This window comes from Phyllobates terribilis, unplaced genomic scaffold (genome assembly GCF_046119375.1).
Source record: "Phyllobates terribilis strain yellow unplaced genomic scaffold, ASM4611937v1 Scaffold_11__3_contigs__length_659146591, whole genome shotgun sequence".
Lineage (NCBI taxonomy): Eukaryota > Metazoa > Chordata > Amphibia > Anura > Dendrobatidae > Phyllobates > Phyllobates terribilis.
The window spans coordinates 397157084-397278979 of record NW_027362771.1 but is presented as its reverse complement, the minus strand read 5'-3'; the positions used below and the strand labels follow the sequence as shown (position 1 = coordinate 397278979).

The 121896-nt window shown below is 44.1% G+C and overlaps 1 protein-coding gene across 2 annotated transcripts; it reads left to right on the top strand.

The window, feature by feature from the left end:
- The first annotated feature begins 8101 nt into the window (after positions 1 to 8101).
- Positions 8102 to 103911, top strand: LOC141166394 (tropomodulin-2-like). Of its 2 annotated transcripts, none has more exons than XM_073653040.1 (10): positions 8102 to 8253; positions 41090 to 41240; positions 46646 to 46802; positions 68825 to 68947; positions 73415 to 73489; positions 73884 to 74014; positions 82999 to 83106; positions 87666 to 87809; positions 87890 to 88034; positions 97636 to 103911. In XM_073653040.1, exons 2-10 carry the CDS (start codon positions 41115 to 41117, stop codon positions 97668 to 97670), a joined length of 1044 nt encoding a protein of 347 aa, XP_073509141.1. In that variant the 5' UTR covers positions 8102 to 8253; positions 41090 to 41114; the 3' UTR covers positions 97671 to 103911. The 2 variants fall into 2 exon arrangements, with proteins under 2 accessions (XP_073509141.1, XP_073509142.1); XM_073653041.1 differs by lacking the exon at positions 8102 to 8253 and adding an exon at positions 9832 to 9940.
- The last annotated feature ends 17985 nt before the right edge of the window (positions 103912 to 121896 follow it).

The window sequence follows — 121896 nt, the reverse complement described above, 5'->3', positions numbered from 1 at the left end:
TGGCCAGAGTTGATGGGAAGATGGATGAAGCTAAATACAGGGCAATCCTGGAGGAAAACGTGTTAGAGGCTGCAAAAGACTTAAGACTGGAGTGTAGGTTCAACTTCCAATAGGACAAAGACCCTAAACATACTGCCAGAGCTACAATGGAATGGTTTAGATCTAAGCATATTCATGTGTTTCAATGGCCCTGTCACAGTCCAGTCCTAAATCCCATTGAGAATCTGTGGCAAGACGTGAAAATTGCTGTTCACATACACTCTCCATCCAATCTCAATGAGCTTCAGCTAGTTTGAAAAGAAGAATGGGCAAACATTTTAGCCTCTAGATGTGCAAAACTGGTAGACACATACCCCAAAAGACTTAAAAGACTTGCAGCAGTAATTGCAGCGAAAGGTGGTCCTACAAAGTATTGACTAAGGGGGACTGAATAATATGTATAATTTCCTTTACATTTCACAAATACTTGCTACTTTGTGTTGGTATAGCACATAAAATCCAAATAAAAAAACTTTTGCATTGTGGGTGTAATGTGAAAAAATGTGGAAAAGTTTTCAAGGCACTGTAACTAACACATTGCAGTAGAACTGAATTTTTTATATACAACAAACACATTTTGCTACTTCTCTCTGAGCTCTGCTGTATTGCCACATTGTAGCAACACTGTCTGCCTGTGATGAAAGCTGAAGCTGAGAGGAACCTGCAGATGTGTCAAGTCACACACAACTCTGCAGTGAGATCAGGAGAGCAGACAGCGACCATTACATATCACAGTGGTAACAACCCTTTTCTTTTATAATAAGCTCTGGAGGCAGATTCTCAGTTCATTGTCCGGCCCATAGACCTCAACAGATCATTTACACATAAGAAAAATGTGTTTTTCTCTGGAATAAGACATCGGAGCACTGATATAAAGGTATAATTTTATTCAGCTTCCTATGACCTACATGACCATATAGACGGCTTAGGAGGGTTGATCCTACTGACAGATTCCTTTTAAGGTCCTCATATGTAATAGCATATTTTAATAATAGGCGTCTTTTCCCTTTTTTAACTCTTGCATTAAAGGGGTATTCCCATTTCAAAGATCTTGTCCCAATATGTAATGGGTTTAATAATAATAATAATAATAATAATATTAGCAAATATCCTCAATTAGAGAGTTAGTATAGTTTTTCTGATTCACTATGTCTCTTTCCTCATGTGCAGGCATTGCAGGACCTTAGGTATCCATGGTTACGACCACTAGAAACTAGCTCTCACTATATCAGTGGTCGTAACCATGGATACCTAAGGTCCTGCAATGCCTGCACATGAGGAAAGAGACATAGCGGATCAGAAAAAATATACTAAATCTCTAATTGGAGGTATTTTCTAATATTATTATTATTACACATACTACATATTGTGAGAGGATCTGGGAGATGGGAATACCCCTTTAAGTCTTTGTGAATCTCATATTTTAGAACTATTAGACTTTTCCCTAGATATGTACTGGTAGAGATTTATACCTACTCACCAGTTAAACACAGTTATTGTTTCGCCTTTGGTCCTGTTACACAAGAAAATAGTATCTGGAATTCCTGTGGGGGTGTCCTTGCCAGAGTAACCGCAGTGCAGCTGTAAATGATGAGTGCAATAGAATTTACATGTATATTGGATGCAGCTTGGAAACCTTTTTCCTAGAGGCAAAGCCTTCAATAACCCTGTAATCTGGAGAAGAAATGCAGACATTTTGAATATATTACATTTTACCAATTCCTGGCCAAAATGTCAAATGTGACCATTTTTAAATACATGTTTGATATCAGAAATATTTACTTACAGGGAAACTTCAACCGAAACTAAAGTTCTTAAGTAAATATCAAAAGAGAGCAAGCATGCACTACCAAATGTTTTCTAAGTGCTACTTTAAAACGTACAGAAACTAAAGCAGTGTAAGTGTTGTAAATTAGCTCAACAATCAAGTAAATATAAAAAAAAACAAAACTATTTTATTTATTTGTAACAATATAACAGACAAACCCATAAAATCAATTAAAACATACAAATAAGGATACAAAGTTTCATGAGGTGCCCGTGCAAATAAACGAACACCCATCATTATTGTCCATTACGTAAAAGGACATTGTGATCATGATTATGAAATTACACTCTTCAACATTGAAATTGAAGCACCATGACGGAAAAGTCGTGGAATTCTGGAAATCACAGGATTGACAGATATGTTAATAATATACAACTTATAAAAAAAATGGAAAGATTTTCAAAACAACTTGATTTATTCAGTATTGAGTATGAAGTCAGTGCAGAAATACACACACTTACACGCTTTGGCATGTTATCAATGAGATTACCGTATCTACTAGAGTATAAGCAGACCCGAATATAAGCCGAGGTACCTAATTTTACCCCCAAAAAACTGGGAAAACTTATTGACTCGAGTATAATCCTAGGGTGGGAAATGCAGCAGCTACTGGTAAATTTCTTCATCCTGGTGCGCATTGCTCCCTCATCCCCAATCCTGGTATGCATGGCTCTCTCATCCCCCAATCCTGGTAAGCATGGACCCTAATCCTGGTGTGCATGGACCCCTGTCCTGGTATGCATGAACCACTGTCCTGGTATGCATGGACCCCTGTCCTGGTATGCATGGACCCCTGTCCTGGTATGCATGGACCCCTGTCCTGGTATCCATGGCCCCCCATCCCCATCCCCATCCTGGTAAGCATGGCCCCCATCACTGCACACATGAAAAAAATAAACACTTCAACTCACCTTCCTTCTCTCTGCTTCAGCGCAGCGTTCTGTTCTGCCAGCAGCTGATCTCAGCATCTAAGCAGTGCATGACGTCACTGCCATGCGCCCTCAGACGCTGAGGTGAGCTGCATTTTCTTTAATAGCGCACACTGTAGACACAGCCATGGCTCGTGCTGCGGCACTGCGATCCTGTGTGCCCGCTACTAAAGAGAATGAATATTCACTCTTTTCCACGCCCATGGGAGTGGAGAGGAGTGAATATTCAGTTTTTTTAGCAGCGGGCACACGTGGTAGCTGCAGCAGCCGGCTACTGCCTGTGCCCCGCTCCTCCGCCGCCGCTCCCCCACACACCACCCTCCACAGCCGGAATGTAAGTATATACTCGAGTATAAGCCCAGGGGGGCTTTTTCAGCATAAAAAATGTGCTGAAAAAGTCGGCTTATACTCTAGTATATACGGTAATTGTTGTCTGAGGGAATGTTCAGTCACACTAACACTTAGCACGCAAATCATCAAGATCCGATGCTGGCAGTTAGTTCCCTTTGCAAATGCTGATCAATGACATCCTGAATGTGCTCGATGGGAGACCAGAGACTCAAGAAGGCCATGATAGCATATTTAGGCCATACAGGCTGCCACCAGCAGTATGAGCAACATGTGCCCTGTCATGTTGAAAAACTGATCCCGATACACTTTGGAGAAATGGTCGTAACACAGGTTTCACCACAAAATCAATGTAGCATTGAGCGGCAAGTGTACTTGGAATGAAGAATAAAAGTGTTCGGCAAACAAACATTATGCCACCCCACACCTTAATCTCAGGAGTAGGTCTGATGTAAAGTTCCCTCATGAAGACATCTTCATGGATTTGCCTATGTGGTCTCTAGATGGAGAACAGAGGTTGGAATAAAGCAATGGAAGTCAATAATAGCCAGAGATTGGTCTGGTGAACATGTGGGTAACGTCATGAAGAGGCCTTCACGAAGGAGCGTCACACTGATCCTACTCAAGGGATTATGATGTGGGATTGCATAATGTAGGTAACCGGACCCATTTAGTTTTAATTCTAAGTGCAGTAAGAGCTCGGCATTAAGCCATGTTTACACAACCGTATTTTCGGTCCGAATGCTGTCTGTAAAAAATTGACATCACACGGACAGCACTAAGATCAATGTTATTCAATTAGGCTGTTCAGATGAGCATTATTTTCATGAACCGAATTAGCACTTAACATTTTTTTGCAGCATGCACTAGTTTCTATCGTGTGTTGGATGAGACCTGCCTATTCAAGTCTATAGGTGCGCAAAAAAAAATCTAATCCTACATGGAGCAATCATAAAGCATCTGATTTTTACAGATACATTGCAATTCATTAACACAGGAAACTGTATTTTGTTTTGAATATTTTAATACGTGTTACTGTATAAAAACGGATGCCATAAGGATTGCACAAGAATGACAATTGAGACGAAAATCGCTCGTTTTTTCTCAATTAAACACAGATGACTTTTTATATGCTCATGTGAACTTAATCTTACACTGACTTGGTGATGTAAGGCCATTTCTCCAATGTATCCCAAGAGCCGTTTTTTAACATGACAACACCAGACCACATGTTGCTCGAGCTACTGTGAGCAGCCTGCATGGCCTAAAAGTGTCACCATGGCCTGCAGAGTCTCCGGACTTGTCTCCTATCGAGCACATCTAAGACATCATTGATCGGCAAGTACACAGGGAGCTGCCAGCAGCGGATCTTGATGATTAGTGAGCCCAAGCGCATTCATTGTGGCAGAACATTCCTCAGACAACCATTACTAACCTCCATATTAAGAAAACAGCAACAGGTCAAAAAGACACTCAAGGGCCACAAAATTTATATAATCATAAAAAAAATTCTTTATTAGAAATAATTATCAGGAAATATGGGGGTAAAAAGTGCAAACGTGCAGGCAGCTGTGTACGCATGGGACGCACAGCAGTGGAGCTACAATGTAACAGTAGCATAGCATAGTATACAATATATTTACATCTCTCATATATCATAGAGCAAAAATTATATACATAGATATATTACCCCTATAAAGCGTTCAATAATGTGCCACCAAAGGCATGCCCCCTGACGAAGGCAGGACCGAAACGCGGGTCGGGGTGGAGGCGCTGACAGTGGAGCCCCTTGCGCTCTATCGCTCTCCACTGCATCTCAGGTATTGAATTTATTGCCAATGTGACTTTACTTGGGTAGGCTCTCTGCCTAGTGATATACAGTATATACTGTATGTGCCCTACAATTTTGAATGATTTCTTTGGTGACCTGTCACATGACTAAATGACATCATGGAAGGTCCTTTCACACCACCGCGAGCCGTACAAGAGACCAGACGCAGCGGAGAAAAGACCAGGGGCCATCAGAAGGTAAGTATAATGTTTATTTTTTATTTTAAATTCTTTTTTTAACAGGTACCATGGTACCCGGGTCTGGAGGAGAGTCTCCTCTTCTCCAGACCCGGGTACCATCTGCACATTGAATCGCTTAATATCCGCATGTGCACATGTAGTCATGCTGATATTAAGCAATTCAATGCAAGTTGCAATGGCGGCAATTACACTGCGTGTCCGTAAAATTTATGGACATGCTGCATATTTTTCCGCAATGATAATCCGCAGCGGAAATTTCCACAGCATGTGCACAGCACATCTGGATTATCATTGGGGACCATGGGGCAACGTATTACCAAGCGTTTTTTAAGCGTTTTCGCTGCGGAAATTCAGCGGCAAAAACGCTTGAAAAATGCATAGTGGGCACACAGCCTTAAAATATTATCCCTCATCAGCCAAAATAATAAATAGACTAAAATCGATAACGTTCTGATGGTACCGTGGGGTGGCATCACTAGACCTGAATGAGATAAATAAATCTCAGCACATATCCCCCCAACATGTTTCACCGCACTAGCGGCATCATCAGGGGATGGGACATTAACATGAATGACGACTGGTTGCAATTGAAGGAAACATGAATGCGGCCAAGTACAGAGCTATCTGTATGTTCATGTTAGTGTCCTATCCCCTGATGACGCCGCTAGTGCGGTGAAACATGTTGGGAGGACATGTGCTGAGATTTATTTATCCCATTCAGCTCTAGTGATGACGGCCCATGGTACAATCAGAGTGTCATCGATTTTAGTCTATTTATCATTTTGGATGATTAGGGATAATATTTTAAGGCCGCGTGCCCACTATGTGTTTTTCAAGGGTTTTTGCGGTGGAATTTCCGCAGCGAAAACACTTAAAAAATGCTTGGTAATACGTGCCCCGTGGTCCCCAATGATAATCCGCATGTGCTGTGCACATGCAGCGGACATTTCCGCTGCGCATTATCATTGCGGAAAAATACGCAGCAAGTCCATTAATTTTGCGGACACGCAGCGTAATAGCCACCATTGACTTGCATTGAATCGCTTAATATCCGCATCCCTACTTGGGTACATACGGATATTAAGCGATTCAATGTGTGGATGGTACCCAGGTCTGGAGAAGAGGAGACTCTGCTCCAGACCCGGGTACCATAGTACCTGTTAAAAAAAGAATTTTACATAAAAAATAAACATATACTCACCTTCCGATGGCCCCCGGTCTTTTCTCAGCTGCGTCCGGTCTCTTGTAAGGCTCGCGGTGGTGTGAAAGGACCTTCCATGACGTAATTTAATCATGTGACAGGTCATGCGACAGACGTCATCGATTTTAGTCTATTTATCATTTTGGCTGATTAGGGATAATATTTTAATACCCTCTACATTTTAATATAAATATTAAAAGTTACATTTTATAGCCTGTTTAGAGAGGGATAATTATATGGGTTTTCCCATTTGGTTCATTATTTGAGATAATAGAGTGAGAAAAAAAAATGCAATTATGCCATTGTTTTGGGGGTTTTGTTTTTACGGTTGCCATTGTGCTATAAAAAATTACCAGCAAATTTGATTCTCCAGATCAGTACAATTCCATCGATACCAAAGTAATAAGGTTGATTTTCTACTTGAGTGATTTAAAAAAAATCTGAATTTTGTCAAAAACTATTTTGCTTGTGTCCTTATTTTCTGTGATCTGTAACTTTTTTTAATTTTTGTACCTATCTTAGGGCGATTGTTTATTCTGCATGGAGCTAACATTTTTATTGATACCATTTTGGGGGTAAATACTAGGTTGTGATTGCTTCTCATTGTATTTTTTTTTTTGGGGGGGGGGGGGGGTCCTGTGACTGAAAACTATAAATTCTTGCATTTCAATTTTAAACTTTTAGGCAATTACCGTACGGTTTAAATAATTTTATATTTTCGTAGATCACACTTTGCCAAACATGTTTATTTTTTTTATTGTCTTTTAATTTTTGAGCGGTAAATGGAAGACAATTAAAGTTTTTTATATTTTAACATTTTTGCTTTATTATTTAGTCTCTTCAGGGGACTGGACCTGCGATCATTCGATCGCTCATACTATGTATTGCAATACTACAAGAAATAGTTTCCTCCTATGAAGCTGAGCCCAAGGCCGTGCTTCACAAGAGGACGACAATGACAGCCATGGAGGTATTCAATAAGACCCTCCTGGCTGCCATGGTAACCCATCCGTTCCCTGTGATTACTATACTGAAACGTATATATATAATTATATCGACCATAACTATATACACATATATATATATATATATATATACACAACCTGTACACAGCTGCATTAACTTTAACAACCATAACTGTATATAATTATGTAATATATATATACTACTGTTAGTACAGCTAATGGTGAAATTAAAACATATATTTTTAGAAAATGTTTTAAAAGTTATGTATGTATATAAACCTATATGTGTATATAATATAATATATATAATGTATATTTTATATATCTATATATTATATAATAAATATATATAATGTTCATGTAATTGTATATAGTTATGTTTGTAGGTAACGTTGATGTAGCTGTATATAGTTATTAAATATGTATATGTATGTTTAATAACTACATGAAATTAAATCCTCTCAGGAATCCGCCCTTACAGCTACATTGTCACATAATCCATCTTTATAAACTACATTTCCCATGATGCTCTTGGCTAGAAAAGCTGACTTGTGAGTCACTCGTTACCTGTGATGACGTCACTCTTCCCTTAGGGTAACGTTAGCCATCTTTACTGCTGGAAACACAGCGAACAGTTACCTTTCTCATGTGACTGAGACCGTTCCTTACTAAGGTTGGTCGCTATTTTACTTACTTCGGTATTAGTACTCTCAGGTGGTAAAGAATAAATGCCTGGCAGAATAAGATACTTGTTCGTTTGCCTCTTTCATACCTGAGTAAAGATGGCGGCTGCTTAATCTGTAGTCAAGCCTTTGTATGCGCTGCTGGAATGTCGCCACCTATTGGTCGGAGGATAGAAGCGGTACCCTTGCTGGACATCACTTACTGAGAGAGATAGCGGGAGACTGCAGGGTAAGAGCAGCGATGCTTCTTTGTGTACCGGGCTGGTCCTGTGCATGTCATAGAGGTGAAGGCCAGGATTTATTATACAGGTGGTTGGGAATAGTGGGTTGTGTTCTGGGCTTGTCAGCTGCACCTGTGTGATGGGGATGACAGCAGGACTGGCATGGTGCAGCACAATAACTATGAAGTCATGCATGTGCCTGGAGGAAGAGCCATCAGCCTGCAATGTGCTGCCCAGTGACCGGGCACGGGCGCTGTGTGTGAGGGCACAGGCGCTGGTGCAGAGCAGCTCTGCTGGGTGTGATGGAAACTGGGTGTGTTGTGCTCTCCATCACTGCACTGGAGGAGTCAGACACTTCTGGATGTGCTAGAGCTCTGCTTACACCAATACTGCAGCTCCCCACTCCATGCAGGGGATATATATATATATATATATATATATATATATATATATATATATATATATATACACACACACGCTGTGGTCATGGTGCTGCCAGTGAGCTGTCTGCAGCAGGATGGGTGGTTTCTACTTCATCTATTCTGTGAATACAAGCGATTCCTCTCTACCTGGTATTTATAGCCCAGTATTCGGGATTCCCTCCTGGCTCGCCTTCCCTATTATGTAACACTGATTGAAATAAGGTGGAATAAGACGATCTGAGAATAGCACTGATCCGTTGTAATAGGGAAAGAATATAAATGCTGAATAAGATTAATTCTTACAAATCCTGATGATATTGATAGAATGAAATTGTAGTAAGCGTAAAGCTGATGCGTGCAGAAATATCCAGCGTGCTAACCTGATGAGATATATCGTACGTTGGTGTACACGGTGTCGGATTAGGGTGCCAGGGTTCACCAGTAACATTGACTACTGGTGCAGCCATTAACAACATGCAAATATTACATTACCCTCCATTCACAATTTTACCTATGCTTCTTTATAATAAACTGGGTAGTTTTTAAATAAATGTATTTTACCCACATATATAGCACCGGTAATTCCACAGCACTTTACAGACTTCATCATCACTGTCCCCATTGGGGCTCACAATCTAGATACCTTATCAGTATGTCTTTGGAGTGTGGAAGGAAACCCACGCAGAACATAGAAATTCCTCACAGATGTCCTTGGTGGGATTTGAGCCTACGACCCCAGCACTGTAAGGCTACAGTGCTAACCACTGAACCACAATGATGCCCAGATGAATGGTTTTTTTTGTCTGCACACTGTGAATGTTTTGTGTCTACTATAGGATGGGGGCCAACTGCAGCACGGGGGTCCACCGGAGGATTCACCTGTTCCCCAGTGGGCCAGTCCGAGTCTGAGAGTACAAATAAAGTGTATACTTTGGTTTTCAAAAGGTGTTGCCAAGCTCTGAAAGTAAACCCATCAGCTCTCCAGCCATGTCTGTTATTGTAAATAATTGTGGTCCCCGTGGAATCATTTTGGAGCATCATTTCTTTTAAATTTGTTGTGCCGTTCCTCTGTTATTCCTCCTAGAATTTCCTCAATTAATGGACAACTAGGTGTTACCATCTGCAGGCGTGTCCTTACACAGGGTGACACTATCCAATAAGTGCTGTCCTATCAGATTGAAGGGACATGCCCACCTGAAGGAGAATGTTGGCATGGAGCAATCTGTTCATACATTTGTCTTAGAAATAACAGAGCGGCATTGTCGTCTTACAGGTAATATGGGTATTACTGAAACAGTCATGTCAGGAGAGCTTACATGCCCTCCTTAAGAATTGTTCTTAAAGATGTTTTCTTAGATCTTAAAATATTTGACCAGAAGTGCTCCCTGCCAGTCTTAGTTTTTTAGTTTTTGCTTGGAGTATGGTATTGTATATGAAATATTATATGTGTAATCAGAAATTTACAATCATGTTATAATTTTGTGATTCTGAGTCACTGTGCTTGGATATCCTATATATAATAATTTGTATTGGTTTCAGAAAATTTACATCCTGACATTGCATGTTATTGAATTTTTGATATTCTAATTTTTCTGGTCCTCAAACTTATAATTAGATTATGAATCTGTTATTCCATATTAATGGATTTAATTCTTTACTACTGAAATATATGTAGGATTTTACCAAAATCTCCAGGGCATACTTCTTTGTTTTTCTTCTTTTTTACTGGTATGTCTGCAGCTAATTGCACTGATCAGGGCTGCAGACATTATAATTTTTCTACCGTTTGCTATCTGATGAAATAAAATAATACGACTCTACTTCAAAAAATCTTTTTGCACTATTTGCACTTTCCTAACTGTTTACTGTCAATATAGGGTGATATAGGGAGAGGAGGGTGAGTCGTCGAGGAGCGGGGTGCCATGGCCCAGGATATAGGGTGCCAACCTCCGGTGCAAGTTGGGCTAGGTAGTGCCAATACAGGGTTAGGCACACCCCTCTTCATTTTCTGATTTGTGCACTGATAGTGTGGTTTGTTGTTTTAATAATGAGAACAGGATTTTAAAAGATATTTAATAAAAGTTGAATTTTAATTTATCTAATAAAGTACAGTTTCTGTGAGCTTTTGTGTTGACTGGTACTAATAGGATTTACCTCTTTGCTGTGATATACAGTCTTAGTTTACCTAGCTGCGATGATGAAATGTCTGTATGGTCACATGATGCTTTAGCCGATTACTGGCCTCAGTGATCTCATTTTAAATACCGCTGAAGAAAGTAATTGGCTGCAGCGGTCAGGTGGGGAAAAGACAACATCATCATGTAGCCAAGTAAGCAAAGACAGACAGATGATTTAAAGGAAACTGGTCACCGATACAGCTGTAATCTGCAGGTAAGTAGTGTTTAAGTTATGTTAGGCTGTTTTTTTTTTCTTGGAAGGGCAGCTACAGGGGGGAAATGTAGTTATATTCTCCCTGCAGCCATTTCCAATTTAGGGAGATGTATCCATCTCCACTCACTACACAGTGATCGTGCTGTCATTACACCCCTGCACCTTAAGTGACAGCCAAATATGCACACACACACTGCGTAGTGAACGATGACTGTCACAGCCCCCTGCACCGCCCTGATGACTGGAAGTGAGCACTTGCAGGGAGAATATAACATTATTTTCTCCCTGTACCTACTTTTTCAGTAAACCAGCCTGACATGATGTAAATGCCATTTACCTGCAGATGGCACCAGATTTGGAGGTGACAGATTTCCTTTAAAAGGAGATTATAGGTTCTTTTGTTATTTCATACTTTTTCCTTCACTTTGGCAACAATTTTAGGATCTCAGAAAACCCCTTTAATGGTCTCAGTGGTGAATGAATTGTTGAATGATAACCAAGGCATTAGCCCCCAAAATGTTAGTACACCGCTGAGACAGAAATAAAATTAATTCACACCAATGTGCTATTAAAATCTCTGACGAAATCACACTGTTTCTTAAGAATCTGCATAGGAATGGGTTTGTTAAAAAAAAAATTAAAACCAGAATACAAAACACAATTCTATTCATTCTCATGCGTGAAGTGTTTCAAATGGCTTTATACTTTTAGTTTTGGCCGGAGAGTTGTTGTTGACCCCACCCTTATCATTCTTAAGATCTCAAGTGCTCCTATATCTAAAATGTAAAAGTGAACCAGGATGACTTATTCTGTTTCCTCTAGACTTCAGCTGGTTAAATCACCCTGTATTATAAGCGATTTCTCCTGCCCTATGGTGTATATGAGACAGGAACAAGTGATGCTGTAGATATTCTGATAGGACAACTGATGCTGAAAACCCACAAAACGTACCAGGTTCATCACGGCCACTCATATAGCCCCCAATAATGCAGACGCTATATATATATATATATATATATATATATATATATATATATATATATTCAGAACATCCTGAGCAAATCAATAACTGCAGGAAGCACATATGTTTCAAGGCAGTAATGGAAGGTTGTATCAGATGCATATTGTGCACTGTCATCTGCCTCCACGATGACAGTGGTTGTGGCGTGAATCATTATAAGAAAAGCTGTGCCACAAAGGGAAGGTGCCAGCTGTCTTTTTGCCTCCAATCCGTCTCAATCAGTGGTCAGTGCCTGTGACTTTCTGCTGGCTGTCAGAGCTTCCTGAGAGATGTAGTTCTGCAGGTTGGAGAACATAGGAATGCACATAGCAGTGAATAGAGAGACGCCAGATGCTCGGCCACCACTCCTGTCACTTCCACAAAGTTTTACTGTGCATTGCTTATATAGCACCATCATATTCCGCAGCATTTTACAGACATCATCACTGTCCCCATTGGGGCTCACAATCTAGATTCCCTATCAGTATGTCTTTGGAGTGTGGGAGGAAACCGGAGGAAACCCTCACAAACACGGGGAGAACATATAAACTCCTTGCAGATCTTGTCCTTGGTGGGATTTTAACCCAGGACCCCAGCACTGCAAGGCTGGAGTGCTAATCACTGAGCCACCGTGTTGCCCAAGTTGAAAAAGGGGGTTCTGGAGATGTGTGCAGGTCTTATGGGGCCGACATTTATTGTGTATGGCATATCCTGTGATGTGGATGTGGCATAATTGTCTTTCATGAGATCACCCCTTTAGTCAAAACTAGTAACAGATTTATGTCAGGGTCTTGTAGATATCTGGCGCCTTATTCTCCACCCAGAAAGTGGGCTACACATTAATTGACACATGCCATAAATTTCTGCCATTGGACGATTCTTTTAAGACAAATTCAGTAACATATACTTGTTAGGAGCCAGTATATACAGGTGGCCTGGCGCCTGATGGTCTGCCCATTGAGGGGGCCGCACTTCAAGGGCTCATTCACACGGCCCTATTTTCGGACAGCACGGCTGTATTTACGGACAGCACTCGGACCAATGTTATACCGTGAGGCAATGCAGATGAACGATTTGTTTTCACTGAATCGGTGTGTGAAAAACATTGCAGCATGTACAAGGGTCTTCCATAAAACGGATGATTCTCACCCATTCAAGTCTATGGGTGCATAAAAAAAAATCTGATGTCATATGGAGCCACAGTATAACATCCATTTTTGGCACATTGCAGTTCTGTGACAGGAAACTGTAAATGGTCCTGTAAATGATTAACTCCTTCACCACTTTGGGTTTTTCTGTTGTTGCGTTTTCATTTTTTCCTCCCCTTCTTCCCAGAGCCATAAATTTTTTATTTTCCGTCAATATGGCCGTATGAGGGCTTGTTTTTTGCGGGACGAGTTGTACTTTTGAACGACACCATTGATTTTACCATATTGTGTACTGGAAAAAGGGAAAACAATTCCAAGTGTGGTGAAATTGCAAAAAAAAGTGCAATTCCACAATTTTTTTTTTTTTTACCATGTTCACTAAAACTGACCTGCCATTATGATTCTTCAGATCATTACGAGTTCGTAGATACCAAACATGTATAGGTTCTTTTTTATTTATGTGGTGAAAAAAAGTCCAAAGTTTGTAAAAAAGAAAAAAAAATGACGCCATTTTCTGAGACCCGCAGCATCTCCATTTTTCAGTATCTGGAGTTGGGTGAAGGCTTTTTTTTTTTTGCACGCCGAGCTGACGTTTTTATTGATACCATTTTGGTCTAGATACAATGTTTTGATCGCTCGTTATTACATTTTATTGCAATGTTGCAGCGACCAAAAAAACGTAATTCTGGTGTTTTGATTTTTGTCTTGTTACGCAGTTTACTGATCTGATTAATTTTTTTTATATATTGATAGATCGGGCGATTCTGAACCCGGTGATACCAAATATGTGTATTTTTGATTTTTTTTTATTGTTTTATTTTGAATGGGGCGAAAGGAGGGTGATTTGAACTTTTATATTTTTTTTATTTATATTTTTAAAACTTTTTTTTTTAACTTTTTACTGGCTTCAATAGTCTCCACAGGAGACTAGAAGCTGCGATCATCTGATTTGTGTAACAAAAATGCTTATTTGCTTTTAACGCCGGCCAATGGGTGGGCTCACAGCTGTTTGGCAGTGACAACCACAGGGGTCTCCTGCAGACCCCGGGTTGTCATGCCAAGGCATTGACGGCGCGTGATTATGTGACAGGCACGCCCATGCTTCCGACTCGATCATGTTAAATGCCGCTGTCAGAGATTGGCAGCGGTATTTAACATAAATTCCACCCACGGCTGTTAGGGGCACATGACAGCTGATGAAATCAGGGGGAGGTGACCTATGACGTACCTATACGTCATATGTCGTAAAGGAGGTTAATAGCTGCTGCTGTAAAAAAACGAATGACAAGTGAGGAAAAAATCGTCTTACTTTTCTGGATGAAACTCTGAACAATTACACGCCCATGTGAACCTATTTCCATCTTTCGAAGTTATCTTTCCTTCAGATAGGTGAAAATCATGCTAATCAGCCGGGGCTCGTTGATCCTGAAAACGGGGGTCTGCAAAGCCCTGTTTGAATGGTGCAGAGACATTCGCATCCCGCTCTGTAACGGGTCTGGGAGGCGGAACCTCTGAGCTACTATACAAGGGGGCGGTCCTTGTAAGGGAGCGGGTGGCGACCAGGGAAGACGGGCAGGCAGTCACAGCAGGTGACCGGGACAGTCTCTGGGTGAACGGGCTGGAGGTCACGGCAAGTGACCGGGGCAGTCTCTGGATGAACGGGCAGGAGGTCACGGCAAGTGACCGGGGCAGTCTCTGGGTAAAGAGTAGGTACGACCTGTGATGGCTGAGCCTCCAGGTAGGCTAGCAGGCAGATGGTAGATGTGTGCTCCCAGGTGAGCAAGCGAGAGTCTCTGGATAAACGGGTGGTCACAGCATGTGACGGCGGAGCCTCCAGGTAGGCCAACAGACAGGCAGCAGATGAGCGCTCCCAGGTGAGCGGGCAGGAGTCTCTGGAATGGCAGGTGGTCACAGCACGTGACGGCGGAGCCTCCAGGTAGGCCAACAGACAGGCAGCAGATGAGCGCTCCCAGGTGAGCGGGCAGGAGTCTCTGGAATGGCAGGTGGTCACAGCACGTGACGGCGGAGCCTCCAGGTAGGCTAGCAGGCAGGTAGCAGATGTGCACTCCCAGGTGAGCGGGCAGGAGTCTCTGGAATGGCAGGTGGTCACAGCACGTGACGGCGGAGCCTCCAGGTAGGCTAGCAGGCAGGTAGCAGATGTGCGCTCCCAGGTGAGCGGGCAAGCTGGTCCATAGACAGACTGACAGGAGTAGGAAGGCAGACCGTCGGACCTCAGGCTAGCAAGCAGGTAGGAGGAATGTCAGGCAGGAAACAGTCAGCAAACTGGCAGGTTTCTGGCAGGTAACTGGCAGGTAACTGGCAACGGGACCTGAGGACTGAAGCAGAGTAGTGAACTGTGCAACAACATTGCTCGGGCACCTCCATTTTGGAGGAGGTGCCTTATATATGGTGAAGTCCTCCGGCCATTGGCCGGGGACTCCTTAGGACGGCGCGCGCGGCCCCTTTAAGAGGGGGGGAGCGCGCGTGCGCGCGCCCTAAGCACGGTGGCCGGGAAGGAGCGCGCGCTGCCAGCAGAGCGGGAGGAGGACGCCGGGCTCGGAGCAGAGGGGTGAGGGGAACAGCGTCCCTGCCTAGCAGAGGGCAGGGACGCCGGCGCTACAGTACCCCCCCCTTTAGGCCCCCCCTTTTTTAGGCCAGAGAGAAATTTAGCTAGGATGAGAGGGGCATGGATGTTCTCCCGGGGCTCCCACGTTCTCTCTTCAGGACCAAACCCCTTCCAATCTACTAGAAAAAAGGTCTTCCCTCTTACCCTTTTGGTGGCCAGAATGTTCTCTACCTCAAATTCGTTTTCAGCGGAAACCGGAGCAGGAGGCGTACCTGTAGACTTGGAAAAAGAGTTAAGTACCACAGGTTTGAGGAGAGATACATGGAAGGAGTTAGGGATCCGCAAGTTGGCCGGGAGTTTCAATTTATAGGCCACCGGGTTGATCTGACTGATGACCTCCAGAGGACCGATGAACCGAAGCCCTAACTTATAGGAAGGAATCTTGAGCCGGACATACTTGGACGAGAGCCAGACCTTATCCCCTGGACGGAATTGAGGAGGATCCAGACGTTTTTTGTCAGCATGTCTTTTCATACGCTCGGATGACAGAAGGAGTGCGGATCGGGTACTCTCCCATATGGAGGAAAATTTGTTAACAAGAGATTCCGCAGCCGGATTGTCCACCGAGGTGGAGACGGGAAATGGGATCCGAGGATGCTGACCGAAGACAACAAAAAACGGGGATTTGGAGAAAGATTCGCTCTCATGATTGTTGTAAGAAAATTCGGCCCATGGCAGGAGATCCACCCATTCTGAATGGTGGGCATTAACAAAGTGCCGGAGGTAACTGGTCAGGTTCTGATTGATCCGCTCCACTTGACCATTAGACTGTGGGTGGTAAGCGGAGAAGTCCAGGGTGACGTCTAGCAGTTTACAAGTGGCTCTCCAGAAGCGTGAGGTGAACTGTACCCCACGATCCGACACGATGTGGAGGGGCAGGCCATGAAGACGGAAGATGTGGCGGATAAAGTCTTTAGCCAGCTCGGGTGCAGACGGGAGGCCTGGCAGGGGAACGAAATGAGCCATCTTGGAAAAGCGGTCAGCGACCACCCAAATGACCGTACAACCGGCAGAGACGGGGAGATCAGTTATAAAGTCCATTGCTATATGCTGCCAGGGGGCTGCAGGTACTGGGAGCGGAAGGAGGCGACCGGCTGGCAGATGTCTCGGAACCTTGTTGCGGGCGCAGGACACACAGGCAGAAACAAAGTCTATTACGTCCTTGTGCAGGGTAGGCCACCAGTAGTGCCGGGTAATAAGCTGGAGGGTCTTTTTCTGACCGGCGTGGCCAGCTAGTTTAGACGAGTGACCCCAGTGTAGGATCTTCTCCCGATCAGGTACTGATACGAACCTCTTACCGGGAGGGAGACGATTTAGACTCACGGGAGCCACCTGCTTTACTCTGGCGGGATCGATGATGTGTTTCGCTTCTTCCTCGAGATCAGACACCAGAAAGGATCGGGACAAGGCGTCCGCCTTGATGTTTTTGTCAGCCGGGCGAAAATGAAGAATAAAATCAAAGCGAGCAAAAAACAAGGACCACCGAGCTTGGCGCGGGTTAAGTCTCTGGGCATGCTGGAGGTAAGCCAAGTTCTTGTGGTCAGTGTAAATTATTACCGGGTGAAGAGCCCCTTCGAGCAGGTAACGCCACTCCTCCAATGCCAGCTTGATGGCCAATAACTCTCGATCTCCTATGGAATAGTTGTGCTCAGAAGAGGAGAAGAGTTTGGAGAAGAAGCCACAAGTTACCATTCTCCCGGAAGATGATTTTTGGGTAAGTACCGCTCCGGCTCCAGAGGAGGAGGCGTCAACCTCCAGGAAGAACTGCTTGTTGCCATCTGGGCGATGCAGCACCTGGGCGGAAGAGAAGGCCTGTTTTAAGGAAAGAAAGGCCTCCTCTGCTTCGGGCGGCCACTCTCTGGGATTAGTGCCCTTACGGGTGAGCGCGGAAATTGGGGCAGTCCGGGAAGAGAAGTGCGGTATGAAGAGGCGGTAGTAGTTGGCGAAGCCCAGGAACCGCTGAATGGCCTTCAACCCCTCCGGTCGGGGCCATTTCTCGATGGCAGACAGTTTCTCTGGATCCATTCGTAGGCCGGTCTGAGAAATAATGTAGCCCAAAAACGGAAGCGAGGTCTGCTCAAAGAGGCACTTCTCATATTTAGCGAAGAGGTGATTCTGCCTGAGCCTGAGCAGGACCTGACGAACGTCTCTCCGGTGAGTCTGGAGATCCGGAGAGAAGACCAAGATGTCGTCCAGGTACACCACTACGCAGGAGTAGAGAAGGTCCCGGAAGATGTCATTGACCAACTCTTGAAAGACGGCAGGAGCGTTACAGAGACCAAAGGGCATTACCAGATATTCATAGTGGCCGTCCCGGGTGTTGAATGCAGTCTTCCATTCATCCCCTTGACGGATACGGACCAGGTTGTAAGCCCCATGGAGGTCCAGTTTGGTGAAGATTCTAGCCCCCCTCAGACGATCAAATAATTCTGGAATGAGCGGAAGGGGGTACTTATTCTTCACCGTGATCTGGTTAAGGCCTCTATAGTCTATACAGGGACGGAGAGAGCCGTCCTTCTTTTTTACGAAAAAGAAGCCTGCTCCCGCCGGGGAGGTAGATTTCCGGATGAATCCCGTGGCCAAATTCTCCTCAATATATTCAGACATCGACCGGGTCTCAGCAGCGGACAATGGGTAAATACGCCCACGGGGAGGCGTAGTACCGGGTAACAGGTCGATAGGACAGTCGTATGGTCTATGAGGGGGTAATGTCTCTGCCTCCTTTTTATTAAAGACATCAGCAAATGACCAATAGGGAATCGGAAGTCCAGGTAGATTAGTTGGGGTAGGAGAAGGACGGGCGGGATGAACAGGAACCAAACAAGTCTTATGACAGTCCTGTCCCCAGCGAAGGACTTCTCCGGTCTGCCAGTCATGCACGGGTGCATGTGTCTGGAGCCAAGGTAGACCTAGTAAGAGGGCGTGAGAGAGTCCAGGCAGAACATGAAAAGAGATGCTCTCAGAATGCAGCATTCCCACCTGCAGAGTTATGGATTCGGTGATGAGTTGGATGGGACGTGGTAAGAGGCCCCCATCCACAGCAGCGACAGATAAAGGTATAGCCAGAGGTTTGGTGGGAATGCGGTAATTTTCTACCAGGGCCTGTGAAATAAGATTCCCGGCCGCTCCAGAGTCAAGTTGGGCTAGTTCGAAATAACGATTCTCCCCGCAGATAATTGAGACTGACAGCAGCAGAGATGGAGAGGATTTATTCTTGTCTAGGTCGACCTCTCTGAGCGAACCTAGACACAGGCGTTTCCCGACCTCTCCGGGCAGGTATGGATCCGGTGCTCCTTACTGCCACAGTAGAAGCAGCTCCCCTCGGCACGGCGTAAGTCCTGACGGGTTTTGACCATCTTGGTCTGGTTGACCTGCATAGGCTCAGGAGAGTGTACCTGGGGAGAAACGGAGGGAGTGACGGATTTCTGAAAAGTAGGAGCTAGACGTGGAAACCTCCTCTCACGGGTGACTTCTTTGGCACGCTCGTGGAACCGTAGGTCAATCCGGGTGGCAAGAGTTATTAGGTCATCGAGAGTGGTAGGAATGTCTCGACCGGCGAGTTCATCTTTAATACGGCCGGACAGATCCTCCCAGAAGACAGATACCAGAGCGTCGTTATCCCAGGCCAGCTCCGAGGCAAGGGTACGGAACCGTATGGCATATTGGCCCACGGTGAAACTTCCCTGATGGAGGCGTAGCAGAGATGATGCGGATGAGGTCTTCCGTCCAGATTCGTCGAAGACTTTCCGGAAAGCCGTGAGAAAGGCAGGCAAGTCGGACACCAGGGGGTCTCCTCTCTCCCATAGAGGATTTAGCCAGGCCAGGGCCTCCCCGGTGAGATGGGACATGATGAAGGCAATTTTGGCCTGGTCGGAGTTAAACTGGTGGGACAGGAGTTCAAAGTGCAGGGTGCACTGATTTATAAAGCCCCGAGCCTGAGCGGAGTTGCCTCCGAAGCGAGGAGGTGCAGAAAGCCGGGGTCCGGGGTAGGATACCATAGTATTGGTGGACAGCAGAGCTGCCGGATTGCGAGTCATGGCACTGGCGGTGGTTGCTGGTGGAGCAGTCAGAGTGTCCAGGCGAGAATTGACATTCCGCAGGTGACCCAGGATGGACTCCTGTTGGGACCTCTGACGGGACAGTTCATGACACAGGTCCGAGAGTGAGGGAGCTTGGGTGCCACCGGGTTCCATGGCCCGAGCAAACTGTAATGGGTCTGGGAGGCGGAACCTCTGAGCTACTATACAAGGGGGCGGTCCTTGTAAGGGAGCGGGTGGCGACCAGGGAAGACGGGCAGCCAGTCACAGCAGGTGACCGGGACAGTCTCTGGGTGAACGGGCTGGAGGTCACGGCAAGTGACCGGGGCAGTCTCTGGATGAACGGGCAGGAGGTCACGGCAAGTGACCGGGGCAGTCTCTGGGTAAAGAGTAGGTACGACCTGTGATGGCTGAGCCTCCAGGTAGGCTAGCAGGCAGATGGTAGATGTGTGCTCCCAGGTGAGCAAGCGAGAGTCTCTGGATAAACGGGTGGTCACAGCATGTGACGGCGGAGCCTCCAGGTAGGCCAACAGACAGGCAGCAGATGAGCGCTCCCAGGTGAGCGGGCAGGAGTCTCTGGAATGGCAGGTGGTCACAGCACGTGACGGCGGAGCCTCCAGGTAGGCCAACAGACAGGCAGCAGATGAGCGCTCCCAGGTGAGCGGGCAGGAGTCTCTGGAATGGCAGGTGGTCACAGCACGTGACGGCGGAGCCTCCAGGTAGGCTAGCAGGCAGGTAGCAGATGTGCGCTCCCAGGTGAGCGGGCAGGAGTCTCTGGAATGGCAGGTGGTCACAGCACGTGACGGTGGAGCCTCCAGATAGGCTAGCAGGCAGGTAGCAGATGTGCGCTCCCAGGTGAGCGGGCAAGCTGGTCCATAGACAGACTGACAGGAGTAGGAAGGCAGACCGTCAGACCTCAGGCTAGCAAGCAGGTAGGAGGAATGTCAGGCAGGAAACAGTCAGCAAACTGGCAGGTTTCTGGCAGGTAACTGGCAACGGGACCTGAGGACTGAAGCAGAGTAGTGAACTGTGCAACAACATTGCTCGGGCACCTCCATTTTGGAGGAGGTGCCTTATATATGGTGAAGTCCTCCGGCCATTGGCCGGGGACTCCTTAGGACCCTTTAAGAGGGGGGTAGCGCACGCGCGCGCGCCCTAAGCACAATGGCCGGGAAGGAGCGCGCGCTGCCAGCAGAGCTGGAGGAGGACGCCGGGCTCGGAGCAGAGGGGTGAGGGGAACAGCGTCCCTGCCTAGCAGAGGGCAGGGACGCCGGCGCTACACGCTCCATCCATTCTCAAGTAGGCTACAGCAGATAGATCAACTCTTGGCTTTTTGTGACAGTCAGATAGGAAATGAATAGAGTGGTGGTGCGCACGTCTGGCCACCACACCATTAACACAGGTCTCTGCAGAGCCTCATTCTCAGGTTCGGTAAGGGGCACAGCATTCAGACCCCACTGAATAGCAAGTTATCACTAGTCCTATGGATAAGCGATAACTTCTTAAGATCGGAATAATCCTTTAAATAGTAACCGTCATTTTAATTTTTATATCATAAATCAATAGTACATATAAAAATAAGAAATTGTAATATATCCTATTTATCACCCAGGCTTACAAATACTGAAATGTGTGACCAAATACTGAATGTGTGAATGTGGCCTTACCCTTCTTATTCTTTCAGCAGAGGTTGTGTCTAATTGACATATACAAATATAAAGGATAAACACCCCCCTATGTATTTTTGAGTACGGCATTATTTTGGCACATTTTTTCCAGCCTTTGGCACCAACAAAGTCGCAAAAACAATTCAAAGCAGGAAGACATTCTTCCACTTTTGACGTTGCACCACATTCATGAATCGAGTGCACCAATTGATAAATTTGGCGCCAAAATTTGGCAACTAATATCACAAGACAAAAAAGGAAAGTGACTCAAAACAAAACCGCAAATGATGAATCGGGGCCGTTGTGTCTTTCTGTTCTTTTAGTAGGCTTATCTGGAGAGTGATACTTACTGTATTGCCAGGAACTATTAGAGAAGATTTTCATAAAAGATCATTAAAGCTGTGTCATTTTCTACAGACTTACATGAATACAGTATTATTTAATATAATTATACCTTATTTTTTAAATGGAAAGAGCATTTGACAATGAGATCATTGTTATTATCCCAATTTCCTTATAGACTTCAAAAGATCCCAGTTCTTTTGGAGAAGAAGCGAGCACATGAGTGGCATCTCTAAGTAGGCTGGTGTTCGGGAAAATGCACTGAATGGGGTCAAGGAATCAGCCGCCCACTGCTGGGAACAGTGATGTGACTGATGTTAGATGGGAAGACGGGAGCACATACCTGACTGTGGGGCTGCGGATTTCATGTATCACAACTGTCTATGGGATATATTGGGCCAATTGCCCACAGCTACCAATTCAAAAGTGTGTTCTAATTCTTTCAGTTAAAGGGATTTTCCCACAAACAAAAGTTCATTTTAACCAATAGATCTTGGAATAATAATAATTTCCACAACTGGATGTGTTAAATAAAATGTCCCTGTACTGAGATAATCTTATAAATGTGCCCCTGCTATGTACTGTGTAATGGCTGTGTCTGACCGTGTACGGAACATGGTCTGATTATACCACATCTCCTGGGCAGGGGAGGAAGCAAAAGAGAGGATACAGGCGGTGTTGCTGTTGCACCCCTTCCTCCTCCTCCTTTATTGCTTAGTATATTTCTGCTGTTTTACACTGGATTTTTAAAGCTCCACTCCATCATTTTTTTTATTTTACAGCTGGAATGGTGCCACTAATCTAAGTTCCCTTAAATTAACCCCTTTACAACCTATGACGTACTAATACGCCTTTGTGCACTGGGCTTTAAAAGCCTGTGCCATATTAGTACGTCATCGCGATCGCGCCCGCACACAGACTGTGCGGGCGCGATCGCCGCCGGGTGTTAGCTGATTGTCACAGCTGACACCCGGTGCTATGTGCAGGGAGCGGTCCCGCACCGCTCCCGGCACATTAACCCCCGCAATACTGCGATCGAAGTCGATCGCAGCATTGCGGTGGCTAAAGGGAGGTGATCGGTATACTCACCTCCTCTTCCGGCCTCCAGCGCTGTCTGCCGCGGCTTCCAGGATGTTGCCATGACGACCCGATGTCGTCATGACAACATCCGGGTCACCAGACAGCAGGAAGATTTTTTGGACATGCACAGTGCATTTCCAAATTATCTTCTCCCTGTCCAGCGCTGACAGCCTGCACGGCACAGGGATGGTGCTTCATTCCTGTGCCATGCTGGCGATCAGAGATAAAAAAGTTAAAGTCCCAGAGTGGGACAAAGTAAACAAGTTAAAAAACTGTCAGAAAGTGAAAAAAAAAAAAAATTGTAAAAATATAAAAATAAAAAATAAAAAAATAATCCACCAAAAATACAAAATATAATGTACCCATCAATAAATATTATGAAAAAAAAAAAACAATAAAAGTACACATATTTGGTATCGCCGTGTCCAGAACGACCTGACCTATAAAACTGTCCCACTAGTTAACCCCTTCAGTGAACACGGTAAAAAAATTAAATAAAAAACGAAGCAATTTTGCTTCATCACCATACCGCCAAACAAAAAATGGAATAACACACGATCAAAAAGACGAATATAAATAAAAATACTACCGCTGAAAACGTCATCTCGTCCCGCAAAAAACAAGCCGCCATACAGCTCCATCAGCCGAAAAATAAAAAAGTTATAGCTCTCAGAATAAAGCGATGCTAAAAAATAATTTTTTCTATAAAATAGCTTTTATTGTGTAAAAGCGCCAAAACATAGAAAAACTATATAAATGTGGTACCGCTGTAAACGTACTGACCCAAAGAATAAAGCTTCCTTATCAATTTTACCACATGCGGAACAGAATAAAAAAAAAAAAACAGTTCCTGAATTGTTGGTTTTTGTTTATTCTGCCTCCCAAAAATCGGAATAAAAAGCGATCAAAAAATGTCACGTGCCTGAAAATGGCACCAATAAAAACATCAACTCATCCCGCAAAAAACAAGCCATCACATGACTGTCTGCCAAAATCTGGAAAAATTATAGCTCTCAAAATATGGCGACGCAAAAACTAGATTTTACAAAAAAATGCGTCTTTTAGTGTGTGACAGCTGTCAATCATAAAAACCCCATATGATTCTGGTATCGCTGTAATCGCACCGACCCGAAGAATAAAGTCGTCTAATCACTTATACCGCACGAGGAACGGCGTAAAAAATAAACTCTCGGGTTAGGGTTAGGGTTGGGCTGGGGTTGGGGTTAGGGTTGGGGTTGGGGTTAGGGTTGTCATGGGGTTGGGATTTTTTTCAAAAGTAAGAAAAAAAGATGGCGATATGGCGACTAGTGTTGAGCGCAAGTGCTCGCTACTTGAGTTTGCATCGGGTGCTCTGGTATGCATTGAGTATCGTGGGTATTTGAGTGACATGCTTGAGTCTCCGCCCCATATGCTTCGCGGCCAAAAAAACTTTGCGGGGATTGCCTGCCATGCACGAGCGATCCCCGCATGTTTTTTTTTGGGTGTCTAATAACCGTGAAACATGCAGGCAGGGACTCGAGCATGTCACTCGAGCACACGCAATACATGGTGCATACCCAAGTACCCGATGCAAACTCAAGTAGCGAGTACTTGCGCTCAAGACTAATGACAACTTATTCAATATGATGACCTAATGTTATCAAATTCTGTGTCGTACCTCTGGGTTTAAAATGTTCACTATACCCCTTGATAAAATCCTTGAGGGGTCTAGTTTCCAAAATGGGGTCACTTGTGGGGGAGCTCCAATGTTTAGGCACACAGGGGCTCTCCAAACGCAACATGGTGTCCGCTAACAATTTGAGCGGATTTTCCATTCAATTTGTTAGCGGATACCATGTTGCGTTTGGAGAGCCCCTGTGTGTCTAAACATTGGAGCACCCCCACAAGTGACCCCATTTTGGAAACTAGACCCCCCAAGGCACCTATATAGATGCATAGTGAGCACTTGGAACCCCCAGGTGCTTCACAAATTGATTCGTAAAAATGAAAAATTATTTTTTTTTCCACTTTTTCATTTTTACGAATCAATTTGTGAAGCACCTGGGGATTCCAAGTGCTCACTATGCATCTAGATAAGTGCCTTGGGGGGTCTAGTTTCCAAAATGGGGTCACTTGTGGGGGAGCTCCAATGTTTAGGCACACAGGGGCTCTCCAAACGCGACATGGTGTCCGCTAACAAATTGGAACCATGTCGAGTTTGGAGAGCCCCTGTGTGTCTAAACATTGGAGCTCCCCCACAAGTGACACCATTTTGGAAACTAGACCCCCCAAGGCACCTATCTAGATGCATAGTGAGCACTTGGAACCCCCAGGTGCGTCACAAATTGATTCGTAAAAATGAAAAAGTGAAAAAAAAAATACTTTTTCATTTTTACGGATTAATTTGTGAACCACCTGGGGGTTCAAAATGCTCACCACCCATCTAGATAAGTTCCCAGGGGGGTCTAGTTTCCAAAATGGGGTCACTTGTGGGGGGTTTCCACTGTTTAGGCATATCAGGGGCTCTCCAAACACAACATGGCGTCCGCTAATTATTTAAGCAAATTTTACAGTCAAAAAGTCAAATGGTGCTCCTTCCCTTCCGAGCACTGCTGTGCGCCCAAACAGTGTTTTTTCCCCACATATGGGGTATCTGCGTGCCCAGGGGAAATTGCACAACAAATTTTGGCGTCCATTTTTTCCTGTTACCCCTGCGGAAATAAAAAAAAATTGGGTCTAAAGTAACATTTTTGTGAAAAAAGTTAAATGTTCATTTTTTTCTTCCACATTCCAAAAATTCCTGTGAAGCACCTGAAGGGTTAATAAAGTTCTTAAATGTGGTTTTGAGCACCTTGAGGGGTGCAGTTTTTAGAATGGTGTCACTTTTGGGTATTTTCTATCATAAAGACCCCTCAAAGTTACTTCAAATGTGATGTGGTCCCTAAAAAAATGATTTTGTAAATTTTGTTGGAAAAATGAGAAATCGCTGATCAACTTTTAACCCTTATAGCTTCCTAGCAAAAAAAAATTTTGGTTCCAAAATTGTGCTGATGTAAAGTAAACATGTGGGAAATGTTATTAACTTTTTTGTGTGACATATCTCTCTGATTTAAGGGCATAAAAATTAAAATTTTCAAAATTGCCAAATTTTCAAAATTTTTGTCAAATTTCCGTTTTTTTTCACAAATAAACGCAAGTGATATCGAAGAAATTTTACCACTATCATGAAGTACAATATGTCACGAAAAAACAGTCTCAGAATTAGGGGGATCCGTTGAAGCGTTCCAGAGTAATTTCCTCATAAAGTGACAGTGGTCAGAATTGTAAAAATTGGCCTGGTCATTAACGTGCAAACCACCCTCGGGGGTAAAGGGGTTAAAGTGAAGCTTCATTTTGAAACCACACTTTTCCTTCCTTAAAGCACCACTCCAGCCTCTTTTTTATTTCAGTGCTGGAGTGGCGCCATTAATCTAAGTTCAAGTTCCCTTCCTCTAGTATTATACACACTAGCCGCCATCTTCATCAGTTAGGAGAGGCGCCAATATCGTTTTCTGTAGATTGTGACCTGCCGGATGGCTCCAGTGTTTGCTTGGCGATCTGGAAGTCACAACTCAATGTAAGTCTATGACAGACACAGCAAGGCCAGAACGAGGGTCTCATAGACTTACACTGAGAGCTTGTGAATGTTACCTCTGACGTCTGGTCAGTCAGGAGCTGCGGTCACAAGGTGGTGGATTGGGACCGGAGGTGAAAATAGTGGCTTGTAAGTATAATACAAGGGGCAGGAAACTTAGATGTTGCCACTCCAGAGCTGAAATAAAAAAAATGTTGGTGTGGTGCTTTAAGGAAGGAAAAGTGTAATTTCAAAATGGAGTTTCACTTTAATTTCAGGATCAGAACTATAGGGTGCGCTCATGCTATCTCTGTAAGCATGATGAACCAATGTAAACTTAACCAGTCTATAATAAGCGTTGGACTATTGTGCTTTTTATATATGTTTTTTAAAAAAGGAAACCGAAAATAACACCTGTAATGCAAATACAATTCTGGGATGTATTAACAGAAGCATACAGTCTAGATCACGTGAAGTCATTATCGGTCTTTACTCCTCTTTGGTCAGACCTCATCTGGAATACTGTGTACAGTTTTGGGCACCACATTTTAAAAAAGACATAGACAAACTGGAGCAAGTTCAGAGAAGAGCGACCAGAATGGTGACTGGTCTGCAAACCATGTCCTATGAGGAACGGTTGCAGGATTTGGGAATATTTAGCTTGCAAAAAAGAAGACTGAGAGGAGACTTAATAGCTGTCTACAAATATGTCAAGGGCTGTCACATTGTATCATCTTTATTCTCATTTGCACAAGGAAAGACTAGAAGCAATGGGATGAAACTAAATGGGAGGAGACACAGATTAGATATTAGAAAAAACTTTTTGACAGTTAGGGTGATTAATGAGTGGAACAGGCTGCCACGAGAGGTGGTGAGTTCCCCTTCAATGGACGTCTTCAAACAGAGGCTGGACAGACATCTGTCTGAGATGATCTAGTGAATCCTGCTTTGAGCAGGGGGTTGGACCAGATGACCCAGGAGGTCCCTTCCAACTCTACCATTCTATGATTCTATGACTAGCAAAAAATATTCCAAGTGCAGATTTTTATTTAATCATTTTATTTTATTTTCATTTATTTATTTAGTTTATTTCATTCTTCTTCTCAAACCTAGAGCTGTGGTAGTTGATATCACACAAGAAGTAAGATTTCTATTAGACTGAGTTAATCTTCTCGTATCTATTGCAAAATTGGTAAGTGGAAACTTATACATTAAATGAATCAACATTTGCTTTACAAACACAATTCAGTATTTAGACAGTTCTATGCCTGTAGGGGCATTTACTTTCCCATAAGCGAGCACTGAATTTCTACACACGTGGTCAAAATTGTTGATACCCCTTGTTTTTTGAAAGGAAAACCCACAATGGTCACAGAAATAACTTGAATCTGATAAAAGTAATAATAAATTAAAAATCTATGAAAATGAACAAATGAAAGTCAGACATTGCTTTTCAACCCTGCTTCCACAGAATTTAAAAAAAAAATTAAACTCATGAAATAGGCCTGGACAGAAATGATGGTACCTCTGAAAATAATGTGACAAAAGGGGCATGTTTAATCAAGTTGTGTCCACTAATTAGCATCACAGGTGTCTACAATCTTGTAATCAGTCAGTTGGCTTGTATATAGGGCTACAGATACTCACTGTGTTTGGTGACATGGTGTGTACACACTCAACATGGACCAGAGGAAGCAAAGGAAAGAGTTGTCTCAGGAGATTAGAAAGAAAATTATAGACAAGCATGTTAAAAGTAAAGTTTATAAGACCATCTCCAAGCAGCTTGATGTTCCTGTGACTACAGTTGCACATATTATTCAGAAATTTAAGATCCATGAGGCTGTAGCCAAACTCCCTGGACGTGGCCGCAGGAGGAAAATTGATGACAAATCAAAGAGACGGATAATACGAATGGTAGCAGAAGAGCCCAGGATAACTTCTAATGAGATTAAAGGTGAACTTCAAGCTCAAGGAACATCAGTGTCAGATTGCACCATCTGTCGTCGTTGTTTGATCCAAAGTGGACTTCATGGGAGACAACCAAGGAGAACACCATTATTGAAAAAAAAATCATAAAAAAGCCAGACTGGAATTTGCCAAACTACATGTTGACAAGCCACAAAGCTTCTGGGAGAATGTCCTATGGACAGATGAGACAAAAATGGAAGTTTTTGGCAAGGCACATCAGCTCTATGTTCACAGACGGAAAAATGAAGCATATCAAGAAAAGAACACTGTCCCTACTGTGAAACATGGAGGAGGCCCTGTTATGTTCTGGGGCTGCTTTGCTGCATCTGGCACAGGGTGTCTTGAATCTCTGCAGGGTACAATGAAATCTCAAGACTATCAAGGGATTCTAGAAAGAAATGTGCTGCCCAGTGTCACAAAGCTTGGTCTCAGTCGCAGGTCATGGGTCTTGCAACAGGATAATTACCCAAAACACACAGCTAAAAACACCCAAGAATGGCTAAGAGGAAAACATTGGACTATTCTGAAGTGGCCTTCTATGAGCCCTGACCTAAATCCTATTGAGCATCTTTGGAAAGAGCTGAAACATGACGTCTAGAAAAGGCAACCTTCAAACAAACACAAGACAACTGGAGCAATTTGCTCATGAGGTGTGGGCCAAAATACCTGTCGAGAGGTGCAGAAGTCTCATTGACAGTTACAGGAATCGTTTGATTGCAGTGATTGCCTCAAAAGGTTGTTCAACAAAATATTAAGTTAAGAGTACCATCATTACTGTCCTGGTCTATTTCATGAGTTCAATTTTTTTTAATTCTGTGGAAAGCAGGGGTGAAAAGCAATGTCTGACTTTCATTTGTTAATTTTCATAGATTTTTAATTTATTATTACTTTTGTCAGATTCAAGTTATTTCTGTGACCATTGTGGGTTTTTCTTTCATTAAACGAGGGGTACCAACAATTTTGACCATGTGTGTATATGAAAGTTGATCAGCGCTCAATTAAAGGTCCTTTCAGATGTACCAACACAAACTGGGAACAGAACGATTGTTGCCGATAAATCATCCTATCAGCCAATAAACAATCATTTTGCCTTTTTACCGGTTGATCAGCAGCATGCTTACGTTGTGCATGGTGGGATAATTGGGGACAAACGCTTTTGTGAACTATCATTCACTGATTATTCTCACGCATAAATGGACATTAATTGCCGTTTGCAAAGTGTTTTACATAATATGTTTACTATGTATCAGTTGAAAATACCCTTTAAGTTTGGGAGGGTTACTTTGCAGACGGAATTAAGTAGATGTTGTTCAATTATTAGTAGTTGTCATATACAGTGGTGGCCAAAAGTATTAGCACCCCTGCAATTCTGTCAGATAATACTCAGTTTCTTCCTGAAAATGATTGCAATCACAAATTCTTTGGTCTTATTATCTTCATTTAATTTGCTTGCAAGGAAAAAACACAAAAGAGAATGAAGCAAAAATCAAATCATTGATCATTTCACACAAAACTCCAAAAATGGGCCAGACAAAAGTATTGGCACACTCATCCTAATACTGTGTTGCACAACCTTTAGCCAAAATAACTGCGAACAACCGCTTCCGGTAACCATCAATGAGTTTCTTACAATGCTCTGCTGGAATTGTAGACCATTCTTCTTTGGCAAACTGCTCCAGGTCCCTGATATTTGAAGGGTGCCTTCTCCAAACTGCCATTTTGAGATCTCTCCACAGGTGTTCTATGGGACTCAGGTCTGGACTCATTGCTGGCCACCTTAGAAGTCTCCAGTGCTTTGTCTCAAACCATTTTATAGTGCTTTTGGAAGTGTGTTTTGGGTCATTGTCCTTCTGGAAGACCCATGACCTCTGAGGGAGACCCAGCTTTCTCACACTGGGCCCTACATTTTGCTGCAAAATTTGTTGGTAGTCTTCAGACTTCATAATGCCATGCACTCGGTCAAGCAGTCGAGTGCCAGAGGCAGCAAAGCAACCCCAAAACATCAGGGAACCTCCGCCATGTTTGACTGTAGGGACCGTGTTCTTTTCTTTGAATGCCTCTTTTTTTTTCCTGTACACTCTATGTTGATGCTTTTTCCCAAAAAGCTCTACTTTTGTCTCATCTGACCAGAGAACATTCTTCCAAAACGTTTTAGGCTTTCTCAGGTAAGTTTTGGCAAACTCCAGCCTGGCTTTTTTATGTCTCGGGGTAAGAAGTGGGGTCTTCCTGGGTATCCTACCATACTGTCCCTTTTCATTCAGACACCGACGGATAGTACGGGTTGACACTGTTGTACCCTCGGACTGCAGGGCAGCTTGAACTTGTTTGGATGTTAGTCGAGGTTCTTTATCCACCATCCGCACAATCTTGCGTTGAAATCTCTCGTCAATTTTTCTTTTCCGTCCACATCTAGGGAGGTTAGCCACAGTGCCATGGGCTTTAAACTTCTTGATGACACTGCGCACGGAAGACACAGGAACATTCAGGTCTTTGGAGATGGACTTGTAGCCTTGAGATTGCTCATGCTTCCTCACAATTTGGTTTCTCAAGTCCTCAGACAGTTCTTTGGTCTTCTTTCTTTTCTCCATGCTCAATGTGCTACACACAATGACACAGGACAGAGGTTGAGTCAACTTTAATCCATGTTAACTGGCTGCAAGTGTGATTTAGTTATTGCCAACACCTGTTAGGTGCCACAGGTAAGTTACAGGTGCTGTTAATTACACGAATTAGAAAAGCATCACATGATTTTTCAAACAGTGCCAATACTTTTGTCCACCCCCTTTTTTAGGTTTGGTGTGGAATTATATCCAATTTGGCTTTAGAACAATTCTTTTTGTGTTTTTTCATTGAAGACAAATTAAATGAAGATAATAATACCAAAGAATTTGTGATTGCAATCATTTTCAGGAAGAAACTGAGTATTATCTGACAGAATTGCAGGGGTGCCAATACTTTTGGCCACCACTGTAGGTGTCATATAGTCCAAATCCCGCTCCGAACTCCAAGATCCACAAGTCCTTGTTTAAGTTGCATTATTTTCTTTTTCTTCTGTGTGCATAGACAAAGTAGACTCATTTATACATATCTCCTAATGATTGATGCAGATTATTCTGAGATCACAGCACACAGTCATATGTGCATCCATATTTGTTTGCACGCAGGTGGATTAGTGGAGGGACTCAGACAGATTGTTATTAACCTGATAATCCAAGGCTGCAGATAGAAACAGTGTAACCTACATGGAGACAGTTTCATAATCATTTATTCTGTGCTAGCCTCCCTTGTATATAATACATAGAGTGACCCTGTTTGTGATGACTCTATATAATATAGGAGTTTCACTTTTTGTATTGAAGAAATGAAATAAATTAACTTTTTGATGATATTCTCATTTAGTGAGATGCACCTGTATATATAGCACATTATCAACTCACAGTTTTCTCACAGGTCATAAATACCAACATAGTAAAATAATGTATTCACAAGCATGGAACAAATGTTTTACATGATCTAACAAAGCCAATAAATATTTACATTTGCCCATGTTAAACTTGAATCCATACAATTTGCACCATTTTATTAAAGGTAGTATGTTCTCCACGCAATTAAAATTAGGACCTCTAATTTGTATAAAAGCAGTGGTATAGTGGGCGAGTTCATACAAGGATTAGCTGCCATTATAACGCTGCCTTAACTTACACTGACTTTCAATACTGTGTGCAATTTGTGAATCTCCAGTGTATGTATTTCCATGAGATGCAGCTTCATTTTATCGCCTCCTCCTTGTAATAGCTCACAGTGAAAAACCTATCACAAGCAGGAGGCAGAGGGGAGAGGGAAGGACAAGCTGAAGCTGCTTCACATAGGATACATTGAGATTTTGTAGTGTGAAGCTGCATTACATAGGATTAGAGATGGGTGAACCCGAATTTACGAGTTCGGCGTTCGTACCAGACAGTTACTTTCCGGTTCTAAACGCCGAACATGGACTTTCCCCGGAAGTCCATACCAAAGTTCAGGAGTGCCGGGGTAAGTCCAGACAAGAGAGGGACGTTTTTTTCCATTCCTAGTTCGGGTAACCTTTATTTTCAATGGGGATCGGGTTCTGGTAGAAGTTCGGGTACTGTTCTGGTACCCAAACCGAACTTTGAAATAAAGTAAGGGTCGGGTACTAGAACCCGAACTTCTACCGGTCCGCCCATCCCTACATAGGATACATTGAGAATCTACTGGGTGAGTCAAGGGATATCAGTTTTATGTCACTAATTTATCACTGCTTTCCTTAAATAGGACTCAGACCGGAGTAAGTGCATGCGATGCAATACACTTTCTTGATCCTGAGGGAAATTGCAGAAAATTGTGAAGTACAGCATTGTGATAAGACTGTTCTCATTGCAAATCCAGAGGCATCATGGGAAATTTAGTATGTAAAATGTAGTCTGTATAAATATGTGGGAAATATGTTTTGTAATTTGTATTTTATTCACTTAAATCCCTGGCCACTCAGAGTTGCTGTGGGCGGTCCAAATCGGTGATAGACAACTCTCTCTATTTGACCGACCATACAGAGATAGCTGGCAAGCACTGAAAAAGACCACCTACTGGACCTCTGAGGGTATGTGCACACAGGGCCTTATAGATGTCAGCGTACCGGCTGAGTTTTGCCAGAGTAAGATGCTTCAGGAAAGCATCGGCTTTCCTTGAAATGTCTTCTTTGGCCCTCTCCTGGACATCTTCTCGGTGGCTTTGCCACTAACTTATTTTTTCCTTACTATATATAAAATAGTGATCCACTTCCAAATGAATCCACAAGAAGAATAGTGGGGTCACTTTTTTAGCCACTTTATGATTTTCAAAACCTGAAGGGCTTAAAAGAAGCGCAAAAAACAGGTATTGCAGTGCATATGTTCTCTCTTTTTACCATTTTTATCTGCTTTTTTTTCAGCTGGTTTCCTAAGTGGATCTGCCTGAAAAACATGTTGTGTGCGCATACCTGAAGTCAGGAATAAGCAAGGATTTCAATGAATAAAACATAAGTTATACTAAATCTTTTCCCATAAAACTAAATATCACTATGTTCAGCTCTTCCTGCTCTACAACATTGTGCTGAGTGCTGACAGATCCGACTGCTTGTTCAAAATGACAGCTTGTCTTTATTGAGCAAAATAAGTTTGAGACCGGCACTGCTTCTTCAGCAGGTGTATAGAAATTTATTTACAGACAATGCTCCATGGGAAAAAAAGTATGCAAATTAGGTCAGCCAAACCATGGAAAATTCTGATTCAGGGTTCTTGCCTCTCATCAGTACAGAGCAGGGTACTGGTTGGCTATATATAACTCAAGTTGTGTCTAAGGCTTCACATTTAACCAATGAGTGCCCTGCTCTGTACTGATGAGAGGCAAGAACCCAGAAACAATGCTCTGTACAGATGGGTGTTTTGTATACTGATTTAAAGTTTCATGGGTTGCATTTACCAGCAGATAGGCAAATCAGTCAGCAATAATAAAGCCTTTAGGCCTACCCACTGCTCTGTATCTAACAAAAATGTACATGTATAAAAGAGGGAAAAGTCCCCCTCCAGGGGTATGCCCAGAATTACTCTGTTTAGGTGGGAACGTTTAAATCAGTTCAAGGCATATATTGATCAAATCTACAAGACTAAGGTGCAGGCTCAATGCTGTGCTCAGGAACATCTGTCTACTTGACCATTCTAGGATTTAATGTTACCCAAACTGCAAAACCTCAACATATGCACAGCTTCTGTAAAGGTTTTATCCGGGATTTAAAAAAAAAAAAAAAAAAGTGTTGCTTTTTTCCAGAAACCGTGGCATTGCTGTTCATGGCTTGTTGATCTATTGCAGCTTTTCTTTTCAAGTAAATGAGACTACAAGAGCGTTTCCTAAAAGAAAAATAAACGTTTCATTTTGATCTTGGTCCATCCCTTTATTGGGTGCCGTGTTACAGGTAATATTGTTTGTATGAGCCAAAGGACGTAGAGAACCGGTCTTTTCAGGAATCCCTTTTTTGCTTTATACACAAGAATAAAATTGAAATAATATAGGATAAAATATTTTCTGACATGTTCCCTTTAAGGTAGATAGTATTACCCCGATTATACTCACAATGCCCTAATTGTATTTGAATGACTTGTACGTAAATGCAAAAGTCCTTGATGTCTGATACTCATATCCTGGCATGTGATGTTTTCATCCCAATCAACAGTAACATGATTGTTGTGCCAGGGCCAGAAAGTACGAAGCTGTTGAAGAAGACACTGACATTACACAGACCCCAAACAAACAGTTCCATGTATTACATATGTGTTGTCTTTGAGATCAGGGTAACCAGCGGTTATGTGTCCTGATTACAATGCTGAGCCTTTCACATAACACAGTACAAGGAAAACGTACCTCTTTTTACATTATAGTTTTTGTTTGATTTTGTAATTAATGCTAATAGGTTCTTACAACTAAACCTGCACCACTCACAGTAGAATGACGACTTGTTATTAAAGTGAAACCCTACTATAATTTTTTTCGGATAATCTAGTCGACCAATTCAAAATCTCACACCTCCGTAACCTTTCTACTATTGTTACACTTTTTTAGTTTTTTTTTCTCTGTGCAATATAGCAAAAACAAAATCGTAAAGGGCTTGTCCTTACTAGGACAACCCCTTCTCTATCTGAATGTTTGCCCTCTTGAAAATAAAAACACTTATACTCACCTCCCGTGTCTGCACCATTCCAGCGGTGACGGCACTCGCGTTCCCGGGGCTCACAGGCGGTCATGACACGTGAGCCCTGCGCCCAATCAGAGCTGGTGTCACTGTGCCGGTCTTCAGACGTATTGCCCATCTGCCAACGACAAGGCAAAGTATATGGACCCTGTACTAAAGACTCACGTCACTATGTGCCATGGACTCAAATGGACTGGGGAAGCATAGGATCCAGCTACACTCCAGCGTTTTGTTTCATTTTACCGCTGGAGTGGTGCTTCTAATCTAAGGTCCCTGCCCTTATTTTTATACTTACCCATCACTGTTTTCACCTTTTGTCGCCACCGCTCCCCTTGGTTTCCAGCAGTTTGTGGTCTGCTGGAGCTTGGGGTAGGTCACTTTTCAATGCAAGTCTATGACAGCCTTGTTCTGGCCTTGTTCTGGCTCTCATAGATTTGCATTGAGAGCTTGTGACCGTTACTTCTGACTTGTGGTTAGTCAGAAGTTGCAGTCATGGCGTCGCGGGTCCAGAACCGTTAAAAGATGAAGGCGGCGGGTAAGTATAAGACTTATTAGCACCACTCCAACACTGAAAAAAAGTGGAGTAGTGCTTTGAAAACAGTGTTGAATAGGTGGGTAGGTAGAGTGCTGAGACCTTCCTTCCCAATGCACAATTCAAAAAAGTCTAGAAATTGGCAAGAGCTAACTATAGTAATAATGATTATGCAGGTGCAAGTACGATGTGCCTCCAATACAAAGATATATATATATACAAGAACCATGTAACAGCATCCGCTATTGTTGAATACATGAGCTGAGTCACTGCAATAGGACTGAGCTGACATGACTTGAACTGTTGTTACCAGGCACATCCGCGAAGAAAAGAGATGGAGCTGTGTCTGGTAAACAGCTCAGAGATGGACCCCACGGCTCTGTTATTGATGGCATATCCTTAGGCCCCTTTAATAGTAATTTAATTGAAAGTTCTTAGACTGTATATTTGCAATGCGGCACCTATGTGTAATTGCTTGGTCTGCCTGTAGATGTTCAGACAAGCGCCTACTGTGCTACTTCTGATCTTTCAAGGGCATGTCTGTATGAAACATCACAAAACATTGTGCCACTGGCAATGAAAGGAGAGGATCTTAGCTGCCTTGTCAAAGGGAACATTCTCCTTGGATGCACTACAAGAGGAAGGGCTTAGACAATTTGAACACTATCCTCTCAACAGGGTGCTGTTTGGAGAGCCTTATTGTGAACTTTAATTATTAGCCTTGACTCTTAATATATTATAGTTTACTAATCTTGTATGTTTTCTATCATTATTTAATCATAACAATAATAAATGTATTAAAGGGAATCTGTCAGTAGGGTCAACCCTCCTAAGCCGTCTATATGGGTGTATAGGTTATGGGAAGCTGAATAAAATGATACCTTGGTATCTGTGATCCGATGTCTTATTCCAGAGAAATCCATGATTTTCTTATATATAAATGAGTTGTTAAGGTCTATGGAACAGATGCTAAGCTGCATGAGACTCCGCCTCCAGAGATTATTTTAAATAAAACTGGGTGTTACCAGTGTGAGACATGTAATAACTGACAGTCTGCTCTCCTGATCTCACTGCAGAGCTGTGTGTGGTTATAACTGACACATCTGCAGGTTCCTCTCAGCTTCAGCTTTCATCTCACAGGCAGCCAGTGTTGCAATACTGCAGAGCTGTAAAGCTACAGCTGCTAATGTGTTTATTATGAGACGAAGTTCAGTTCTACTGTCCTGAGTTCGTTACATGTCTCACACTGGTAAGCCCCTTTTCATTTATAATAATCTCTGGAGGCAGATTCTCATGCAGATCAGTGTCCGGCCCATAGTTCTTAACAGGTCATTTACATATAAGAAAAACGTGGAATAAAACATTGGATCACAAATATAAAAGTATCATTTTATTCAGTTTCCTATGACCTACGTGACCATATAGACAGCTTAGGAGGGTTGATCCTACTGACAGATTCCCTTTAATAGGCAGAGAATCTAGAGCATCATAATGTACCATTTATTGATATGTAAACAAACTAAGACGCAATGTCTTATCCTTATGTACGGCTGTGAACAAAATCTTCATCGTTGACTCTTGGCTGATTGTGCCTTCAGTTTTCCCCCCAACTTTTATAGAAGAGCTGGAGGGAACTAAGCCTGACCACACAATATATATGAACGCTGTCACTGGTTAGATTGACTCCGTCTGTGTGAAGTGTAATGGGATTTTAAGGATCAGAAACCTGCAATGCATTAGCCATCAAACATTTTTAATTGTGTAATTTTTGTGCATTCCAAGTGTTATTTCCCTTTAGACACACTCATTGGAAGCCAATGGAAATTGACACGTGAAAGCAATGTGACGCTGCCATTGAGTTCAATGGGTACATTGAACTCAATGGAAGGAAATTCCATTGGAAGGAATGGAAGGAAATTAATTTCTGTTTTTCAGAGTTTTTATGACCACAAAAGACCACTAAAATGCATTTTCATTTTTTTCACTCTTCCTATAATCATTATTTTTATATATCAGACACCTTTTTTATGGAGGTGGGGCTCATAACAGCGATTTGGAAGTGCTCTCCTGAAGATGGGAGTTACCTTTTTAAAGTACCAACTTAGCAGGGATAGTTTCTGAGAATTGAAGAGTTCATTGACTATATCAGGCCACTTTTGCATAGTTGAACAGGATATGACCCATTTACTTACCAGGCATTGTTTTGAGCCTGCCCCACATTTGAATTTGACGACTGCCATATGGGGACACATTGTGACACCGCACATTAAAAAATGCCTCCTTATTGTGCAAATCTTTGTATGTGCATAAAACTTACATGTGAGTCCCAGTTTGTTAAAGCTGCCCCCTTTTATATTACTTCTATCATTTCAAGTCAAAAAGCAGTAAATGTTTATGAATTATTTATTTCAAGACTTCTAATAGAATTAATGGTCTTAGAGTATCCTTTAGTTAATCTCCAGTTCTTTTAAGTATATGAAGTTAAATATAGTTTGCTTTTGTCCTGGAATTTATTACTTTTTGTCTCTTGCTCTAAAAATAGCACTTACATTTTCATCCAATTCTTTTGCAATCTCTTTCCAGAACTAGAATCCATTATAGACTATTGTAATAACCCAATTATAGCAAAAGTGTGGGTTTACCAGCCATATTGCCTAATTACTTTTCACTATTACAGTATATAACAACTGCCTTATAACAGCGTACGCGCCGTCACCTGACCCGAAGTCAGGAGAACCCGGCGGCTGTGTGCTTCTCCTTGACGCAGCAGGAGCGCCAGGATGCTGCAGGGATCGTATGAGGGGTACGTATGACAACTTCATGAGCCGCACATGGTGAATTGGGAGTGGGGGGGTGAGCTGCACATGGGGAATTGGGAGTGGGAGGGGTGAGCTGCACATGGGGAATTGGGAGTTGGGGGGGTGAGCTGCACATGGGGAATTGGGAGTGGGGGGGTGAGCTGCACATGGGGAATTGGGAGTGGGGGGGAGGATGAGCTGCACATGGAGAATTGGAAGTGGGGGGGTGAGCTGCACATGGGGAATTGGGAGTGGGGGGGAGGATGAGCTGCACATGGGGAATTGGGGGGTATGAGCTGCACATGGGGAATTGGGAGTAGGGGGAGGATGAGCTGCACATGGGGAACTGGGAGTGGGGGGAGCATGAGCTGCACATGGGGAATTGGGAGTGGGGGGAGGATGAGCTGCACATGGGGAATTGGAGGTGGGGGGAGTATGAGCGCATGGTGAATTGGGGGTGGGGAGAGCAAATGGTGAATTGGGGGTGGGGAGAGTAAATGATGAAGAATAGAGAGTGGGGTGGGGAGAGCACAGACTTGACATAATGAATTTGGGCCGAGGGTGCATGTAAATATAATGAATCGGGGGAGCAGGAGATACAGAGTAGGAAGCGTTGATGCAGGAGTGTGACTGGTAATAAATTAGGGGAAAGAGTACAGATTCTAATTCATTTATATATTTACTAGGTGGGGAAAGTGGCTATTTACAGTTAGTGGGGGCACCGTGGTGGATTAAAATTTATATTTGTAATGGTGGGTTGCATAATGACTAATTATATATTAATGGTGGGTACACATCTGTATTCAGCTGTGTAATGTAGAAGTTGGGGAATGTGCTCTAGATGACTGAAGTGATGGCATTCTGTGCTGGATTTAGGAGAAAAGCGAAGATGAAGGACTTCACCTAGAGACATCACCGGTGAGTCAGTGTATTACATGTACACTGACACTATACTCTATATACTATGTACAGGGCTCCTGTGTATAATGTCACTGGTGATCACTTTATTACCTGTACACTATATACAGAGCTCCTGTGTATAATGTCACTGGTGATCACTATATTACCTGTACACTATATACAGAGCTCCTGTGTATAATGTCACTGGTGATCACTATATTACCTGTACACTTACATTATACACTGTATACCATGTGCAAAGCTCCCATGTATAATGGCACTTATGGTAATATTAGTATTGTGTTTTTTTTTTTTTTATTAATGATCAGTATTGTAGTATTCGGTGACAATGTGGAGGTAATATGTGGTCTGGTCATGGTGTGGCGGTTTTTGTCCCTTCTGTGTGGTATTATTCGGTCACTATGTGGTGATAATATGTGGTCTGGTGATGGTGTGGCGGTATTCCTTGTATGTGGTATTATTCGGTCACTATGTGGTGGTAATATGTGGTCTTGTCATGGTGTGGTGGTATTTGAACCTTGTATGTGGTATTATTGGTCATTTTAAAAAATGTATATGACATATTCCCTTAAAGAATAATAAATAAAAATATACCTAAAAAGAGTATTGTATATTTTAAGAAAATTTCAATAGGTTAGAATAGAGTAGGGCCCGGCCAGAAGAGTCTACCTTATCGTGGTGGCGACTTTAAAAATCTTTTGGCCAAAACAAAAGCTGCTGGCTATGTATGTCATCTGGTGTTCACTGGGAACTGGTAATGTGTGATTGGTGAGGACAGGGTACAGAAGTGGAGTTTTTCCAAGAGTGGGCGGTGGGACTGTAGAAGGTTCGAGGGATGGAGGTGGAGTCTCAAGGGGTCCGAAAATTTTGCCAATATGGTGGCAGCCCTGCTCCTACGTGTCAGCATCTAAGGCTCCTCTTTTGGTTAACCAGGCCTGGCGCAATGTCATAGTTGCGGCGTGATGCACATGGGGCGTTGCACCAGGCAGGCTAATCAAAAGAAGAGCCACTGATGCTGTTATGTAAGAAGCGGTTCTCAGGCCTCCCATCCATCGGCCACAGATTACTAAACATACATGTTCTATGGACCTGGTCGAATCAGTTGGCACCAACTCTAGTCTTAGACCTTAGTGTAACCTCTGCACTCTCTATAGTTGCCCCCATCTGTATTAGGTTTATTAGCCAATGAGATTAATACAATTTTTGCCTGTTCTCTCCCCACTGGCGACACACACAGTATTCTCTCTTTCACTCTTCTTTTCCCAATGCAAGAGATTGATGAACTTCATGATCTATCACTATTATAATATGTCAGTTCTAATGTTCTCCATCTCCAGTAATGTCCGCTGTTTGATTGCTGTAGTTCAGAACCAGATGCCAAGAAGATTGGTAGTAATAATAATCATCACCCATTTCAGATGCCCTTTCGGCTCCTTACACTCCAGTAGATTACAAGTGTGAGGAGGAGGCTTACAGAACAGTCATGACCACATTCACTCTACACCCTCATTCATTGTCACTAGTATCAAAGTTAATTGAGAGGCTAAAATCGTCTGTGGTTGTCTTCTATTATTACAGGAGAACCACTCCGGATCCTTTAGTCATGTCTCTACCATTCAGGAAAGACTTTGACAAGTATAAGAACATAAACGAGGATGAAATTCTGAATAAATTATCGGAGGAAGAATTAAAGCAGTTGGAGAATGTCCTAGAGGAGCTGGATCCTGAGGTATGTGCACTGACCGGGTAGATGCCTGTTTCTGCCTCTGAGGTGTGCATGCTATCTCTCATCTCTGGGGCATCTGTTCTAACTTTACATGACATCATAAATGTTTGCTAACAATTCCTGATAAGAAAAAGAGGAAAGCTTGGCACTGTCCAGAGATGAAGGACTTAAAAATTGCAGGACTGACCCTCTGGCTAGTGGATACGGTGGTGCTCTAGTCGTAAATGTAAGTACGAATAGTCCATATAATACAGAAAAGTAGCACTCCCCTATATAAAATGGCTCTATTTTAAATCACCGATAAGATTACATAGTTTTGGGATCAGCGGGATGCGTGGAGATGGCGGCCTTTTCATGCTATAACTAACACTTTTAAAGCTTCTTTATGAATGGTGAGTTCCACTTTTCTGGATTATATGATTAATGTTTGCTAATATTTGTAGATATAGAGAATAATTCTGACGGGTTTCCAAGTAGACCTATACAATATAATTTATAGATTGTCTAGACCCAAGATATAAGGATCCAGATAGATGTTGGACAGAAAACTATTGTTTTGGTGAGGTGCACAAACCCTTCATGTCTTGTGTCATTGGTAAAAAAAAATGATGGCTTTTTTCCCAACTGTTTCAATGCAAGGTAATTTTTCAGGACGCTATGGAATTTGAAGGTCATTATAATAAAACAGACTCTACATATTGCACCCCTATATAGCGTTACCACGGCTTTAGAGAAGCAATATGTACCAGTACTGTATGGAAATAGGGTTTTAAAAATAACAGGTCAGGACTTATAGGGTGATTAGAAGACTAGTTTATACCCATCTTAGTCATATAGCTGAGAAAATTAACTGAACTTTTATGCAAATAGTGCTTCAAGTGCAACCAGGGCAGGTCGATTCCTGGCTAGTTTATTGATCCTTCGCAGTGATACCTGCCTAGCTCCACCTCCATGCTTGATGGTTGCCTCTACTTGAAGGCGCAGAACAGATGTCAACGACGCACTTGTTGGCACAAGGCGGGGAATAATGTGGACGGTTGATGCACTAGGAATTCTCGCATCCTCTGTGCACTTGCGGCCTCATTTATAAAAATATTGAAAGTTGCTTTTCTCATTTATGGGAACTCAATCTTTGGCCAGGAAGGTGATCTTGCCATGTACTATCCAATATCTTTATTGTTGTAGTACCTAATTAAAAAAATTAAGATGGGCCACGCCACATGCAAATGACCGCAGGACGTTGGTGCCACTACTCTGAAGAACGATGTTGGCCAGCCCTTAGACATTCCCTTTTTGGTTTGATTGGTGTCCCCTGGATACATAATCACAGGCTATCTGTATGAGTTTGTATTGTCCTTGGCTTCATCTGCGCACATGTGACACCAAACTTGGCTTGTAATGATTTATCCCAACTTGAGGGATGTCAATTGGGTTGTAAAGCAACCAGGAGGACAGCCTATTGTCTACAGCAGAATACTCAGAGGACTCTCCTTTCCTTAAGGTGCATTCACATACAGCGTGTTTTTTTTATGGAAATTTTTTTTTCTTGCCAACAGCTCTGTAGAAAGATGTTGGGATTCAGTAAGACAATATGAAATGCAATGTATAAACTCCATTTTATTGTGGTGTTACATTGTAATTGTGGCATTTTTTTTTTTTAAACGACAGCACGCTCTAAGTATGAGCACTTAATTGTGTTTTACTATCATAGGGTTTGTTCACACAGAGGTTTTTTTACATGGATTTTAAAAAAAGTGGATCTGCTTCAAAATGTGTTTAAATCACATTTAATACTTTTTAAGGCCTTCTTCACATATCCGCATTTACAATTAACACTTATGACACACTGATGGTTTAAACAGACACACTGATGACACACTGATGGTACAAAAAGACACACTGATGGAGAACACTGATGACGCTGGTACCAGTTTACGCACCTTATACAGACGTGTGACGGAGGTCTAATATGGATTTTGAAGTGGATCAGTTTTAAATTCCATGGGAAAGAACCCGGTGTGAAGATACCTGTAGATTGTTTCTTTTTTTTTCCTCTTAAAAACCACGTCTTAAAGTTAATTGCATTTTTATCCTGTCAATGCACCCTAAATTTCCCAGACACAGCAGATCAGATGATGTCTTTTGTCACTTTGTATAAATCAGTATAGCAGGAGATCAGTATAACAGAATAATAGGAAACATGCCTGTAATTTAGGTAAGTGTATGCATTTTGCCAATGGTACGTACTAAACATAGACAAGTCACTTGAATGTCATTCTCACCGTCCCATCACACACTCATGATGCAGGGCTGCCTTGAACTAATTAATACCAGTCATGTTACTTGCGAGATCTTAATTGCACGGCTTTCATTTTACATTCTCTTGGATGCTGTCTACAACTCTCCCGCATGCTGGCAGCCGTTCTTCCCGCAGAAGCCAAGAACAACACTGAAAAACTCTTTATTGACTGCAAAGTCACCTTAGCTGGGAACAAATGACTCCTCCTGAAATGAAACATGTGTTGGTTTTAGGGAAGGAAAATGTGTAGACATTTCCATTCCGTCAGGTAAATGAGTAACTTCAGTTTTCTCATAATGCATTGGGACCAAAAATAGAAAGTGATATAGCGGTGTGTCTGATTCCAGATCAGCACATGTTAATCTTCAGTGCTGCCTGACAAATATCTAAATGGGTAACCCTTTTATTACCAGTCCATTCTTTCCTAGAGAAATAAGCAGGAGGTGTGTTCAGGGAATGCATTGGAAGCCATAGGGTGGTCTCCATGGGCTGGTCCCATTACCACTGGAGAGTAGTACTTGGCAAGCACTCACTTTTACAGGAAATCTTCAGCAATATATGTTGTCTATTGAAAACAGTGGTCACAGGTTTGCCAGTTTGCCAAAGCGATACAAACTCTGCAGCTTCACTCTCTATGGCTGTGTCAGTTTAACTCTTTAATTATTATTTTTACTCAAAATTTGGTAAGCAAGTGTAAGCATTGGCGCAGTCTTTTTTGACTGCACATCTTTATTCTGGTCCAGAGTTGACTTGTTACTGTGGCACAAAGTTTAACAATTACACTACTAAACCGTGACATTGAGTACTATAGAGTACAGTGGCATTGAGCTTGGAGGTTGCACTACTATAGAGTGACATTGAGCTTGGAGGCTACACTACTATAGAGTGACATTGAGCTTTGAGGTTGCACTATTATAGAGTGACATTGAGCTTGGAGGTTGCACTTCTATAGAGTGACATTGAGCTTGGAGGTTGCACTATTATAGAGTGACATTGAGCTTGGAGGTTGCACTACTATAGAGTGACATTGAGCTTGGAGGCTACACTACTATAGAGTGACATTGAGCTTTGAGGTTGCACTATTATAGAGTGACATTGAGCTTTGAGGTTGCACTATTATAGAGTGACATTGAGCTTGGAGGTTGCACTACTATAGAGTGACATTGAGCTTGGGGGCTACAGTACTATAGAGTGACATTGAGCTTGGAGGTTGCACTACTATAGAGTGACATTGAGCTTGGAGGTTGCACTACTATAGAGTGACATTGAGCTTGGAGGTTGCACTACTATAGAGTGACATTGAACTTGGAGGTTGCACTACTATAGAGTGACATTGAGCTTAGAGGTTGCAATACTATAGAGTGACATTCAGCTTGGAGGCTACACTACTATAGAGTGACATTGAGCTTAGAGGTTGCACCACTATAGAGTGACATTGAGCTTGGAGGTTGCACTACTATAGAGTGACATTGAGCTTGGAGGTTGCACTACTATAGAGTGACATTGAGCTTGGAGGTTGCACTACTATAGAGTGACATTGAGCTTAGAGGTTGCACTACTATAGAGTGACATTCAGCTTGGAGGATACACTACTATAGAGTGACATTGAGCTTAGAAGTTGCACTACTATAGAGTGACATTGAGCTTGGAGGCTACAGTACTATAGAGTGACATTGAGCTTGGAGGTTGCAGTACTATAGAGTGACATTGAACTTGGAGGTTACACTACTATAGAGTGACATTGAGATTGGAGGTTACACTACTATAGAGTGACATTGATCTTGGAGGCTACACTACTATAGAGTGACATTGAGCTTGGAGGTTGCACTACTATAGAGTGACATTCAGCTTGGAGGCTACACTACTATAGAGTGACATTGAGCTTCGAGGTTGCACTATTATACTGTAACATTGAGCTTGGAGGTTACATTACTAGGGAGTGGTATTGAGCTTTGAGGTTACATTACTATAGAGTGACATTGATCTTTGAGGTTACACTAATATACAGTGATTTTGAGCTTAGAGATTACACTACTATAGAGTGACATTGAGCTTTGAGGTTACACTACTATACAGTGGCATTGAGCTTAGAGGTTACACTTCTATGCAATTGTATGAAGCTTGGAAGTTACAATACTATATAGTGGCATTGAGCTTGGAGGTTACACTATTATACAGTGGCATTCAGCTTGGAGGTTACATTACTTTACCGTGGCATTGAGCTTAGTGGTGAGCTTGCAGGTTACATTACTACACAGTGGCATTGAGCTTAGAGGTTACACTACTATACAGTCACATTGAGCTTAGAGATTACACTACTATGCAGTGGTATGGAGCTTGGAGGTTGCACAACTATATAGTAGCATTGAGGTTCGAGGTTACACTGCAAAAAGTGGCATTGAGTTTGGAGGTTATTTTACTATACAGTGGCATGGCTCTTGGCAATTATAGTATTTTCTAAGAAAAAGCTCTATTACATAAACAGCCCAATAGCCCAACATCTTGGTGCTAAAGGTGATTATCACAGAACACCTTGCATTAGAATAGAATACATTTGGAGCAAACCACAATGGAATTGGTATTTATACATATGGATCATCAATATTCAGAGACACATAGATTACCAGAGGTTCTTCTGGTGGAAGTCACTGTTCTTGGTGTCTCAGCACCTCCAATTTTTAGACTCAAGATCCACCTAGAACAGAGGTTTGTCATCCTAGAATTATTTTGCTCGAATAATATGCCATATAGTGCCTACATAATAGTGATATTCAGCAGCCACATTATAAGGGATCTAATGAATTAGGGAGCATTTTTCCTTCTGGATATGAAACTGACGTAAAGTACCATGGCAGGTTATTATCCACTCGAAGTAAATGATGAAAGTCCTATTGAATGACTACAAAAAGAGATCTTGAAAACCATGAGAAAAATGGCTGTACAAAGTGCATTAGAGTATTATAGAACCTGTCATCAATGACTAACATCTCATTACTGGAATCGTAATATCTCCTTAATGCACCTTAGACTAAGCCTAATATGCACACTAACAAATTGTGACTAGCTCTGATGAGCGTAAAACAATTTAAAACCTTTTATTGATTTTCAGAATGCCCTATTACCTGCTGGGCTCCGACAGAAGGATCAGACAACAAAGGAAGCGTCTGGGACATTTGACAGAGAACATCTTCTGGCTTATCTGCAGAAAGAAGCCATGGAGCACCAAGACAGGGAGGACTTTGTGCCCTTTACTGGGGAAAAGAAAGGTAATGGAACCAGTGCCAATAATAATAATAATAATAATAATAATAATATTTTTTATTTCTATAGCGCCAACATATTCCGCAGCACTTTACATTTTAGAGGGGACTTTTACAGACAATGAATGACATTGCAGAATACCAATAATCACATAAATCAACAGATACCAGGAGGAGTGAGGGCCCTGCTCGCAAGCCAATAGTTTCGACCACCTGTGATCATTTACATGTGATCATGGGATGAGGTAAACAGTAACACGACTTCTCTTACAGTTTAAATAGGACCTGTCACCAGGTCAGAAGAGGCCAGCTTTTATTTCATTCCCATTGCTTCCCTGGGTAGTTGTACAGCCAAAATTAGCTATGTGTCACTGCTACATCACAGTGCGATACAATATCCTGAGGGTACTGTGACAAGAAAGTCCAACCGCTTCTAACGTTTTACAACTCGATTGTCGCAGTACCCTCAGAATTGCAATGTGACCCCTTTGCCTTGTGTTGCACTGTGCAATACTCAGTGATTAAGGGCAGTTCGTACCTGAAACGCATTGGAGCGTTATCTCATCTACCACCATGAATTTTAATTCTATGTTTTGATATAAAGCTTTGAAGATTTTATTAGTTGCCGACACTTGGAATTTTTTTATTGCACTGTGATGTAGCAGCGACACATACAGTAGCAAACTATGGTCGCATGACTTGTGTTGTGGCCAAAGTCACAGTGTAGCCCTAGCTTTAGACTTTCAGAAGTGACATTATTAAATAACAGGGTTCTTATCAACCCAATACTTATATTGCATATATGTTATGTTTACTCATATTCTTCTATTTAAAGAACATTTCCCAAAAAAACGTGGAGCTCCTGGATATTTGTGGGGTGCACATAGCATTTGTTACACTGTCCATCGTTCATTTATAGAGTGAGCGGTAGAAGTTGCCTTTCTGTACATTACTCTGGGTTTGTTGATCCCATAGACATCTTCCATTGTGGTGAATGGAATGACAGGCACGTCACTAATCTACCGCAGATGGTGGCAGCGCAGCCCATCCAGGAAGGCTGTGATTATGGGTTCAGCTACACTCTAAATATACTTTAGAGATTTTTCTTATAGTTAGCCCCAGACACATGGCTGCTTGAGCTCAGATTCTGCATGGATTATTCTTCATCTTAGTTATCCATAAGTTCAGAAATGAGATTTTTATTCTAAGCATTTTTTTTATATTTAATAGAAGTAGATTATATGGGACAGAAGAGAGGATGGTCTTAGGTTGTCTCCCTCCATATTCCATCCCTTCCTTCTATCCAAGACTCCCCATCCTCTCCAAAACCTCCTTCACCCTGTTTTACATGGCCTGAGATAGTTGGGCACCTGTAAGCAACATATATTCATGTGTTTGACCTGCCACCACAGGGTGGACCCATTTTTGCTTGGTGTCTCCTCTTCTTGAATGTGGGCTTTTAGTAAAGAACTTGCTCTTGATTTCTTTCTAGATTTTAGGTAATTTTATTTTTTGTAAGGCCTCAGTCAATGTCTATGAATTATCTACATGTTCTGTCCATGATTTTCACAGATATAACACGTACCCATTATAACCTATGGTTCTGTTTACTTGTCGGGCTTTCTTTGCAGACTGTCTGCAAAAAATTCAGCGAGGCATGTCAATTTTAGATCTGAGTCATGGATCAAAATTACCCATAGAAGTCCATGGGTCTGTGAAAATCACAGATAAAATCATTGTGCAATCCATGTGCTGTCTGTGATTTACATTGCAATGTATAATAGAAGCTTTGCAGGTTTTTTTTATGTAAAATATCACTGATGAAACACTGATGGGAAAAACTGACACTGACCCAACACTGACGACACCCGGATGCAAAACACTGATGAGCAACAATCCATGTTTTTACATACATAAAATATCCTAATTGAAGTGTTTGGTCATTTTCCTGACCTTAATCAGCTACATACGAAAGCAGGGGTGATGTATTTTCGGCAAGGAAGGTCCATGTTATTACAGATCCTACATTTATTTGTACTGTGCTGTACAATGGTCATTCTGCTTGTTTGTCTTTTCCACAGTAAGAGGAACATGTGGTTTTTATTATGATGCAAGAGAAGCCAAATTTTTCCCATCTGATACATTATGAAAAAGTGGGATTGGTCAGCTTATGTTTTTATGCCTTTGCTATAGGGTTAGATTCATCTCTTGACTGGTTATATAAGCAGACAGTGCAGTACGTTAACCCTTTGCAATGCTTTTACTCTTTCTGAACATGAGATGTAGATTATGTGTGGAAAAAAAAACATGACAATTGGGGGGCAAAATCCATTCAATTTACATGTCAGTTTCTCACATTTTTCTGCAGATCTGCCACAGATTTAACTTTATACATTGCAAAGGGTGTAATCCGCTGAGAAAATAAAGCATAAATTAACCTGTTGCAGATTTAAAACCTGCACCGCAGGTCAATTTCCAGCTCACTGCATGCAGATTTTTATGTAGCAAGTTAATAAGATTTGATATAATCTCATTCACTGTGCTGGTGGATTTTCCTACAGCAGATTTTACAGACTGGAAATCTGAATGGAAAGTCCGCAGTGCATCAGCCCCACGTGAACCTACCCTAAATTTCCATATAGGTCTGTGGTCTACTCAGTTTCTTAGCCGGGCCCTGAAGACACAATCCCTAATAGCATTCCCCACAAATAGATTATTTTTCACATTATACTAGAACTTTGCCTCCAGTGAACTTTCAGGCTAATTTGCATGTGGCCTTAAAGCTTGAATCCACAGCGCTGGCACATCAGACTACTACAATCCAGGCATCATTTTTACTGTCGTACACGGACCTTTACATCTATACCACTGGTTTCAGCAGAAAAAAATTGTCCTGACAGATTTCTTTTAAAGGGTTTGCCCACCATTACAATTTAACACCTATCGCGAGTCCTCCATTTGAAAGGAGTGATGATTCCGCATTTTCACCATCGTTCCTTTCACTGTCCATGGGATCAACAGTGATAGCTGATTACAGCTTTGTCACTCCCATAGACAATGAAGCAGTAGTACGCATATGGGAACCTTCACTTCATTGAAACAGGTCACTCCAGAGCCTTGTTCTCAGGAGTAGGGATGAGCAGACCCGTGGATGTTCGGGTTCAACGAAACTTTAGTCCAAAGTTCGGTTTGGGTACCAGCAGGGCTGTGGAGATGGAGTCGGTGTCCATTTTGGTGGAGTTGGAGTCGTTAAAAAATAGAAAGTATTTAATAAAGTAAAGTATTTAATCAATTGGTATAGTAGTTCATGCGCTGTAAATGTTTTCATAAGAAGTTGGGAAAGTTATGAAATGTCCTATAAATGTCTGTTCTGTTCCTGATCTAGGTATCTCGGCTTTTAGTTGACATGAATCTGTGCTGCACTTTGTGTACATGCTCAGTAGTGAGGCGGAGTCCTGGAGTCAGAGTTGGAGTCGGTAGTCAGGCCAAACCACAGAGTCTGAGCCTGTGGTTTGGCTTAGTGACTCCACAGCCCTGGATACCAGAACTGTACACGAGCTTGAACCTGAATCTTAACCCCTTAGGTGCTTTGAAATCTCTCTCCCCTCCTCGCATTCCCAAACTGTAAAACAAACTTCCGGTAGAAGTCCATGTTCGGAGTGCAGCACGGGACACTAGGTGAACTTTACTTCTTCGTAGAGATGAGCGAACCTGAACTGTAGTTAGGGTCGCAGCAGTTGGACCACCAGCAATCAGCAACTTATCACTTTTCCGTTTTTTTGGGAGGCCAACCCTTTTAAAAATAGTTGAAAAGATATATATTGTGTAGAGGAACTTCATTTTTTCACATATATTATTTTTATTGTGTATGCAAATTAATTTGCAAATGCTTTGTGGATGGTCCAAGGACAGGCAAGTGCCTTAGGTTACATGAGTAAACCCAGTACACCCTCCCTAACATCCAGTCTGGCTCCGAAATCCCGCACCGCTGCTGTGCGTTATGATGGGGTGGCGCGTGCGCAGTATTTTCCAGTCTGTAGATGTCATTGAGGCTGATGCCCACAGCGTTTGGGCAGGGTTTGTTGATGTCAGCCAGAGCACCTACCTGGCTTAGGATCACTCTCAAAGCACTTGCAACCCCATTTCAAATATGTTTTTCCCCAATGGTCAATCATGCTGTGACAATACACTGGTTTTAGTTTAGTAGGGAAAAATATGAAGACAGATTGCTTTTAAAGATGTTCTGTATTATTCCCAGAAATTCTGTGGTGTTTTGCCATTTCCTGTCTCATTTTCAGTTTGTGAGCTGCAAAGCCTCAAGATAGGAGGTCTCATGATTAGTTTATGGTTTTTAGCTATAAGTTTGCTTAGAGCCACAGAATTGTAATGCTAAATTAATCCATTAATATCTAATGGAGATCCATGCAGAAAAAATAAATTCTCATACTCAGCCTTATCTGTCTGTATATATCTAAATGTTTATAAAACATCAATGGAAAGAACTCAGTCTTGCTCTGATGTGTAGAATTACAAATAGAAGCTATTAGACTATTTTGGAAAAGGGAATAAAGGCTAAACAGCAGCAATAAGCCGCAGATCTGCATGTAATTAGGATTATTTGGTCAGTGGGTTACTTATATTAATTATATTCAAATGAGGAGGCATGATGAGTTGTCATAATTGCAGTCATAGCATGGCGGTTCTACCCCGATCTAATCACATTCCTCACTGCATCCACAATTCATTTTTTATATATTGAACCTGTGATCATTTGTAAATTGCACTGCAATACTGTAATAGTTCAATGTATTGCAATTAACGGTTTCCTAAGAAGCCCATTCTGTAGGTCCTTCTTTGCCATGACAATGACATTAACACCCTGCAATTGCATTGTGGTAGGCAAGGAGGGAGAGTGGGCATTTGAAAGGATACCCTTCCCCAAATTTAGAACTTTTTAAATGCCAATGTCAAAATTAACAGTGGCAATTAAGTGGTTAAACTGCTGCGATTGGACCTAAAGGCCCCGTCACACTTAGTGATGCTGCAGCGATCCCGACAATGATACGACCTGTCAGGGATCGTTGCTGCGTCGCTATGTGGTCGCTGGTGAGCTGTCAAACAGGCAGGCTCACCAACGATCAGGGGAGCATCGACATCGTGGAAAGAATCTTTCCACTATGTCCTGCTCCTGGTTACCAGCCTGCTGAAGCAGGAGCAGGCTGGTAACCATGGTAAACATCGGGTTACTAGGGGCACACGCGCACCTAGTAACCCGCTGTTTATCATGGTTACCACTCTGCTACGGTGAGTGGGAGGTTACCGCTCATTTTAGCAGACTCGTAACCATGATAAACAGCGGGTTACTAGGTGCGCGTGTGCCCCTAGTAACCCGATGTTTATCATGGTTACCAGCCTGATCGCTGCTCTCGCTGGTCACACACAGCGATGTGTGCTGACCAGCGGGAGGGCAATGACCAAAAAAAGATTCAGGACATTCTGCAGCAATCAGCGACCTCACAGCAGGGGCCTGATTGCTGCAAAGTGTCACACATAGCGACATCGCTGGTGAGGTCGCTGTTGCGTCACCAAAACCGTGACTCAGCAGCGATCTCGCTAGCGATCTCGCTATGTGAGACGGGGGCTTAACTCCAATCGTTAGACTGGAAGGCAAACTATGACAGAACTCACAGCACAGAGCTAACTCGCACTAAGCAAAGCAAAGCTATAACTGACAAACACAAGAGGCAGACAGCCAGCTAAATAGCCTGGGAATCATTCTGAACAGGAGACACGAGTAGGAAGCCCAGCACGCCCCAGCCCTGATTGGGTGACTGAGCTGTCACTCACCATACTGACAGCTCAGCACGCCCAAGCCTCAGTATCGTGATAAGACACCTCAGCCATCCAGTCTGACAGCTCAGCATGCCCCTACCACAGATTGGACGGTTGAGCTGCCACTCACCACACTGAGAGGAGGAATAGTGACACCGACTATATAACAAAGCTCGTGAGCTCGCTCCATATATGTTATATGTACATCCATCATACATGTATGGCAGATGTTGCCAATGGAAATCTGACCCTGGGTTTGCTGGGTACTGACGCCAGCCCGCCATAGAAGAACTGATAACTTTTGCCACCCATGTATGTTTTCAACAATTTTCACCAATAGGCTAATAAGCTACACTTGTGATGCTCCCACCGGCCCATGACATGTTGAGTAGGTGGCAGGACAGATTTTTGACACCAGTCTCCCTTCTAGAGCAATGCCTGTACAAAATGCAAGACATAGCACTTGTAAGGTAAACCAGGTAACAAGGCAGTGGGGATATATAAGTAAGGGTTCTCGGTATTTTGTAACCTTTTAGCGTACAATATTAAGAAGTTGCAGAAGTCTAGTAGAAGATCTGTAATATAATCAGGGATGTGTCCGTCTGTCCAAAGCTTCTATAGACTGCACAAGCACTACGCATCTGCACATGCTGGCTCCAGACAGAAGAACACATCCAGCCGTCACAGGTAAGAGGAGTATGGCGCCGGAGATCGCGGTATGCGTAGACTCTGAACGCATACCGTGATCTCCGGCATCATAAGTACATACCTGACCCGGATGAGTGCTGCCGCGGCACCTCTTTTCCGGCCGGAATTCGGGGGAGGAGTGTGGCATTGGAATCGGCGCATGCGCAATGTGTCTTCAACAAAATGGCACCGGACAGAGCGGTACGTGCACGTGCGTACTCATGCACAATTTTGTTGAATACACTCTGCAAATGTGTCTTCACTAAAATGGCGCCGGATATCGCGCTATGCAGGTTCTGATTCCGGCGACATTTTAGTAAAACAACACAAGCCACGTGTTGCTGGGGAGCGATGGAGAGGTAAGTAGAAGTGTTTTTTTTATTTATTTGATGGGGGCAACACATACCAGGATGGGGGCAGCACATAACAGGATGGGGGCGCAGGATGGGGGCAGCACATGGGCGCAGGATGGGGGCAGCACATACCAGGATGGGGAAGCACATAACAGGATGGGGGCGTAGGATGGAGGGAGCACATTACAGGTTGGGGGAGCACATTACAGGTTGGGGGAGCACATTACAGGATGGGGGGAGCACATTACAGGATGGGAGCAGCACATACCAGGATGGGAGCAGCACATACCAGGATGGGGGCGCAGGATGGGGGCACAGGATGAGGGTAGCACATGCCAGGATAGGGGCAGCACATATCAGGATGGGGGGAGCACATAACAGGATGGAGGCGCCGGATGGGGGGAGCACACAACAGGATGGGGGTGCATATAACAGGATGGGGGGAGCATATAACAGGATTTGACCAGCACATAACAAGATTAGGGGAGCACATACCAGGATGGGGGCAGCACATACCAGGATGGGGGCGCAGGATTGGGGCAGCACATAACAGGATGGGGTGAGCACATAACAGGATGGGGTGAGCACATAACAGGATGGGGGAGCACATACCAGGATGGGGGCGCAGGAAGGGGGCAGCACATAACAGGATGGGGGCAGCACATACCAGGATGAGGGCGCAGGAAGGGGGCAGCACATAACAGGATGGGGGCAGCACATACCAGGATGAGGGCGCAGGAAGGGGGCAGCACATAACAGGATGGGGGCAGCACATAACATGATGGGGGCACAGGATGGCAGCAGCACATAACAGGATGGGGGCAGCACATAACAGGATGGGGGCAGGACATACCAGGATGGGGCCGCAGGATTGGGGCAGCACATAACAGGATGGGGTGAGCACATAACAGGATGGGGGCAGCACATAACAGGATGGGGGCAGCACATATCAGGATGGGGGCGCAGGATGGCAGCAGCACATAACAGGATGGGGGGAGCACATAACAGGATTTGTGGAGCACATACCAGGATGGGGGTGCAGAATGAGGGCAGCACATACCAGAATGCGGGCAGCACATACCAGGATGGGGGTGCACTTAACATGGACCAGGATGGAGACCATATACCTCCTGAGAAGAGGAGGAACAAAATGGACCACAGGAACCCTGGTCAGTTGTGTCTCCCGGCTATGGTTAACAAGCCCTTTACAAATATCGCTAAGATTTTAGTGATATAACTATAGCTGCCTACATGCATGGAGATTGAATCCTTTGGTGGTCCCATTTAGCGGGATTCAGCTTGCACAGCTAAATAAATATGTGTCTCTTGGCGCTGTATCCTTCCTACAAGCCTATAGCTGGCAATAACGTAATGGAGATTTGCAAAAACAGGATCTCCACTTTAATTACTTCCAGATACAATTTATATCCACAAAGCTCGCAGGAGCGTTCTACAAACACCGAAATGGAGCCTCCTTTTTCATCTTGTTTACTTAGATCGTGTTAGTAAAATGCATGACACGCACTACAAATCTGTTCTCTTACAAGTCACCTAATTTCAGATGTTTGACATTTGTTAGCCAAACTGTCACAAGACTGAAATGGAAAGTCAGGGTATTTTTGGGAAACGGGGATATTATCAATATGATGCATTCCTATTACTGCATTGTATTTATAGAGTAATCATTCATGTAATAAGGCTCTGTTCACACGTACAGTAGTTATTTTTGTTTTTGGATCGTTTTTGGACTCATTCATTTGCATGGGAAAATGTCATAGAATGCCTTCTGCTTGTCTCCTTTCCTGTCTGGCCAGAAAAAAAATGAATAGCAATTGGATCCTTTTTGTAACATTGCAGTCTATGGGAAACGAGTCATAACTGTTATGTCATCCATTAACTAAAAGATCCATTACAAATTGCGCAAATAGAAATCAAAATGTCTATATTTGAACTGACCCTCTCTTTTTTTTTTAATTATCTAAAGAATTTTTTACTCGGTCACCTCTTTATTCTGAATGGGTCTGCCGGGGTTTCCTCTAGAATCTTGTTTTTCAATGATTCCAATGGAAACCCCAGTGCAGTGCTCAGTGGAGAGCACTGGATGTGTGAGAACCGAGCCTACTGTAAGGATTTGAGGTTGGACCAGCTGAGATAAGTTGCCATCAGGGTGCTACTATTTCCCTATCAGGAGTTTGTATTCTGGTGATGTCCTACCAGTGCTGGAAGTGGTATTCTGTGTAGAGCCACACTGTATTGTCAACAGCAGTGAAAATACCCAGTCAATGTCAAATTGGTCAGACATTTCCAGGGGGAACAATAGAGGAACAGAACAGCGCAGAGTTTATTATTAGTATCAACAGAGATCCTGACAACTGACTCACACTGATCACCGATTCTGACAACGTCATCACTTACTATAGTGATAAAGCCCCTATAACCTGTAATGAGAATAAACTACAATGTTCTGCAATTTGTGTACTTATGAAAACAATGGGCACATTCCTGAAGTGCCTGGAAGCAGAGGTCATGTTCTCTATGCCCTTTTTTTTTTGTTATTACTCAGATCTCCCTAATTACATAATTACTTTAATTGCAGACCCTTTACTGGTCTATGATCCATGACAAGCGGCCACAGGGTGAGGTCATTTTTACTTTATACATTACACCTAAAATGTGACATTCGATCTCTACATATCTTTATAAAAGTAGTCCAGATCTGTTAATCATATCTGGCCATCAGGCTAACAACGGATTTGGTTATACATATGTGACTCATACAAACACAGTATATACCCAAACATGAGGACTAACAGAGTACCCTCATAAACAGTGCCAGCTGAATGCTCCACATAAATGATAATGCCAGCTGAGTGCTCCACATAAATGATAATGCCAGCTGAGTGCTCCTCAAACGATAATGGCATCGGAGTGCTCCACATAAACGATAATGCTAACTGAGTGCTCCACGTAATAATAGTTCCAGCTGAGTGCTCCACGTAATAATAGTTCCAGCTGAGTGCTCCACGTAAACAATAGTGCCAGCTGAGTGCTTCACGTAAACAATAGTGCCAGCTGAATGCTTCACATGCACATTAGTGCCATCTGAGTGCTCCACATAAACGCTAATGCTAGCTGAGTGCTCCTCATAAACGATAATGCCATCTGAGTGCTCCACGTAAACGATATTGCCAGCTGAGTGCTTGACATGCACATTAGTACCAGCTGAGTGCTTCACATGCGCAATAGTGCCAGCTGAGTGCTCCACGTAATAATAGTTCCAGCTGAGTGCTCCACGTAAACAATAGTGCCAGCTGAGTGCTTCACGTAAACAATAGTGCCAGCTGAGTGCTCCACGTAAACGATATTGCCAGCTGAGTGCTTGACATGCACATTAGTACCAGCTGAGTGCTTCACATGCGCAATAGTGCCAGCTGAGTGCTCCACGTAATAATAGTTCCATCTGATTGCTCCACGTAAACAGTTGTGCCAGCTGAGTGCTTCACGTAAACAATAGTGCCAGCTGAGTGCTTCACGTAAACAATAGTGCCAGCTGAGTGCTTCACGTAAACAATAGTGCCAGCTGAGTGCTCCACATAAACGCTAATGCTAGCTGAGTGCTCCACATAAACGCTAATGCTAGCTGAGTGCTCCTCATAAACGATAATGCCACCTGAGTGCTCCACGTAAACGATATTGCCAGCTGAGTGCTTGACATGCACATTAGTACCAGCTGAGTGCTTCACATGCGCAATAGTGCCAACTGAGTGCTCCACGTAATAATAGTTCCAGCTGAGTGCTCCACGTAAACAATAGTGCCAGCTGAGTGCTCCACGTAAACGATATTGCCAGCTGAGTGCTTGACATGCACATTAGTACCAGCTGAGTGCTTCACATGCGCAATAGTGCCAGCTGAGTGCTCCACGTAATAATAGTTCCATCTGAGTGCTCCACGTAAACAATAGTGCCAGCTGAGTGCTCCACGTAAACAATAGTGCCAGCTGAGTGCTTCACGTAAACAATAGTGCCAGCTGAGTGCTCCACATAAACGATAATGCCAGCTGAGTTCTCCACGTAATAATAGTTCCAGCTGAGTGCTCCACGTAAACAATAGTGCCAGCTGAGTGCTTCACGTAAACAATAGTGCCAGCTGAGTGCTCCACATAAACGATAATGCCAGCTGAGTGCTCCACGTAATAATAGTGCCAGCTGAGTGCTCCACGTAATAATAGTTCCTGCTGAGTGCTCCACGTAAACAATAGTGCCAGCTGAGTGCTTCACGTAAACAATAGTGCCAGCTGAGTGCTTCACATGCACATTAGTGCCATCTGAGTGCTCCACATAAACGCTAATGCTAGCTGAGTGCTCCACGTAAACGATAATGCTAGCTGAGTGCTCCTCATAAACGATAATGCCAGCTGAGTGCTCCTCATAAACGATAATGCCATCTGAGTGCTCCACATAAATGATAATGCCATCTGAGTGCTCCACATAAATGATAATGCCATCTGAGTGCTCCTCATAAATGATAATGCCATCTGAGTGCTCCACATAAACGATAATGCTAGATGAGTTCTCCACATAAACAATAATGCTAGCTGAGTGCTCCACGTAATAATAGTGCCAGCTGAGTGCTCCACGTAATAATAGTGCCAGCTGGGTGCTTCACGTAAACAATAGTGCCAGCTGAGTGCTTCACGTAAACAATAGTGCCAGCTGAGTGCTTCACGTAAACAATAATGCCATCTGAGTGCTTCAAGTAAACAATAGTGTCAGCTGAGTGCTTCACATGCACATTAGTGGCATCTGAGTGCTCCACATAAACGCTAATGCTAGCTGAGTGCTCCACGTAAACGATAGTGCCAGCTGAGTGCTTCATATGCACATTAGTGCCAGCTGAGTGCTCCACATAAACTATAATGCCAGCTGAGTGCTCCACCTAAACGATAGTGCTAGCTGAGTGCTCCACATAAACGATAATGCTAGTTGAGTGCTTCACATAAATGATAATGCCAGCTGAGTGCTCCACGTAAACGATATTGCCAGCTGAGTGTTTGACATGCACATTAGTACCAGCTGAGTGCTTCACATGCGCAATAGTGCCAGCTGAGTGCTCCACATAAACTATAATGCCAGCTAAGTGCTCCACCTAAATGATAGTGCCAGCTGAGTGCTCCACATAAACGATAATGCTAGTTGAGTGCTCCATGTAAACGATAGTGCCAGTTGAGTGCTTCACATGCACATTAGTGCCAGCTGAGTGGTTCACATACACAATAGTGCCAGCTGAGTGCTTCACATAAATAATAATGTCAGCTGAGTGGTCAGCTTACACGATAGTGCCGGCTGAATAGTTCAATTACACGATAGAGCCACTTGAGCGCTTCACATGCTGAGCGCTGCACAATAGTGCCAGCTGAGTGTTGCACACAAAATAGTGCCAGCTGAGTGCTCAGTATACACAATGGTGCCAGCTGAGTGTTTCACATGCACAATATTGCCCGCTGAGTGCTGAACTCACACGATAGTGCCAGCTGAGTACTCAATATACACGATTGTATCAACTGATTGCTCCTTGTACTCGATAGTGCCAACTCAGTGCTCCACGTACTTGATAGTGCTAGCTGAGTGCTCCACGTATAAAAGAGTGCTAGCTAAGTGTTCCACATACACGAGAGTGCCAGCTGAGTGCTCCACGTACACGAGACTGCCAGCTGAGTGTTCCATGTACACGATAGTGCCAGCTGAATAGTTCAAGTACACAACAGTTCCTGCTGAGTGCTGCACATACACAATAGTTCCTGCTGAGGGCTGCATGTACAAGATAGTGCCAGCTGAGTGTTGTATGTACATGATAGTACCAAGTTGATTGCTTCATGTTCATGATAGTGCCAGCTGAGTGATCCATGTATACAATAGTGCTAGCTGAGTTATCTACGTACACAATAGTGCCAGCTGACTGATGCACATACACTATAGTGCCAGCTGAGTGCTCCACATACACTATAGTGCCAGCTGAGTGCTCCACGTACACGATAGTGCCAACTGAGTGCTCCACGTACAGGATAATGCCAGCTGAATAGTTCAAGTATGCGATAATGCCTCCTGAGTGCTGCACATACACAATAGTGCCTGCCGAGGGCTGCATATAAACTGTAGTGCCAGCTGAGTGCTGCATGTACACGATAGTACCAGCTGAGTTCTGCTTGTACACTATAGGACCAAGCTGAGTGCTTAATGTGCATTATAGTCCTAACTGAGTGATCCATGTATACAATAGTGCCGGCTGAGTGCTCCACGTACACGATAGTGCCGGCTGAGTGCTCCACGTACTTGATAGTGCCGTCTGAATAGTTCAAGCACACGACAGTGACTGCTGAGTGCTGCACATACACAATAGTTCCTCTTGAGGACTGCATGTACACGATAGTGCCAGCTGAGTGCTGCATGTACACGATAGTGTCAGCTGAGTGCTGTATGTACATGATAGTACCAAACTGAGTGCTTCATGTTCATGATGGTGCCAGCTGAATGATCTACATACACAATAGTGCCAGCTGACTGATGCACGTACAGAATAGTGCCAGCTGAGTGCTCCATGTACATGATAGTGCCAGCTGAGTGCTCCACGTACACGATAGTGCCAGCTGAATAGTTCAATTACACGATAGTGCCTCCTGAGTGCTGCACATACACAATAGTGCCTGCTGAGGGCTGCATATAAACGATAGTGCCAGCTGAGTGCTGCATGTACACGATAGTACCTGCTGAGTGTTGCTATTACACTGACCAAGCTGAGTGCTTAATGTACATGATAGTGCCAGCTGAGTGATCCATGTATACAATAGTGCCAGCTGAGTAACGCACATACATGATAGTGCCAACTAAGTAATTCACGTACATGAGAGTGCTGGCTGAGTGCTCCACGTAAATGATAGTGCCAGCTGAATGGTTCAAGTACGTGATAGTGCCTGCTGAGTCTTGCACATACACAATAGTGCCTGCTGAGTGCTTCATGTACATTATAGTGGCAGCTGAGTGATCCATGTATACAATAGTGCCAGCTGAGTGATCCACGAATACAATAGTGCCAGCTGAATGATCCACATACACAATAGTGCCAGCTCAGTGCTCCACGTACACGATAGTGCCAGCTGAATAGTTCAAGTACGTGATAGTGCCTGTTGAGTGCTTCATGTACACAATAGGGCAAGCTGAATGATCCACGTACACAGTTGTGCCATCTGAGTGATACACGCACATGATAGTGCCAGCTGAGTGCTCCACGTACACGGTAGTGCTAGAAGTGTGTAGTGGTAAAATTTGCGGCAGACTAGAACAATAAACTGACTGTGAGTCGCTAAGAAGTTACTTATCTGAGTTTTACGTGACAGAACACAATGGCAGCTTCATCTTGAGTAACACATGTTATAAGCTGACCCCAGCCCTACACCTCGCCTCAGCTCTAGTCATTCTGGAGCTTTTTATTGCCATAATATCATTTTCTCTTCATTCCTGCTAACACAAAGGGTGTGTGCAGTTATCGCCCAGAACAAAAATGTTCCATTTTATTTAATGAGTTCTTGCGTTTTAACACACTCCCTACTTGAAATTTAAATCCAATCCCCAGTGTGTGTAAACATCATGGCTGCATTTCTCAGTGCCATAGAGTTTACTTGTTAGGATTACATAACAGGGCACAGAGGAAAGTCATACTGACCAGAGACTGATCACACATGACTGTTGGCAGATGAAATATTCTCCCGTGACTGTGTTTAGTAGAGTACAGGCCAAATTTCTGTATGATGAACAGTGGACAAATGTATTTTGCCAAAAAAACATCTCGGACAAGGGCGTAACCTTGTGTATTTAACAAGGAGTTCATGCACAGGGTATGTTATTTTTTAATTTAATGAGATTTTATGTTATATCTTAAAGGATTGTTCACCTTGACAGTTTAGAAAAAAGAGAAAAAGCTCAGAACAGCATAAACAAATCCCAACACCTACTGCTCCTGATCCAATACTTCCTGAGTCTTCTTGGTTGTGCGCGATACCCAGTGACTGGTTGTAGCAGTCACTAGTGTTGAGCGAGCATGCTCGACACTGCTCGGTACTCGCCCGAGCATCTCACTACTCGGGATGTTCAGCGATCACCGAGCATTTTCGGGTTGCCCTGCATGTTTGGCGCTCTTTACAGAGCCAATGAACATGCAGGGATTGCCAGCCACTCACTCTAATGCCGCAGCCATGTTGGTTGTGGGCATTACAGTGATTGGCTGGCCGCACAGCGTCACCTCGAGTATTTAAAACCGGGCGCCGCCATCTTGGACACAGTCGCTCTGTATCAGACAGTGTAGGGAGAGTGCTGCTGAGCTAGGGAGAGATTTATACTGCGAAATAGGTAGTGTAGGGTCTCTAAAGCCTGCAAAATCAAACAAACAGTCCTTCTGAGGACTAATATCCATCCCAGATATCAGGCAGGCAGGCAGGCCGTATAGGATACGCAGTGGTTATACCAGGGGTCTGAAACACGCGGCCCACGGGCCTCACGCGGCCCCTCCGGCTGCTTCTTGCGGCCCGCAGCCACAGACCCCGTAACGATCACGGCATCCAGTAGCCGCGGACATCAGCGCTGTAATGCAGTGTATTGCCGCGCAGAGACTAGCTCTCTGCACAGCAATACCAGTGTCAGCCGCCGGCCTATCAGAGGCCAGCAGCTGACCTCTGCGTCCCAGCGCAGCGGCGTATGATGTCACTGCCATGCGCAGATGTCAGCTGCTGGCCTCTGATAGGCCGGCGGCTGACACTGGTATTGCTGTGCTGAGAGCCGGTCTCTGCGCGCCAATACTCTGCATTACAGCGCTGATGTCCGCGGCTGCTGGAGAGAGCCGCGATCATTACGGGGTCTGTGCCTGCGGGCCACAGGTGCTGAAAGGACGCTGAGGGAGTGGAGGACAGGTGAGAATCTTTTTTTTTTTTCTCTGTCATGTGAAATACAGCACAGGGGACCTGTGCTCAGTATAGGGGAAAGGAAGGGGACCCTGAACGCTGTATAGGGGGGATGGGGACCCTGAGCGCTGTATGGGGGGACGGGGACCCTGAGCGCTGTATGGGGGGGATGGGGACCCTGAGCGCAGTATGGGGGAGGACGGGGACCCTGAGCGCAGTATGGGGGGGGCGGGGACACTGAGCGCGGTATGGGGGGACAGGGACCCTGAGTGCAGTATAGGGAGGACGGGGACCCTGAGCGCAGTATGGGGGGGGGGGGGGGGGCCCTGAGCACAGTATGGGGAGGGACGGGGACCCTGAGCACAGTATGGGGGGACGGGGACCCTGAGCGCAGTATGAGGGGACGGGGACCCTGAGCGCTGTATGGGGGGACGGGAACCCTGAGCGCAGTATGGGGGGGGGGACCCTGAGCACAGTATGGGGAGGGACGGGGACCCTGAGCACAGTATGGGGGGGACGGGAACCCTGAGCGCAGTATGGGGGGATGGGGACCATGAGCGCAGTATAGGGGTGGACAGGGACCCTGAGCGCAGTATGGGGGGACGGGGACCCTGAGCGCAGTATGGGGGGAGGACGGGGACCCTGAACGCAGTATGGGGGGGACGGGGACCCTGAGCGCAGTATGGGGGGGACGGGGACCCTGAGCGCAGTATGGGGCGGGGGGCCTGGATGGGGGACATGTCTGCAATATAAGGACCAGGATGGGGGACCATGTCTGCAATATGGGGGACCTGGATGGGGGACCATGTCTGCAATATGGAGGACCATGTCTGCAATATTGGGGACCTGGATGGGGGACCATGTCTGCAACATGGGGACCATGTCTGCAATATGAAGGCCATGTCTGCAATATGGGGGACCTGGATGGGGGACCATGTCTGCAATATGGGGGACCTGGATGGGAGACCATGTCTGCAATATGGGGGACCTGGATGGGAGACCATGTCTGCTGGATGGGGGACCTGGATGGGAGACCATGTCTGCAATATGGGGGACCTGGATGGGGGACCATGTCTGCAATATGGGGGACCTGGATGGGAGACCATGTCTGCAATATGGGGGACCTGGACGGGAGACCGTGTCTGCAATATGTGGGACCTGAAGGGGAGACCGTGTCTGCAATATGTGGGACCTGGAGGGGAGACCGTGTCTGCAATATGGGGGATCTGGAGGGGAGACCATGTCTGCAATATGGGGGACCTGGAGGGAAGACCATGTCTGCAATATGGGGGACCTGGAGTGGAGACCATGTCTGCAATATGGGGGACCTGAAGGGGAGACCATGTCTGCAATATGGGGGACCTGGAGGGGAGACCATGTCTGCAATATGGGGGACCTGGAGGGGAGACCATGTCTGCAAGATGAGAACCAGTTCAAAAGGTGTATAGAAAATAAAATGGTATCACTAAAAATGTCACTTTGTCATGCAAATAATGCGGCCCCCCATATTAAATGTTTTTCCGTGTGCGGCCCATATGCCCAGCTGTGTTTGAGACCCCTGGGTTATACCAACAAACACTGCATTACAGTCCTGTGTGCTGCTGCTGCTCAAATTGCTAGACTTAGCCCCAGGTCTCAGGGGCCAGGAAAAATCCTTTTTTTTACATCTAAATCCTCTTTTTTTTTTTCCCTCAGTCAGACTGTACAAATACCCATCTTATTAACCTTTTGGTATTCCCCCCCCCCCGAAAAAAAATTTTTTAGTGTGTCTGTGAGTGTTCACACAAATATATCTGTTTAAAAGAGTCTGGATTCGGCCAGATAACTAGAACTGTGGTTTTCCTCTTCCACTGTTCAAATCTGGGTGTAATCTACCTTTTTGCTTTTTTTACGTAAAAAAAAAACAGTTTGAGTGTCTCGCTGACTGTTCAGACACAAATGTATCTGTTTAAAAGATTCTGGTGTAGGCCAGAGAATTAGAACTGTGGTTTTCCTCTTCCACGGTTCAAATCTGGATGTAATCCACCTTTTTGCCTTTTTTACATAAAAAAAACAGTTTGAGTGTCTCGCTGACTGTTCAGACACAAATATATCTGTTTAAAAGATTCTGGTGTAGGCCAGAGAAATAGAACTGTGGTTTTCCTCTTCTACGGTTCTAATCTCCTTTTTATTACCCTTATGCCATTGATAGTGCGAGTGTAAGCTATTTTACTTCATTTACAATGGGCAAGGCGCTTGGCAAGGGACGTGGAACTGGACGTTCTGGTGATGGTGCGTGCAGAGGACGGGGCCGTGGCCAAGGTGAAAATGTGCCACAACCAACAGCCACATCTTCTCGCTTCCAGTTCTTGACCGAATTACTAGCGAAGCACACAACAACACCACTATTGCCAACTGATCAGTGTGAACAGGTTATTAATTGGATAGCAGATAATACTTCCAGTCACCTGGGCACCACCACCTCCGGTCTGTCTTCAACACGGTCAAGTCTTAGTAGCCATGAGTCTCGACCGCATACTCCTCCTCACCCTGATGCTCCTTCCTCCCACCATGCCGAGTGTCGTCAGACAGCAACTGATCCCACAGTTGGACACTGAAGAGCTGTTCACTGGTCCATTTCCATATTTGGGCCCCTCGCCTGCTCCACTTGAAGTGGTGGAAGAGGAGATCCCATGTAGCGATGGCCAAATATTTGAACAGCCCCGGCCACAGGAAGGCGACGCTGGCAATTTGTCACAAGATGTGGACGATGACGAGACACAATTGCCACGAAGTGAGGAGGAGGACCGTGGTGCGCAAGTGGAAGAGGAGGAAGTGGTGGATGATCTAGTAACTGACCCAACGTGGCAGGAGGACACGCAGAGCAAGGGCAGAAGCACACAGGGGGAGGGAGGCAGAGTACTCCAACAGGCAGGAAGAAGCAGTGTGGTGGCCGCAGACAGAAGGCGGGCAACCGTTCCCCGTAACACCAACACGAGGAATGTTGCCAGTGCAACCAGTAGGTCTTCCAGAGTCTGGAATTTTTTTAAAGACTCTGCTGATAACCCCAAAAAGGTGATTTGTACCACCTGCCAGGCCAGCATCAGCAGGGGTGACAAAACTACCAGCCTGACCACCACCAGCATGATCAGGCACATGTCAGCAAAGCACCCGACTTTGTGGGGCGAACCCCAGGGTCCATGACCAGTGTCAGCGGGTGTCACCACTGCTTCTTCCGCTGTTGTGCGTATAAGAGAACCCCCTGTTGTGCGTGCAAGGCAATCCCCTCTCCATACTGCATGCAAAGATGCCCCCTCCTCTCAGTCTTCAATTGTTCTGGCAGTTTCTCAAGAAACAGCATCCACGTCCCACCACAGCGTTCAGTTGTCCATATCCCAGACCCTTGAACGAAAGCGCAAATTCGCAGCCAACGCCCCACAGGCCACAGTCCTAAATTCGCACATTTCACGACTGCTTGCGTTGGAAATGCTGCCTTTTGGGCTGGTGGAGATGGAATCCTTCCGCAAACCTTATGGCGGTGGCTGTCCCTCGGTACTCGGTCCCCAGCTGACACTATTTTGCCCGGTGTGCCATCCCCGAACTACACAAGCACGTGTCCCAAAACATCTGCCGTGCCCTCAACAGCGCAGTTACTGGGAGAGTCCACCTGACAACGGACATGTGGACAAGTGCTTGTGGCCAAGGACGGTACATCTCGCTGACGGCACAATGGGTAAACATAGTGGAAGCAGGGACCCAGTCGGACCTTGGGACGGAACACATCCTCCCCACACAGAGGATTGCGGGCCCTATGTCAGTCAGAGTTGCCCCCACAGTGTACAGTTCCTGCGCATCATCCTCCTCCATCTCCTCATGTTCAGCCTCCATCTCAGATATCACCACATCAGTTACAAGCTGGAAGCACTGCAGTACTGCCTCAGCCAAGTGGCAACAGGCTGTGCTGAAACTCATAAGCTTAGGTGATAAACCTCACACTGCTTGTGAGTTGTGGACAGCTGTGAAAGAGCAGGCAGATCTGTGGCTGAGACCGCTGAACCTACATCCAGGCATGGTCGTGTGTGACAATGGCCGTAACCTGGTGGCGGCTCTGAGGTGAGGCAAGATCACACACGTACCATGCCTGGCTCATGTGCTTAACCTCATGGTTCAGCAGTTTCTTAAATCGTACCCTGAGTTGCCAGATCTGCTCGTCAAAGTACGCCGCCTGTCAGCTCATTTTCGGAAGTCGGCTACAGCTTCCGCTGCCCTTGCTGTGTTACAGAAGCGTTTGCAGCTTCCGGCACACCGACTGGTGTGTGATTTCCCCACATGTTGGAACTCTACCCTCCACATGTTGCAAAGGATTTGTGAGCAGAGAGAGCAGTTGTGGAGTACCAGCTGCAACAAGGCCGTCGATATTCAGGTCAGACTCCACACATAAGACCTCAGGAGTGGACCTGAATGTCTGACATATGTACCATCCTGACAAACTTTGAGGAGTCCACCAAGATAGCGTCAGCATCCCACTTGTCTGTCTTTTGCAACGCTCTCTACAGAGAATTAAAGAGGAGGCATTGCAGCCAGAGTATGATGAGATGGATCAAGAAGCCGTAGCGGGCAATTACACACAGCCCAGCCTCATCTCATCCCAACGTGCATTGGGGGACAGTGAGGGAGAGGAGGAGGAAGAGGAGGAAGAACAGGAGCTGGTATCATGCGCTGTAGTCGGTAGTAACTGTACAGCTGTCATACTGTTGGTTCAGCGTGGATGGCCTGAGGACAGGGGGGAGGAGGAGGAGGAGGAGAGCATGGTCAGTCGTCATCTTGGTGAGGACACTGAAGTCTTGCCCGTTACCAGTCTGGCACGCATGGCTGACTTTATGTTACGCTGCCTTAACCATGACCCTTGCGTTGTCAAAATGTTGGGTGACAGTCATTACTGGTTGGTGACACTTTTAGACCCCCGCTACAAGGAGAACTTTCACTCTCTTATTCCTGAGGTGGAGAGGTCTACAAAAATGGGGCAGTACCAGAAGGCACTTGCTGCAAAACTGTTAAAAAAATTCCCATCTGAACATGCTAGCGGCAGAGGTCACAGTTCGTTGCCCAACCAAGGCGTACAGGCGAGAGAGACACAACTCCAATCCAGCAGAGGCAGGGAAACACTGTCAACGTTCTGGGACAGTTTTCTGAGACCCGCCCAGCTTACAGGCCCTGAGGCACGGGGTACTCTCACAAGGAGTGGAAAGTTTCAAAAGATGGTGATTCCTCTGTGCCTTTTAATTATTGGGTATCCAAGCTGGACACTTGGAATGAACTCGCTCTGTATGCCTTTGAGGTCCTGGCCAGCCCTGCCGCTAGCGTGTTATCGGAGCGTGTTTTTAGTGCCGCTGTGGGAATTATAACTGATAAGCGCACTCGCCTGTCAACTGACAATGCTGACAAGCTGACCCTTATCAAAATGAATAAGGGCTGGATTGGGCCAGACTTCTCATCACCACCAAATGACAGCAGAGTAACATAAAGTCAAATCCCCTGTGTTATTTCGGGAGGTGTATTCCCATGCACCTCTTCACACCCACACATGGGTATACGCTTCCTCATTTCGGCTGTTTTTTGCTCTTCTCCTTATCCTCAGCCTCCACCACCACTATACCACCAGGGTGACCGTGGTCCGTGTTGCCAGCATTGCAAGTTCCTCCGTCCTAATTTTTGGCTGCTTTTGCTTGGAAGGCATAGGCAAATACTATGGGACACCCACTCCCCAATAATGGGACTTATGTTTGTAATATGCTGTACTGCATGGCTCTTGTAAGGGGCATTACAAGTTCCTCCGTCCTAATTTTTGGCAGCTTTTGCTTGGAAGGCATAGGCAAAGACTATGGGAGACCCACTCCCCAATAATGGGAATAATGTTTTTAATATGCTGTACTGCATGGCTCTTGTAAGGGGCATTGCAAGTTCCTCCGTCCTAATTTTTGGCAGCTTTTGCTTGGAAGGCATAGGCAAAGACTATGGGAGACCCACTCCCCAATAATGGGAATAATGTTTTTAATATGCTTGTTAACCGACATTTGGTGAGAATTTCATGTTAATAGCACCTTTAGCAATATATTTACTTAGGCTGCATGTTTTAGTGCAGTACTATGTGGTTTTATATGGTGAATGTAACAATTTATGTAGCTGCTCGGAAGTGCAAAACTGAATATATTATTTTGTTTTCCTGCAGGCAAGGTATTTGTTCCCAAGCATATGCCTCTGGAGCGGGAACCAGAGGAGCAGGTAACCTTGGAGCCTGAGCTGGAAGAAGCTCTTGCAAGTGCCACAGACACAGAACTGAGTGACCTTGCGAGTAAGTAGCAGAAATAACTGCATATAAACTACACTGTGTTCCAAATTATTATGCAAATAATATTTTCTCAGATTTTCCCAAATTACCTATATGAATTGCCGTCATTGTAATTTTCCAGTCAAATAACTATTAGAGTACAATTGAAAGGTTTTTGTACAAACTGCCTATGATAACAGTATATTTAAAAAAAAAAAAATAAAACACTCAAACTGCACTCAAAATGCATGTTCCAAATTATTATGCACAGCAGAGTTTTCAACCTTTTCATTTTAATAATGAACAAAAAAATGGTCATTTTTGAAATTATAAGCATTAGCAGGTTATTACAAACTGAAATCAAACAGTTTTCAACTCAAAACTTTATTCTAGGTGATGTTACATTTGCACATAGGACCCCTTGTTCGAAAGGAGCTTCTGAACTCTCTCGTCCATTGAATTTATCAGGTTTTGGATGGTTTCTGCTTTAATTGTTTTGCATGAGGACAGAATACCCTCCCAGAGCTGTTGCTTAGATGTGAACTGCCTCCCGCCATCATAGACACTCCTTTTGATGATGCTCCAGAGGTTCTCAATGGGGTTGAGGTCAGGGGAGCATGGGTGCCACACCATAAGTTTGTCCCCTTTTATGCCCATAGCAGCCAGAGATGCAGATGTGTTATGTGCAGCATGAGACGGGGCATTATCATGCATGAAATGATCTCGATGGTCCAGATGGATGGAGTGGAGGATGGCTGGTTGATGGACACCCCATGCAAACACGGCTACGGCGCTAACAAGGAGGAGGTGGAGTAATGTTTTGGGCTGGAATCATGGGGAGAGAGATTGTCGGCCCTTTTAGGATCCCTGAAGGGGTAAAGATGAACTCCATAATGTATGTTGAGTTTCTCAAACAGCACTTCCTTCCATGTTTCAAGAAGAAGAACCGTGCATTCCACAGCAAGATCATTTTCATGCATGATAATGCCCCGTCTCATGCTGCACATAACACATCTGCATCTCTGGCTGCTATGGGCATAAAAGGGGACAAACTTATGGTGTGGCACCCATGCTCCCCTGACCTCAACCCCATTGAGAACCTCTGGAGCATCATCAAAAGGAGTGTCTATGATGGCGGGAGGCAGTTCACATCTAAGCAACAGCTCTGGGAGGGTATTCTGTCCTCATGCAAAACAATTGAAGCAGAAACCATCCAAAACCTGACAAATTCAATGGACAAGAGAGTTCAGAAGCTCCTTTCGAACAAGGGGTCCTATGTGCAAATGTAACATCACCTAGAATAAAGTTTTGAGTTGAAAACTGTTTGATTTCAGCTTGTAATAACCTGCTAATGCTTATAATTTCAAAAATGAACATTTTTTTGTTCTTTATTAAAATGAAAAGGTTGAAAACTCTGCTGTGCATAATAATTTGGAACATGCATTTTGAATGCAGTTTGAGTTTTTTATTTTTTAAAAAATATACTGTTATCATAGGCAGTTCGTACAAAAACCTTTCAATTGTACTCTAATAGTTATTTGACTGGAAAATTACAATGACTGCAATTCATATAGGTAATTTGGGAAAATCTGAGAAAATATTATTTGCATAATAATTTGGAACACAGTGTAATGTCTGTACCCAATCTACTATATATTAGAGTATAGAACTTTTCTCTCTAACTAATATCAGCACTGGAGAGGTAGTGTTACGCTCGCGCCCGGACTGACTGGCGTGAGCGTGATTAGTGATCCCACTGTTCCATGAACCGAGGAGTGCCTGGAGGGGCGTAACTAAGTATCAACCCGGTGCGACCAAGGTCGCACGGCGTCTCAGTCGACTCCATGAACCAGGGAGGAACCGAGCAGAGGGACCAGGTGATAGTCCAGGTCAGACCCAGGTCACAGCTGTTGACCCACACCGGGGAATGCAGGAACAGGTAGGTTAGCTGGTATGCAGACACGTGGGTACTGGCAGGCACGGCTGGTATGTAGGCAGGTGGGTACTGGCAGGCGCGGCTGGTATGCATACAGGCGGGTGCTGACAGGCACGGCTGGAATGCTGACCGGCAGATACTGGCAGGTATGAACGCAGGCTGGATAGGGACCAGTACAGACTGGGATACAGGAACAGAGCCGCAGGTGCGTTGGACTAGCAGAGCAAAACCGCAGGAGCGGTGAACAAGCAGAGTGGAGCAAATCCTCAGGTGCGGAGAACAAGCAGAGCGGAGCAAAACCGCAGGTGCGGTAAACAAGCAGAGCAGAACAGAGCAGAAGGTGAAGGCAGACAGGACAGGGCTCTGTTCACATGGAACAGACTGGAAAATACAGGAAGATGGTTAGAACACAGGAGGTAGATACGGAGGCAGGGAAAGGGGATAAGCAGAACCAGATACACACAAGGTACTTACAATGAAGTAGCGAGTGGACACAAAACTCACAAACAGAAGTACAGAGACAACGAGTTGGAGTTAGGTGCAGGTTCAGACACTGCAGGCAAAGGGAAGGTACGGACATAGAGAGAAACAAGTAACGGGCTAGGACACTGTTCAGACAGTAACTGAACCGGGAACAAGATACAGGAACGAGCCTGGGAAGTCAGCCCCCAGGGTGCGGAAACAGACTATAAGTCAGAGATACAAGTAGCGGCCCTGGGTATTCGGCCCCCAGGGTGGCGGAAACAGACTAGAAGTCACAGGTACAGGAAAAAGCCCTGGGTACTAAGCACCCAGGGTGGCGGAAACAGACTGGAAGTCAGAGATACAGGTAGCGGCCCTGGCTACTCGGCCCCCAGGGTGGCGGAAACAGACTAGAAGTCACAGGTACAGGAAAAGGCCCTGGGTACTCAGCCTCCAGGGTGGCGGACAGACCTGGCACCTCAGTTGCAAAAGACAAACTGAGTGAAAGTGTTGCTCAGGCACCTCCCACTGGGTGGATGGGGTTTAAGTATCCAGTGACTCACAGCAATAGGCTGGGGACGCATTAGGACTATGCACACTGTAGCTATAAGAAACAAGCAGAAAGCTGTGCCGACGCCCTAAGCAATCAGATAAGAGACATGGACACAGCAGGTGCTAGAGCAAAGAGTGCAGCATGGACTGACAGGTAAGATTGCGGTCTTTCATGGTGGGAGGTGGTGCACCATGCAAGCACGCCTCCAGGGATGTTACAGGTAGTATGTGCTCCAAAATCTAACATGGAGTATTAGGTTCTTTAATTATGGAAGGGTGCTTTCACAATGCATTCTGTGTTCCCTTCGGGGCATACTTCCTAAAATTCCCCGCAAAACGGGGTCTGGACATATGCTGTGACGGGGGCCATAGACCGCAATGGTGACGACAGAGTGAACGTGAGCTCTGCCGTGCACTTTTTTCGGGAGTGTACGCCCACAGGAGTCGGACACTCAGACGTAGGCTGCTGCTCTGCCTTCACCATTGCGGTCATGACATCAGGGGGCTTAGAAAGTGTAAGAGGCACTGAGGATGTCGGCAGCAGAAGCCTCACGTGTGTCATGCAGAACGTGTGCAACATCATTATGTCTTGGTGTCTAGAGAATTGGAATATGGTGTTCATATGTAGTCTTATAATGAGTGTCCAAATCAAACAAGGTGTAATTGAGAGCTAACGTGCAATCTGATGTTTTTTGGCCAGTATTGTAATTTGGGACATATCCAGCTGTTCATACAATGATTCTTATATAGTTAAAGGGAATCTGTCAGTAGGATCAACCCCCCAAAGATGTAAATATGGGCATGTAGGTCATAGGAAGATGAATAAAATAATACCTTGATATCTCCAATCCGATGTCTTATTCCAGAAATATCCAAGTTTTTCTAATATGTAAATAAGTTGTTCAGGGCTATGGGCCGGACACTGATCTGCATGAGAATCTGCCTCCAGAGATTATTTTACATGAAAGAGGAATTTACCAGTGTGAGACATGTAGAGTATGAGAGCAGACTGTCAGTCTCCACATGTCTCACACAGGTAATGCTTAATTTCATTTAAAATAAGTTCTTGGGGCAGATTCTCGGGGAGATCAGGGTCCTCCCCATAGTCTGGAACAGACATATTAAGAAAAACGTGGATTTTCTCTGGAATAAGACACTGGATCACAGATATCGAGATATCATGTTATTCAGCTTCCTATGACCTACATGCCCATATAGACGGCTTAGGAGGGTTTGAACCTACTGACAGATTCCCTTTAACCTGTACTGCACTATTAAAGTACAGGAAATTGTTCTTCAGCAATTTCTCAGTAATGTTTTCTTAAAAAGTAGCAAGTTATGACAAATATGAAGCAAAACAAAAAATCTATTATGTATTACGGGTGGAACATGCTGAGGAAGAAATTCCTTCATTCTAAACAACATCATGTAGGTTAATCATACATAATACACCTATGTATGCCTTTTTCTTGTGCTAGCTTGTTCAATCACAAGGCCGTGGTCTTATCTCATGTCTGTATTCTGCTCTTCATTTTTTTCAGCTGTCTTAGGGGTGCAGCATTTTTCCAGCAGACCACAGAGAAATGAAGATGGATCAGATAGACCCGAACTTAGAAGTAAGAATATATAATGTAGTGTACAATCCTTCTATTATCAGACAAGACGCTGGTGAATTACTGTCATTTTCATTGCTGATGTTACAGACAGGACACCTGATCTATGTGGGTGTTGTATTTAGACCATATAAATGAAGTTAAAAAAAAAAATATAGAAAGAAATTTTCCATGTTGATCAAATTGTTTTATTAAGTTTGGGGAAGCGCACTGCCATAACATGATTGTATATGGTTTTACCAGTGGCATAACCACACTGTGCGGCCTTAGTCTTCATGTTCATCTCTTGCTAGAAGCTCCCAACTGCTAAATGTCATAGATCAAGTGATGTGATTAGTTCCAGTCAGGACATTAGCTAACCTGCCCATCTATTTCCATTAATGACCTTCCATTGAAGATGTTGTGAAAGCTGAAAAGGTAAAACCTACTTTTGAAGATCCCCCAAACCCGACTAATGTGGAAGAGAGCTTACAGAGGATAAAAGCTAATGATCCTTTCCTTGTTGATGTCAACCTGAACAACATTAAGGTTTGTCTTCATAACCTAAGATAAATGTGTGAATTTTTGGAATTTAATATATTATACAGTTGTAAGATTCCCCCTTATTGCAGCAGTACAGTTTTACATGTATTTATGAATCAGCAGACATGAGATGGAAACTAACTAGAAGCCTCCTGGGATTCAAATGTTCCCCGTTTATCATGCTCCAACGCAGCAACTCTGAAGCCTTAGTTTCTTTTAAGCTCAGAAATTTGTAATTTAGACCTGTCCTGTTTTTAGTTTTCCGAATTGGCTCTATTAAAGGGAATTTGTTAGCAGGTTTTTGCTGTGTAATATGAGAACAGCATGATGTAGGGGTAGAGAGACCGATTCCAGTGATATATCACTTGCTGGATTGCAGTTGCTGCAGCTTTGATAGAATCTCAGTTTTTTTCTGTTGTAGGTGTAGCAGTGGTCAGAATGTTAAAGTCTGTATAACAACGCCCACACCCCTGATTGGCAGCTTTCTGTGTACACTGTACATTGTCAGGAATCTGCCAATCAGTGGTGGGGGCGGGGCTACACAGATTAGCTGCACTGGTCTGCACATGACACCTAGTCCAACTGTGATAATCTCTTGCTGATAAAACACTGATTTAATTGAAACTACAGCACACAGCCTAATAAATGACATCCCTGGAATCAGGCTCTCTGTCCCTACCTCCTGCTGCTCTAAGATTAAAAAGCAAAAACCTGCTGACAGATTCCCTCTAATAGGGTTACACAGAGAGCCTTTTACCAGGCCTTGCTGTTAGACACAGTCAGAAGACCCACACCATCCATCTCATGTTGATGTTTTGGTTAGTGCTGTTTCTCCTCTCAGAAACCACCATGTGATATAAGCAGCCTTGCAAACCAGATAATGCTCCATGTGAAGTAGTAAAAAAAAATAGTAATCTTGTAGATATGGCACCATTTAATGGCTAACAAAAATGTACATATATACAATATGATATGCAACTTATACACTACTCCAAAATATATAGGGCACACCTAAATAACACATCCAAGATCTGAATGAATGAAATATTCTCATTGAATACTTTGTTCTGTACAAAGTTGAATGTGCTGACAACAAAATCACACAAAAATCATCAATGGAAATCAAATTTATTAACCAATGGAGGCCTGGATTTGGAGCCACCCCCAAAATTAAAGTGGAAAAATACACTACAAGCTGATCCAACTTTGATGTAATGTCCTTAAAACAAGTCAAAATGAGGCTCAGTATTGTGTGTGGCCTCCAGGTGCCCGTTTGAGCCTACAACTCCTGGGCATGCTCCTGATGAGGTTGCGGATGGTCTCCTGTGGGATCTCCTCCCGGACCCAGACTAAAGCATCTGCCAACTCCTGGACAGTCTGTGGTGACGTTGGTGGATGGAGCAAGACATGATGTCCCAGATGTGCTCAGTCGGATTTAGGTCTGGGGAACGGACGGGCCAGTGTATAGCTTCAATGCCTTCATCTTGCAGGAACTGCTGACACACTCCAGCCATATGAGGTCTGGCATTGTCCTGCATTAGGACGAACCCAGGGCCAAAAGCACCAGCATATGGTCTCACAAGGGGTCTGAGGATCTCATCTCGGTACCTAATGGCAGTCAGGCTACCTCTGGAGAGCACATGGAGGGCTGTGCGGCCCTCCAAAGAAATGCCACCCCACACCGTTACTGACCCACTGCCAAACCGGTCATGGTGAAGGATGCTGCAGGCAGCAGATCGCTCTCCACGGCGTCTCCAGATTCTGTCACGTCTGTCAAATGTGCTCAGTGTAAACCTGCTTTCATCTGTGAAGAGCACAGGGCGCCAGTGGCGACTTTTCCAATCCTGGTGTTCTGTGGCAAATGCCAAGCGTCCTGCACAGTGTTGGGCTGTGAGCACAACCCCCATCTGTTGACGTCGGGCCCTCATACCACCCTCATGGAGTCGGTTTCTAACCGTTTGTGCAAACACATGCACATTTGTGGCCTGCTGGAGGTCATTTTGCAGGGCTCTGGCAGTGCTCCTCCTGTTCCTCCTTGCACATAGGCGGAGGTGGCGGTTCTGCTGCTGCGTTGTTGCCCTCCTACGGCCCCCTCCACGTCTCCTGGTGTACTGGCCTGTCTCCTGGTAGCGCCTCCAGCCTCTCGACACTACGCTGACAGACACAGCAAACCTTCTTGCCACAGCTTGCATTGATGTGCCATCCTGGATGAGCTGCACTACCTGAGCAACTTCTGTGGGTTGTAGAGTTCGTCTCATGCTACCACGAGTGTGAAAGCACAACCAACATTCAAAAGTGACCAAAACATCAGCCAGAAAGCAATGGTACTGAGATGTGGTCTGTGGGTCCCCACCTGCAGAACCACTCCTTTATTGAGAGTATCTTGATAATTGCCAATAATTTCCATCTATTGTCTATTCCATCTGCACAACAGCATGTGAAATTGATTGTCAATCAGTGTTGCTTCCTAAGTGGACAGTTTGATTTCACAGAAGTTTGATTCACTTGGAGTTATATTCTGTTGTTTTAGTGTTCGCTTTATTTTTTTGAGCAGTGTATTTTATTTCTTTCACTGAGAGCAATAATCTTGTTTCAAGTGGCTAACATGTTACTAAACCCCTATGTGGTCTTTTGACGACATAGTGGAAAAAAGGTATGCAAAATATAGCTCTTCACCAGAAAGAAGAAAGATGTCTCTGTATTTCCACCTATTGGAGATACATACAGTGGGGCAAAAAAGTATTTAGTCAGCCATCAATTGTACAAGTTCTCCCACTTAAAAAGATGAGAGAGGCCTGTAATTGACATCATAGGTAGACCTCAACTATGAGAGACAAAATGAGAAAACAAATCCTGAAAATCACAGTGTCTGATTTGGAAAGAATTTTTTTTCAAATTTTGGTGGAAGATAAGTATTTGGTCAATTACAAACAAGCAAGATTTCTGGCTCTCCCAGACCTGTAACTTCTTCTTTAAGAGGCTCCTCTGTCCTCCACTCATTACGTGTAGTACTGGCACGTGTTTGAACTTGTTATCAGTATAAAAGACACCTGTCCGCAACCTCAAACAGTCACACTCCAAACTATACTATGGTGAAGACCAAAGGGCTGTCGAAGGACACCAGAAGCAAAATTGCAGACCTGCACCAGGCTGGGAAGACTGAATCTGCAATATGCAAGCAGCTTGGTGTGAAGAAATCAACTGTGGGAGCAATAATTAGAAAATGGAAGACATACAAGACCACAGATAATCTCCCTCGATCTTGGGCTCCACACAAGATCTCACCCCGTGGGGTCAAAATGATCTCAAGAACGGTGATCAAAAATCCCAAAACCACACGGGAGGACCTAGTGAATGACCTGCAGACAGCTGGGACCAACGTTACACGGGCTACCATCAGTAACACACTACTCCGCTAGGGACTTAGATCCTGCAGTGCCAGACGTGTCCCCCTGCTTAAGCCATTACATGTCCGGGCCCGTCTGAAGTTTGCTAGAGAGCATTTGGATGATCCAGAAGAGTATTGGGAGAATGTCATATGGTCAGATGGAACCAAAGTAGAACTGTTTGGTAGAAACACAACTCAGCGTGTTTGGAGGAGAAAGAATGCTGTGTTGCATCCAAAGAACACCATACCTAATGTGAAGCATGGGGGTGGCAACATCATGCTTTGGGGCTGTTTCTCTGCCAAGGGACCAGGACGACTGATCCGTGTACATCAAAGAATGAATGGGGCCCATGTATCGTGAGATTTTGAGTGCAAACCTCCTTACATCAGCAAGGGCATTGAAGATGAAACATGGCTGGGTCTTTCAGCATGACAATGATCCCAAGCACACCACCAGTGCAACGTGGGAGTGGCTTCGTGAGAAGCATTTCAAGGTCCTGGAGTGGCCTAGCCAGTCTCCAGATCTAAACCCTATAGAAAACCTTTGGAGGGAGTTGAAAGTCCGTGTTGCCCAGCAACAGCCCCAAAACATCACTGCTCTAGAGGAGATGTGCATGGAGGAATGGGCCAACATACCAGCAACAGTGTGTGCCAACCTTGCGAAAATTTACAGAAAACGCTTGACCTCTGTCATTGCCGACAAAAGATATATAACAAAGTATTGAGATGAACTTTTGTAATTGACCAAATACTTATTTTCCACCAAAATTTAAAAAAAAATCTTTCCAAATCAGACAATGTGATTTTCAGGATTTGTTTTCTCATTTTGTCTCTCATAGTTGAGGTCTACCTATGATGTCAATTACAGGCCTCTCTCATCTTTTTAAGTGGGAGAACTTGCACAATTGGTGGCTGACTAAATACTTTTTTCCCCACTGTACTATAGAAGTAAAAGTCTGAATCTTTAAAGAGAATCTGTCAGTAGGATCAGCCATCCTAAACCGTCATGGGCATGTAGGTTATAGGAAGCTGAATAAAATGATATCTTGATATCTGTGATTATCCATGGTTTTATTATATGTAAATGAGCTGTTAAGATCTATGGGCCGGACATAGATCTCCCTGAGAATCTGCCTCCAGAGCTTATTTTAAATGAAATGGACATGAACAGTAACAAAAAAAACAACAGAATAATAAAAAGCAAGACCAAAAATAGCTTTTTTTCATCTATATTTGCATCACAAAAATAATTTTAATTACCACCAGTAATCTATATGTGCACCAAAACATCCCTGTAAAAAAATTACAATATCTGCTGCATAAAGCATGACCACGTCAGTAAAAAAAAAAAGTTATTGCTACTAGATTATGGAGAGGCAAAAACAAGAAAAAAAGGTGGTCATTAAGGCCCCTTTAGACCTGGTCATTAAGGGTTTAAAAATGTTCTCCACCTCTTTCTTTTCCAAGAGAGTAATATGAAGGCCTGTTGGCAACTGTCAGCACAATGCCATCCACCTGAGATGATCAGCAGAGACATGTCTGGTCTCTAAGGATACACTGTACAATGGCTACAGCTTTATTAATGGCTGCACATAGCGAGAAACTGTTTACTCAGCCTTCAGCCCGAGACAGAGCTGCATCTTCAGTGAGGGCGAAAGAGGGGCAAGATTTAAAATATTCATTCCCTATTTCCTGCTGTTATATTGAACTTATTTTGGTAGAAATGCATTTAGAAGAGATGTAAGATTCCTAAAACTGCAGCATGTCCGTTTTTTATCGTATTCTTCATATGTATTTCTCAGAGTTTTGCCACTGATTTTGCTGCACTTTTTATGATGCATTGGTCCTGAGGATTCCAGCACTTATGGGGAGATGGGAACATACCCTTATTAAGTCTGATGTACAAGAATGATCTCCATTTAAGTGATTACTCTAACCCTCACCTAAGGCTCTGTTCATACGTTCAATGTTCTTCGCTATTGCTTATTACCAGGCTCAGACTGGCTCACAGGAGAACCGGTGTAGTCCCCGTTAGGCCCCTCTGCAGGAGTAGGACACCAATCCCCTATTTGAGTTGTAGTTGGCACAGTACACTTGATTCACTATATTCAGACAAAGCTAACATCTGTTATGCACATGCCCGGACTGACTGGCGTGTGCGTGATTTAGTGATTCCACTATGCCATGAACCGGAGAGTGCCTGGAGGGGCGTAACTAAGTATCCACCCGATCCGACCAAGGTTGCACGACGGCTAACGACGCCGTGCACCAGGGACGAACCGAGCAGAGGGACCAGGTGCTACTCCAGGTCAGACCTCGGACACGGCTGTTGACCCACACCGAGGAATACAGGAACAGGCAGGTTAGGCTGGCACACAGACTGGTGGGTATAGGTAGGCACGGCTGGTGTACAGACGGGGAGGTACTGGCAAGCACGGCTGGTATGCAGACAGGGAGGTACTGACAAGCACGGCTGGCGTGCAGACTGGATAGGGTCCAGTACAGACTGAGACTCAGGAACAGAACCGCAGATGTGGTAGACAACCAGCAGAGAGGAACTGCTTTAGCGGTGGGCAAGACTGAGCAGACAGATACCGCCGGAGCGGTGAGCAAGCAGAGCAGGGCGAAACCGCCGGAGCGGTGAGCAAGGCAGAGCAGAGAGGAACCGCCGGAGCGGTGAGCAAGGCAGAGCAGAGAGGAACTGCCGGAGCGGTGAGCAAGGCAGAGCAGAAGGGGACCGCCGGAGCGGTGAGCAAGGCAGAGCAGGGAGGGACCGCCGGAGCGGTGAACAAGGCAGAGCAGAGAGGAACCGTCGGAGCGGTGAGCAAGGCAGAGCAGAGAGGAACCGCCGGAGCGGTGAGCAATGCAGAGCAGAGCGAATCCGCCAGAGCGGTGAGCAAGGCAAAGCAGGCAGTAACCGCCGGAGCGGTGAGCAAGGCAGATCAGGGAGGAACTGCCGGAGCGGAGAGCAAGGCAGAGCAGGCAGTAACCGCCGGAGCAGTGAGCAAGGCAGATCAGGCAGGAACCGCCGGAGTGGTGAACAAGGCAGAGCAGGCAGGAACCGCCGGAGCGGTGAGCGAGGCAGAGCAGGCAGGAACCGCCGGAGCAGTGAGCAAGGCAGAGCAGGCAGGAACCGCCGGAGCGGTGAGCCAGGCAGATCAGAGAGGACAGGGCTCTGTTCACATGGAACAGAAAGGAAGGGACAGGCAGAACCAGATACACACAAGGTACTTGCAATGAAGTAACGAGTGGACTCTAAACTCACAACAGAAGTACAGAGACATCGAGTGGGAGTTAGGTGCAGGTTCAGAGACTGCAGGAAAAGGGAAGGTACGGACACAGAAACAAACAGGCTAGGAGAGTGTTCAGACAGGAACTGAGTGTTCAGACAGGAACTGACACTGCAGCGAGATAGAGGAGCGAGTCTGGGTATGCGGCCCCCAGAATGGCGGACAAACAGGCTAGAAGACACAGATAACAGGTCTGGGTATGCGGCCCCCAGAAGGCGGGACGAACAGGCTAGGAGCGTGTTCAGACAGGCTTGGGAATACAGCCTCCAGGAAGGCGGACAGGCAGGAAAATCAGAACGGGACCTGGCACATCAGAGGCAAGAAGCTCTCTGAGGGTAAGAGTTGCTCAGGCACCAGCTTCAAGGTGGAGCTGGTTTAAATATCCAGTGACAGACAGCAATAGTCTGAGGACGCATTAGGGGTGTGCCCGCAGCAGCTACAAAAAACAGGAAGTAACCGGGCCGCCGCGATAAGCAGTCAGGACAGGGACAAGCAGACAGCATAAACAGAAGCCAGGCTGGCAGACTGGACTGAAGATTAAGTTTGCGATCTTGCATAGTGGGAGATGGTGCACTATGCAAGTACGCCGCCAGGTTTGTTACAACATCTCATCATTCATTTTACAAACTGCCGGATTATTATTATATAGAAGCATAGGTACATTTGTGCATAGGGTATTAACATTTGCATATATCTGAACAGTGGGCCCGCAAAGTCCATATTACTTGTGGGCCCTTGGCGCTCCAGTCCGACACTGCTTATTACAGTCCAGAATACAGAAAGTGTGTTGAACGGAAGTTAAAAAATTAATCTATTATGGTTAATGGTATTTGTCAGGATTGCTAACTAAAGAGACTATAATGGATTCATCATAAATTTCCACTTTTATAGCCGTTATGACGTCAGTGTGAACTGAGCCATAACTGCTGAAAGATTGAAGCGGGTGTTTGGACAATTCCTTCATGTTAGATGTGCCCCACTAAAAGCTGATTACAGATTTTCTGAAAGCTGTCCCTGAAATCTTCAGAAAGAATTTATTATGACTTTTCTACAGCACTACCACAGTTTCCTTTGAAAAAAAAAATGTTCATCCGCCGGAATGAGAGATCGTCTTCGTAACTACTCTAATAAATGAGGCTACAAAATAGGGATCCCACTCTAATAACGCAGAATTACCCAGTAATGTATTGGAGGATGTGTTCTTTCGTAAACCACACAAGCCTTTTAAACACTTACCCTTGTTCTCGTACCTTTTTGGAGCTTAGTTGTGTAGTGCTGTTTGCAGTCTGTCTTCCAGTTACACTGCACAGCTAGAGGACCAAGGGGCAGTATAATGAGAATGTGATAGGTTACGAAATGTCGACTCCTATTTGTACAAGTGAATGGGTGGACCTGTTACCAGGTCAATAGCGGACAGTTTTTTTTTCATCTTACATTCTTCCATCTGCTGCCTTGAGTGTGCCATTTTTTTTAAACCCACCATATGTTTCCAGAAATATAGGCCTTTTATTTGGTGCTAATTTTTATTATATTTACTAAGGGGGCAGTGCTGAAAAGACTCTGGGGGCATGTATTTAGGCAGCTGTGTTTAATTACACTGTGAGCCACGCCCCCTTGGTAAATGCCATAAAAATGAACTCCAATTAAACAAGCCAATATCTCTGGAACATGGCATGCTCAGGGGAGGAATAAAATGAGCAAAAACTGGCCACTCCTGACTTGATGACGGGTCTTTTTTAGTTATATCACAATTAACCTATTAATCCCTATAACAGACTCTTAATTATACTAATGACACTTGGCTCAAAGTCTGTCAGAGTTTGATCCTAGTGTCATGTAAGTGTGATCTGCTTCTCTCGCATGAGAGAATCACAGCACAGGTGCAGAGAAGATGGAGAAAGTAATTTCTCCATCTTCTCCATTGTCTCTGTCCGCGGATGCTGGACTGCACTGGGATGACATCTGAGTGCAGTCCGATGTTTCATACACGCCCATAGACTTGTATGGGTGCATGTGGTCCAATTATCAGATGCACTTGCAGCATGCTGAATCGGCGTGAGAAAATAATTGCAGATCTTGCTGCGCCAGAGTATGACATTGGGCCGAGTGGTATCTAATAAATATTGGATAGCACTTGGCCATGTTATACGCTCGTGTGAGCAAACCCTTTAAGTTCCTTTTGTCTTTGGTACTGAGGCCCATCTAAAACCTAAAACTCATGAGACAAGATGTAGATGCACACATTGTCACACGTAATGTCTGATTTTTGTTTTCTGCCTGATATCGCTGTTCTTTTTCTTTATGAATTGTAGAACATCCCAATACCTACCCTGAAGGAATTTGCAAAGTCTTTGGAATCGAATACCCATGTTAAGTGTTTCAGCCTTGCTGCAACACGAAGCAATGATCCAATAGCTATTGTAAGTACATATTAAACATGACCATTGATTTATATAATTGTGGCAGAAAATATTATGTAAATTTATAATTACGAAGGAGTGTAACTTTTTGGAGAATCTCTAACAATGTGGCTATGACAAGATATAGCATAGTTTAGGGGGCTATATAATGTGATGGGGGCTGTAATTGCTTTGACAATTGTTTGTAGTATTAGAGTTGTGAGAAGGTAGGAGACTCGTGGTGTTTCATTTTTAATTAAAGAATAATTCTCTCCTCTGCAGTCCCTGTTGTGCCGCATAAATTTTCCGCATATCCACCTGGCCTACAATTACATTGGTGTATAGTCAGAAACTCCCGGTAATGTTGGCAGTCCTCTCGGGACAGAAGGGAAGATTAACAAATGCAGCCAGATTAAGGGGTTTGTGCCAAGTTTTTCCTTAGGATAGGGGATAACTTTTTGACCACTGAGTATTCGACTTCTGAGATCCCCACAAATTCTGAGAATGGGGCTGTGAAGAGCCCCATCTGAATGGAGCAGAGGTTGGGCATGTGCATCTCCACTCTATTCATCCTCTATGGCACTGGAGGAATTAGCTGAGCTCAGCACTTGGCTATATTTCAGAGCACTTTGCAATATTTCAGAGCAGTATTCAATATTCATGCAGGCTGAGCCATAAGAAAGTCCTTCCCAAACCCTCCAGATGTCACCATCATCAGAGATGCCACCAGGGCACTGATGTTGACCCACATGTTTTCATTACCCACTACTGAAGAATAGAACCTGTAAAAAAAGAATAAAATAAAAAATAAATATTATATTTACCTTCTGATGGCCCGCGGTGTGCCTGTCTTCGCTTGCTGGCAGGTTGCGGTGGATTGAAGGACCTGCGCTGACGTCATTTAGTCATGTGGCGGCAGGTCCTTCAGTCTAGTGTACCGCGAGCTGCCGGCAGCCAGGACGGATGGAATAAAGACTCCGGGGGCCATCAGAAGGTAAGTATATATTTTTTTTTTTTTTTTTTACCATTCTTTAAGGTCACACTATATAAATTCATGCCTTTTGCATGGATTTATATAGTGTGACCAAGTTGACAAGCACTTTCCAAGTGATGCTAAAATCGCTTGGAAAGCGCTTGACACCCGCATGTGGAAATGCATGTGAAGAACGCTTCACTTCCGCTTGTCCCTGGAAGGAAAAACGCATGTACAATCTGCATGTACAATCCGCATGTACAATCTGCATGTACAATTCACATGCGTTTTTTCTGCCAGGGAGATGCCGAAATGCTTAGGAAAAATCCTGAGCATTTCTACATCGTGGGCACATAGCCTAAGAGTTCCCAAAATGGGCCATCCCAACTCCCTGTCCAACTGTACACAGCGCAGTTACTTACAATAAACATGAAGTCCTAAAACCTCCTATGATGACTTCTAGCAATGTCACTGACATGGCGGACTGTAAGCTCATGCACACATATGATGTAATCCTCACTGTGACTTTATTATACTCTTAGGTTTTACTGGGAACCTACCTGCTCATGTTTCTGACAACCACCAAGTGACATCATCAGTGGGTCACGCCTGCTCCTAGGTGTAGCTGCAGTGCCTTGTGTTTAATTATTAGGCTGATATCACCTGCTGTTAGGCTGTTATCATCTGCTATTCCTGTAGGGACACATCAGGCAATTGCTGATTATGATGTTATCACTTATCATGGAGCACTACAGGAGATCCACTAGCCTACAGTGGTGGCCAAAAGTATTGGCACCCCTGCAATTCTGTCAGATAATACTCAGTTTCTTCCTGAAAATGATTGCAATCACAAATTCTTTGGTATTATAATCTTCATTTAATTTGCTTGCAAGGAAAAAACACAAAAGAGAATGAAGCGAAAATCAAATCATTGATCATTTCACACAAAACTCCAAAAATGGGCCAGACAAAAGTATAGGCACCCTCAGCCTAATACTTGGTTGCACAACCTTTAGCCAAAATAACTGCGAACAACCGCTTCCGGTAACTATCAATGAGTTTCTTACAATGCTCTGCTGGAATTGTAGACCATTCTCCTTTGGCAAACTGCTCCAGGTCCCTGATATTTGAAGGGTGCCTTCTCCAAACTGCCATTTTGAGATCTCTCCACAGGTGTTCTATGGGATTCAGGTCTGGACTCATTGCTGGCCACCTTATAAGTCTCCAGTGCTTTCTCTCAAACCATTTTATAGTGCTTTTGGAAGTGTGTTTTGGGTCATTGTCCTGCTGGAAGACCCATGACCTCTGAGGGAGACCCAGCTTTCTCACACTGGGCCCTATATTATGCTGCAAAATTTGTTGGTAGTCTTCAGACTTCATAATGCCATGCACACGGTCAAGCAGTCCAGTGCCAGAGGCAGCAAAGCAACCCCAAAACATCAGGGAACCTCTGCCATGTTTGACTGTAGGGACCGTGTTCTTTTCTTTGAATGCCTCTTTTTTTTCCTGTACACTCTATGTTGATGCTTTTTCCCAAAAAGCTCTACTTTTGACTCATCTGACCAGAGAACATTCTTCCAAAACGTTTTAGGCTTTTTCAGGTAAGTTTTGGCAAACTCCAGCCTGGCTTTTTTATGTCTCGGGGTAAGAAGTGGGGTCTTCCTGGGTATCCTACCATACAGTCCCTTTTCATTCAGACGCCGACGGATAGTACACTGTTTTACCCTCGGACTGCAGGGCAGCTTGAACATGTTTGGATGTTAGTGGAGGTTCTTTATCCACCATCCGCACAATCTTGCGTTGAAATCTCTTTTCAATATTTATTTTCCGTCCAATCTAGGGAGGTTAGCCACAGTGCCATGGGCTTTAAACTTCTTGATGACACTGCGCACGGAAGACACAGGAGCATTCAGGTCTTTGGAGATGGAGTTGTAGCCTTGAGATTGCTCATGCTTCCTCACAATTTGGTTTCTCAAGTCCTTAGACAGTTCTTTGGTCTTCTTTGTTTTCTACATGCTCAATGTGGTACACACAAGGACACAGGACAGAGGTTGAGTCAACTTTAATCCATGTTAACTGGCTGCAAGTGTGATTTAGTTATTGCCAACACCTGTTAGGTGCCACAGGTAAGTTACAGGTGCTGTTAATTACACGAATTAGAGAAGCATCACATGATTTTTCAAACAGTGCCAATACTTTTGTCCACCCCCTTTTTTAGGTTTGGTGTGGAATTGTGTCCTATTTGGCTTTAGGACAATTCTTTTTGTGTTTTTTCATTGAAGACAAATTAAATGAAGATAATAATACCAAAGAATTTGTGATTGCAATCATTTTCAGGAAGAAACTGAGTATTATCTGACAGAATTGCAGGGGTGCCAATACTTTTGGCCACCACTGTATGTCTCTGACCACCTCCCGATCATCATGTTAATGCCACCAGCTAATGTCACATCATATGTAGTCACCTGCAATAAAGAACTTTAAAGGAGACACAGCACGGGTCCAACATATGCCCATGGTGCAGCCATAACAGCTATCTAGCAGAAATGAACACGGCCCACTATGAATCCACCTGATAACTCATAATCTGTTCTGGGCGTTTAAAGAGACATTTATGACTTAACTACATGTGTGATGTTACCGCATACATTGTTGCCCTACACTCATGACTTCACCAAGGCAGTGACGTTGTCTTCCCTGAGCTATCTGACAGCTGTGAGTCATGGATTAATAGGTAGACATGAAGAAATATAGATGAGAGTTTACTAGTTCTACAGAGCAGTAATACAGCACCCATTGACCCCTGTACTTTATGTTTCCGATTTATTTTACTTTATATAGCGCCATCATATTCCACAGCACTTTACAGATATTATCATTTCTGTCCCCATCGGGGGCTCACAATAGCAATACCCTATCAGTAGGTCTTTGGAGTGTGAGAGGGAACTGGAGAGCCCGCCAAATGGTCAGCACGGTGGCTCAGTGGTCAGCACTGGTTCAATCAGCATGGCAGGGATTTGTATGTTCTCCATGTGTTTGCATTGTTTTCCACTATATACTGATAGGAAATTCAGATTTAGCTCAATTAATATGGCAGGCCGCACCTCTGCCCTTACTTGGTAACATCTACATTGTTAGCTTACATGTCTTGTAGCAGAATGGTGATACATTTTTTGTTGGGTTGTGCAAAGCCACTAACATTCAGGAATATATAACAGTATCTTTTAGGCAACGCACTATTAAAGCAGAATGTTTAGAAAAGTTCCTCTACTTTCCTTTAGATTTCTACTGTGAAATTGTTTTCAATGTAGAACTACGAGAACGTACTTTGCTTTTACTGGGGAACTTAAAATGGAGGTAGATGATAACCATAGGTAGAATAAGAGGCAGGGGCAGACACAGGCACAAGAACAATATATGAGCCCTTTAGCAGTCCAATAGCTCATCATACTGAACAATTACACCTGCTTTAGAGGTAGAAGTGTGCCCCCTTACCTTCTGAGCCCCTATGCAGTTGCAGAGGTTACACCAATAGTATGTCCACTCCACTAAAGTGTTTGTTAATGTTTGTGGTGTACCCATCCCTTACCAGATTGTCATTTTAAAGGCTTTTGCAGACATGTTAAAAGTTAACAAAACATTGAGACGTCTCAACGTTGAAACAAACTTCATCACGGGAGCTGGGATTTTGGCCCTTGTAGAAGCTCTGAAGCAAAACCGAACCCTCACCGAGATTAAGATTGCTAATCAGGTAATGGTATGATCATTTATTTAGTCCTGGATGGCGTGCTACAGCTCATATCCATCTTACATCTAGCTCCTTGTCTGCAGAGACAGCAGCTGGGGACTGCCGTGGAGATGGAAATCGCTCAGATGCTTGAAGAGAATTCGGCTATTCTTAAGTTTGGATATCAGTTTACGCAGCAAGGTCCAAGGACCCGAGTAGCTGCAGCCATTACAAAGAATAATGACTTAGGTGAGTTCTGCTGTGATGTTATTACCAGCATAGAGCAGCAATGTCACTGTAAGGGATACTAGATATCAATTGCTATACTAGTGTGATCAACAGATGTCAGACATCACAGATAAGGGAGTCTTCTCCAGCCAGGCAGAACCGGCATAAGGGAAAGCGACTCCTAACATCAAGGAGCAGAGTATAGTCATTGCACGTATGTAGATGTTCTGCCTGCATTATCATCATTACATTCTGTATTCATCTGGATAATCATAGTGGCCATGAATGCATCCAGATTAAACAGTGCCAAGGAGGTTTGAAGGAGTAATCTGATCTTAGGTATTTATGGCTTATAACTTCTATGGGAATTAGCCAGGTAAGCGTGCTCAGATGTTTCTGGGACTGTCATAGAGGAGAATGGAGAGACCCAACACTTTATCTCTTCTCCACCTTGAAACAGCATCCAGCGCCCCCCTCACCAAACTGGACAGGTGGAGATTGGTATAGGTCACACCTACAACTACTAGTGTTGAGCGAGCACTAAAATGCTCGGGTGCTCGAAGCTCGGGCCGAGCTCGCCGTGATACTCGGGTGCTCGACCCAAGCAACGAGCCCAATGTTAGTCTATGGGAGACCCAAGCATTTTTGCGGCGGCACCCCCGGCAGTCTGTAGAAAGCCTAAAAAGTGCCCAAAACGATAGTGACAGTGCTCAAATGACATGGGGACAGCATGGGCATCGCCCCAGGTCACTGCTGTCAACAACGTGGTCAGAGGTATTAAGACACTTTAACGGGCTCACAATAAAACGTTCAAAAACGAAACTGAAACGGTTTTCCTGTGAAATATGTTAAGGAACTTCCTTTCCAGGGTAAAGACTTGTGTATAAGGTAAAATAAATAACCAAAAACAAAAATACTCCTCCACACCTTGGGCTATGTTCACAAAGTAGCATTTTTTTATGCGTTTTTGCACTTTTGTATTGCTTTCAACCGTGACAAATGCATTCACCGGGAAATGTCATTTTAACATTTTACAATCTTATCTGGCCATGTGCTGTGTGACACATGCATACAGTGCTGAAAAGACATGGGAACAGCATGGGGAAGACCCCTGGAAGCATCTCTGACTCCCAGGTCACTGACTAAAAGTGTGCCCATCAGAAGTGATCCTTTCCGCATCAGAAGATGCAGACTTGCAACTATCCCCGTGCAAGTCCTTGTCCCAGGGCAGTGTTCAATTGTACCTCCCCCATTCCTTGCAATGCAAGCATAAGTGTGCAACCTGCCACCCACCCACCCCCAGGCTGCAATACCATACTGCTAGCTTGCTTGCATTTGAAATGGGGCCTTTTAGTTTGGAGGAGGCCGAAGCTGGCCACTACCTCATGGCTGCTTCGGCAGCGAGGTATCCATACTCAGTCCCCAGCCGCCCCGCGGCCGGGTGTCCACACACGGTCCCCAGCCGCCTGGGGGCGGCCGGGTGTCCATAAACGGTCCCCAGCCGCCCCTATTTCTCCTTGGAACATCCTCCCACACACTTTTCTTAGCCCGGCCTGCTTTAGGGCAGCATTGGACGAGCCCACCAGAGAACCAGACTCCTCCGGTGGGCCCTGGCTTCTCCATCAGGGGAGTTGAGAGTGCCAAGGTGAGGAGCATAGTGATGATGATAGAAGTTAGCATCTGCTTTGTTTTCTTGGAATGCAAGCACATGTATGTAGTAGCAGCTAGGCCTGAGGTGGTCAGCGTTTTGGCGCATATCCTACCTCCTCCGAGGATTGCTGGATGTTTTCCTGCTACTATTCCAGTTCTATGACTCCCGTTAAAACAAAGCTTCAGGTGATGAAAGATGGATGAGGTGGTGGCAAAGGAGAAAGAGCAGGAGGAACAGGGACCATTCACATCAATATCAGGCCAGTCAACCACACATGTCTAGTAGGATATGTTTCTGTACCAAAAGGATAGGTTCGGCTACACAGTTATAGGGCATGCAGTGAGTGCAATGCCTACCAAAAATTTCGAGGCACTCCAATGCCCCTTGGAAGTGACATGGAGGTCAGAGGGCCTTAACTAAACCGTTTTTTCCATTTATAGCAACTGGGTCTCCTATGCACTGTTGGCCTAAGCAGTGAATGGAAGGCTTTCCAAAAATTATCAACAGACGTGGATTACAGCATACTAAAAACCTTCTACCCATTTTTGGGGAGTGGGCCTCCCTTAGTGTTCGACTATGCATTGAAAAGCAAAAGCTGACTAAAATTAGGAGGAAATGCAATGCCCGTTGGAAGAATGGTGGAGTTCGCAGTGATATAAAAAGACAATATCAATGCCCCTTGAAAAAGTGGCGGAGGTCGCAGTAGCTTAACAAGACGGTTTTAATGCCCCTTGGAAAAGTGGTGGAGGTCTCAGTTGCTTAACAAAACGGTTTAAATGCCCCTTGGAAGAGAGGTGGAGGTCGCAGTAGCTTAACAAGACGGTTTTAATGCCCCTTGGAAGAGACGTGGAGGTCGCAGTAGCTTAACAAGACGGTTTTAATGCCCCTTGGAAGAGACGTGGAGGTTGCAGTAGCTTAACAAGACGGTTTAAATGCCCCTTGGAAGAGACGTGGAGGTCGCAGTAGCTTAACAAGACGGTTTTAATGCCCCTTGGAAGAGATTTGGAGGTCGCAGTAGCTTAACAAGACTGTTTTAATGCCCCTTGGAAGAGACATGGAGGTTGCAGTAGCTTAACAAGACGGTTTTAATGCCCCTTGGAAGAATGGTGGAGGTCGCAGTAGCTTAACAAGATGGTTTAAATGACCCTTGGAAGAATGGTGGAGGTCGCAGTAGCTTAACAAGATGGTTTAAATGCCCCTTGGAAGAATGGTGGAGGTCGCAGTAGCTTAAGAAGACTGTTTAAATGTCCCTTGGAAGAGACGTAGCGGTCGCAGTAGCTTAAGAAGACTGTTTAAATGTCCCTTGGAAGAGACGTGGAGGTTGCAGTAGCTTAACAAGACGGTTTTAATGCCCCTTGGAAGAGACGTGGAGGTCGCAGTAGCTTAACAAGACGGTTTAAATGCCCCTTGGAAGAATGGTGGAGGTCGCAGTAGCTTAACAAGACGGTTTAAATGCCCCTTGAAAGAATGGTGGAGGTCGCAGTAGCTTAACAAGACGGTTTAAATACCCCTTGGAAGAGACGTGGAGGTTGCAGTAGCTTAACAAGACAGTTTTAATGCCCCTCGGAAGAGACGTGGAGGTCGCAGTAGCTTAACAAGACCATTTTAATGCCCCTTACAAGAGCCATGCAGTACAGCATATTAAAAACATTATTCCCATTATTGGGGAGTGGGTCTCCCATAGTCTTTGCCTATGCCTTCCAAGCAAAAGCTGGCAAAAATTAGGACGGAGGAACTTGCAATGCTGGCAACACGGACCACCGTCACCCTGGTGGTATAGTGGTGGTGGAGGCTGAGGATAAGGAGAAGAGCAACATACAGCCGAAATGAGGAAGCGTATACCCATGTGTGGGTGTGAAGCGGTGCATGGGAATACACCTCCCGAAATAACACAGTGGATTTGACTTTGTTACTCTGCTGTCATTTGATGGTGATGAGAAGTCTGGCCCAATCCAGCCCTTGTTCATTTTGATAAGGGTCAGCTTGTCAGCATTGTCAGTTGACAGGCGAGTGGTCTTATCAGTTATAATTCCCCCAGCGGCACTAAAAACACGCTCCGATAACACGCTAGCGGCAGGGCAGGACCTCCAAGGCGTACAGAGCGAGTTCATTCCAAGTGTCCAGCTTGGATACCCAATAATTAAAAGGCACAGAGGAATCACGGAGGACGCTGGTACGGTCGGCAAGGTACTCCCTCACCATCTTTTGAAACTTTCCACTCCTTGTGAGAGTACCCCACGCCTCAGGGCCTGTAAGCTGGGCGGGTCTCCGAAAACTGTCCCAGAATGTTGACAGTGTTCTCCTGCATCTGCTGGATTGGAGTTGCGTCTCTCTCGCCTGTCCACCTTGGTTGGTCAACGAACTGTGACCTCTGCCGCTAGCGTGTTCAGATGGGAATTTTTTGAACAGTTCTGCAGCAAGGGCCTTCTGGTACTGCCACATTTTTGTAGACCTCTCCACCTCAGGAATAAGAGAGTGAAAGTTCTCCTTGTAGCGGGGGTCTAAAAGTGTCACCAACCAGTAATGACTGTCACCCAACATTTTGACAACGCGAGGGTCACGGTTAAGGCAGCGTAACATAAAGTCAGCCATGGGTGCCAGACTGGTAACGGGCAAGACTTCCATGTCCTCACCAAGATGACGACTGACCATGCTCTCCTCCTCCTCCTCCCCCCTGTCCTCAGGCCACCCACGCTGAACCGACTGTATGACAGTTGTACAGGTACTATGTACAGGTACTACCATCTACAGCGCATGATACCCGCTCCTGTTCTTCCTTCTCCTCCTCCTCTCCCTCCTCCTCCTCTCCCTCATTGTCCCCCAATGCACATTGGGATGAGATGAGGCTGGGCTGTGTGTAATCGCCCGCTACGGCTTCTTGATCCATCTCATCATACTCTGGCTGCAATGCCTCCTCTTTAATTCTCTGTAGAGAGTGTTGCAAAAGACAGACAAGTGGGATGCTGACGCTAATGATGGCATCATCGCCACTCACCATCTTGGTGGACTCCTCAAAGTTTCTCAGGATGGTACATATGTCAGACATCCAGGTCCACTCCTGAGGTCTTATGTGTGGAGTCTGACCTGAATATCGACTGCCTTGTTGCAGCTGGTACTCCACAACTGCTCTCTTCTGCTCACAAATCCTTTGCAACATGTGGAGGGTAGAGTTCCAACGTGTGGGGACATCACACACCAGTCGGTGTGCCAGAAGCTGCGAACACTGCTGCAACACAGCAAGGGCGGCGGATGCTGTAGCCGACTTGCGAAAATGAGCTGACAGGCGGCGTACTTTGACGAGTAGATCTGGCAACTCTGGGTACGATTTAAGAAACCGCTGAACCACGAGGATAAGCACATGAGCCAGGCATGGTACGTGTGTGATCTCGCCTCGCCTCAGAGCCGCCACCAGGTTGCGGCCATTGTCACACACGACCATGCCTGGATGTAGGTTCAGCGGTCTCAGCCACAGATCTGCCTGCTCTTTCACAGCTGTCCACAGCTCACAAGCAGTGTGAGGTTTATCACCTAAGCTTATGAGTTTCAGCACAGCCTGTTGCCGCTTGGCTGAGGCAGTACTGCAGTGCTTCCAGCTTGTAACTGATGTGGTGATATCTGAGATGGAGGCTGAACATGAGGAGGAGGAGGATGATGCGCAGGAGCTGTACACTGTGGGGGCAACTCTGACTGACATAGGGCCCGCAATCCTCTGTGTGGGGAGGATGTGTTCCGTCCCAAGGTCCGACTGGGTCCTGGCTTCCACTATGTTTACCCAGTGTGCCGTCAGGGAGATGTACCGTCCCTGGCCACAAGCACTTGTCCACGTGTCCGTTGTCAGGTGGACTCTCCCAGTAACTGCATTGTTGAGGGCACGGCAGATGTTTTAGGACACGTGCTTGTGTAGTGCGGGGATGGCACACCGGGCAAAATAGTGTCGGCTGGGGACCGAGTACCGAGGGACGGCCACCGCCATAAAGGTTGCAGAAGGATTCCGTCTCCACCAGCCTAAAAGGCAACATTTCCAACGCAAGCAGTCATGAAATGTGCGAATTTAGGACTGTGGCCTGTGGGGCGTTGGCTGCGAATCTGCGGTGGGACGTGGACGTGGATGTTGATGCTGTTTCTTGAGAAACTGCCATAACAAGTGAAGACTGAGAGGAGGGGGCATCTTTGCACGCAGTATGGACAGGGGATTGCCTTGCACGCACAACAGGGGGTTCTATTACACGCACAACAGCGGAAGAAGCTGTGGTGACACCCGCTGACACTGGTCGTGGACCCTGGGGTTCACCCCACAAAGTCGGGTGCTTTGCTGCCATGTGCCTGATCATGCTGGTGGTGGTCAGACTGGTAGTTTTGTCACCCCTGCTGATGCTGGCATGGCAGGTGGTACAAATGGCCTTTTTGGGGTTATCAGCAGAGTCTTTAAAAAAATTCCAGACTCTGGAAGACCTACCGGTTGTACTTGCAACGTCCCTCGTGTTGGTGTTACGGGAAACAGTTGCCCGCCTTCTGTCTGCGGCCACCACACTGCTTCTTCCTGCCTGTTGGGGTACTCTGCCCCCCTCCCCCTGTGTGCTGCTGGCTTCGCTCTGTGTGTCCTCCTGCCACGTTGGGTCAGTTACTAGATCATCCACCACCTCCTCCTCTTCCACTTGCGCACCACGATCCTCCTCCTCACTTCGTGGCAATTGTGTCTCGTCATCGTCCACCTCTTGTGACAAATTGCCAGCGTCGACTTCCTCTGGCCGTGGCTGTTCAAATATTTGGGCATCGCTACATGGGATCTCCTCTTCCACCACTTCAAGCGGAGCAGGCGAGAGGCACAAACATGGAAATGGACCAGTGAACAGCTCTTCAGAGTGTCCAAGTGTGGGATCAGTTGCTGTCTCACGACACTCGGCATGTCGGGAGGAAGGAGCATCAGGGTGAGGAGGAGTATGCGGTTGAGACTCATGGCTACTAAAACTTGACCGTGTGGAAGACAGACCGGAGGTGGTGGTGCCCAGGTAACTGGAAGTATTATCTGCTATCCAATTAATAACCTGTTCACACTGATCAGTTCGCAATAGTGGTCTTGTTGTTGTGTGCTTCCCTAGTAATTCGGTCAAGAAGTGGGAGCGAGAAGATGTGGCTGTTGGTTGTGGCACATTTTCACCTTGGCCACGGCCCCGTCCTCTACACGCACCATCACCAGAACGTCCAGTTCCACGTCCCTTGCCCATTGTAAATGAAGTAAAATAGCTTACACTCGCACTATCAATGGAAAAAAGGTAATAAAAAGGAGATTAGAACCGTGGAAGAGGAAAACCACAGTTATATTTTTCTGACCTACACCAGAATCTTTCAACCAGATATATTTGTGTCTGACCAGTCAGGGAGACACTATTACAGTTTTTTTTTTACAGCAAAAAATGCCAAAAAAAGGATAATACAGAGATTTGACCTGTGGAACTGCAAAACCACAGTTATACTTTTCTGGCCTTCACCAGAATCTCTCAAACAGATATATTTGTGTCTGACCAGTCAGGGATACACTATTACTGTTTTTTTTAAGTCCAAAAATGCCAAAAACAGGATAATACAGAGATTTGACCCGTGGAACTGCAAAACCACAGTTCTATATTTCTGGCCTACATCAGACTCTTTTAAACAGATATATTGGTGTCTGAACCGTCACAGACACACTCAATTTTTTTTTGGGGGGGGGGATACCAAAAGGTTAATAAGACGCGTATTTGGACAGTCTAACTGAGGGAAAAAAAAAAAGGATTTTTCCTGGCCCCTGAGACCGGGGAATAAGTCTAGCAATTTGACCAACAGGAGCACACAGGACTGTAATGCAGCGTTTGCTGGTATAACCACTGCGTCTCCTATACAGCCTGCCTGATATCTGGGATGGATATTAGTCCTGAGAAGGACTGTTTGTTTGATTTGGCAGGCTTTAGAGACCCTACACTACCTATTTCGCAGTATAAATCTCTCCCTAGCTCAGCAGCACTCTCCCTACACTGTCTGATCCGGAGCGACTGTGTCCAAGATGGCGGCGCCCGGTTTTAAATGCTCGAGGTGACGCTGTGCGGCCAGCCAATCATTGTAATGCCCACAAACAACATGGCTGCGGCATTACAGTGACTGGCTGGCAATCCCTGCATGTTCATTGGCTCTGTAAAGAGCGCCAAACATGCAGGGCGGAGACCCGAGCTCCCGCCCGAGTAACCCGGAAATGCTCGGTGCTTTCCGAACATCCCGAGTAGTGAGATGCTCGGGCGAGTACCGAGCAGTGTCGAGCATGCTCACTCAACACTAACAACTACCATACATGTATGGCATACTCTGTGGATACGCCATGTATGTCTAACATCAGGAAATTCCTTTAAGGCTAGAGAGATCCTCAAATATTAGTCTTCAGATTCACAAATTTAACTTAGCGCTGTAGAAAACAAAATACAGGACATGAGATTGGCATTATTAAAGTAAAATAGAATTTATTATCTAGAACAGCAAACAGGTTGGAAACTACCGTATTTCCTACTCTGAATCAAGAGTCTGATAGTAAGTCTGGCATCCTCATCCCCTTGTACCAGGCGTTTCTTCGAACTCTGAGTCATCCACATTTATTTCCAGATTATGTCAGTGAGAGAAGGGCAAGTTTCCCCCTGTGATCCCTTCTCGTACTAATTTTAGTGGCGTAACAGAATCAGAACTTTTCCTTCTATGTATCTCTAGTTTCTTTTATGATAGGAATGGCACAGCTGAGAATAATAATTGCTGAACCGCACAGATCGCGCCATTAATAATAACAATGATAAAAATAAAGGGTTTTTAATTACTTCTTACAAATAATTTCAGAAGGACATTGTTTAGAAAAGCTCCAGATCTGCTGTAGGAATTTACTTTGAGTTCTCCAGGTAGATGAGTATATGAGCTGCGGCTTAATGTAACCGACAGCTTGATTCCTCTGCCTCCATAGAAAACACATGAACGTTCTTGGTGGAGTCGGGAGAGATACATTTTCAGTCTACAATTATTTAAGGTGTATGTGAGCGCCTTCAGAATAAAGAGATTTAGAATTTTTGTCACACTTTTAACAACAGATCTGCCACCTGGAAACTTAAAGGGGTTGTCTATGAGTTTTAAAAATGTATTTAAGATACAAAATAAGCATTACATACCTATTTAATCCTTTATCTCGAGTAGTCCCTGCTAGGCCTGCAGCAATCACCAGCTGTACATCATTTATGTGACCACTGAGGCAAATCACTGGCCTCAGCATCGTGTGAGGCCAGTGATTGACTGCAGTGGTCACTTATATGATGTATGTGAAGTAATTTCTAGAGGATTAGTGGGGACCCCTGGTGCAAAGCGCTGGAGCGACAGGTTATTTTAACATATTTACAGATTTTAAACATTTTTGTTAATAATCCTTGACAATCCCCTTAAAGACCCTTCTTTACTCTTTTAAAATACGCTTAATATCACATTAACAGGCACTTTATTGAATGTAACTACAGTTGATATTAACTCATTAATTTACATCATGCTATAAAACTCCAGATGCATCATACAGCTATTGCCAAATCTATATTTGTACCGTTAAATAAAGTGCTTGAGTTTTGTGGTAGAAAGGGTAGGATCTTGGAATAACAAATAGCTGAAGCAAAAACTTTATTTTTGTGGTGTACTTTATGTTAGGTTTCCTTCCAAACTACATATTTTTGCACTGACCATATGTAGAAGCTGCATCAGACTTCAATATACATTTCAATGGAAGCTATCGCCACCTCGTGGCATTTACTGGAATTGCTTGTCTTCAGATCGAAATTTTAAACCACTAACATAAGTACAAACTGTTTTTCAAGTCACCGATTACTTTACTTGACTGATTCCTATATTCTGTACATTTGAATAAGTGTGAAGAAAAATATGCAGATTTTAATAAACTGAATTCTTTTTTTTTTATCTTTGCAGTCCGCCAAAAAAGAGTAGAAAGGGAACATCAGTAAACTAAGGAATGCTAAAAATACATATGCTGTCTTCTTTTGGAAGAAGGAGAAGCCAACTCGTGGAACGGATAGCTGCACTAATGTGATACAGTCCTATTGGACTACTTTATGTTGCTGACTTATGAAGACTTTAATACATATTTTTTTTTTTAGAACCTGCACTTGTACTTTGCATATGGTCATTCAGAACAGGGTAAATGTGACCTACAACCCATGATGGTCCGTGAAGTGCTGACGTTGCCAACCCTGTGGTGCTGTCGTGTGACCTCACTTCCTTTATAAAGGGGCACACGACAATGCATTGCCATCTTTCAATAATTTTTGTGTATGATTTAATTTTACATAAGTTGGCATTTTTTATGTAGCAATTTATACATTGAAGCAGTGACTAAATTGTTGCTGGGATCCTCTAAAATGTTCATAGCGGCCAGATATAAGCTTACCTACTTACATCATTTCTATTACTTTCTCCAATACTATCCAGAATTTTTGTCGGCTGTTCACCAAGTCTCATGTGTCAAATTAAGGTGTGATACTGTATAATACAATTATTCCTACTTCCTGCTGAATTCCTCTAATCTGATGGTGAAGGGTTGTATTTACATCTATACTTATCTAATGTGCACAGGGCTCTTTGTCTTAGGCCTCATTCACACATCAGTATTTTTGCATCAGTGTATGTATGGTTTTGGCATACAAATACTGATGCAAAAATACTGATGTGTGAATGAGGCCTTCAGCTTATTTTTATACCAATGCCTAAATCTCTGAAGACAAGATGTCTAATCATGCACTCAGAAAACATCTGCAGCTCTGCCATGTCTCTGCCGTCTGTGCTGAGACAACGCAGTTTACACTTCACCTATAACTGCAGGAAATTTGGCATTTAATACTCTGGAACAGATGACCAGTTGTGGTGATAAAGGAAATCTGTCAGCAGGTGTTTTCAATGTAATCTGAAGGCAGCATGAGGTAGGGGCTGAGACACTGATTTCAGTGGTGTGTCATTTATTAGTGTGTGTGTTATTTTTTCAATACAATGAGTAGGAGATTATCAGTGTTGGACTAGCTGCCTGCATACATCCTGGATCAACTCCTCCTCCACCACTGATAAGCAGCTCACTGTTAATAGATAATGTAAATGGAAAGCTGTGGTGTGCGCAGGATTAGCTTTCTGAGCTGTGCTACATCTGAAAACTTTGATTGTGTCACAGCTGCTGCACCCAGTAAACTAAGTAACGCATCACTGGAATCAGGGTCTGTTTTCCTACATTATGCTGCAATCAGATGAGGCAGCAAAAGCTGCTGACAGATTCTTTTTAAAGGGAGATTCTCAACTGTAAGGCTGGGGTCACATTAGCTTATAGAATCCTATGCGATATGCTAATGACACTCAGCTCAAACTCTGCTGCGAGCTTGAGCCGAGTGTCATTTTACTGTGATCCGATCCTCTGGCATGTGAGAATCGGATCACAGGTGAGAAGAAGGAGAGATTAATCTCTCCATCTTCTCCATTGCCTGTCTCGGCGTATATCGAAGCGCACAGTGGTGAGTGTCCCATTTTCTCCCTACATTACTATTGGACTATTTTCTGGTCAGCACCATCGAGATGGTTAACCAGCTGCTGAATTTAGTTAGTTTCATAGTTGCTGTTTTAGTGCACATACTGTGAATGAAAGAAGTGCCGGATCCCTATTTTTCTACAACTAATAGAAACACTTAGGCCTTGTACACACAATACAATTGTGCTACGTTTTTTTGCCACGATTTGGAAAATTATAGCCAAAAAAAGACACTGGCATGTGAACATGGTCTAATACTTCCTTTCCTGCTAGATCATCTTCTGGATTTAGGTTGTAAAACGGCATCAATAATTTTGTGGCCTTTTTCTCAAAAATCAATTTCTGTCAAACTACTCTTCTTTCACCATGCTGACCGAATCACGAGCAGCATGAATCTGACACTGGCTCTGTAATTGAAGCCTTGCATATTTTATTCTGAAACACCGCAGGGACAATGCGGCTAGTGTGACCAGTCACGGAGGTACAGTATGTCCTTCCGGCTTCTCCCTGCCCGACTCAGCTAGATTGACAGGACTCTCCTGTGCACTCTCCAGGGGAGAGCTTGTCGATGTAGGTGAGCGAAGCCACGGGGACCCTGCCTGTTGGGATTGTCATCTTACTCACCTTGCCTCCAGCTGCAGTTTTAAAGTATGTTTTCTCTGAGACATTGCTGACAGGTTCCCTTTCAGATGCGTTTTCAGCTGGTTGTGAGGCATAGCAGACAGCTCCTAAAACTTTGGTCTTAGAGCTATATTGTGGCAACTAATGGGACCGTGTAGCTTAACCCTTTATAGCCCTCGTCTAGTTGCACTTTTAGGCTATGGCCCCACTATCAGTATTTGGTCAGTATCTTTCCTCAGTATTTGTAAGCCAAAACCAGGAGTGGGGCAAAAATGCAGAATTTGTGACGTGTTTCTATTAGGCTCTGTGCCCACGATGCGTTTTTTAAGCGTTTCCGCAGGGGCAAAAACGATGCACAAACGCTTAAAAAATGCATGGTAGAAGGCCTGCCATGTCCCCCAATGATAATCCGCATGTGCTGTGCACATGCTACGGAAATTTCTGCTGCGGATTATCATTTCGGAAAAAAACGCAGCACTACCAATTACTTTGCGGAAGTGCTGCGTTTTCGCCGCCATTGACTTGCATTGAAACGCATGTAATCAACATCACTGCATCTGTACATGCTAAATCCATGCGTTTCAATGTGTGGATTTATAAAAAATAAATATGATACTTACCTTCTGATGTCCCGCGGTCTCCTTGTCTTCGCTTGCCGGCAGCTCGCGGTGGACTGAAGGACCTGCGCTGACTTCATTTAGTCATGTGACGGCAGGTCCTTCAGTGTAGTGTACCGTGAGCTGCCGGCTGCCAGGACGGAGCGAAGCAAGACTCCGGGGGCCATCGGAAGGTAAGTATAGATTTATTTTTTTTATTTTTTACCATTCTTTACGGTCACACTATATAAATCCATGCTGGCTGCATGGATTTATATAGTGTGACCAAGTTGACAAGCACTTTCCTAGTGATGCTAAAATTGCTTGGAAAGCGCTTGTCAACCCGCATGCGGAAATGCATGTGAAGAACACTTCACATCCGCATGTCCCTGGCAGGAAAAACACATGTACAATCCGCATGTGTTTTTTTTCTGCCAGGGAGATGAAGAAACGCTCAGGAAAAATCCTGAACATTTCTGCATCGTGGGCACATAGCCTTATACCTTTTCTCTGATTGTTCCTCCCCTGGTTTTGGCTTACACATACTGAGGAAAAATACTGACCAAGTACTGATAGTGGGGCTGTAGCCTTAAAATGCCTCTCTCTCATACAAAAATAGCCCAAATTATATAAAAATGTATAATTTTGTGCAGCTTTTTCTATTGTATCTTACATTATATTGTACAATGTCTTATGTTATAAAATGTGAGAATCTACAAAAGCGGCATCTACGACACTATGTTCGGACACTAATGGATATGTTTACACTGCTAGCCATTTTGCATGGGAAATGACAAACCTATATGCTTTGCTGTGAATGACATTGTATACTGCACTAAATGGAATATCAGTGTTGGATATTATGAGCACCCTGTTGAAATGTCTATATCTTTGTATGGGAACATGGTGCTATTAATTTATATTTTATTGTAAAAGAATATATACTGCTCATATAAATTCCATGGTAGAAATAGCATTGATGTGATGTAACTGTCACAGCCGATCAAACATGCAATTTCATGACTCCTATTCACACTAGCTTGCATATGACATAACTGCGACGTTTTTCCGGGCAGATTGCAACTGGAACGCGCCTTAAAAAGCGTATGTGCACAGTTTTTTTTTGAGGCGGTCAAAAGCGACAAGTTTTACAAGCGGAAATCACTTCAGGAAATGCTGCATTTTCAAGACTTTTTGTGGCCTAAGTTATTTTTTTTGTTAGCACTTTGTTAACGTTTCATGAAGTCTTTTTCTGTTAAAGTTTTGTAAATGTTTTTAGCCTTTTTTACCATGTTTTGTGAGCTATTTTCAGACATAAAGCAGTGTATAAACCGCTATCATTTTATGAGGTAAAATCACCTCAAAAACACTGACAAAACACTCTAAAGACGCCCAGGTGTCTTTGTGACAGTTTTGTAGCCCCCCCATTGACTTTTATTTTAAAGTATGGAGCAGCTTCATAGCGGGAAATGTCGGGTGTATTGACTTGTCACTTCTTTTAAACGCTCTGCATTTTGAAAACCTCAAGCTAATTAAACGCTTCCAAGAGTGGACATATATGAACAGGCGTTGCCCTAAAGACGCTGCTTGTTTGTGGGCCACTGACCGGAAGCTGGAGACAGACATGCCTACTGGAGATGGACAGTAGGCGTACACACCCCAAAATGATGCACGACAGAGCACACGTTCACTCTTTCCGCAGAATTATAGTCTATGGCGCATACGTCTGAATCCCGTTTTGTGGGGTGTTGGGACGTAAGCCCTAACGGGACCAACTAAAGGGTGCCAAAATGTAATGTGAAAGCACCTGAAAAGAGGTGAACTGACCGTTCTTCAGGCTTTTTCCGCTCTGAAGACACTCTATACTTTATAATGGGAAGGCTTAAAAGATGCACAGAAGATGCCCAGGCATCTCCTTGAGTGTATATGTAGCGTCTTCACTTCAGAAACTACTAGCGGTTCCTTCATTGCTGAATGGAGAAAAAACAGGACTGGAAAACCCCAAAAAAGACAGTGCAAAAAAAGCTGGAAAAAGGCTAAAAGAATTGTGGCGGTGCTTTCATTCATGTCTCTATGGAGAACAGAAAACCTAGGTAAACACAGAGGGGGGCTATTCATCAAAGTTTTACACCTGGTGTAAAACAATATGAAAAGTCTCAAAAATTTTGTGTAATGCGGAGCTATGAAAAATGTAGCGACTCTAGGCAGTTTCATGCTAATTTGAAGCAGCTCTGCCAAAATGGGCGATGCTGGGGAGGGGCCAGGGTAGGACGGGCTGTGGCTATGCCCGCCTGGCAAATTCAGCAAAAGTGCTTGCGTTTCTTACTCCAGAAATGCTATTTGATTACTTGACTGAGAAGTTGCACCAAATTCATTAAGTGGTGTGCTCCTCTTAATGAATTCAGTGCATCGTACTCTAACAAGCCCTTCATTAAGACTGGCATGTACAATGCGATTATTGAATCGGCCCCATAATGTATCATTTTGGAGATTGACAGCATTATAGTTAGTGTGAATACAGTGTACAGTACAAAGGTGGTAGGTCACAATACAGAAGTGCTATTTGTGCCTTTTTATATTATGCACATGTTTTATATTTTGGTGTTATGCTCTTCCCATACAGGTACAATCCCCTCACAATTCTCCTAAACCATGGTATGCCATTATATTTATAATAAAAGTAGAGGAGATTTACTAAGTTAAATGTGCGATAATTCTAGTTAAATTTGCGCCAAAAAAGTACTCCTACATGACATGCACCATATTTATAATGGGTTTTAAAACCCATTTACACAGACGTTAGGCCGTCTTTAACAGGCCAGCAATCACCAGTGAACAAGCAAAATGTAGCAAATTGTTATTGTCGACAGCGCATCATCCTGTGTAGGAAGGGACTATGCTACTGAAAACATGAAATCCTATGTGCACAGAACGATCATATTAACAATCGTTCTGGGCGCATAGAATTGTGGTTAACCTGCCTAACCAGGCTATTACAGACCCGCCTAAACCTCTATGGTTATTTAATGGCTATAGTCAGCGCATTGAAATTCAACATTAGAATCTTTCCTGTTTGCTTAGCCATTGAAAAAAGTGTGGCTTCAAAGGAAAGGGGCATGGTCTGAATGTGATGCTGCGCTCCGTGTAAGGTCCCATTCATGCATCTGAGTTTTTCACAGAAATCGGATGTGTGACTTTGTTGGGCATGTTCACGTGCCCGTTCTTGTGCGGACTATTTGTCAATAAAAAAAAAAAAAAAATGGATATATGATTTTCGGATCTAACTCACCCATTTGGGTCTGTGTAAAAAAAAAAAGGGTTGGCACTCAAATGCTAGCTGTGTGTCATACAAATGCTGTGTGTTTTTAGTGCTTAGTGGGCAGGAGAAGCTTAAAAAATTTATTTTTTTTGTATATTAGAAAATGAGAAACCCCACAGATGGTAAAACACATATGGCCAAAAGCAGATGAAGATCTGAATCATGCACAATGATGAAAAATGATTTATTTTTTCTCATCTGCAAAAAAACCAAAACAGACGCCTAAATGAGTCCTAAGCTAAACAGCAGATAATTGATACATGTGGTGCATTTTTTGACTGTCCAGTCTATGGCTTGGCAACCGCCAAATTTTCCCAGATAAAGGTGCTTCAGGAAAACGCTGGCGGAACTGCTGTCAGTGTTGCTCTGTCACAGGCGTATTTTACTCTATACTGTGAAATATAGAGAGCGGACAGCTTTTTAGTGGGAACCACCCCAACAATGAGCATGTCACTTGTTTTAACCTCTTCAGAGTTTCCGAACCCTGAGGCGGTTAAAATATGTTACACTAGATGAAACATGTTAACAACAATGTCGTTTTCACATTGCTGTGCATTGTTAATTTTATTGGGCGCTTTTGCGGCACTTTTTCAGATGGATTAAGGGCGGAATCCGACTGAAAAAGACATTATGTACACACCCTAAATTTACTCTGTTTTAGGTACGGAGATATCCATGTCCGTGTGTGGCAACCGTGTGCCGCCCGTGTACCACGTCAGAATCACACGTACCAGCGCATGGGAATCAGTGTACAGTTAGCGCTCTTCCTAAACGCTGGGTGCTGAACGCTGCCCTGTTGGGAGTAGTAGTCTGCTCCCGCAGTGTCCATGTGTAAAAATAAGAATAAAATAATAAAATCCTTATACTCACCTGTCCGGAGATGTCCCCCGCTGTAATCCTCTGAGTTCTGACGCTGAGGAGCATGAGCCGCTCCAGCGAGGGCTCACTCGCTGGAGTGGCTCAGTTCTCTCCGGCTCCTTGGGGTCAGCGGTCAGAGGATTACAGCAGGGGACATCTCCGGACAGGTGAGTATAAGGATTTTATTATTATTTTTACAAATGAACACTGCGGGAGCAGACTTCTACTCCCAACATTGTCTCTTGCTCGTGCTGATCACAGCACGAGCAAGGGACAATGATGAGGGCAGCGTTCAGCACCCGGGACTTGGGAACAGCGCTAACTGTACACTGATTCCCAGGCGCCGGTACGTGTCACACTGATGACACACGGATGTCATTCGTGTGTGTTCAGCGTGGGACATTTTGCGGACCGTGCATCGTTTAAAAAACTGACATGTCTACGTGTGGAACACACGGACACACGGTTGGAGGAAATACAGTGACATGTGCGCAGACCCATAGATTTGAATGAGTCTGCATTTGTCAGTGTCTCCAGTACATGTGGAAACACATACACGACACACTAACGTGTGAGAGAGCCTTAAAGTTAGGCAGGATTACTAAATCTCCCTCACTGTGTTTTAATAATACCAGATAGAATGCATATTTCTGAAATATAATGAAACTGTAATAACGAAGGTATCTTAATAAGAGTAAGCTATAGCACAGGAATGACTTGCCATTGACGTTAACTGTCATTAGATGTTAATATGCTTGGAATACATTTACTGAAGATGAATGTTACAAACTAGTTAATATGAAAGTCATCTGTTACATAATGAAAAGTAGGTCAGCCATGTAATGATAGGGATTCAGGCTTGCTCCATCTCAGGCGTACAAATTCTATCTACTGTGTAACTCATAGTTATTTTCCCTAGTAGACGTACATTTGCAGAGTATTGTAATAATCATACTTACTGGTTTGTAATGTATAAAATATTATGTCAAATTAACTATAAAACTATAAAGATGGCAATGTGTTGTTCCTCTGTACATTGTATTTGTTGAGGACATGTACTGTAATATGTTCATATTAGATGTAATAAGCTCTTTTCAATAAATATGACGTTTTTGAGAAAAGAAGTGTCATGTATAACATTGAAGGGATTGTCCCATTATTAAATACATGTTCTCACAATTAACAGTGTTTGCCATGTACATGCTGGTAAAAAGCAGACATTATTTGCATATATGTGGCGCCACCTAGTGTTCAAACTGTAAATTAATATGTATGTCCACCTCATTAGCTGAGTGCTGATGGGCACACATACTCAGTTACTCTCCCCACTCCCAGTTCTTTGCACAATGATTCTCTGTACTGCCGAACAGCCAATAGTACAGTGTCCATTTTAGGACATGATCAGATATCAAAATCAAGCATCAGAATGATGTCAGTTTGAGGCTAAATACCCTGTCTGACGAGTGATCCAGACGAGTGACTTTTACAACTATAATAATAATAAAAAAAAAATAACTTCGCTGATCGGACTTGAACCCCAAATTCTGTATCCCAAAGCCAGTGCACTAACCACTAAGCTAGAAACTCAGTTATTGAGACCTTGGATTTCTATTTGCTTATATGATTTTCAGTGCAATCTTGTCTAAAACTCATTGGGACTTATGCACAGACTGCAAGCAAGCCAAATTCAAATGATGTTTGATTTTGATGTGTGAGTCTGATGTGTGACTTTCTTCAAACATCAGAATCACAATGACTTTTAGTCACCCTGAGTATTTTCATGGTTAATGTCATAAGACAAGAAAAGCTGCCAGCTACTATTACTTGACTGGATAGTGCAATAGTAAAAAATCAGCCTCTGAAACTACAGTGTCAGAGTTCAAATCCTGATAGGAATAAGATTTTTTTATTATTATTAATTATGCATATTTAGCACACAAACTACAGGGGTGTTTTACTTTTAATATCTGACACTCTGATTGTCATCCTGACGTGTTAAGAGTTTCAGACATGCTCTCTATTTGCATGGTAAATTACATAGCCAAAGTAAATTGGGAGTTTGCAGCCAGTACTTGGGTGGATGCAAATAAAAATTTACTATAAAGACATTTTATCATTAGACCCCTTTAAGAAATTATGCAAATATAAAGTCACTTGGAAATAGATATGTAGTAAATTAGTGCCCCCCAATTTACTTTGGCTATGCAATTTACCATGCAAATAGACAGCATGTCTGAAACTCTTAACACATCAGGATGACAATCAGAGTGTCAGATATTAAAAGTAAAACACCCCTGAAGTTTGTGTGCTAAATAGGAATAATTTTCTTTTTTTGTTTTAATTATGCCTATCAGGATTTGAACTCTGATACTGTAGTCTCAGATGCTGATGCCTTACCATTGCGCTATCCAGTCAAGTAATAGTAACTAGCAGCTTTTCTTGTCTTATGACATCAACCATGAAAATACTCATGGTGACCAAAGGTCATTGTGATTCTGATTCTGATGTTTGAAGAAAGTCACACATCAGACTCACACATCAAACATCATTTGAATTTGGCTTGCCTGCAGTCTGTGCATAAGTCCCAATGAGTTATAGACAAGTTTGCACTGAAAATCATATAACCAAATAGAACTCCCAAATTTTAACAACTGAGTTTATACCTCAGTGATTAGTGCACTGTCTTTAGGACACCGAATTTTGGGTTCAAGTCCCATCAGCGAACAGTTACTTTTTTTTTTTTTTTATTATTATTATTATTATAGTTGTAAAAGTCACTCGTCAGAATCACTCGTCAGAATCACTCGTCAGAATCAGTTCTCAGACAGGGTATTTAGCCGCAAACTGACATCATTCTGATGTTTGATTTTGATATCTGATCATGTCCTAAAATGGACACTGTAGGAGGGAATGGAAATAGATAGGAAGATTGGGGCATGGTCAGACCACAATATGTCATCTATTGTAGCAGATGGGTTCCAAGAGAGAGCGTGATGACTCAACAGGAAGAAATCAATGCGACTATATGAGCCATGGGTAGGAGAAAAATATGTATAATCCTTACCCTGAGGATTTAAAATGCAGCAAACATCTGTCAACCTGAGGGCATGGATGACCCATTTCAATGAACAAAGCTGTCTCAGAGGGACGACACCCCTTCCTGAGGAGGAGTCTAACGCAGGATTCCATGTGAAGTTGAAGTCTCCACCTGCAATCAGAACTCCTTCTGCAAAATCAGAGAGGGACGTTAAAAAGGACCTACATGTGCAGATCTGATCTTTGTTAGGGAGGTACCAGTTTGCTATTGTATATGTTGATTCTGCTATTTTGAGTTTGAGGAACACATATCTGCCTTGATCATCAATGAGAGAATCTATGAGAGTATAGGCCAACGACTTGTGTATGGCTATGGATACACCCTTAGAGCGTGAATCCGGATTAGTGCTGTGGAACCACCGAGAGTAATACCTATCTCCAAAAACAGGCATATGCCCAGTTTTAAAGTGCCTTTCCTGTAACATAAGAACCTGGACTCTTTGTTTGTGCATAGAGTACAAAATTTGTGAACGTTTCTGTGGGACAATAAAGCCTCTTACATTCAGTGAGCCTACTTCAACAGAGGACATGATTACCAAGGGGGATGAAAGGAGTGGGGCAAGATGGGAAACGGAAATACACAGAAAACTAAGAAGAAATTACAGGATATATAAAATAAAAACCAAAACAAAATGATATAACAAAATGAAACAAAAACAATCTGATGAGGGGAAACAGGTATATTTTACACCTGCACAGCAGAGTGTAAACCCCCCTGAGAGGATGGGCTTTCTACTGGGGAGCCCCCCCAAACCAGACATCAGGCAATACCATTTTGTCTTAAAACCTATGATAGAAAAGCAGCCAAAAGCTGTCAAAGATTAGCATCTACTTATCATTATATTAAACGTTGAATCAGTATATCACATATCCTTATGGAATAATATCCATACTGTCCAAGAACGGAATATTATTGACATAATATAATCAAATCTTATTATTGAGAGCCAGTCATATAAATGAATTATTCGTAATATCAACTATACTCATTGCTGAAAACATTTTAGAGGAATATAACACTCTAATATCTTTCACAAGATTGACTAGCGCTGAAGGCTAGCGTATTGACCACAGGATCCATTTGTAATAGACAATTCAATTTGGGGAGTGAGGGATATGTTTTCCATCGTTCCCTCTCCTGAATTCTTCTCTGGATTTGTTTCTTGTCGCTCTTTATGGTCGTGGATTGAGATCCGACTTGGGGCCTCCCGGGAGACTCGGCCAATCCTCTGTTGGTATAGATACGTGGGGAATCCCCAAACCTGTAACAAAAGCCGGAATGTCTCCAGGGCAACGTATCACATGTAAAGCCCCCGAATGGCGGACCTGTAGACAGAAAGGGAAACCCCAAGAGTATAGAATGTTCTGCTGTCTCAGAACCTCTAATAGAGTCTTTAATGCCTTCCTCTTCTGTAGTGTGTGGCACAATAGATCAGACATGAGTTGTATAGGATATTCTTGATATAAAATAGAGTCACATCATGAGATTTTGTCGCATCAGAGGATCCGGGCCCAAGGATCTATAAGCCCTATCCAACTCCAACGCATTCTCTAAGGGCAGACCCAAGATAGAGTTCAACAAATGACGTAGTGTCTCATCCAGTTCATGGTGTTCAGTTGTCTCTGGAAGTCCTCTAATCCTAATATTGTTGCGCCTTCCTTTGTTTTCAATATCATCTATCAAATCTGTTAGGTATTCCAGTTGGTATGAGTGAGAAGACAAAGTTTGTTCATGAGAATTTACTTGTTGAGCGATGGATGCTGTATGTGATTCAGCAGCAGACACTTTTTCTGTTAACTCTTGCATGTCCCCTCTAATGGGGGCTGCTTCAGCCCTGTAAGAGGACTCCAGTCTAGACATATAATTCTCCATGTCCCTCTGGTTGGAATAGCTCGTATTCGATCTCTGAGGTCTCTCCACACTGCCTCACATTGTAATGAGTCTTCCTGTTGGCTCTCCTCTGAGCAGCCAGGGGAAGAAGAATGTAATAATGCAGGGAAGGAGCCTCTCTCAGGGGAACTCCGGGCATCAGTGTGTGACTGGGGCCTCTGCAGGTCTGGACCCGCAGCAGAGATAAGTACTGCCCAATCTGGTGTGTCCATGGGCCGGGGCACCAAGTGATCCTCTACCACACACCTGAGCTCCGAAGACGCAAAGCTGGGATCCGCCATCTTGGACTGAGGGAGATCCCCCGCAGCAGCAACGAGGCCTCCCACATCTCCCCAAGTCCGGGAAGCCAGGTCCCCGTCCTCCGCCGATGAAGGTATCGTCCGCTCTGCTATTGTTGATGTGGGGGAGCATTTACCCCAGGAGCTTTGGACCTCCGATGCAGGAGATGAGGAGCACTGGGCAGGTACAGCCAACGCCATCTTAGATCCCACTCTTGCAGGAGAGGCAGATGCTGCAATTTCTTAGGTAGCGGGTAATATTTGTTGGAGGGGCCCGCTGAGTACTCACACTAGTCTGCATTATATTCTTTTTTGCCGGCATTGGCAGCAGTGTTTTGGCCTGATTTGAAGTGATAGGCATGCCCTGAAGCTGGTCTAGGGACGGAAGCAGACAACCATGCGACTTCACTCCTCCATAGCCAGACCACGCCCCCCCATTCAAAGAAATTTCAACAAATTCTTGATGTAAACATTAAGATTTGAGAGTCCTCAGTGGCTGATACCTTTTAATGGTTAACTGAAAAGATGGTAACAAGTTGCAAGCTTTCGAGACTACTCAGGTCTCTTCATCAGGCATAGTATGACACAAAATCTGAAGAGTCACATATTCATACACAATAGGACACAGAAATAATGCAATAGATGAGACAGGTAATGTAAAGCAGAGCTATTACTGTGGGAGAAAGGTAAACAGTTCTGGCTGTAAATATTGGTTTAGTTCATAGATAAGGAGTGTGAAAGTTTTATTGTCTAATGATTGAGATTTCCAGGGTTATGATGACCCCAAAGCTCTGAGGAGCTCATTCCTTAAGGTACCGTCTCACATAACAACGCACCAGCGATCCCGACAACGATGTGACCTGGCCGGTATCGCTGGTGGGTCGCTAAGTGATCGCTGGTGAGCTGTCAAACAGCCAGGCTCACCAGCGATCAGGGAAGCAGAGACATCGTGGAAAGAATCTTTCCACGATGTCCTGCTCCTGGTTACCAGCCTGCTGCTGAAGCAGGAGCAGGCTGGTAACCATGATAAACAGCGGGTTACTAGGGGCACACGCGCACTTAGTAACCCGCTGTTTATCATGGTTATGAGCCTGTATGGTGAGCGGAAGGTTACAGCTCACCGTAGCAGAGTGGTAACCATGATAAACAGCGGGTTACTAAGTGCGCGTGTGCCCCTAGTAACCCGCTGTTTATCATGGTTACCAGCCTGATCGCTGGTCCCGCTGGTCACACACAGCGATGTGTGCTTACCAGCGGGAGGGCAAGGACCAAAAAATGGTCTAGGACACTTTGCAGCGATCAGCGACCTCACAGCAGGGCCCTGATCGCTGCAAAGTGTCACAGATAGCGACATCGCTGGTGAGGTCGCTGTTGCGTCACCAAAACCGTGACTCAGCAGCGATCTTGCTAGCGATCTCGCTATGTGAGATGGGGGCTTTAGTTGATGTAAGTAAAGAAAGCAAAGAAAGGAGCGCAAATAGCGCTGTTATCCAATAGACAGCAGTAAAGATAAAAGGGAAATTGCTCACCTCTGTGAGAATTCCAGCAGACCCTTAAACCGCAGGGGTTAAACGAAATCACAGAAGTTTTTCTTTGAGAATTCCAGCAGTCACTTTTTACACCTCCCCAGTTCTTTTTCAATACCCAACATATAGCCACCTGTCCCCAAACCCACAATCCTGTTATCACCACCCACATTATAGCCTTCCAGTTACCTATCACTACTCTTACAGCTCCTTTTTTCAGCTGACAAAACAAATCAGGAGCCCTAGTGTTGCGGGCTATGTGCCTAGTGTGACTGCACACAGCAACTTGAGCAAGTATTTAAGCTCTAGCCCTCCATGGTTCATTATGATTAATATTAGACCTATATTTTATTATGTTTAAAAGAAAAGATTTTTTAATTATTATCTACATATTTTAAATTACTTTGCACTTCTTTTCTCTGTTTGAGCAAATGTTCATGTGTATTATGATTTTAGATGTGTTTCCAAGATATTCTTACACTTTTTTTTTTTTTCTCTCTCGCTCCTTTTTTTTATTTTCCTCTTTTTGGCACCAAGGGGTGCTTTGGCAGTTTATTTCTTCACTCCATGTGCTAGCATGTGTGTACATATACCTTCCATGTTGTAACAAGTAGCAGCTATGTACCTGAAGAAGTGGACGGGACGGGTCTTTAATAGCTTTTACAGTCTCCAATAAATGCTGGGAACATTATCCATCTCTGGCATATATATATACATTTTTTCATGGTGGAGCGCGGTGATTAATGGCACTTTTATCATCTGTATACTTAAGTGATGTAGAATGACATAAATTCATGCGACACATTCATTCCTGCTGTAAAGTTGTCAAAGGTCACCATTAGTTTATATTCCCAAATTTTTCTGTCTCCCTGAGATTTGAAATTACCTTTTAATACCAATAATTTCATGTCTGTGATGTTGTGTTCCAACCCTATAGATAGAGACAAACACCTTGGTGGCCTCAGAAAGACCTTTTTGAATCAGGGCTACCATCCAAGAACAATAGAGAACCAGATTACAAGAGCCACCAGAATATCAAGGAATCATCTCCTACATTACAAAACTAAACAAGAAAGCAACCGGGTGCCTCTTGTAGTCACCTAAAATCCAAATCTGGAGATGCTAAGGAGAGCTGCATGAAAACTACAACCATTACTACAAAAAGATGCCCGATTACAATCCATATTTCCAGACCCTCCAGTTCTGCATTTCAGGCAGCCCCCAAATTTAAGAAGCATCATTGTCAGAAGCTCCCTGTCATCTCCACCAGCTACAGGTACCTTTCGCTGCAACCAGAAAAAATGTAAAACCTATCCTTTTAAAATGACCACAGACAAGATAAAGATACCCAACTCACATCAGAACTACAAGATCCCAGGTACTTTCAGCTGTATCACACGTAATGTAGTGTACTTAATTATATGCACCAAAAGTCCATCAGGTGGTCTGTATGTAGGGGAGATAGGGCAAAAACTTAGGACAAGGATGAATTCTCATCACCACACAATAAATGAAGAAAAAATAGATCTACCTGTGGCCAAGCATTTTTGTTTCCCTGATCACAACATCACAGACATGAAATTATTGGTATTAAAAGGTCATTTCAAATCTCAGGGAGACAGAAAAATTTGGGAATATAAACTAATGGTGACCTTTGACAAATTCAGAGCAGGAATGAATGTGTTGCATGAATTTATGCCATTCTACATCAACTAAGGAATGTGCTCCTCAGAGCTTTGGGGTCATCTTAACCCTGGACCAGACCTCAATCACTGGACAATAAAACTTTCACAGTCCTTATCTATGAACTAATCCAATATTTACAGCCAGAACTGTTTACCTTTCTCCCACAGTAATAGATCTGCTTTACGTTACCTGTCCCATCTATTGCATTATTTCTGTGTCCTATTGTGTATAAATATGTGACTCTTCAGATTTTGTGTCATACTATGCCTGATGAAGAGACCTGAGTAGTCTCGAAAGCTTGCAACTTGTTACCATCTTTTCAGTTAACCATTAAAAGGTATCAGCCACTGAGGACTCTCAAATCTTAATATTTTTCTAATAATTTTTCCGTGGCTAACACAGTACAAAAATATATATTTTCCCTGATGTAAACATAACACCATCTGTAATAAGCTGAAATTAAAAAGAGGATGGCTTCTACAAATGGATAATGATCCTAAACACGTCAAAATCAAGATCTTTACTGGTAAAGCCCCCCACTCATAACACATTAGGTAGCTGTCAGCCAAAAGATTGTTCAACTGACAGCCATCTCTTCTGAGCCCCTTATATACAAGAATGCTCAGCTTGGCTCCTGTGTTCTCTATGAGAGCGACTAATAGAGTCCACTGGCAGCGGCTTATCTGCTGGAAAACAGAATGAGCTACCATTGGAAATACAACATGCAGGCTCCTTCTCTCCTCCAACATCATCTGTAGGGTACGTTCATATGACTGTATTGTCGGTCCCAGGGTTTTCCGTGAAAAAACTGACAGAACTAGACACAGAAAGATCTACAGTGGTGGCCAAAAGTATTGGCACCCCTGCAATTCTGTCAGATAGTACTCAGTTTCTTCCTGAAAATGATTGCAATCACAAATTCTTTGGTATTATTATCTTCATTTAATTTGTCTTCAATGAAAAAACACAAAAAGAATTGTCCTAAAGCCAAATTGGATACAATTCCACACCAAACCTAAAAAAGGGGGTGGACAAAAGTATTGGCACTGTTTGAAAAATCATGTGATGCTTCTCTAATTCGTGTAATTAATTGCACCTGTAACTTACCTGTGGCACCTAACAGGTGTTGGCAATAACTAAATCACACTTTCAGCCAGTTAACATGGATTAAAGTTGACTCAACCTCTGTCCTGTGTCCTTGTGTGTACCACATTGAGCATGGAGAAAAGAAAGAAGACCAAAGAACTGTCTAAGGACTTGAGAAACCAAATTGTGAGGAAGCATGAGCAATCTCAAGGCTACGAGTCCATCTTCAAAGACCTGAATGTTCCTGTGTCTTCCGTGCGCAGTGTCATCAAGAAGTTTAAAGCCCATGGCACTGTGGCTAACCTCCCTAGATGTGGACGGAAAAGAAAAATTGACGAGAGATTTCAATGCAAGATTGTGCAGATGGTGGATAAAGAACCTCGACTAACATCCAAACATGTTCAAGCTGCCTTGCAGTCCGAGGGTACAACAGTGTCAACTCGTACTATCCGTCGGAGTCTGAATGAAAAGGGACTGTATGGTAGGATACCCAGGAAGACCCCACTTCTTACCCCGACACATAAAAAAGCCAGGCTGGAGTTTGCCAAAACTTACCTGAGAAAGCCTAAAACATTTTGGAAGAATGTTCTCTGGTCAGATGAGACAAAAGTAGAGCTTTTTGGGAAAAAGCATCAACATAGAGTGTACAGGAAAAAAAAAGAGGCATTCAAAGAAAAGAAGACGGTCCCTACAGTCAAACATGGCGGAGGTTCCCTGATGTTTTGGGGTTGCTTTGCTGCCTCTGGCACTGGACTGCTTGACCGTGTGCATGGCATTATGAAGTCTGAAGACTACCAACAAATTTTGCAGCATAATGTAGGACCCAGTGTGAGAAAGCTGGGTCTCCCTCAGAGGTCATGGGTCTTCCAGCAGGACAATGACCCAAAACACACTTCCAAAAGCACTATAAAATGGTTTGAGAGAAAGCATTGAAGACTTCTAAGGTGGTCAGCAATGAGTCCAGACCTGAATCCCATAGAACACCTGTGGAGAGATCTCAAAATGGCAGTTTGGAGAAGGCACCCTTCAAATATCAGGGACCTGGAGCAGTTTGCCAAAGAAGAATGGTCTACAATTCCAGCAGAGCATTGTAAGAAACTCATTGATGGTTACCGAAAGCGGTTGTTCGCAGTTATTTTGGATAAAGGTTGTGCAACCAAGTATTAGGCTGAGGGTGCCAATACTTTTGTCTGGCCCATTTTTGGAGTTTTGTGTGAAATGATCAATGATTTGATTTTTGCTTCATTCTTTTTTGTGTTTTTTCCTTGCAAGCAAATTAAATGAAAATAATAATACTAAAGAATTTGTGATTGCAATCATTTTCAGGAAGAAACTGAGTATTATCTGACAGAATTGCAGGGGTTCCAATACTTTTGGCCACCACTGTATATATATATAAAGATCATTGTGGTTTGGTCCTGATGAAGAAGTTTGGAGACCTTGAAACGCATTGACACAATAAACCACATTCATGCTTAATCCTTGTGTGCGACTACACCTTTTGAACTTTGGGCAGTGCGGACTCTGAACCACCGTATTCCTCTCATTTTCTTCATGTAAATTTATTGGTGGTCCTGTGTCAAGGGTGTGACAGGTGTAATAGACCTGTCTGTAGAAGGTCACTGCGCTTGGCATTACAGATGCCTTCTTAATCCTTCTGCCTTTATGACCCAGTGGCAATCTCCCTCCTGCTGCTGATTGACACACCCTTGCCTGGGAGTTAAAAACACTCAGTTTGCTCCAGGGAATCCCCAGTGATACTTCTATGTACAGGCTTGGAGCATTAGCAGTCGGCTAGCGTCTTCTCTGGTGCCCTTGGAGGACAGTGGGCATTAATCCTCTGGTGTCTGCTTAAGCTAAGTTAATCCCCTTTGTTTGTCTACCTTGTTGTCTTTAGTTTGTAGTGGGTCCTGACCAGTGCTCACCCTTCCCCCTCCCTATCTAGGGCCTAGCTCTAGGGTCATCTAGGGTTTAGGGTCCTGTTCGGAGATAAGTGTGGAACCTATATAGGGATGGTAGGGTAGGCAGGGTGATATTAGATCTGCCTAGGGGTCTCCAATCCCACTTTCCCTAGTGTTTTGGCTTCCTCCCCTTCTTCCCTTCGTGTTGCACTTAGTCTTTCCCACACCCTGCGTGACATCCTGCAGCAGCCTTTACATACTTTTATAGGAGTTGTGACTGTTTCAACCCTTTCAGGTGAGCGTACCTACAACATTTTATTTTTTTTTGTTTATCAGATATTACTGGTGTATCAAGTGTGACAGACAGTCACTCTGGATCCGGCTGTAGAAAGTCACTGCGCTTGGCATTACAGACACCTTCTTGATCCTCTCATCTCTGTAGTGTAGTGATATCCTTCTTCCTTTAGGACCCAGCGGTGACCTCCACCTTCTGCTGCTGGTTGACACACCCTTGCTTGGTAGTTAAAAACTCTGTGTCTCCAGAGAGTCGCTGGTGATAGTTCTATGTTCTGCTGTCTATGCCTGGAGTACTAGTAGCCAGCTAGTTCATTCTTGGACTTCCCTTGGAGGACAGTTGGCACTACCTCTCTGGTGTCTTCTCAAGCTAAATGTATCCCCTTTGTTTGTTTACCTTGTTTTCTTTAGTTACAGTGGGGCCTGACTAGTGTTCAGTTAAACACCTTAGCAAAAAATATGTAAACAGGGCCTAATTTAACATGAAAAACCTATAGAAGATTAGACCCCTTAAATTTAACTTTTAATACATTTTCTGAAAAGGACTATAACAATCCACAATAGACAAAACAACAAAAATACAAAATAAAGTATTAGGGAATATCCAAATTAGGTTACACACTGATCAGGAGAGAGTGCAGGCTAAACCTGTCCCTACATTATCCCTAATGTCTCTACCTTCCTGGCAGAGGAGGTTGGCACCCTAATTTGTGTTAAGTGGCGCCCCTGCTCAACGACGGTGTCCCTTATGTCCCTAAAAATTCTCCTATACTAATAAATACATTTATCCTAATAAATACAAAACTACAGTCATGAAAAAAGATAGGAAGAAGTGAACGTATAGGTTCAGAGGCCGACCATTTCAATAAACATTAAAAGATGACAACTGTTCAATAAAGCAAAATGACAGCTCTAGGGAAATTTAGAGACAATACATAACTACAAACAACTGGGCTAGTAGGGCTTATAAATTCATGAATAAGTTCTATCAATCATTACCCGAGCCCAGTATATAACTCCTATCACATGCAGTGGTTAATCTTTTTTTTCTTATATTGTTAAGAGAATCCCTAAAGCTGATTCTCCACAGAGAGGTATCATATATACAGCAAACTTCTGAATCATCAGAGCAAGAATATAATAGGGGCTGTTCACACAAGTCTATGAAGAACATCAGCCCACAATAGCACCATCAATCTGGTATCATGTAAAGAAAAGAGAAGTAACACTTATCATTAGCTGCCCCTCATATAGTATCCCTCCCTACCTAGGGCCTAGCTCTAGGGACATTCAGGGATTAAGTTTCCTGCTCTGCGATTGGAGATGAACCTATATAAGGATGATAGGGTAGTCAGGGTGATATTAGATCTGCCTAGGGGTCTCCATTCCCCCTTTCTCTAGATGTTGGGCTCCCTTCCCCTTCCCCCTATTCCTGTCCTTGTACACTGTTCCTTCCCTCACCTTGCATGACAATAAGACACTATTTTACCAGTACCCCCAGCCACAGAGCAGCTTGTAAAGTATTGATTTCCTCCCATGTCTTATTGGGGAGCTAAGGTATCAGAACACAGATGTGACTGCTATCACTGTTCTGTTGTTTGTAAAGATAAATGTGCTCTTAAGAGTAGTGATGGGCGAGCACTAAAATGCTCGGGTGCTCTATGCTCGGGCCGAGCACATTGGAATACTCCGGTGCTCGATCCGAGCAACGAGCCCAATGTAAGTCTATGGGAAACTCGAGCATTTTTCAGTCGCCTCCCCCCGGCGGTCTGCAGATTGCAAATTGCCCAAATCGATGGGAACAGTGCTCAAATGAGATGCAGACAGTATGGGAAAGACCCATGGAAGCATTTCTGACTCCCAGGTCACTTCTGTCAGCAATGTTCATCAGGCGGCTTTTACTATTCTTAAAAGGCCAGCAATCGGCCCTCACTATTCATAGAGAGCCATCAGCTGGCTATGTTTTATTGTTCCCATTACTAAAGAGTAGGTCTCCTATACTGTTATTGTGTATGCAGTGAGTGGCAGTGCTGCCCAAAATTTGGACGCACCCCAATACCCCTTTGAAGAGACTTAGAGGAGGGCCTCCTGAAAACAAATTTCCCATTATTAGGAAGTAGGTCTCCCATTGTGTTTGCCTATGCAGTGAATGCAAAGGTTGCCAAAAATTTGGAGGCACTCCAATGCCCCTTGGAAGAGACGTGGAGGTCATAGGGCCTCCTGAAAACAATGTTCCCATTATTAGGAAGTGGGTCTCCCATTGTGTTTGCTATGCAGTGAATGCAAGGGCTGCCAAAAATTTGGAGTCACTCCAATGCCCCTTGGAAGAGACGAGGAGGAGGGCCTCATAAAAAAATGTTCCCATTAGAAAGGAGCGGGTCTCCTATACTTGTAATGCCCATGGGCCCCATAATCAGCTATTTTTTAACACATTGTACCTTCAGGTGAAGAATAAAAATTAAGGATTGTGGGTGGTTTAAAAATGGGTCAATCACTCCCCTAAACTAATTAAAGAAGTTATTCAGGTGTTTGATAATTGGTGGAATATCTTTAGAATAGGTCATCAATATCAGATCAGTGAGGGTCCAGCACCGTGCACATCCGATGATCAGCTGTTTCCCCGTTCGTGACGATAATGGAGAGATACCCCTTATGAATGCCCTGGAAAAATTTGTGACGTTTCAGTTGCCACATTAGGATGGAAAGTTGAGCTGTGCCCTTTAAAGCATTAGTGCTTAATGCACTATGTTGCTGGTGACATAACTGAATCAGAGAGCAGCATAGGGTCAGCATTAGAAATCGCGAGCATGCCCGTGGACACGTGATGAAGCGCATTGAAGACATTATTTCATCCTCTATCGAAAGCATATGTCATAAATGTTTGATAGATGCAGGTCCCGTTGCTGAGATCAGGGACCCACATGTAACTCAAGAACGACCCCGTTACACACTGTCAGAAATGGAAAGGTGGCTGCGCATGTGCGGCTATCACCATTCATTTCTATGAGAGCTCTGAAACTTGATGACTTTGCTTGGTTTGATGTGTGTGAGTCGTTGTGGGTGTATACGCTGTATATTACCAGTGTAAGCCTATCCTGCCTGTGACTCGCCCCCTGGGCCGTGGGGTATCTGGAACTGGGCTTTAGTGCAATGCTGGGAGTAGTAGTGGCAACCCGATCCCGTAGCTCAGGGTGGTCAGACAAAATGCTGTGGCAGTCTATTTTTAGAGCTATGAAATGTCCGACTACGCCACCCGTGGATTGCGGTCAGGGATGACCGCCGCTGCAAGGCAGACCGCTGAGGCTGGTGTTAATGTGCAGCACAGGGATAGGATAACTCCCCACGGGAAGAGCATAGCCTCAGGGCAGTGTAAGAGGATGCTGGGGGTGATGGTGCAGGCACAGCATAAATAACACAGAGTCCAATGATGCAGTCCAGGGTTTTTACTCGCAGTTGTTATCCATGTCACTTCTGTCAGCAATGACTGCCCAAGCCGTGCTGCGTCCACCAGGTGAGGGGCTCGGTCAACCCCCAGGCAATTCAGGAGTATGGCACAGGACCCCCTTCTGTCTTTTCTCTGGCCTCTCGTGCCCCACCAGTGACCAAACTTCTGTCCAGCTGCCGCGGATCTTTGCGGGCAAACATTGGCCCCCGTTTCCCGCTATCCTATATGATGCCTTCCTAGCAGGTTTGGCGGGGGTCGCACCAGTAGATGATCACGACCTCCGGTTTTTGGTGAGGGATAATTTACCTCCACCAACTTGGGAATCCGGTACCCTTCCACGACCTGACCCTTCACCCGATATAACGCAGGTTTGCCACGGTTACTGTCCGTTCTGCTCTCTCTTAGGGTCCCTTCTGCCTCCTTGTTTCTGGAGCCTTTCTACTCCTCTGTCTCTCCTCTTTCCTTCCTTCTCCTTCTTCTCTTCTCCTCTCTGGCTCCGGCCTTCACCCTAGGCCTGCCTTCTGAGCAGAGCTCCTACAGAGCCCCTGCTACCTGTCACTGCTCCACTGTACTGAACCGACTGGACTGAACACTGACTAAAGATGGCTCCCAACTTTTATGTGCTTCTCGGTGTATGAGCTCAGGTGACCAGCACCCAATGAGCTCCTTCCTATGCTCCAGAAACCATCCCCTTCTGCTCCTACATCACTGGGTTCTCACACCCCTCCCCACTCCAGCCAGGGACATGGTCAGTTGTGCCTGCAATAAATGGGAGCACCGTCGAGCTGTCCCCCGGAAATGGGAAGTGTGTGTATGCAGCTACTAAGCCCTGGTCCATACTCCATCCTTACCTGGGAGTGGAATATCACACCTATGGTTAAGGTGCAATACCCCTGTAGCAACCGAACCCTCGGGGCGCTACACCTGTCCATGTAGGTGTTAGCACCCGCATGCCTGTCCCTGGCCATGGGTATGGCAGAATCCGTGTTCTCACCTCCAGACGTCCCACTATAGGACATAACTTTTTTGTAAATAATCTGTGTATGAAATGACTGACACAAGGCAACATTACAATAATAAGTTTGTTTAAAGCATTTGTATTTAATGATGAATTTGATTCCCCTCGATAATATAGCGCTGACATAGTCTGTAGCACTGTACAGGGACAACCATCATTCATGTTAGGGACAATTTGGAATAAGCCAATTAACCTATCAGTATATTTTTGGAGTGTGGGTGGAAACCGGAGAACCCGGAGGAAACCCACGCAGACACGGGGAGGACATACAAACTCCATGCAGATGTCCGTGGTCGGATTTGTTTCCACCACCTGAGTGCTGCAGACACCAGTGCTAACCACTGAGTCACCGTGCCGCCCGAGAAATGGTGGAAGACTGAGATGTGACTTTCCACTAGTCTTCTGGATGACTTCATCTGTGTGCTGCTATCTTGGCCGAGCCGATGATCGGACTATTGATGGAGCTGGATGGTCGCTGATATATCTTCTCAGGTTGGGGTTACTAGAACCAACTTGTTCTCACAGTAGCCGCACCCAAACTTCTCGGTGTTGAGAGAATCTGTCCAACGTCCGACGCTGGAGTGGGAGATAAAGCTTATTAAAGATATTAAAGACTGATCCTAAAGGTACACACACATCCAACATCAATGACAGAGCCCCTTCATATTGATTGCAGAAGTCATGAAGCAAGCAGTGGTAGAAGCACATACACCCACGACCAGTATCAGACGCCCGTCTGTCCATAGTTTATTTGAGTCGTATCTTACCTGTACTGGCACCCTGAGCATTGGTACACCACCGGGTAGTGGTACTCCCAACTGTGGAATACAGTAATGGGTGGAAGGTCAGGGTGGATCTGTGCGACCTTCTCACAATACTGCTCCCATAGTTGGTGATGGGCAAGTTCTCCATTGCCATCGATGACCCAGCAGGCAGCATGACACATCTCATGGATCAATGTGTCTCGGAGTCGTTCTAAGGACAAAACAGCATATAATAACAATCAGGAGTAAAGATGTGGGGAAGATTTCACCACAGCTAATCTAGAA

Coding starts and splice junctions, on each gene's coding strand:
- LOC141166394 (XM_073653040.1), top strand. CDS start 41,115: ATGTCTCTACCATTCAGGAAAGACTTTGACAAGTATAAGAACATAAAC. Junction 46,803..68,824: donor CTTTACTGGGGAAAAGAAAG/GTAATGGAACCA, acceptor GTTTTCCTGCAG/GCAAGGTATTTGTTCCCAAG. Junction 74,015..82,998: donor TCAACCTGAACAACATTAAG/GTTTGTCTTCAT, acceptor TATGAATTGTAG/AACATCCCAATACCTACCCT.